General features: G+C 37.2%; 3 protein-coding genes and 1 non-coding gene across 4 annotated transcripts; 2 read left to right on the forward strand and 2 right to left on the reverse strand.

Moving 5' to 3' along the window:
- The first annotated feature begins 1,160 nt into the window (after positions 1–1,160).
- LOC132545746 (afadin-like) lies at positions 1,161–79,508 on the forward strand. The gene is made up of 27 exons (XM_060209434.1): positions 1,161–1,265; positions 13,828–14,017; positions 19,250–19,344; positions 20,921–21,176; positions 32,319–32,476; positions 32,691–32,805; positions 34,479–34,640; positions 35,288–35,376; positions 35,725–35,931; positions 36,346–36,515; positions 37,534–37,640; positions 37,986–38,188; positions 38,545–38,782; positions 39,053–39,354; positions 40,033–40,375; positions 40,586–40,668; positions 49,049–49,198; positions 64,740–64,805; positions 67,386–67,459; positions 68,124–68,242; positions 69,631–69,786; positions 72,020–74,031; positions 74,357–74,478; positions 74,671–74,682; positions 75,186–75,300; positions 75,551–75,664; positions 75,903–79,508. Exons 1-27 carry the CDS (start codon positions 1,161–1,163, stop codon positions 76,785–76,787), a joined length of 6,648 nt encoding a protein of 2,215 aa, XP_060065417.1. The 3' UTR covers positions 76,788–79,508.
- A 1,519-nt stretch (positions 79,509–81,027) lies between these two features.
- On the reverse strand, positions 81,028–111,266 carry LOC132545758 (intraflagellar transport protein 88 homolog). The gene is made up of 24 exons (XM_060209446.1): positions 111,200–111,266; positions 108,500–108,616; positions 106,254–106,322; positions 105,035–105,300; positions 104,624–104,714; positions 104,240–104,344; positions 103,805–103,907; positions 103,421–103,535; positions 102,856–103,087; positions 101,952–102,022; positions 100,559–100,645; positions 100,234–100,333; positions 99,683–99,769; positions 93,776–93,845; positions 93,205–93,321; positions 92,914–93,022; positions 89,527–89,638; positions 89,137–89,252; positions 88,305–88,423; positions 87,993–88,099; positions 87,340–87,397; positions 86,197–86,313; positions 83,761–83,778; positions 81,028–81,502 (listed from the first exon to the last, which is right to left on the reverse strand). The coding sequence occupies exons 2-24, from the start codon at positions 108,599–108,601 to the stop codon at positions 81,378–81,380; spliced, it is 2,496 nt and encodes an 831-aa protein (XP_060065429.1). The 5' UTR covers positions 108,602–108,616; positions 111,200–111,266; the 3' UTR covers positions 81,028–81,377.
- A 2,014-nt stretch (positions 111,267–113,280) lies between these two features.
- On the forward strand, positions 113,281–117,381 carry LOC132545782 (uncharacterized). The gene is made up of 2 exons (XM_060209471.1): positions 113,281–113,430; positions 114,881–117,381. Exon 2 carries the CDS (start codon positions 114,897–114,899, stop codon positions 116,232–116,234), a length of 1,338 nt encoding a protein of 445 aa, XP_060065454.1. The 5' UTR covers positions 113,281–113,430; positions 114,881–114,896; the 3' UTR covers positions 116,235–117,381.
- A 1,612-nt stretch (positions 117,382–118,993) lies between these two features.
- Trnav-aac (transfer RNA valine (anticodon AAC)) lies at positions 118,994–119,066 on the reverse strand. The gene has a single exon. It is a non-coding gene; the product is annotated as a tRNA-Val (tRNA).
- Between the last annotated feature and the right edge of the window lie 4,903 nt (positions 119,067–123,969).

Below are 123,969 nucleotides of genomic sequence, written 5' to 3' on the forward strand. Positions count from 1 at the left end.
TACCTCAACAAACGGGATAGTTAGTGTCAATCTTACCTCAACAAACGGGACAGTTAATGTCAATCTTACCTCAACATAAGGGATAATTAATGTCAATATTACCTCAACAAACGGGACAGTTAATGTCAATCTTACCTCAACAAACGGGACAGTTAATGTCAATCTTACCTCAACAAACGTGATAGTTAATGTCAATCTTACCTCAGCGAACGGGATAATTAATGTCAATCTTACCTCAACAAACGGGATAGTTAGTGTCAATCTTACCTCAACAAACGGGAAAGTTAATGTCAATCTTACCTCAACAAACGGGACAGTTAATGTCAATCTTACCTCAACAAACGGGATAGTTAATGTCAATCTTACCTCAACAAACGGGATAGTTAGTGTCAATCTTACCTCAACAAACGGGATAGTTAGTGTCAATCTTACCTCAACAAATAGGATAGTTAATGTCAATCTTACCTCAACAAACGTGATAGTTAATGTCAATCTTACCTCAGCGAACGGGATAATTAATGTCAATCTTACCTCAACAAACGGGATAGTTAGTGTCAATCTTACCTCAACAAACGGGAAAGTTAATGTCAATCTTACCTCAACAAACGGGACAGTTAATGTCAATCTTACCTCAACAAACGGGATAGTTAATGTCAATCTTACCTCAACAAACGGGATAGTTAATGTCAATCTTACCTCAACAAACGTGATAGTTAATGTCAAGTTCTTACCTGAAAGGGAAAAAATAAGATTCACGAATGGTCTGTTAAAGCAACGCATTTATTAAATGCTCCGTAACAGTATAAGATCCAGGACACTGTGCAGTAATTCATAATTATTTTCAAATTGATGTATCGAACTGGTTTCGTTCGAGTTGCGTCCCTTCCCGCTGTAACACTTCAGTTCCGTTTCACCTGTGAGACGACCCCTGATAACACAAGGGTGCGGGCACCTTGGAAAATTTGCATATCAAACGTGGGAGTGGCGCATGCGTGGAGTAACAAGATCGTAGAATCCGTTTGAAAGCTTCTCTTAGCGATACGGAAGCAGCTGAAGTGTAAATAGTATTTCGACAGGAAACCACAACTTGATATGAGGTGACAATCGGATATAATATTGTTTTATTTCTACAATTATTTCATGGAGAAATACTTACCAGTATGAATGCGGCAGAGAAGGCACAAGAGAGGCAACGGCTCTCGAATCTTATTACCCAGTGGAATCAAGATCACTACGATTTATTTGAACTGAGCCAACCAAACGAGGTAAATATACGATATATGCATGGTTTTTATATGGAAGATTATTTATTTATGATAGAAAGTCACTTGTGTGGTGCAGTGTGTTGCGTTCTGGCACTGAAAGTTAAGTTTTGATGTACAGGTAAACTCTCAGGTGTCACAAATCGTCAACAAATTTTCCAAGATGGCCGCCCCCTTTTTACCTAAGAAAACAATTGTGATTGTGCGATGTGTTGATTCTCGAAGTTCAGAACATGGATTGAAGTGTATTTGAAAATGTTTTGGTTTTATCATTCATAAATGCATGAGCACTGGACATTATTTGATTTGGTTTCAAGACACACCCCTGTGATTTACCTGTACAGGTGTGCCAATGTTGTCAATTTGTCTCCCTTGGCTGGTGACATGACCTACTTTCTAGAATACACATGTTCATGAGGAGGGAAGTCTATTACAAGTGGACTTTTTTCGATCTGGATGTATTTTGAAGTGTAAATTTTATTGATATACTGAACGGCAAAGTTTGTGAGCTGTAAGAAACCAGGGATGTGTATTTAAAAAGGGGTTTAACCAAACATCAATACCTGATATCTGATTCATTGACATATTATTTAGTGCATTGGTGACTCAGTATATATAACATCATTCTGGTATGTCACATGTCAGATTATTTTGTCAATGTAGATTTTTATGTTTATGTAAAATTTTATTTATAAAAACCTGTACCATCTAAACATCTAAGGAGGATTTCTATCGTATCACAAAAGTCTACTTGAAAGCAATGCATGTGTAATTGAATGGTAAAGTAAGAATTTTTTAAAAAAAAAGATATGGTTTTCCTTTGGATTTTGTTGATTTTTAACTAGTAAGATTTTTGTGATTTTCAGATTAGTTGGCAAAAAATAATAACGGTAAATTTAAACATAGAAATAATTTTGAAATGGATGCAAGTTGAAACTAGACTTTATCCTATTGAATGGTACCATATTTATCGTGTAGTAAGCCCAGGAAAGCAACACACTGCCTCTGATCAGGCATGGACTTATCACTGGATAAATACAATAATTGAGCTGTATCAGTGCTGTGTGATATATCTTTTTGTGGAAACAAATCAACAAACGGATTTAGTTCTAATTCGCTGATGCCATGTCTTGTCAATCAAACCAGGATATTCCTTGTTCATCGATGCTAGAAACTTCTATTGAGACATCGCAGATCAATAGTGTAGCAATTTTAATGTCCCAGTATTTTTAAAGACAGAAGTGATCTGTCATTCATTCTCTCTGGCACTGATTATTACATTATGTTTTAAAATTTTTTGTCCTTAAATGTGCACTAACCAGTTTAAATGGGTAACATAGGAATGACGAAGACCCAGATTTTACTCTTCAAAACATATTTGACATGTGTGGATACAACAACAGTATATGACTGTGTATCTAATGCCATTGTGGTCAGTGCAATAGTTTTAACCCAACCCACGATAAAAACAGAATCGTGTCAAAAAATGCTTCATGTGTCACCCATAGTACTAAAGTACAATTATAGGGTCAGTGATTTTGGAGACTCACATATTGGAGTCATAGACTTATGATCTTCACTCATTTTCTAAACCTGCTTTATCTCTTGGTAGTGGGCCTCATCAAAATTTTGGAAAAGGTGCACTAGTCTTGCTTGAAATATTCTTACAAAAATTGTTGGGATGGATGATGGGAGGAGATATCTTTCTTGTAGCAATTGTTTAGCAATGAATTAAGAGAAATGTGATGCAACGGACTGGAAAAGTTTGAGCGTATTAATTGTACCCAGGGAATTAGCACTGGTGAAGGTCTGTTTCAAATATAACCAATGGGAAGGTTATGGTAAATTACGGAAATGAGGACAGAGTTACCTGGTGGAGTAATGGTTACTACCTGAACTAGATATACATGGGAGGTAGTGCTGGGTTTCTGTCCTATAACTAAGGGGAAGAGTGAATTAGCTGGCTGATGGATAGGTAATGAGTACAGTGTAATCTGGGGGAAGAAGGATTTCCATGACGAGATACATGGATGTAGAACTGGGTTTTAGTTATATAAAACAAAATGGGGCCATTTAGCCAGCTGAGGGCAAGGTTACAGGTACAGTGGTGGAGGTAGGGTTACCACAACGAGATACTTGGAAGTAGTGCTTGGTTTTAGTTACATACAACAAAGTGGGGGTCATTTAGCCAGCTGAGGGCAAGGTTACAGGTATAGTGGTGGAGGTAGGGTTACCACAAGATATTTGGAAGTAGTGCTTGGTTTTAGTTACATACAACAAAGTGGGGGTCATTTAGCCAGCTGAGGGCAAGGTAACAGGTAAAGTGGTGGAGAAAGGGCTACCACCACAACTAATGTACCACTGACTTATGTCCTATTTTAGTTCAATATGAGTGAGTGATGCATCATTGAATGTTGTGCCCCATGGCAAGTGTAAGGACCTGTAGTATATGGGGGCTGGTGACTATAAATAGTTGATCTGTCATACTCTTCAAACATTAGATGACATTTCAGCATTATTTAGTATCATGTAGATTATAATGTATGTTGTGACTCAAATATTTGAGTCTTTGACACATGCTTTTTCTTCGGGACTCAATCAAATTTTAAGAACCCACTATACCTCTTTGTCACTAACTCATCACAATTTTGGAAATGAAGCTCTGGAGTCATAAGAATAGAAAATCCTACATAACTTACTGTCCAAAGTTTAATTAACCTGATTTTTTAATCATTACATTTTCCAAAGTTATTATTACATTTATTTTATGGAATGAAAGTGTAACAAAATAAGATAACAAAATCTGATGGAAGTTAATGTAAATAGTGTGTAGGTTATTTATAGGAATTTATATATCAACACATTGAACATGGTTTCCACCAATCAGGGACTCCACCTTGAATGATATACAGATAATACCTAAACATAGGTCATACATGTCATATCCTCCCACATCAGAATCAATTATGTCCATTGTAGGATCACTATATGGTGTGGTCTTGACAGATTCCACCATAAAGTTTATATTCCTACCAATATACATGTCTCTGCACTTCCTGGATCAAAAGTCCACCTGTATTTTACCTGTACACACAGGTAGGAGCCTCATACAGGTGTTGACCATCACATTGTCCAAAGACACTAAATAATCTCCAGGCCTTTGGTCAACATTGATTCTGTTCAAATTTGACTGGACATATTGGAATGTGTAGCCTATAGGTAAAATTGTTGTGTACATATAGGAAAATAGTGTGCTGTCATGCAGAGCTTAGATCTAAAGTTAGTGATTACACTTACAGAGAGGGACAGGGTTCATTTCCCATAATAGATCCATGTTGTTAGCCAAAGGTGATCTTCATGTGGTAGGGAAGATTAGATCTGTGGCACATCTTTGGAATTTGATCATCTTTCTTTTGTCATTTCCTTATGATATGTATCAGGAACATGAACATTGTAATCATATCTAATCATGAGGGGCCGTCTCAACAACTTACATTTACTGAATGATATGGTATTTCTTATTTTTTCACTCCATGTTACAAATGATTTCTTGATTTCAAGCAAAATTTAAATATTTACTGTGATAGCTCTGACAGGTTACATCACATAAAGAAGCTAAGCCAACATGAGAAAATTTGATTTGAAGAATATCTCAAAACATTACAGTGTGTTATACTGAATTAATTTGACCCCAGATTTTATGGGTTTTTGAACACAATATGCTGTCACAGAGTGTGCTATTAGCACCCTAAAGCTACAGCACTCTTCCCCAGCTAAGTCAGGACCCCATTTTAATTTCATTGATCTGTATAGTCTTAACCATGGACAAATCATCCCTGAGGAATAGTAGTGGTGATGGTGGTCAATTATAGGAAGGAACTTTCCCTATAGATCCACAGCAGTACCATCACCATGGTAACCACATCAAATTAGTCTAGAACGATGTAGTTTTTAGTGAAATGACTTAATGAGGAAGGAACCTCTAACACATAGATTTTGGACAATTTTCACGAATTGTCAATATTATAAACACAATAGAATAAGTGATCATTTGAATTTCAAATTTTTAAACTGATGCACATGACAGTTATCCATTCAGCAGTCTAGCATGTGCAACATAGAAAATTGTGTGCATAATGTTCATGAATAATAGGTATATACTGAAGTCATAGTCGAAGATTGGAGTCCACAATTGACAGTACTTTTTAATGTTAATATATGAAAATATAACAACAGTAATTATGATATCTTGTTAGGTAAAGCTAGAGGTGTAGGTAAATGTTTTTTGTACGTTTTTTCTGGCCAGTTCAGAACACCAATAGAAGCATTTTGATGAGTCCCAATAGTAAAGGATATAGCGGATTTCCAAAATAAGAAGGAGTCCCACAGCAAAAGAATAAGTACAGAAATGTCCTGCTGGGCAGGTGTGAAGAAGTTGGTATACAGTGGAGACATGAATGGGTCATATAGATTACCTATAGCACTGTCAATGTGTACAATATATGTCTATTGTTGTGTGACCATGAGTACCACTATGTGAATTAGTCCACGGCTCCAAAAACATCATTATACTTCTGTTACTTAAACTATCCCAGGAATGCATAACCACAAAGGTATGTGTTTCAAGCTCCATTTAGGAAACATATATTCCATTAAATACTAAAGAGGAACAGAAACTTGTTATTATAGGTCAGATCGACCTCTAATTGCCCTCTATAAGAAGGATGTGCTTTCCTTGTACAATTTTCAATTTTAACTGTTTGCCCTTCTTTCACCTTCACACTTGAGTTGGTGATGAGGCATCTGGTGTGTTAGGATCAGTAAGACCTGTACATATGTCTTACAGATTCAGACAGCCAACCGTGATTAATAGTCTTTTATTTGTTTATAAAAAGTACAGAAGGCATATGTTTCATGACATTTTAAATTTCATACATAGCTTATGTCTTTTCTGAGTAATATTCAAGATCTGATCACAGCAAAATATTCATATATTTGTGTAGAAAAATTCTTGACTTCTTGAAAGTCTCTTATTCCAGATTGGAAAGTCATCACATTTCATGCTTGATATAAAACTTAATGCATAATTATGTGCAACTAAAACTTCATTCTGAGGAATAGAGAAATAAATGAAATACTTGTGTCCCAGCTTGTTAACTTGTAAAATAGGATAATATTTATTTTATCATGATTATATATACTATTCATAATTGTATTATCCATCTTTGGACTTTGTAACATTAAAAAGCAAAGAGTGAAGGACTTTGTACCAGTGTGTCATCAGGGGTCTTTTCCCAGTCTGCCATATTACATTGATATTCCAAGACTTGTGGCACATGCCACTGGATGTCATGCCTGAGATCCACATCTCCTGGTGACCCAGTACTCCTATGTCTTGATTATGTCTTGTCATGAACGCGCTTCCCATACTGACCTAGCAACGCATACTCTCATCCTGACAGCAGATACTCCAGCTAATAGCATTATAAAGATTGATGGCATTGCATAAAATCTGCATTGTAAATTTTTCAGTAATTGTAAAATAAAGACTTACGGTGAATCTTCTATCACTGATAACCAACGCTTCACATTAGGCCCATGTTTGATTCAGCACCAAATTCGCAATATCCCTTGGTGCTTTCTGTTCAATGGTCTGATTATTCAGGAATCAAGTCATCTTTAGAAAATCATTTATTCCATACCAGATTGATTAGAAAATTTGTGAATATCAAAAAGTATGTTTGATTGTCAGCTCCATTTGATTAAAGATTTGTGATATGTATTTTGCCTGTATATCTGAAAGATTGAGAATCAATCCGGACTACAGTATCATTGCAGACATGTTCTGTGTACAGTATCTATACGCTACACAGTGTCTGATCCAAATGAACCAATTATTTAACAATGAAACATGTTGAATATAAATTGTGTTATTTACAATTTTCGTTTTGCATCAGAAAACACCTGTGATTAACTAAACACTGTTTTTCTTCACTTGGTGATATTTCTTCGTAAGAATATGATTTCCGTCGAGGTAAGAATACTGTGTAACGTGAACAGATTGGGTCAGTGTTAGCTTTCTTTAGTATTACCTAGTACAATGGTAACCAACCTGAGGTCTTTTACAGAAAAGTGAGTTATCTTTATAGGTTTTGCCTAATTTGTGCATTGGCAATTCTTCAAGACACTGGTCATAGCAGTAGTTTTATCATGTGTAGTGGTACAGGCACTGACTGACTTTATCCACTTTGTTCTATTTCCTTTTAAATTTCATAAAGTGCCATCAACACATTAAATTCTCAACATGCAATCACTGGTTAGTTAAAAAAATAAATTAATTTTTTGATTTCTCAAGATAAGGTACTGTAGAATTGGTGCAATATAGATGATGGAAAGTTTGTTTTTCAAGATCACCAAGATTTTGTTGTCAGTTCAAAAAAATCTAAACAATGCTGCACAGTTGCTAAAAAGTACACAATTCACAGGAATTGGTGTATATACTATAACTCGATGAAAAACAAGATATTAAGATCCTTGGATTGGAGTAGTGTCAGAATTATTGTTTTCTAGCAACTAAAAGTTATAATAGAACAATATACTATTGATACAGATTCCAGCTGATCAGATATATGTTTGAGTGAACATCACAGTCTAGATCTCCAGTTGTCTGTTCCATGTCTGTATGTAATATTATTGTATAGTGATTCCTGAATTTGATTACTGTATTAATTACAATGAGGACCTGGAAAGTTTATAGGATCACATTTAAAATTGTAGACCAACTGTTACACTGCATTTTTATAGTTACTTTGTGATATTGAGGAGAAGGTGAAGATACCAGTTCTGGCGAAGATAAGTGTAGAAAGGTTGTCATTTATAAAGTGGATTAACAAAGCAGTTTTCTGTCACAAAAAAAAAACAGGGATGATATGTGGGAGAAAGAAGTAAGAAAGCTTTTTTTTTAAGTGGTTACAATTGCTGAAATGGTTTCCTGTTTCATCACCCAATCGTTTTATAGGTGATAGGTTGTCTGCTCCAGGCATTAGGATTTCCTGAAGGTCAAACGGCACTGCTTGTCCTGAGCAGAAGTTTTCTATAGATGATAGTGTTAAATCTTGGTTACGTGACAAAATCCCAGTCTTATTGGCTCGAATTTTGGATGATGTAATCTTTCGCTGATAAAGATCTATAGAGTACTGAATTCCTAACAGATTCAGGGCTGTTGAGTGGAATTAAAAGCTGAATTCTTCAAAAATGAAGTGAGACTTTTTCAGAATCTGTAAAAAAAACCCTTTAAATTATAGAGATGCAAAGCAGATGCTGCTGAGGCAGATCTATTTTCAATCTGAGCATTTAAAAAAAAAACAGCAGACAAGAACTGAGAGCCCAAGAGTGCCTTACATGGAACAACAAAGACGAGGAACAGGAAAGTTCTCTACAAGCCAAATAGCATCAAAGATCAGGACATGAAACAAGGCATGAGATAGGTCCTGTGATAAACTGTGCACATGTCTATTGTGTAGATACGTTTGATGGAGACTAGGTGATGCTTGCCTCTAGTCTGTTGCATTGTGGTTGGTTTTCTTTTACAAACAAACTTGGACAGCTGACAGATAACCCTCTCTGACATAACTCACAGCTTCATTCTGCACGGACAATACACCACATAACAAAAACATGTATTTGTAAAACTTTCATCCCCAAACATTTTTGTTTTGGTTTTGGTTGAATGCTATATGAAATGTCATATGATTGAAACAGAAGTAGGTCCAGCCATTGATATTATGTCTGAAGTTTTCATTCTGTAAACAATACCTTGGTAGCTAAATCAATGTAGAAGCTAAAAATGGACACACCCCTTTGGTATCAAATGGACACACCCTTTTTGTACGTGGCTGGTCTGTAATACACACCTGGGTACCACGCCCCCATGAGTACCCTAAACTCTGTATAGAATATAAATGTAATAAATATCCATCATGAAACAAGCTAGGAAAACTTGTAATATCTGCTCCATTTCAACTCAGCATCAAATAAAAATCCAAAGCTATTCAGCCTATCACCAGGTATACAGGTATTATATGTGTGAAAGTGTCCCAGATTAGAGGCTCAAAGTGATCTACTCAGCAGGTGTGATCAGCAAAGCTGTACTGTTGACAGCATTGGTCTTTAGGATTTGGTAAAATAAGTTTAAAAAAAAACTAGACAATATACGAGGCCAACTGTGAAAAGTGTTGCTGAAGTGTACACTAATGTTAATTGTGCAGTGAGGAAAATTGGCACACCAATCTGCTATTTAAAGGTTTAAAGTTTCCAGTGGTGTCATAGATATATTATTGATGTCTTGTGTTTGGTGATCAAGTTCGTAACATTTTACAGTGAAATTCTATATCTTTTATAATCTGAAGCAGAGACTACATATGTTGTAGATGTCTTTCATTATATACCATTGGCTTACACTACATGTAAATTAGACCTCTTGGTATCTGTAGAAAAAGTATACAAAGGTTTGTAAGTTTGAAGCCTGGTTGGCTGGTTTTCTTGTGTAAATGCTGTAAAGATTTAAGATGTTTGTCATGTGAAGAATTTGTTGATAGAAGTTAGAGGTGAGATGCTTGTGAAGGTGACTTTGGTAGAATTAACACTGATGTAAATAAATCTCTACATACAGTTACTAATCTAAGCCTTCATACCAAAATTAGATAAACTAAGGATCAGGTAATGTACACTGATTAAGATCACTTTAACCTTCAGATCAACTAGGACAGCTGGGAAGCACTTCTAGTAGACTGCATTTGTTGCAAAATTTCTGCTCTAAATCTGTCAATATGCCTGATTTGTCTAATTTTAAATTAATTTTTCAGTTTTACACATTTAGTGCGCTTTAGTCTTATTTATTTAGTTTGTGCTATTCAGTACCTTTATGTCACCTAAATGACTTGGTTGGATTGACCAATGATGTTCTCATTCTAAACATATTCTAATATTGATGTTTGTCTACCTGGGCATAGTGTCTCAGACACTGCAATTTGGACTGGTCAGTCATTTACCTGGACTTGGCTGGTTCTGACAATTTTGATTGGACTGGTCAGTTATTTACCTGGACTTGGCTGTTTCTGACAATTTTGATTGGACTGGTCAGTTATGTACCTAGACTTAGTGTTTCTGACGAAACCGTCTGTAGTGGTCAGTTATGTGTTATTATATAAAGGTAGTCGTCCCTGACGGTACAGATTGTACTGGCTTGTTACATACCATTGGGAATGGTCAGTTTTTTACCATGACAAACTTATTCCTGACAGTGCATGGACTGTTCAGTGATTTACAGGTATGCAGTATTTCTGACAGATTTTTTTTTTATATTAACTGAATTAAAAATGAAAACTAAACTAGCTCCTTTGAAAATAAAAACATTGAACTGTTTTCCAGAAGCATATGATTTAAATGTGTTGGGTGGAATAACACAGGTTAAGTTGACTAATCCCTGGAGATACACATGATGAGACAGCGATGATGGATGACAGATGACCAGGGTCACCAGTAAGGTGATGATCCTATCAAGTATAACACCCACCTCTCCATCGTCCAGCAGGTTTACCACCTCCTATCTCAGTATTGGTTATCTACGGGCACATCAACAGTCACTGAAATAGAGTCTGAAACTATTACCTTCTAAATAAAATAAAACACTGCTAACTAAAATAATGTATATGCATTATCAACCTGTGATCTGCAGCAATAGGGAATTTTCTGTTAAAGTTTGATGATGAATTTAAAGTAAAAAGTAACAGGAAAAAATCAGCATGTCAATGCATTAATTTGAAATGAATAAAGATGAAAACTTTTCAGAATAAAGATTCAGACTTTTTGACTCATGATTTTTAGACTTGATTGTAACTGTGAATTCCTGGATTTTTTATGGCTGTCTACATCGTATACATAAGACCAGGTATTGGATTATTTTCTGGTTGTCTACATCGTATACATAAGGCCAGGTATTGGATTATTTTCTGGTTGTCTACATCGTATACATAAGACCAGGTATTGGATTATTTTCTGGTTGTCTACATCGTATACATAAGACCAGGTATTGGATTATTTTCTGGTTGTCTACATCGTATACATAAGGCCAGGTATTGGATTATTTTCTGGTTGTCTACATCGTATACATAAGGCCAGGTATTGGATTATTTTCTGGTTGTCTACATCGTATACATAAGACCAGGTATTGGATTATTTTCTGGTTGTCTACATCGTATACATAGGCCAGGTATTGGATTATTTTCTGGTTGTCTACATCATATACATTAGACCAGCTATTGTTAGATCTGATCCAGTGTTCAGATATATAGACTAAGCTTTTAATGGGATTATTGGATGCTAAGAATTTGATTCCCTTGAGGAATTTAAAATTTGTACAGTTTATAATTGAATACCTGGTATCTGAACTGTATTAATTTATATTACTGTAAATTGACTGACAGAGTATATATTTAGTGGTTTGTTCAGTCTATAACAAACCACAAGAAGAGTGGTATAACTCTGGACAGAGAGGGGCTGGACAAGTAGGCCGCCCACTGTCTTACCTGTCAGCACTTAGAGGAAGTCAGGTGTGTAATATACACATTTATCTACCAATAAACACTTGTCTGTCTGTAAACATTCTAGTACACACACTACCTGTAGGTCAGGTAAAACACATCCGACTCATCAGTTTCAAGAGTAAATTGACTTTTCTTAGGGATCATGTGATTGGTCACTTCATGTAGGTAATGTACTGAAAACAAACATCTGATACACCTGGTGAGCATAGGTAGAGATAACGAGAGCTGGTAGATCTGGGACAGGGCAGGACATGACCAATGAACAAACTTTGTGTAAATGTAAACAATTGTATGAAGGGTCCTGCGAGTCATGAGTATGTTTTGTCAGTAATATCCTTTTGGAAGATCTGACATCATTATTCAGTCAACAAACAAATGAAGGCAGTATGATCATGATATATTTTGTCATTGTATAAAACATCTATCTATTGATCTAAGTGTCTGCTGGGTACATGTACAGCATATAATCACGCTTTTAGATACTTTATACTGTGTAAGGTTAATATAGACATAGTAAGTGTTGACCTTGAGGACAGACTACATTTCAACACACTTGACTTTACACAGAGATCATGTTGACCTTGGGGACAGACTTCATTTTACCAAACCTGACTTGACACTGAGAACACATTGACCTTGAGGACAGTTGACATTTCAAAACACCAGACTTAACACTGAGATTGTGTTGACCTTGAGGACATTCTACATTCAACACACCGGACATGACACTGAGATTGCAGTCTACATTCAACACACCGGACATGACACTGAGATTGTGTTGACCTTGAAGACAGTCAATAGCTTCAGTTAGGGATACCTTCAGACCAGTACTGAACAACAGACATACTAGACACAGATCAGCTGAGTTGTAGGACAGATAAGAAATCGTGATTTCCTGAGATCTGACTGGGCGCCATTGTCTGTTGACTTACAGATAGTTTACAGGATGTGGCCAGTGTTCCTAATGCTTTCCATACAAGAGATGTAAGAGGATTTTCATATTGATCAAGTTATTGGACATAACTCCCAAAGTCTTGTGTGTTAGTGACTATTTAGCTGCTTCAATTGTAAGCTTGTCCAGAAAATCTCCTACATGTCTAGTGTAGGGAGATATGGGAAGGTTTGGTGTGTAGGTCCAGTGTAGAGAGACATGAGAAGGTTTGGTGTGTAGGTCCAGTGTAGGGAGACATGAGAAGGTTTGGTGTGTAGGTCCAGTGTCGAGAGACATGGGAAGGTTTGGTGTGTAGGGAGCATATTAGTGGTCCTAATGGAGAACACTACAGTAATTGTGATTATAGACCGTATTCTCCTGGTTATACTATCAATAATTGATACCCTGTGTCCTGATGTTATGAATTATTGACATGTTTAGACAGTTTGCTCCCACACTTGTTGTCTAAAGCACCAGTAACCAAATGTAGGTCTTTTACAATTCAAGTCAGATTCTAAGTAAAGTTACAGGTCCTCCTATTGATCAGCAGCTTGATCAATAACATTAGGGGTATTTTATAATTAGTGTTCTTGAAATAATAAATGATCTTCAGCCGTTCAGATATGGCGTTGTCTATGAACATTTTAAAGATTTACAGAAAACCAATAATTATCCTTGTAATACAGGCAAGCTTCCATTTCTCTTTCTTACTACAATAGATTACTACCAATTGAATTCTGAACTGAACATATTTACAATTGTAAGCCCACCATGACAGGAATGGAGCCATATTGCATTCACATTCTTAACAATCTGAATTGTTTTATTGAGATACTGATTTTGTTTGCACATCTTTTTGGGGGGAATTGACATGTATGTAAATTTTGATTATTTCAAATTTCTAATGTATAAATTCACTTAAGATTAAATTCTAAGACAAAGGTCAGCTTGGTTTGACTTCTGTCAGAGTGAGAGCATGAATATGTGTTTCACCATTATATTTACATAAATGTGTATTTTGTAATTACAGGAGTGTGAATTCCATGGTGTTGTCCGCTTTTACTTCCAAGATGGTGCCAACGTTGTTACTAAGTGTATCCGTGTGGCCTCCTCTGCCACTGCCGGGGAAGTCATTGAGGTCCTGGTGGAGAAATTTCGTCCAGACATGCGCATGTTGACCACGAACAAATATGCTCTCTTTGAGGTTCACGCAAATGGAGGTATAAAAACATTACACAAATCATGCTGGTATTTTATAATTATATTTCACAGTCTGGAAATTCTATATACAGATAAGTTATGAATAAAACATATATGGATATATTTGTCTATAGCCAATTAGCCATGGAGCACTATTATAGAGAGCCAGTGTATTATAGGAGGGCAGTGATCACAACGTTTAAGATTTACAACAAAGAATGGATTACCCTCTGTCAGTTACAACTACACACATAGGCAGTGTAGTAATTAACTCCCCACAAGAATGTTGGATATTTCTGTAACAAAAGAAGATCCTTTTGTCATTCCAGCAGGAACAATTCAATTGATGGTGTATATACACCTGTCTTGTATATATACTGGTGACCTGATGTTAAAAAAAATCTCAGATTTGTACTAATTATTAAGATGCAGTCTATATAAGTGTGTAAACTAATAATTACTCTTGATCAGCAATTTATCCCTGTTCACATAACTTACAAACAACAAATTTGATATAAACATCCACAGGTGTCTTCCTCAGGGCATTTTCAGGCTTACTTATTGTCATAAAAGCAAAATTATGTAACAAATTCAGGAACATTCACATTAAGACCCAATACAATTTAACTTTCACCTTCTGTGGCAAAAATAAAGGATGATTTTAAAGTTCAGGTTTTAATATATCCTTTTTTGATGTTTTTTAGGACAAATAAAAATAGGTAAAATTAAATCCTTTAATGTGATGGTTTAAAAACCCCTGGGACAGATCTTTCCAGGATACAATATATTTTGTAAATGTCCTGGACATATACCACAGATAATAGACAGAACTATATCGTCAAACTTAGGATAAACCAGATATTTATGGAATAGTTTGATAAATTGTTTACATGATTGGTGTACATCTGTAGCTTTTTAGTCCCTGAGAACTGATACTGGACAATGTACAGCAGGAAAGAGTAGCCATCGTTTGGGGCTGATGAAGAGAGAGTAGCCATTGTAGGGGGCTGATGAGGGGAGAGTAGCCATTGTAGGGGACTTTTAGGAGAGAGTTGACATTGTAGGGGGCAAGTAAGGGGAGAGTAGACATTGTAGGGGGAAGGTAAGGAGAGAGTAGACATTGTGGGGGACTGATGAAGAGAGAGCAGCCGTTGTAGGGGGCTGATGAGGGGAGAGTAGACATTGTTGATGCTGATGGAATATCTAGAGTAGCCATTATAGAGGTGTGTAGGTCTGCTGGACTTTGGCTTGATGCCACTAAACGTTTACCAAGGACCAGCATCTGGTCACTTAGCGTGGAAGACCTAACATAGTTGTATGTTTGTAGGTAGGTTTGGTGGGAAGTGTTGATGAAATGTTATTTTGCAATATGACAGCCTTTCAAACAAAATCTTAAAAATTGGTCAGATTTTCCTTCTAAGTTTCTTTTTTTCTACTGTACATAGATAATACAGTATGCTGGAAAGGTGAGGAGGAGGGGGGTTAGGGGGGCGGAGTTGGATGGAGGGGGCGGGGGTTGTATAGTTTAGAATAAAAATAAACTACTGTCCATTCAGGAAGTTCTGTCTGTTGAGTAAGAATTGAACTTCCCACTGCCTTAGTCTGTGGTGAAGTAATAACCGCCCTTGAACAGTCTGTAAAGTAAGAATTGAACTCCCTCCGCCTTAGTCTGTGGTGACGTTTTAACCGCCCTCGAACATTCTGTAAAGTAAGAACTGCCCTCTCTGCTGAATGTTTAGTAGAAGCTTTCAAGTCTAGAGTTCTGTTGTTTATTGGGTAAAGTTTGCTCACTCTACAGCCTAAGTGAGAACTGCCCACTCCATAATCGCTACTTGTTACCACTTACTAGATAGGTATAAATCCACTCAACCCAACATAGTATCATACTGGCTTTTACACCCTAGGTAGATGTCCTATAATGTAAAGGTATGTTCGGAATGTTGGCCTAGTTAATATGCGAGATGGGCAGACTTTTGTGTCTTAAGGCTGTTTTCTGTCACCAGATTAGCCCTGAGTTTTACTGGGGAGGAAGGTGATAACCTCTGCCACCATTATCAGGTCTAGCTAATTGACTGATGCTTATAATCTCTGTTTACTTTCCACATTCCATAAACATGTCATTTTTATAATTAGATGGTAAAAGTCTATTGGTTTGATGGCCAACAATACCAGGTATAAGAGATGAAAAAGGTGAAAAATGGAAATTTATTGAACACAAAAAGGCCAATTTGTTTCTTAAAGTTATGATTAAAAAAAATTCTCATTATTTTCACATCTCAAAGTTACCTGCCATATCACACCGGAAATGTTTCTATATTTAGAAACTGGACCTGTTAAACTAGAGGTGCTAAGGTGTTGTTTGGTGTATCTTCTTGATTAACATTACTTTGGTATCAGCAGCTGTACCTAGTTGATTGACAGGTGAACTGTTGTAAATATCCAGGTACAAGGCAGGTACCTTATGACCGACAGCAGGTATATAGGTGTATATATACTTAGCCTGAGTGGTAAGGTCAGCCTACAGGCTGAATACCTTACATTCCACTCATTAAAATACCATATATGTATCATTACTGAATGAACATTTATTTCACAGCTGTAAGTCAACAACATTTTTCATTACTATTTTCGGTGTTTCATGACAGACAGGATGTTGTTGTTGGCTTATTCACTGAGAGGAAAGGATCTGGTTAAAATATTTATTAAGTGTACATTTATGCTGTTTAAGTAGAAATACAGTCAAACTTCAATGTTTTGAAGTTTAGGGGCCTGACAAGAAAACTTTGATATATTGAGACTTCAAATCATTTGTAGAAGGGTACATTAATGTTTATCATCAATGTCGATGACACCATTTTACCTCATCAGACACACCAGATACAAAAATAAAGTTTAAATATAGAGAGAGCTTTTTATTTCATTTGCAAATGAAAATGTTTTCAGTCGTGAAACAAAAACATGACACTGAACAGAAATTAACAAAAAATGGACCATGTGTACCTCTGTTTACATTTTCTCAGGAACATGCACCTCCATGAACTCAATTTTTTTACAGGTCGATTTTAAATGAAACAAACTGCAGCAGTAAAGTGATTGTTGCATGTTACAGTCATTGCATAAAGAGTGACACATACATGCTATATACACTAATAATTTGAAAGAAAACAAATTAGTATCATAGTGTAATCCTAGGTTATGATGTAACAAGTGTGTTTACTGATGTTTACAATTCCCTAAATTAGATCCCGCTGTATGCTATTACTTTAGTGGTGTTGGTGATCATGAATTGATCACTAATTATTGCTGTTGATTAAATGTCATGATTCATAAGTAAACAGTTAAAATTAAATCTGTGTCCAATCATTGATCAACCTCATAACACAAAGTTAACAACAGTACACTATCATCATCCATTTGTTAGGTTACACCTTTGTGTAAAAAGTATGAAATTCTCCCCTGGGGCCAAAATACCTGTACAACACCGGTATTTTTTTTGCTCAAATCATGAGGTGTCAATGACTTTGTTACCATAGTTATTGCCGTCCATGAAAAAACTTTAATACATCAAAAAGTTTGATTTATAAAACTTTGATTCATAAAATTCAGGACTTGGCAAAAAATCCAATACATTGAGAAATTCAGATCAGAGAAGTTTAACTGTACTGGGAGGTTTATTTACTTAGACGGTACCTGACTGTACTGGGAGGTTTACTTACTTAGACGGTACCTGACTGTACTGGGAGGTTTACTTACTTAGACGGTACCTGACTGTACTGGGAGGTTTACTTACTTAGACGGTGCTTGTAATTAAAATCTAACATACATGTATATTTAGAATTAAGGAACAATAAGAATGATACACTGTCACAAAGTATAAAATTACACACTTTCACAAAGTATAAAATGATACTTTTTCACAAAGTATAAAATGATACACTGTAACAAAGTATAAAATGATACACTGTCACAAAGTATAAAATGATACACTGTCACAAAGTATAAAATTACACACTGTCACAAAGTATAAAATGATACACTGTCACAAAGTATAAAATGATACACTGTCACAAAGTATAAAATGATACACTGTCACAAAGTATAAAATGATACACTGTCACAAAGTATAAAATGATACACTGTCACAAAGTATAAAATTACACACTGTCACAAAGTATAAAATGATACACTGTCACAAAGTATAAAATGATACACTGTCACAAAGTATAAAATGATACACTGTAACAAAGTATAAAATGATACACTGTCACAAAGTATAAAATTACACACTTTCACAAAGTATAAAATGATACACTGTCACAAAGTATAAAATGATACACTGTCACAAAGTATAAAATGATACACTGTCACAAAGTATAAATGATACTCTGTCACAAAGTATAAAATGATACACTGTCACAAAGTATAAAATGATACACTGTAACAAAGTATAAAATGATACACTGTCACAAAGTATAAAATGATACACTGTCACAAAGTATAAAATGATACACTGTCACAAAGTATAAATGATACTCTGTCACAAAGTATAAAATGATACACTGTCACAAAGTATAAAATGATACACTGTCACAAAGTATAAATGATACTCTGTCACAAAGTATAAAATGATACACTGTCACAAAGTATAAAATGATACACTGTAACAAAGTATAAAATGATACACTGTCACAAAGTATAAAATGATACACTGTCACAAAGTATAAAATGATACACTGTCACAAAGTATAAATGATACTCTGTCACAAAGTATAAAATGATACACTGTCACAAAGTATAAAATGATACACTGTCACAAAGTATAAAATGATACACTGTAACAAAGTATAAAATGATACATTGTAACAAAGTATAAAATGATAAACTGTCACATAGTGTGTATAACGAAAATGTTACAATTGTTAATATCACCTTTTTTGATTGTTTTTTTTAATAATGTTGCCATGAAACAGGACTTTTTCTTCTGACCTTTGTTTAAGTAACATTAATAACCTGGTAATTCAGTAAATAAGATTGATTAAGGGAATACATTCTGCTCTAATTATTATTTGACCCAGTTCCATATATACTGACCTAGATTTAGAGGGACTACTTTGATGTGAGGTTTTTTGACTTTGTCATTATATGTAACCTGGAAACTGTATAGAATTATTGTACAGGAGAAATCTTCATATCACCTCTCCATATCATAAACTATTTATTTGTTTTAAAAAAAATGTATTGTTTTGTTACAGAGGACCGGCGGATTATGTTTGATGAAAAAATCCTGTATGTACAACTTACATGGGGAAAGGATGTGCGTGAAGGGCGCTTCCTCATGCGACGTGAGGTAGGTGTATTTGGGAGAAGGATTCTTGTAAGATACTGCTTCCTTATGTGAGCTTCAATTTAAAGGGTACAGGGGATATGGATGTGAAGTCACCTCCTCACGTAAAATGAGGTATAGGTGTTGAAAAGGATGTGCATGAATTTTGAAGGACACTTCCTCATACAAAATGAGGTAAGGTTGAGCGAGCTTATGAGTAGATATAAGTCTGCTGGTAATGCAACAGGCCAATCTCATTACGCTACAATATAGCAGAAAATTCACTTAACGTTAGTGTATAGTTGATAAATTTCTCTGATTCCATTGATTGTAGCACAAGCTAGAACCTAAATGTCTGGATTTTTTCATACGATCGTGTATACCAGTATATTGGTAATGTAAGTATGTAGGAAAACTGGATTGTAACAATATCAGATATAAAGTTTGTTAGAGTCATGCTGACTGGGGACAAGAAATCAATCTTCTACAGGGAATTCTACATCAACTCCTACAGAAATGTTCACTAAAATGTTATACAAATAAGTTGTTGAATATTGAAATTTAACAGTATACTGTTATTAGCATATAGACTAGTTTTTATATATAGATATATAGGAGGATTGTATTGATGGATGGTCTAGACTTCTAGTGTTAACATGTTGGTGTAAACCTATATTGGCTCCAGAGATAATGAGCAAAGCACATTATTGTTGGGTGTTGTTACTGGACATACTGATGTATGTATACGCTGGAATTCACTCTGTACGGTTTGATTCCGCTCCGTCGAGTTTCCCTAAAATGTATTGAACTGTGTACTTTTATTGATTTTTGTATGTAACAACAAACTTTGGTCGTTTTTCAAATAAATACTCCAGCAACGGATTGGTGTTGTTGGCAACAGGTTTTCATTGGTTAAGATGTGTAAATCTGAATGTAAAAGTTGTCGACAATCTTGTCATTAACTGTTAAAAAAAGAGAGATATATTCTCTAGAATGTTTCAGTGAGGTTTTTTTTGAGGATATTTGAACAGAATGTGTTTTAAGTGAAGTACGCTGTACCACAGTTTTTGATCATCAACATTATACTCTTTTCTCTGTACTATGATAAGTAAAACTGTTTTCAGTTAAAATCAATGTCATGTCTATTGCACATTTTAGAAATAAATTCTTTGATAATAAATTTGTTATAGAAATATTAGTGGATATAAAGGACAAATTTCTGTTTTAACCTCCTGGGTTTCGTCAGGTTAATTAAAGGTATTCGATTTCATCCTGAAAACGATTGCTGTTAATATGTGTGTTTTTGTAAAAATGTACATTCTTATCAATTGCAAGTCTTGCACAAAATCTTATTTTGATAATGGATAGTTCTTGTAATCTAAATTTGGATGGAATTGACAATAAAAGGGTTCATAAAATCCAGAGTTTTAAGTTAATTAACATTGGTGAGTTCTTGTTTTACATATTTTAATTCAATTGACAGGAGTGAGTTCTTGTAATCAACAGTTACATTTGACAATGAATGGAGAGTTCTTGTAATTCAAAGTTTAAATTTGACAATGGAGAGTTCTTGTAATCCAAATCTGAATGTGTGTTCCAGGGTGCCGAAGTCATCGTTCCAGAAGAAAAACAGCAATTCAAACGTAATCTTTCGAAACGAGAGAAGAAAGAAAAGAAGAAACAAGAAAAACAAAACAGAGGGAAGGAGAACAAAGGAGCAGCAGAGAAACTGTACTCTGATATGCCAGAATCCAAGTTTACCAGAAGTATATCTAATCCTGATGCTGTGATGCGACGTCGCCGACAGCAAAAAGTAGAGAAAAAGTTGCAGCAATGTCGGGACAAACATGGCCAAGGTATGTAGCAGTGATAACACACCAGGATAATGGTGTGGAAAGTAAAGGATTTATTTAGGCTGTTGTTAGCTTGAAATTTCTTAGAATTTTAAAGACTTGAGTTCATTTTCAGAGAGGTAATTGATAGAGTTAATGACCTTGACATTGTCACTGAAATGAGGAACTCTAACTGATAGCAATTGCTTTTGTTGAAATTGTTTTGTAAACTGAATGGACATTATTTTAATGTTCAGACTTCAGAGACAGCAAGGATACAGGTACTTAAAAATAATTTTAAGTCTGGATGTCACTGAAAAACCAACTTATTTTATGATTTAGTAACTGAAATACTTCAGGTATTAAGTTAGGGAGCAAATCATCATAAACTCATGTTGTATTACTTAGCTTCTGTCTGGACTGGAAAGAAATGGAGTTTCAATGCAATCCTTTTGTTAATTTGGTGGGGACTTGAAAGGCTGTTTTGGGACTAGTCAACTAGAACCCATAATTACATTGTGAACATCATCAGGAAAAGCTGGAAATCTTACAGCTTGCTGAGAGACTAAAATTCAGTCTTTTTTTTTACCTCAAATGGTAGGGATGGTATCATGACTATAGAATACATTTCTAGGGATTTCCACATACATTCTGTAGACTGAGAGATGGTATCATGACTATAGAATACATTTCTAAGGATTTCCACATAAATTCTGTAGACTGAGAGATGGTGTCATGACTATAGAATACATTTCTAAGGATTTCCACATACATTCTGTAGACTGAGAGATGGTATCATGACTATAGAATACATTTCTAAGGATTTCCACATAAATCCACTAGACTAAGAGATGGTGTCATGACTATAGAATACATTTCTAGGGATTTCCACATAAATCCTGTAGACTGAGAGATTGTGTCATGACTATAGAATACATTTCTAGGGATTTCCACATAAATTCTGTAGACTGAGAGATGGTGTCATGACTATAGAATACATTTCTAGGGATTTCCACATAAATTCTGTAGACTGAGAGATGGTGTCATGACTATAGAATACATTTCTAGGGATTTCCACATAAATCCTGTAGACTGAGAGATGGTGTCATGACTATAGAATACATTTCTAGGGATTTCCACATAAATCCTGTAGACTGAGAGATGGTGTCATGACTATAGAATACATTTCTAGGGATTTCTACATAAATCCTATAGACTGGCATATTGTTAAGCACAGCCTAATTCTGGATAAAAAGGTTGTAATGCTTTAGTATGTGTCTTGGTTATGTGTCTACAATCAAGAGATCAAATACAGATATGGAATCTTAATGAGTCTCAGTGATAATACTATGTGACATGTTTACCTGATGTCTGTCTGTGATGACACAGTTACCTGATATCTGTCTGTGATGACACAGTTACCTGGTGTCTGTCTGTGATGACACAGTTACCTGGTGTCTGTCTGTGATGACACAGTTACCTGATGTCTGTCTGTGATGACACAGTTACCTGGTGTCTGTCTGTGATGACACAGTTACCAGATGTCTGTCTGTGATGACACAGTTACCTGGTGTCTGTCTGTGATGATACAGTTACCTGGTGTCTGTCTGTGATGACAGTTACCTGGTGTCTGTCTGTGATGACACAGTTACCTAGTGTCTGTCTGTAATGACACAGTTACCCGATGTCTGTCTGTGATGACACAGTTACCTGGTGTCTGTCTGTGATGATACAGTTACCTGGTGTCTGTCTATGATGACACAGTTACCTAGTGTCTGTCTGTAATGACACAGTTACCTAGTGTCTGTGATGACACAGTTACCTGATGTCTGTTTGTGATGACACAGTTACCTGATGTCAGTCTGTGATGACACAGTTACCAGATGTCTGTCTGTGATGACACAGTTACCTGGTGTCTGTCTGTGATGACACGGTTACCTGGTGTCTGTCTGTGATGACACAGTTACCTGGTGTCTGTGATGACAGTTACCTAGTGTCTGTGATGACACAGTTACCTGATGTCTGTCTGTGATGACACAGTTACCTGGTGTCTGTCTGTGATGACAGTTACCTGGTGTCTGTCTGTGATGACACAGTTACCTGATGTCTGTCTGTGATGACACAGTTACCTGATGTCTGTCTGTGATGACACAGTTACCTAATGTCTGTCTGTGATGACACAGTTACTGGGTGTCTGTCTGTGATGACACAGATACCTGGTGTCTGTCCGTAATGACACGATTACTTGGTGTCTGTCTGTGGTGACACAGTTACCTGGTGTCTGTCTGTAATGACATGGTTACCTGGTGTCTGTCTGTGGTGACATTTTTACCTGGTGTCTGTCTGTACTGACACGGTTACCTGGAATCTGTCTGTGATGACATGGTTTTCTGGTGTCTATCTGTGATTATGTGCATGTGTAATCCTTTGTGACACATTTACGTAATAACTGAGATTTTGTGTAACTCTGTGATGATACTGTTACTGCTGTCTGTTGACAAATTTGTTTAACTTTGCCCTCATATCATGGCCTCACTCACTCAGAAGAGTAATATCTTAAAGGAAAGTGTAACTTCTGGGGGAGGGCTCCAATTTTTCTATAATGGGAACATACTGATCCTTACGACACTTTTACTTGTGATAGAGATAGATGAAGGACCTACAAAGATCACAGACTTTATCAGTAGAAGTTCTACAGTTTTATGTTTTTACAAAGCATTTATCAAAGTACATTCTTTTATATATGCTTTGTAATACAGTCGAAATTACTTTATCTCTTCTCTCTGCGATCAATACTAGAATGGACAGAGGAGATAATTCCGAGTGTAACAGCTAAATCTTTGTTTTATAGCAGTTAGTTTACTACAGTTTGTGATATTGGTAATTGGACTTTGATGTAAACTGATCTAATTTGATCACAGTGATGTATATATAGACGTAAACCTGCAGGCCTGTACAACATCACTGAGTAATAACAGGACACAAAGGGAGATAATCAAGCTTTCACAATAAGGATATGTCACTGTATTATCTTGTTATAGAATTGTCTAGCCTTGTCAGATATAACATTTACCATTCACTTATATCTTAATTACCATTGATAAAGAGAAAATTCAAAATAAACAAGAGTTTGTGTAGGGTTGACTGCAAAGCTCAATTACTGGATTGTCTGGGGATAAGATTTGGCAAATTTATATGGCAGTCTGTCCAGGAAGGGTATGATGCAGCAATTGAAGATGGCAGTGTTATCAATACAGGCTGATTTATAGGTGATGAGTGATGGCGGAGAGACAGCATGGCTAATCCTGTTGTTATAGCTGGAGAGGAAATGCTGCAGGGCATTGTGCTCAAGTCTTTTATTGCTTTTCCACTATTTTTCTCTTTGATAAAGGATATTATGGGAGGTTAGTTCTTGTTGCTACTGCAGAGTCATTTAAGTGGGTTATCCTTAATGGTTTTACAGATTTAACCCAATTTGTAGCTTCTATTATAGGGGACAATGTAGCAGATAAAAGGAGATTCATCCCACGCATGTCCTACCTCAGTTTTATACCATCACTGCTAAAAGCAGGATTTGGAAGATACATTGATTATGTGTTGTTGCAATATCTTAACATACAAGCTGTGGTAATCTGTGTTTCATGTTACTATGGTAATTAGGAACAAGCTGTGGTAATCTGTGTTTCATGTTACTATGGTAATTAGGAACAAGCTGTGGTAATCTGTGTTTCATGTTACTATTACTGTTAGTAAGGTTCTACTTGGCAGCATTAGTGTTAGGCACTGGAATAAGTCGGTTTGGAGCCAGAGGTCAATGAGGTCACTTCCTGGCAGGTGATAATGTGATAAGTTTAATTGTACACAGGAAGTAGAGGTTGGGGAGGGGAAGAGAGTGGGTTCAGCTGATGATGCTTATACATCACACCTATATATATGTATAACCTCTTTGATTATAGAGGTTGTTATGTCTCAACTATTGGTGGGGCTAATGAATAAAAAAAACAAAACAAATGACTTTGCTGTTATATGTTCTACTTTATGTTTTTGCAGATCAATAACCTGATATTACTTAATGTGTTCTCACTCTGAAAGGTACACCACAATCTACCAATAACTCATGTACATGTACAACACAACCTGCCCACAACTCATGTACACGTACAACACAACCTACCCACAACTCATGTACATATACAACACAACCTGCCCACAACTACTGTACAGGTACAGCACAACCTGCCCACAACTACTGTACATGTACAAAACAACCTGCCCACAACTCATGTACACGTACAACACAACCTACCCACAACTCATGTACATATACAACACAACCTGCCCACAACTACTGTACAGGTACAACACAACCTGCCCCCACTAATGTACATGTACAACACAACCTGCCCACAACTACTGTACATGTACAACACCATCTGCCCACAACTCATGTACACGTACAACACAACCTACCCACAACTCATGTACATATACAACACAACCTGCCCACAACTACTGTACATGTACAACACAACCTGCCCCCACTAATGTACATGTACAACACAACCTGCCCACAACTACTGTACATGTACAATACCATCTGCCCACAACTCATGTACACGTACAACACAACCTACCCACAACTCATGTACATATACAATACAACCTGCCCACAACTACTGTACAGGTACAACACAACCTGCTCACAACTACTGTACATGTACAACACAACCTGCCCACAACTACTGTACATGTACAACACAACCTGCCCACAACTACTGTACATGTACAACACAACCTGCCCACAACTACTGTACATGTACAACACAACCTGCCCACAACTAATGTACATGTACAACACAACCTGCCCACAACTACTGTACATGTACAACACAACCTGCCCACAACTACTGTACAGGTACAACACAACCTGCCCACAACTACTGTACATGTACAACAAAACCTGCCCACAACTAATGTACAGGTACAACACAACCTGCCCACAACTAATGTACAGGTACAACACAACCTGCCCACAATGATTGTACATATATAGTACTATATACATGTTAATGTGATTTCTAAACAAAGTCAGGTTGGGGAATGATCCAGTATGTAAACAGAATTCCCAGAATGAGGCTCTGTAACAGCTAAACAAAACACCCATATCTGTTCTAACTGATTAGTGGCTGGTGACTAAGGGCATTTCACCTAGAGCTCTGGAATTTCTGGTGGTTGTTCCAGTTCCTGAAATTCTCTTTATTAGAACATGCAGTTATTGACTTCCATGAGGTGTAGACAGAGTGTTGTCATCATTATATTGTAGATTATTTTCTATATATTTTTTTCTCTCCAGTTGTGACATTTTTGTACATTGGTTTATGAACTATCTATCAACAGCAATTTAGTGATACATTTATAATTTGAAAGTCACATTTGTAATTATGTTAGAATTCTTTTATTAGAGTGCTTTTTAAATCACTTTTAAAAGTTCAAGCAGAGGATTTCTCCTCTGATCTTAATGAAGTGTGATGACAAAATCTTTACAGATGATTTGCTATGAAAATTGTAGATAATTGATTAATTTACTAAGAAGAAACACAGATATCTGGAAAAGGTGGTCACATAAGTCAGATATTTTACTAAAGGCTCAATGAATGAATTTAACCTTCAACATCATGTATGTGACAGATTTATGATGTGAATATGAATGATATCCACTTGTTTTACACAATATACCACTAGGTATAGTGGTATACTGCTGGGTGTAGTGGTACACTGTATACCGCCGGATGTAGTGGTACACTGTATACCGCTGGGTGTAGTGGTACACTGTATACCGCCGGATGTAGTGGTACACTGTATACCGCTGGGTGTAGTGGTACACTGTATACCTCTGGGTGTAGTGGTACACTGTGTACGGCTGGGTGTAGTGGTACACTGTATACCGCCGGTGCAGTGGTACGCTGTGTACTGCTGGGTGTAGTGGTACTGTATACTGCGGGGTGTAGTGGTACGCTGTGTACCGCCGGGTGTAGTGGTACGCTGTGTACCGCCGTGTGTAGTGGTACGCTGTGTGCAGCCGGGTGTAGTGGTACGCTGTGTGCCGCCGGGTGTAGTGGTACGCTGTGTGCCGCCGGGTGTATAGTAGAACAGAATGATGAGTAGCAAATAAAATGAGAAATGTTGAGCCAAAATCTTGTGCTAGGCAAATAGAGGAAATCTATATCAGACTACCGTGTATGATGTATTCCTTAAAACTTATATTGATCTCTGACAATTGTGCAGGGTTTAAAGTCACCGTGTTTACAAGCCTGAAATGAAGATTTAGCACTCTAAGCTTTATAGGGGGAGAAAATCATTAGGAGGTTTGAAGTGATGGTTAGTATAAACTAAAGCTATTATAGCTAGTGTACATTAAGTAAAGTACTGACAGTGTTATTATGACAGAGATAGATCATTTACATAATTCAAGTTAAGTCAGATGTGTTTATGTGAATCAGATATACCAATAAATAATTTCTGTGTGTCTGTGTAGAAACCTATCTTTAGCTTACATCTGGTATAACACTTCAGGTTGTTAAATATATTAAAGTGTGTGTAAATAAGCAGGAATTATATACTTCAATAACATATCTGTGTAAACTGGGCCAACTTTGTGTAATATTGAAGTCATTAAACACTACTGTAGAAGGTTTAGGATGAATGAAATCCTGTTTTCTGTCTAGACTTGTTATATAGATTTTTCTACAATGATATGATTTTTTTATGATATTCCAGTAAAACAGCCATGTGTTATAGGTATGCTGTGGTAACGGTTCCTATGTCACGTCACAAAACACCCCCGCCCATGTCACATGTATACTCAATATTATGTCACATTCATGTATTTACAGGATTATATACGATAGAATTTATCTTCAGGATTTATTAATAAGATAACAAGGATTTCACTTATATATACATATAAATAGGTCACAGTGTATGTATCTTCATAAACATTGACACACATTTTATTGATGTATCATGACAACATATTATCTGTCCAATTTCTGAAATTCTTTGTTTGATCACTAGTTGAAATTAAACTGTTTTCTATTTTGAGTTTCATATCAGGATTAAGATATTTAAATATGCGATGATTGCAAGGTTGTTGATTTCACTACTAACTGTTTGTAGAGTATTAGTGGTTGTTTGTCCATGAATTCTAGGTGGAATACACTACATAGTTGATTTCTGTGTTTACAGTAAACCTTTGATCCGTTGGAATGGAGAGTATTTAGAACATGTAATTTTTTTTACTAAAACCAATAATTTTCCGTTAAGTGATAGTTCAAACCCTTTCTATTTTTGTTTCAATTACAATTCAGATTGTCTTAACTGATCAGTAATTTCCTTCCTAGCTGGGTTTTTTTAAACACTTGTCGTGATTTGGGGCGATATCGACTCTAATTGTTTGAACTCCAATTTATTTTCACAAGCAAGACTGTATAATTGGATTGGGTTCAACAATGCCTATTTAATTTGAGATGGAACGTCGTCGGAAGGTTTACTGTAGGAAGTGGTGAATTTTCTTGAGGAATTTATCAATATTTTTTCATTTGAATTCTGGCGTTCTATCATGTGTTATATAACCCTGGAGCCTGGTGCTATCCTACTGCTCTCAATTTTTGTGTTTGTGTACAACCACTCCTGGTGCAAGGCTTCAGCTGTCGATTTTGATGCCATATGAGAACAAACCTGGAATTGTTCAATACTTATTTTGTATGAGTGTTTGGAGAGTTGTTATTTAGTGTGTAGTTATCTTCATGACACTTGGTCAGATTAGTGCATACTGCACTGGTGCTGTGCTCAACACAGGTATAATACTGGTACAGATGTTTAACAACATGTAATTTGTCTGTCAGGCTGTGTGCTGTAATCCCATAGTAATTTGCTCCCAAAAGAGACACTTCACTCTCAGCAGGTGCTTGTCAATTAACCCTACAATAGAGTTCTTGAGCCTCGCTAGGAGAGAGGTCATATGCCAGCCTCTATGTAGTAAACAGAGATTTTGACCTGATGAAAACACTACATATAAATTGTATCAGAAAGATTTAATTATTTCTTGATTTTATTTCTATGGTGAGTTAGTGCTGAATATTTCCAAATGATTGTGAGTATCTGTGTTAGAAACTTAGGTGTAATGACTTGTGTTGGAAGGAAGTAAGATATTAATGACTGTATAATTATTACACAGCGAATATTCTGTATTGTATGACAGTGTTAAATGTGCTGTTCATGTCATCCTCCACCAGACCCCTAGTCTGTTACAGTTATGTAAACACTCCCTTTTAGCCATAACAAATGACTTGTTGTCATTGGCAGACTTTACATACTGATATCAAGTGCCCATTGTACACGATTGTGTCATACCCTCTGGCTCTGTACCTGTTTTGGAACCGTGGTTGACCCCCTGAGTGTTCCTCCCAGTATGTTATTGTCAGTGATCAGTGTGATCCACAGTTTCATTTTAATTCTTGAGGACAATATTCCTATACATCAGAACACAGAGATGATATACTTATATGTCAGGGACATATCCCTACACATCAGAACACATCAGGGACAATATCCCTACAAATCAGAACACATCAGGGACAATATCCCTATACATCACAACACATCAGGGACAATATCCCTATACATCAGAACACATCAGGGACAGTATCCCTATACATCAGAACACATCAGGGACAATATCCCTACAAATCAGAACACATCAGGGACAATATCCCTACACATCAGAACACATCAAGGACATTATCCCTACACATCAGAACACATCAGGGACAATATCCCTACACATCAGGGACAATATCCCTATACATCAGGGACAATATCCCTACACATCAGAACACATCAGGGACAATATCCCTACACATCAGAACACATCAGGGACAATATCCCTACACATCAGGGACAATATCCCTACACATCAGAACAAATCAGGGACATATCCCTATACATCAGAACACATCAGGGACATATCCCTACACATCAGAACACATCAGGGACAATATCCCTACAAATCAGAACACATCAGGGACCTATCCCTATACACCAGAACACATCAGGGACATATCCCTACACATCAGAACACATCAGGGACAATATCCCTACAAATCAGAACACATCAGGGACAATATCCCTATACATCAGGGACAATATCCCTATACATCAGGGACAATATCCCTACAAATCAGAACACATCAGGGACATATCCCTATACACCAGAACACATCAGGGACATATCCCTACACATCAGAACACATCAGGGACAATATCCCTACAAATCAGAACACATCAGGGACAATATCCCTATACATTAGGGACGTCAGGGACAATATACCTATACATCAGGGACAATATCCCTATACATCAGGGACAATATCCCTACACATCAGAACACATCAGGGACAATATCCCTACAAATCAGAACACATCAGGGACAATATCCCTACACATCAGGGACAATATCCCTACATATCAGAACACATCAGAGACAATATCCCTACAAATCAGAACACATCAGGGACAATATCCCTATACATCAGAACACATCAGGGACAATATCCCTACACATCAGAACACATCAGGGACAATATCCCTATACATCAGAACACATCAGGGACAATATCCCTACAAATCAGAACACATCAGGGACAATATCCCTATACATCAGGGACAATATCCCTACACATCAGAACACATCACAGACATTATTCTTTTAAATCAGAACACATCAGGGACATTATCCCTACACATCAGGGACAATATCCCTATACATCAGAACATATCAGGGACAATATCCCTATACATCAGGGACAATATCCCTACACACCAGAACACATCAGGGACAATATCCCTACAAATCAGAACACATTAGGGACAATATCCCTACACATCAGGGACAATATCCCTACACACCAGAACACATCAGGGACAATATCCATACACACCAGAACACATCAGGGACAATATCCCTACACACCAGAACACATCAGGGACAATGTCCCTACACACCAGAACACATCAGGGACAATATCCCTACACACCAGAACACATCAGGGACATTATTCTTTTAAATCAGAACTATCAGAACACATGATAAAATTAGCATAAGTTCAGGTCATGTTTTTGTTAATGGTTTAAATATAAGAAAAGGCAATGTTTCAGAAATTGAATGAATGTGATGATGATTGGTCGACTGTTGTAGACAGAAGTTGTAGATGTAGTTCACTTTAAGATCTGTAACATGTGAGCTAGGTACCCAATAGATAATATTGCTATAATGATCCCTGATATATTGGGTCCCTTTTAGGTATGACAAAAACATAACTTATAGTCCTCATTGGGGTTCTGTCAAGGAATATCAAGGATGACAGAGTTATTTCCCTTACCTTTAAAATAACGATATTTTTATGTTGTTTGTGGACACAGTTTTATTGCCTGTATACTGTACTAGAGTGTTCTATCTTCTCTACATGTTTGGTATATATCTCAACATAATGGAAAATTCTTGTAAACAGGATTTGTTCTTGACAGCAGTTACACTATATGACCAGGGATTTCTCGAAGCTTGCATGCTTATGTACCACACATTACATTCAACCAGTTGTAACGTCTCTTTTCAATAATTAATGTGTTGAGTCCAGGATAATGGTTGTTTCTGGTTTTTGTACTAAGCTAATAGTTTTAAGGCTTAGGTTGATGGAGTTGGTGGTTGTGTTTTAATGGAGAAAATTTTATAATTTCATAAATTTCTTCAATATGTAACTAGTTATCAGGAGTTGTAAGATATCTAGAATTTTGTGTTAGATATCCTTGTTTGTTTTTGTGTATATCTCTATGTACAATAAATACAAGTAACTTGGCACACAAGTAACTGGACCCGAAATATATAAAATAAATCTTCACCGCCAAAGTTATGCTTTATAAATCATTTCTGAAATGAAAACTGATGGTAATATATGTTATACATAACAGTATTGATGAGGGAAAACAGAATACATTGTCACACTGTTATTAGGCAGTGTATATGTAAGTGCTGGTTTTGGTAGATTCTGATAATTGTATCAGGAGGTATGATATTGATTAATAAACCTATTCTGATTTTTGTGTGTTTAGGAGGTACTCTGAAGATTTATGGCGACACACTCAAACCTGACATTCCTTACAAGACATTACTGCTATCCACCAGTGATACGGTGGCTGGCATCGTCAAGGAAGCCATGGAGAAATATGGCCTGGAGAACGAGGAAACAGATGATTTCTGCCTTGTACAGGTGCAGACTTTTCTACAGATATGATTAAATACTATAGTTATACCGAATTATAAAGTCACGTTTTAACGCTGTTTTACAAAATTATGTCTTTGGATATACTTGAAAAAAACAAACATACTATTACTTTATAATTATGTATTAAAATTTATAAAATTTGGATAAAAATAAAGTGATGGTGCCTATTATATTCATGTACTAACCTGTGTGTCCTTAGGTGATTGTTCCCCCTGGAGAACAGGAGTACCATGGCGGATCTATGGGGGAGGAGAGGATTATGGATGATAGTGAATGTCCTCTGTTTATTGCTATGGAGTTTCCTCCAGCACGAGGTAGGTTTATAAATAAATTCTGTTGTAAAACATTCATCATGAAGAATGTATCGCACTTAAAGATGATGCTGCTTATTTCAGTTTTTGTATTTTGTTTCAATTGTTGTACAAAGTTTACTTTTAATTTTGAAAATAACATCATGCAAAAAAATGTTTCCAAAAAGGTAATGTTCTGCTTGATCACTGTATGTAAGGGCATAACCAAGTCTGCCAACAGCCTAAAGGGAATTCAGATAATACACCTCTCTCCAGATCAGGTGATAATGACAGTGTTAGATATCATCAGTCCTTATTATTTTAGTCCTGTACTGTATAGATTTTATCAGAACTTATTAGAGTAAATGTTGTACACTATTTAGGTTCCCAAACATGGTATTGATCTCCGGCTATTTCATTATCATTAGACTTTAACAGACGACCTTTGATCTCAAACTTGACCTTTTGAGTCTTGATTTGTAGTAAGATACAAATCACATTCATTGTAAATGTTTAATTAACTTCTGCTGCAAAAAGTTTGCTCCATTTAAGCAATTTCATGATTTCCCATTGCATGGTTATCTCCCCTTAGCCACCTATTGATCCAGAATTCTGCCTCCCAGGCAGTTCTAATATGATTCACAAATTTGTTCCTTTGCCATCACTAAACAATCTTCCAAATTGGCTTTGTCATTCTCTCAATCATGTTTTACCACAGAGTAAAGAAGAGAAATTTTAACTTTTGGAATATGAGCGTGTTATTGCGTTTCGCGAAATAATTGACAAATTCAATATGACGTGAATTTGATCATGTTTGTATTGATTGTGGTCTGTCACGCTACTGATGTGGAGAGTTATGAGGCAGTGGTGCCAGTGGCCCTCAGCAAGTGTTTGTTTCTGTTGTCATTTATGTTTCTGTATTGAATTACTCTTGGTACAAAAAGGAATGCTATACAATGATAAAAATAACACCAGACATCTTGTTCAGTACTCTGCTAGCCCAAACAGATTCACCCTTAAACACAAACACTTTCCGGAAATAGTTCAAAATTCATGAAAAATTCATTTTGAGTAAACACAATTTGTAATAGGACAGGAAAGTACAAAAGTTAACAAGATCATCAAAAGAAAGTTTGGAGAAAAACACTGAAGCTTACAATAGTGTACTTGTGTACAGTTAGAGCAGCAGGTTGTGTAGCCTGCTTATAAATATTTCTGAGTGGAGAGGAAAATCACCCTGTAAACACACAGCAAGTATGGTTACATGTCCTGACATGTCAAACAATGTTACATTGAAAAAAATCAATGAAGATGCCTAGGAGTGAATCTATGAACCAATGAAATTTGATGTTGTATGATGGGAAGATGATGACTCTAAAGGTGACTCACTGTACCTGTGTTATATAATGCTGTCAGGATTTTAGGTCTTGTAGTTCGGCGATTGACATGATTAGCCGGTATATCTTATACTTTTGATTCCGAGCAATTCACAAATCATATCAGTTACAGTGCGCAGTGTTTACTGTAGATTGAAGATTTGCATGAGAACTTCTGCTGTCATTTTTATCTGGAACTTTTACTAGATGGAGATAATTGATTTAACCAGTTGCTGTTGAAAGCAAAATATCAGATTCTTCCAGGAATCTCCTAGATTGGAACTATTTACTGCTTAGTTACATTAACTTGCCTGGTTTTAGGCACTGTACTCTTCCAACTGAAACGCCGATCGCCAGACCAGACAGGAACAAAACACAAAAAGCTACGGGCAGTATCACATGATGATCTCCGCGTTCACCAGAGAGATGAACCAGAAACCATGCCACAAAATAAACTTCCTTACCTAATAGAGCTCCAACCAGGTAAGTCTTTATAGAGCTCCAACCAGGTAAGTCCTCATAGAGCTCCAACCAGGTGAGTCCTTATAGAGCTCCAACCAGGTAAGTCCTGATAGAGCTCCAACCAGGTAAGTCCTTATAGAGCTCCAACCAGGTAAATCCTAATGTAGCGCCATCCACTTAAGTCCTTATGGAGCTTTATGCAGTTAAGTCCTGATAGATTAACCCAGAGTAAGGCCTCTTTGGCATAAGATGCAAATACATTGTTCTGTCACTTAGATATTTTTGTTTATACAGGATAGCACGACAGGTTCAAGGTAAATCAATCTCATTGCTTAATGATTGACAACTCTGTTGAATAGTTGTAACAATTGTAGGGGGTTGGGAGAGGGGTGGGGTAAAGGCATAACGTCCCTAAGAGTAAATTTCGATGGAAATCCTGATGTGGATCCAATAGTATACACGTATACAGGTAATGAGTACAAAGGAGTGTTGGACTCCTTCCTTTGTACTCAGTTGTTAAAAAAGTTAAAACAAATTATTTACGACATAGTAAAAGTATTTCAGGTAAAGGCACAGAATAAAATGGAATTATTTTACATTTGTTTATACTATGATAAGTTGGTTAATAAATGTGACATTGTGACACGGTACTGATTCCTGTGTTTCAGACGGATCAGATAACCCTAACGGAAGGGTACACCAGATCCATCGAAAGTTTACAGATGTTGGCAGTGACAAGTCTACAGCAGTCATATTTGTATGTATAAAGATTTTATGTCATCCTGTTTGCTTCTTCTACAAAAACCATGTGTCCAGATTTTTTAACAGCACACAGTGCAACTTCAATTTTTGCTTGGAGGTTTTTTTTTAATTTAGAAAAAATAACAAAAAATCAAAACAGAAATATATCATCAATTTCAGCATCAAGAAATTACTTTAAAGTTAAGTTATTAGGTAAAAGATCACTTCTGTCGTACATGTTGTTGTTTTGTATCATTTAACTGTTATTTGATAAGTTTTATTAACGTACATGAGCCCTCAGGTATTAGTTAGTAAAGCCAACAGAATGACATTACACACATCTTATTCTCACATTCTACTGTAGGTTAAGGGAACAAACATCCAACCCAGGCACTGTGTGATTGGCTTATCCCCTAACGATGGCATTGTCACGGTAACACCAACCAACACAGAGTCTGAAACCTATGTCAATAATCAGCGTGTGTACGAGTTAACCACACTACAACATGGAAACACAGTGCGACTAGGAAAACTCAACTACTTTCGATTCATTGATCCGATTTACGAGGAGGTAAGAGTGATGCCAAGGTCGGATGTACTGTTACTGTTAAGATGGTTATTGTTGAAGAGTCCCTTCGTTTGCTAATTTAATTAGTTAAATAAATCCGAGAAAAGCAGAGCTGTTTCATGACTTTCATGAAAAGTGCATTTCATTTATCAATCTTTTGGTGAAACTGCAAAAATTTGAACCTTTAGAAAACACAGGCTTTACAATAAGTAACCTTGTTATAATTAAAAAATGATATAATTATCCCATAATCTGGAAGGATAGAAGTTTAACTGAAGTTTAAAACTTGATTTTTGTTACTATGAGATTTCCATGGAACAGCTGATCATTTACCATTAGGTTATTTGTTAACGTTACTACAACCTAATGCTGGAACAAGGGATGTGCTTCTACACTACTTAGTTATTTTTTTAACAGAGATTAAGAAAGGGACAGGTGTTACCTTCTGGTCCTATTCAGAAGAGGGGAGGTCCCTACAGCCCCAAACCGCAGGAAACAAATTTTGATGTGGATGGGAAAGTGGAGACTATGGCTGATAGTTCTCCCAGGAGTAATGATCAACCCATGCATGCTGATCTACAAAAACGGTAAGGTTAACGCCTCATCAAAAAAATACCATAATCAGTGGTAATACCATAGATACATATTCCTCAACTCCTCCTCAAATATCTACAACGTACAGCACAATTTAACATGTAGATATCTTTTTAATTATACCTCAATTTAATGACTGATGAAAATTGCAGTAAAAATATATAAAAAATGGACTCTTTCTCCTAGAGTGAATTACTACCATTTTTAGGTCACCAGAGACAAAGTCTCAGGGTGATCTATTGCGATCGCCTTATGTCTGATGTTGTACACAATAAACTTTTAAATTTTCAACTTCTTCAGGAAAACTTGTGAACTGATTTCAATGAAAATTTATAAAATCTTCCATGGCTTAATTGTAAATTATATGGTTCCCGTCCCCAAGGGGTCTAGCAGCATGTAAAAAGAGTCAAAGTGATTGAAAATTTCAAAATCTTCTTCTCAAATCCCAGGTTTGATAGAACCAAGTACTTTTCATGGATGAAAAGGCCTTCAGATGCTTTACCAAAATTGTAAACTTTCATGACTCCAGGGTCTCACATTTCCCCCTGGGGAGGGGGTAAAGTTATTATAGTGTATATAGGATAATTACACTTTTGAATATTATTTGTTTATTTTCTATTGGAAACAGTTCAAACCTGGTTATAATTATTACCTTAAGATGTCAGTTTTATGAGATGCACATATTGACCTCAACTGATGCCCAGGGGCAAATGGTCGGGGCCAAAAATTGATCAAATTGACTGAAATCAAAGATGTTCTACTGTTCCTGGATGGAAGATTTTATTAAGGAAAATTCAAATCTTGAGTAATTTCTTTTAATTCAATCTTGGCTAGAAGCCCAAGCATGGGACAGCAGTTAATGTATTCACAATTTCCATTTGCATTATGTGTACAATATAGTAAAATATGACATTTTTTAACAAAATCATTTCTGTGACATGTTACAAGAAGCATTGTGACTCCGTTGGCTCTTGTTCTACATAGAAATTCACTCATTTCACTTTGTACCAGGAGCCAATCTGTCCAAAATATGGGACCCCCAAGAGAACCAGAGAGACCTCCTCCTCAGAGACGGGTTGATGAGGCCTTACCGGCAGCTTTGGAATACAGAGATGAAAGTAAGTTACCTCCCTTCATATGCAGACAGTATTGTAGAAAATGACGTTTTTAGGTTACCTCCCTTTAGCCACAGGGAGCTCTACATGTGTGTCTGGCAGTGCATTCAAAACAGTTTTGAATTGTAATGTTTTCATTAAGTTTTCATTCTTGTAGATATCAAAGAACATGCTTAAATAGATCTTCACTTTTGATAAAAGAGGAAGTGTGTTACATAGATAGGAATAGATTTTGAAGGTTGGATGGTTTGTCATATCACAAGAACATTGAACTTTTTGTGGTTTTTGTTGTTTTTGCTTGATAATGGTTTTTAGTGTGTAAATAATAAATTGGTTTGACCTTTCCAGAGGAAGATGGATTCCTTACCTCTGTGATACTTGACAACAACTCTGGGACACAGTTTAAACTAGCTCCCACCTACACCATTTACATGGCACTGAGATATACTTTATCAAACAACTACCGCCCCGACCTCAGCCCCTCAGAACGAGCCACCAAGGTCACCATGTTGGTTTCTAAGGTCTCTAAAATGATTCTGCAAGCCATACAGGTAAGATAGTGAAACTCTGTTGAAGTACTTCTATAGATATCCACCATCACTAGGCTCTCTATTGTGTGGGAGTTGTACGGTGGATAAAACTATAGCCCAAGGTGACTCTCTAGGGAAGGTGTCATTCACCATCTAAAATGTCTTAATTTGATGATAGATTTTTTTTTGCATGAGATTTCTGTTGACTCAAACTGCAATATTCTAGTGTGGTGTTATATGTGTTGAATTATGAACAACTTCACACTCAAACTTCCATAAAATATTTTCTTGTCAGTATATGGTAATATGGTGTGCAGTTGTCAAAGTCATTCTGAAGAAAAAGCATAACAATAGATACAACCTATTTCCTATTTCAGTCCAACTGTGATAACCCAGCCACCCTAGCGTTCTGGATGGCCAATGCATCGGAGGTGCTGCACTTCTTTAAAATGGATCACGACATTCACCCATTCTCGTTGGATGCCCAGGAGACGCTAGCAGAGTCTGTACAGATGGCATTCCACCACCTGGTGCGCTGTCTCCAGTATGACCTTCAGCGGACCATGCCCGCCTTCCTGGATGAGAGTGACTCGGCAGATGATGACATGATGCAAGGTAAAAAAAGCCTGAAGTTTACTTTCTTTTACAAGTTGTGATATTAGCTTGACAAGACATATTCAAAGCCCCAGAAAACTTATTTATTATTGTATTAATGTTCTTCAAGCTGGTAAGTCTACAATAAACAGTGATAGACCATTTTATTAATTTTTGATACCTTTGTTGGTAGGGAGAGAGAATAAGGACTGCTATCATTACCACACTTTTTTCATATTTATTGTATGTATTGACATAGTGATTTACAAGTCTTATGAATGTTTTGTGCAGATGACCCTCGATACAATAGAGGCAAACCAACTCTTGGAGATGTCCTTGACACGCTGTCCTCAGCCATGAATCTCCTACGCCGTTGTCGTGTGAACGCCGCCCTTACTATCCAGTTGTTCTCACAACTCTTCCACTTCATCAACATGTGGTTGTTCAACATCATGGTGACAGGCCACCACAGTGAGTTCTGTACACGTAGCTGGGGAGTTCGACTCAAAAGGAGGCTTGGGCGAATCGAGGCCTGGGCAGAGAAACAAGGGTTGGAACTGGCAGCTGATTGTCACCTATGTCGTATCATCCAGGTAAGGTTTCCACCAATAGACACCAGGTGATTCTGTACTGGTATTTATTGTAACAAGACAAGACTAAATTATACACCTTCATATGAAGTCAGTTATTTCTTTTGTTCTTTCTTAAATTTGTGAAAAAACAATGTATAATGTTATGACTATTCATTTGAATATTGTTTTTGTCTCACCTTAACAAAGATGTTAAAGGGTGCCTAAGGTGTTGAATCAGTGTCCAAATGTCAGTTAAAGAGATGTCATTTGCTCAGAAAGTATACATACACTAGCTTCCAAGTAAGGTTATACTGTTTGACGATTGGAAAAATAGCTCAAAATAGGACAAAAGTACTATTTTACATTTAGAAAATGTGAAATGTTCGTAAATTAAGAATTAGCAAGAAAGTCTCAAATTGACTTAAATTGTTGTCAATACCTTAAAAACAATATACTTTAATATATGAATGAGGATCCTTATTTATTCCTGTCCTTTTTCTAATTTTCATGTTTTTGTGACAAAGTAATTCAGAAAGTGGAAATAGGTACAGGGAGGCATAGAACTTGATGGAATGCTAGTTGTAGATTCAGATTATACATGAATTAAATTCTGACATTAATGTTGTAAATACAGAATGTTTTATCTTATTTCTTTACCTCAATCTCATTGATCTGAACTTTCACTGTTCCTATTTCCAGGCTGCACACCTATTGCAAGCACCCAAGTCTAGTTCTGATGATATAGCCGATATCAGCTCAACGTGCTTTAAGCTGAACTCGCTCCAGCTTCAGGAACTGCTTCAGAGATACATGCCAGAACCAGGCGAGCCACCCATTCCACACAGTCTCATAGAAAGTGTTGTGTCCATAGCACAGAACATGGCTGATGACCTGACAAAGAATGATGGTCGTGAGGTACAGCTGGAGGAGGACTCAGACTTACAGCTGCCGTTCCTACTACCAGAGGATGGGTACTCCTGTGATACAGTCCGAAACATTCCTAATGGTTTAGCTGATTTCATTGAACCTTTTGCCAGAGCTGGTAAGATATTCACTAGTTTATGCTGTTTAGAGTTTCATCAGAATAGATTTCATACCCTGATTACAACAAATGACTCAAGTCATGTTGCAAGATTTGTTGGATAATTCTGAGAAATTTTTGGTTGACTATTTGATATAAGCTATAATATGTTTTGGGTTGTGCTATAATATGTTTTGGGTTGTATAACATACATTCCTGGAATGTTGACAGGTTTGTGTCGTATGGTAGCTCAGCCAGCATCACGAGGAGAATGGACAGTATACATGACCAGTGATGAACACATGGTGGATGATGTAAGTACATCCTTTATTAATTCCTCCTATTACTGTCTCCACCTCCGCGTCTTAGCTCCTCCTTGTTGTTGTTATCATGGTTGTCGGTAAACAAAAGTGAAAGTAAATGAAGTTCTCTGAGTTTGTAGCCAATAGTGTGTACTCTTTTCTGTAAGTGTACTGTAGTCATCCTGCTGTGGGGGTCACACATTTAAAGGCAGGGCTATGGGGATGTATCCTTTGTGTTAGTATACTGCTGTGGGGTCACACATTTAAAGGCAGGACAATGGGGATGTATCCTTTCTGTTAGTATACTGCAGTGGGGGTCACACATTTAAAGGCAGGGCTATGGGGGATGTATCCTTTCTGTTAGTACACTGCTGTGGGGGTCACACATTTAAAGGCAGGACTATGGGGATGTATCCTTTCTGTTAGTATACTGCAGTGGGGGTCACACATTTAAAGGCAGGGCTATGGGGATGTATCTTTCTATTAGTATACTGTAGTCTTTCTGTTGTGGGGGTCACACATTTAAAGGCAGGACTATGGGGATGTATCCTTTCTGTTAATATACTGCTGTGGGGGTCACATATTTAAAGGCAGGGCTATGGGGATGTATCCTTTCTGTTAGTACACTGCTGTGGGGGTCACACATTTAAAGGCAGGACTATGGGGATGTATCCTTTCTGTTAGTATACTGCTGTGGGGGTCACACATTTAAAGGCAGGACTATGGGGATGTATCCTTTCTGTTAATATACTGCTGTGGGGGTCACACATTTAAAGGCAGGGCTATGGGGATGTATCCTTTCTGTTAGTACACTGCTGTGGGGGTCACACATTTAAAGGCAGGACTATGGGGATGTATCCTTTGTGTTAGTATACTGCTGTGGGGGTCACACATTTAAAGGCAGGACTATGGGGATGTATCCTTTCTGTTAGTATACTGCTGTTGGGGGTCACACATTTAAAGGCAGGACTATGGGGATGTATCCTTTCTGTTAGTATACTGTTTTGGGGGGTCACACATTTAAAGGCAGGACTATGGGAATATCTATTATAGACAGTCTACTATAGCCAAGTTTAGGTAGTGCCCTGAAGATCTTATGAATTAATGATTACAGTGCAACAAGACAGATCAGTTTAGTTTGGTTCAACATCAAATTTTTCTCACTCTGATTTCCAACTTCCACAGAAGGGAAAATTTCTTCATCAACACATGAACAAACACATTGGTCTGTCATCGTCTGTATGGTATCAGTGTCTACCTAACTCAGTCTGTCATCCTCTGTAGGTATCAGTGTCTACCTAACTCAGTCTGTTATCCTCTGTATGGTATCAGTGTCTACCTAACTCAGTCTGTCATCCTCTGTACAGTATCCCTGTCTACCTAACTCAGTCTGTCATCATCTGTACGGTATCCCTGTCTACCTAACTCAGTCTGTCATCATCTGTACGGTATCCCTGTCTACCTAACTCAGTCTGTCATCCTCTGTACGGTATCCCTGTCTACGTAACTCAGTCTGTCATCCTCTGTACGGTATCCCTGTCTACCTAACTCAGTCTGTCATCCTCTGTACAGTATCCCTGTCTACCTAACTCAGTCTGTCATCATCTGTACAGTATCAGTGTCTTCTCTTTATATGATTTCTATTCTGTCTATGCACTAATCGGCTTCACATCAAAGTTAAACCTCAGTGGACAATACCTGTTGCCATGGAAATAATTAGAATTTCATCTGACAGATTTATGTAAGGTTTTATGAACCAGGCTGTCAGCTAGTATTGAGCTTAATATGATCCTGTAAACACAAGTGCTTTTTAGACATGTTCTCAGCGACAGCAGTTTGGATACAACCTGGGAAATAATGGGTCCGTTTGTGAAGGTCACAGATTGGTCATGGGGGAAGTGTGTTATTGATTCATTGTGTGGTATTTTTATTGAAGCGATAGATTACATCCGAACAATCATCATCAATGTTATGTTTCTGAGAAAATATTCTCCTCTGATCCGAAGATAGCGATTTTCTTTTGAAGATTGACGTCAATCTCATTATCATATTGTGTTGGGATTTGTGTTATCATATCTATTACTGCACCTTTCAACAGTTGATGGAACACATGTAACTTGTGGTCTGGTAATGAATGACAGTGCTGCAAAACAAAGGTTGGACATCACTCATGTACATCGCTATAGATGGAATAAGCTGGCTCTCTTCATTAAACCTTTTTTTTTCCTCCCAGAGGAGTCTCATTTTCATTAGTGTGAAAATTAGGCAATTAATCAGTGACATCTTTTGTGAAAGGAGAGTTATGAATCTCTCCTACACAGTGAAAACGTACTGAAATCTGAAGAATATTTCACTGGAGATTTAGGTTATTCTGTGACCAGGATATATTCTGAGGGCAAAGTTAGGGATATCACCTTAGACCTTTTACATGGAAGCTGTGTGAAAATTATATAAGTTACCAAAGAGTTGTGACAAGGAATCTACCTGAGAGTTATGACAAGGAATCAACCTGAGAGTTGTGACAAGGAATCTACCTGAGAGTTGTGACAAGAAATCAACCTGAGAGTTGTGACAAGGAATCTACCTGAGAGTTGTGACAAGGATGTTACCTGAAAGTTAAGGATGTTACCTGAGAGTTGTGACAAGGACGTTACCTGAGAGTTAAGGAAGTTACCTGAAAGTTGTGACAAGGACGTAACCTGATAGTAAAGGAAGTTACCTGAGAATTGTGACAAGGATTTTACCTGAGAGTTGTGACAAGGAAGTTACCTGAGAGTTGTGACAAGGACGTTACCTGAGAGTTAAGGAAGCTACCTGAGAGTTGTGACAAGGACATTACCTGAGAGTTGTGCAAGCTCGTTACCTGAGAGTTAAGGATGCTTCCTGAGAGTTATGACAAGGACGTTACTTGAAAGTTGTGACAGGACATTACCTGAGAGTTGTGACAAGGAAGTTACCAAAGATTTGTGACAAGGACATTACCTGAGAGTTAAGGAAGCTACCTGAGAGTTGTGACAAGGACGTTACCTGAGAGTTAAGGAAGCTACCTGAGAGTTGTGGAAAGGACGTCACCTGAGAATTATGACAAGGACCTTACCTGAGAGTTAAGGATGCTACCTGAGAGTTGTGACAAGGACGTTACCTGAGAGTTGTGACAAGGACGTTACCTGAGAGTTATAATGGTGATAATTCAGAGCTTAACACATTACTGGCAGCAGTAAACTGTAGTTTGAGGCCGATGTGTAATGAAGCCCTTGACAAATTGATTAGGATATTGATTTTCATCAATCAGCCATGTTTACCAAAGGACTGGCAATGTTTGATGTGAAACCTAATGTTGGAAACCATATGATAGCTGCAGTTCTTGATTCTGGAAATATGACCTCAATTATTATGTAGCTGATATATGATATTTAGATTGAGGCAAGAGACTTGTCTTTTGCTTCATGTGATTGTATTGTTTACAAGCATTCTAGAAACACATAGAACATGATAATGATGTATGGACATTCAGCTGTTACAAGTTCAGTTCTCCAGGATTGTGTACTTGGTTCTGATTCTGTTTTATGGTGCCAGTGTTTTACTTGTGTGGATCTCTTCAGTAAGGTACAACAGAATAACAGCCCATCATCTTCTGAATACTGAATATCTTGGTCAACCTTTTCTCCACCTGTAGTGTACGTGTTGGTTACCTGTATTGTATGTTGGTTACATGTAGTGTATGTTGGTTACCTGTAGTGTATGTTGGTTACCTGTAGTGTATGTTGGTTACCTGGAGTACTTGTTGGTTACCTGTAGTACTTGTTGGTTACCTGTAGTATACATGTTGGTTACCTGTAGTACATATTGGTTACCTGTAGTACATATTGGTTACCTGTAGTACATGTTGGTTACCTGTACTACATGTTGGTTACCTGTAGTACATGTTAGTTACCTGTAGTACATATTGGTTACCTGTAGTGTTTTTTGGTTACCTGTAGTACATGTAAGTTACCTGTAGTACATGTTAGTTACCTGTAGTACATGTTGGTTACCTGTAGTACATGATGGTTACGTGTAGTACATGTTGGTTACCTGTAGTAAATGACGGTTTCCAAAGTGATGGAGCAGAACACAAGTGGTTAATATGGTAACTGACAAAGCAGGAACAATACAATCAAAGCCACTGTGCATGGAATAATCAAGGTAAATAGATCTCAAAGACCTCAGGTAACAGGCCATTGTCATCACGTTGGAATTAAACACAGCATTGATATCCCATGCTGGAATTAAACAAAAGAACTCTTGAACATGCCACTGGAATTAAACAAAAGAACTCTTGAACATGCCACTGGAATTAAACAAAAGAACTCTTAAACATGCCACTGGAATTAAACAAGTGAACTCCTTGTCATGCCACTGGAATTAAACAAAAGAACTCTTAAACATGCCACTGGATATGGAATTAAACAAGTGAACTCCTTGTCATGCCACTGGAATTAAACAAAAGAACTCTTGAACATGCCACTGGAATTAAACAAAAGAACTCTTGAACATGCCACTGGAATTAAACAAAAGAACTCTTAAACATGCCACTGGAATTAAACAAGTGAACTCCTTGTCATGCCACTGGAATTAAACAAAAGAACTCTTAAACATGCCACTGGATATGGAATTAAACAAGTGAACTCCTTGTCATGCCACTGGAATTAAACAAAAGAACTCTTGAACATGCCACTGGAATTAAACAAAAGAACTCTTGAACATGCCACTGGAATTAAACAAAAGAACTCTTGAACATGCCACTGGAATTAAACAAAAGAACTCTTAAACATGCCACTGGAATTTAACAAGTGAACTCCTTGTCATGCCACTGGAATTAAACAGAAGAACTCTTAAACATGCCACTGGATATGGAATTAAACAAGTGAACTCCTTGTCATGCCACTGGAATTAAACAAAAGAACTCTTGAACATGCCACTGGAATTAAACAAGTGAACTCTTAAACATGCCACTGGAATTAAACAAGTGAACTCTTAAACATGCCACTGGAATTAAACAAGTGAACTTTTTATTATGCCACTGGAATTACACATGTTCACATGTAAAATAAATGCACTTGACATTAAGAGTGCTGGATTAGTCTGTAGGTTTGTTATTATGACACTGAGTACGTAGGCAACTGTTGTGATACCCTCTTGTTTTATTTCTGTATGCTGGTGTGGGAACCAGATCTATTTTGGATTCTGTATTTGGAGGAATTATACATATAAAATCCTGATATAACAGAATGACGTCAAGGATGAAAAAGGTATCATGTGTCTGTTGCCGGGCAAACTGAATAAAAATGCTAAGCGCATCTTATTTTTGTTCCAAATTAACTTAGCTTGACTCATTGAGAGACTATAAAAAGAAGCAAAAATGATGACAATTTTCTAGAAATCAGCTGACCCTGGATAGGTGTTTGATCATTAGGCTGTAGACTGAAGGATAATCCCTAGAATTAGCTGAGAATATTTCATAGACGGAGAAACATGGCATAGTGATCACAAAATTTGTCTGGTTGAGGATTGTACACTATACCAAAGTGTAAATACTTGTTTTGTGAATTCTTGGATCAGAAGAGGACAAGACATTACAAAGTTTGTGAGGATTTATTAATAACAAGATGACCAATAGGAATGTCCTGTAAACACAAGTTGTCCAGGAAGGGGCTAATTACACCAATGTGTCAGTATATGACTGATGGACGCTACACCAGGACTACCACCACAAAAGTAAAGCTGATATAATTGTGCCAGGGGTGTTGAGGGAGGGGTTGGGAGGGTGAGACGGGGGTTTGGCACCAAGCCCATGGAGGTAAGGAAGTGGGCTGAACTATATGTGCAAAGTTAAGGGGATACAAAAATGAGGGCCAAGGTAAGGAGGGTACCAAAATAAGGACACAGGGTAAAGGGGATACAAAAATGAGGGCACAAGGTAAAGGGAGTATCAGACTTACATTGCCAGGGATATAGGGGCACCAAACCAATTGTGCCAGGGAAAGGATTGGAATGGGAAGATGGGGGCACCAAAGTCCAACTAATTGTGCCAGAGAAGAGAGGGAGAGGTTGAATCCAAACTAATGGTGCCAGATAAAGAAAAAACAAATTTGTGGTGCAAAGGAAATCAGGGCACTAAACCAATGTTACAACATCATAGGACCCAAACTAATGATTCTGGGGAGGGAGCACTGAATAAATGTTTTCTGATCTAGTGAAAGAACAACACCATATTTATTATTTTTGATCCAAGGAAGGGTGGGCACATAAGTCATGGTTTATGATTCAGGGATCATAATGGAGGCTCAGCTAAAAACTCAGGTTTAAGGGAACATGGAATGGGATAACGAGACATTGGTTCAGGGAACCAGGAGGGGATCATGAGGGGGGATTACCAAACATTGGTTCAGGGAACCAGGAGGTGATCATGAGTGGGGATTACCAAACATTGGTTCAGGGAACCAGGAGGTGATCATGAGTGGGGATTACCAAACATTGGTTCAGGGAACCAGGAGGGGATCATGAGGGGGAATACCAAACATTGGTTCAGGGAACCAGGAGGTGATCATGAGTGGGGATTACCAAACATTGGTTCAGGGAACCAGGAGGTGATCATGAGTGGGGATTACCAAACATTGGTTCAGGGAACCAGGAGGGGATCATGAGGGGGAATACCAAACATTGGTTCAGGGAACCAGGAGGGGATCATGAGGGGGGATTACCAAACATTGGTTCAGGGAACCAGGAGGGGATCATGAGGGGGGATTACCAAACATTGGTTCAGGGAACCAGGAGGAGATCATGAGGGGGAATACCAAACATTGGTTCAGGGAACCAGGAGGAGATCATGAGGGGGGATTACCAAACATTGGTTCAGGGAACCAGGAGGGGATCATGAGGGGGGATTACCAAACATTGGTTCAGGGAACCAGGAGGGGATCATGAGGGGGAATACCAAACATTGGTTCAGGGAACCAGGAGGAGATCATGAGGGGGGATTACCAAACATTGGTTCAGGGAACCAGGAGGGGATCATGAGGGGGGATTACCAAACATTGGTTCAGGGAACCAGGAGGGGATCATGAGGGGGAATACCAAACATTGGTTCAGGGAACCAGGAGGAGATCATGAGTGGGGATTACCAAACATTGGTTCAGGGAACCAGGAGGGGATCATGAGTAGGGATTACCAAACATTGGTTTTTTTAATCAGAGGGGCATCATTTGAGGGGACTACTAAGTATGAGTTCTGGGAATTGGCAGGGGATCAATAGAGGGAACATCGAAACATATTACAGGTCAGAGTATTTTTCCGAAGGAAAGGCACTCAAAAGTGGTATTGTGTGTACCGAAATCTGATGGTTGTCAGTTAAGAAGAAACTCAGAGTGAATTACAATGTCCACTATAGAGTAAATACTAGACTTTTTCTGTACATAAAACAGATTGTAACATAGAGAGGAGTAAATCAAGTTGTGATGATTAATAATGTTGGTATCACACACTTCCTGTCTTACTCACTTAATTCTCAGACAAATGTACATTGCCTCCAATTGCATTGATTTTTACCCCTGTCACAGAGAAGGGAAACATTCCTAGTTTTGTATGAAATATTTATTACAAAAGTAAATTGTTATGTTTGTTATTGACCTGATGACTTGACGATACCTGTGTGATTCACTGATCCTGTAAGTCTCTCGGGAGCTGCTGTGTAATTATCAGCAGTATTACCAACAGGACAGGTTTTTATATGCTGTAATTGATATTCACACTGACCTATAGATAGTATTAGTATTTACCTTGTCAAAGTCGAGTCTATTTAGTTTTACAGGGTGTTAGCTACATTATCTGCTGCAACACAAGGCACTTGTAATCAGGTAAAGAAGATTAACAAAAATCCACTTTCTTGACCGATGTTGTGTGTAAATTAGGTATAGGAATCAGAACGTTTACCTTTCTGTTGCCTTCATGGTTGATACGAAACACATTTCACTAAATTGGTCTAATTACTATTAGTGCCCTCCAAATTAGTTACAGGAGACATGGGGGAGGGGGGTTGTTATTTGAATCAAATTGTCTGTTAATATTAGTAGTGTGTTGTGTAGTTGTATATTTGAATAAAGCTGGTTTTTTGTTGGTTTTTTAAAGTCTTCTTTATCATCAAAATTGCCACATTACTAATAGTTTATGTGGTGATGAAGTGTGATATGTAGACATTTGTAACGGTCATTTTAAATCTATTTGATCTTGTGTTGATGGACCTTCAGCAATCAGCCAGACTTTGATATTAATTTCAATCACATTTAATTTACCATGATTTTAATCAATTTGACTGACTGTTAGTAGTAATGTTTATAATACTTTGTTATTTCAGGCTGTACAGAGAGGGCCTTCCACACCACAGCAGCCTCCCGCTGCAGAACCCAGACAGCTACGGCCACAGCTCCCCAAGGAGCCAGAGGTCATGACAGTGACCTTCAACAAGGTCAATGGGAGCATGGGACTCAGTATTGTTGCTGCTAAGGTAATGCTGTTCATACACATATCATGTCAAAGTGTTCAATAAGAATGTAAAATACTCAGCTGCAAAGGTAAGTGAGCAGAATCTGATATAACAATTACATTTCTTTGCCAAATGAATGATGATTCAGTGTAGCATTTGTGCCAAAAATTGTCTCTAAAGCCAATAACACAATAACCCAGTGATTCTTATGAAAAACCTTCAAGGAATTGGGTACTTAAGCACTTGGCTAGTTCCACTAAAATTTATCACAATATGTGTTTTACTTAAAGTACAAACAGTTCAGCTGTTCTCAGTATCAGTTGCTATTGGACTGTGGCTACCATCTCATATCATTTCAGGACAACTACTCTGTTACAGCTGACTTACAACATGCAGAATTATCTCCCTTAGGTGATAACAATGACACTTACTTTGTTCATATATTCTGTGAATTCTACGAGTATCAATGTTATATTAGAGGCAGGTTTTTTGGCTTTGTTTTTAAAACAATTTTACAGAATTAATTCATGAGTCATGGTATGAGTAATATATGAAAGAACCTGAAGTTTGTTTGGAGTTATTACTGTTCCAGGTCACTTGTGGCATGTAAAGTTATCTGCCCCTGATAAAGTTTACAGTTTGATTGTTAGGGACCAGGTGTGCTAATTACTAACCTCTTTTGTCCAGATTGCCACAAGTCTAGATTTCCTTTTTTTGAATTATAATCTCTGCTGTTGTTATGGTTACTATCAGTGTGCATGACCTCAAATTGTTGTGTGAGGTCATGTGTGAGGTCATACAACTTGGGAGGGGTGTAATGCCGTGATATGGGGATTATGGACTTGTGTATAAAACTGTTACTGTATGGTATCAGACTTTGGAGTTCACCTTGAATACAACCTAACATGATAGACTGATATTAGTCTGTGTGTAATGCTAGTCCTACTGATACAACTGTTATTCCAGGGCTATTTACTCAAGGTAAATAGGCAAATCTCAGGCCATGTCAATCAGAGGGGCTGACACCTAGTGAAAAATACTGACTTTTGTTCACATTTAAATGTAAAACTTCCACTCTAATGTGACAGTATCACAAACGCTCATGTAAACAATGGTTTTAAATTCTTCACCCTGTTTGTATGTTGTTACCTGATGGAAAAACTATACTTGATTTCTGAAGTCTAAATGTTGGTGGTTGAATTTGAAGTATTTTAAAATGTAAATGATGAGTATTGTTACATTAAAACAAAGTAGTTGTATTCTACTGAAAGTAAATATTCTTGTGTATATAGGGGGAGAGAAATGTTTAATATAGTGATGAATTTATATTGCATAAATCAAAATTTTATTTTAAGTGTGATAATTAAAGAAATGTTAGATAATTAGCAATACGGTTAAAAATGAGCCTGACAAGGTTATCATCCCTAATAAAGGAACTATTTTGTGGATTAATGTGGTTTGGTTTTTAATTTGATTATTTTAATTTTAAACATACCTGAATGAATTTGGATGGTCTAAATTTTCCCTAAATAGGAAATATTTCATTTGTGACTTTGACTTAAGCTAAGGTGTACTTGTATTACATACAGTGAAGTAAGGCTGGTCCAAGTCTGATATATTATGACACAGATCTCAGAAGTTGTCACAATCTCATGGTGCCTTGGATTAATAAATTACAGCTAATTTGATATATCCTGTACCTGTGTGTAGTTAGAAGTCAGCAGGCATACTGAATATCCCTGCTTTACTGCTATGATGATTTGGTAAAGTGTCTGTTTAACTTACTGTAAATGTTTCTTGTTGCATTTAAAAATACAAAGGCAAATTAGTTAATAAGACACATTTAAAGAAAGTGAGTCATACTTTCCGTAATGACATTTGCAAGGTTAAATATGCAGTGAGTGGGAGCAGACAGTAATATGATATCTGGTTCTCCTGTATTTCCCCTACATAACTACCTACAGTGTCTGTACCGCTGTATTGATAATTTTAAGTAACTTGACCAGTCTCTGCGATTAACTGATCAATTTATACACAGGAAATTAGTTAGGATTTAAACTGTTTTTCTTTATCATTTTAATTTATGGGTGAAATTGATATTTATATCTAAAAACTATAAAGATATATCAAATTACATTAATTTCTCGAGTCTAAAGGAAAAAAGAAGAGATCTTGAATCTAAGTTCAGTCAGACATGTCCATCTTGTAATATTGTGCGTCATTGTAAATAATGGGTTGTTACTGCAGTACTACTTATTTCATTAGATGTTATATTTACACACAACGATTATAATCATATTTCAATATTTTGTCTAAATGTTTGTCTCTGACAAGAACAGATAGGATCTGTTCTACTTCTGGTATTGCAGGTCTTTTTTATCTATTCTAAATTACCAATGATATCTTGTTCATATTGAATTTGATCAGGACATTATGGCTTAGTTAGAGTGTGTTTAGATGTGAATGGATACAACTTGATAACTGAGAGTAATATACTTTCTAGAATAGTATTAATTTGATTGCTTTAGTGAATCAGCAAATTAACTAGAAATTACCTGTTTAAACAAATGTCAACATTAATTTGTGCCGAAAAGGTTGATCAGTGTGATAAATAAATAACCTAGTTTATGGAGATGAATCTCCGTCAATGCAATAATGTAAGTCAAGTGGAGAAATTAATACATATATTCAATGTAGATATATGAGACGTGGAAATATTTCATTAGTGCATCAGAGTATGAAGTGTTAAGTGTCAGACCTGAAATGTGTTTTATTAGGTATATTGTCTGTGTTGTAAAACTGTCAGGACTGAAGTACTGGTCAGGAAATCTTGATATGTGAGGAGACGGCTCAGATAGGTAAAAGAGAAAGTGGGAGTACTTATGGACTATCAAAAATAGTTTGTAAGTTGTGAGGTAGGCCTGCCTTATCTACCTGTATAGTTACAGCGTGCATGTGTAATCAATCAGATATTTACAGAAATCTGATTGGACTGTTCTAGCTGTGGTATCAAACAAACCACATGTCCAGAATTTGGCTCGATTATAACTGTACTGCAGCCAAAAGCGTGCTTGTGTTTTTGATATATACAGAGATGGGGCCACCTGAACTAAACCACATACCGGTTATGGTTTTAGAAGTACTTAGAACTTATTTGCATATCAATGCGGTTTTCTGTTGTGTGTTAGGAAAGAAGTGGGCTTGTTGAATTGAGGCTTGAGGCAAAGTATATTGTGTATGCGGCCTTACTTCTGTCAGACATGGGACTGAGTAACACGCGGGGCACTAACAATACTGTCAATTAGGATTACTTATAACCAGTTCTTGTGAGTCTGGGGCATGTTTCAATCCTACCTGTGGATAGTTACCTGTGATTGACATCATCACCAGGTGAAAAGGGACAGTGTTTAAAGCTATACCTGTACAACACACCTGTATATAGGCACTCAATATCACAGGTGTATTGTCACACGATTTCATTACAAAAAACAATACATTATGTATGTTGGATTTCGTTAGAAAATTCCTATCATTTTCTGGATTTCTACAAAGGATGTGTTAACTTAAAGACTGCAAAATTCTACTTGGATTTGTAAGTGGCCCCTGTGTTAGCCAAGTGAAAATTTGGAGGATTTACTATGAAAGGCTTTGTGTATTAAGTTCAGGCTCGGTGTTGATGGGGTGTAGACAGACAGGGAAGGTAGACATCACTTGGATCAACTTGCATTTCCTTATGTCATTAATCAAACTTGTATTTTCAGCTTGTGAGTGTTAGTGATAGCATCTTAAACAGAGAATATGTTACATATCTTGTCTACCTGTGTATTTATCTTGTCTACTTCATACCTATGTATTTATCTTGATTATATGTTTACCTGTGTTGTGTACTTGATGATACTCTAATCCTCTAATCCCTCACAGACCACAATGAACCTGTAAAACTCAATCAGTACTCGTTCTATTGTTAAACTGGAGGGTGAGGAGCTTGGAAATGTTGATGTTGCTTGTTATAATCCTTCATTTCAGTGTCTTGTTATTGTCTGACTCTGATCATCTGGTAGATTTTAAATAAATATTTTCATCTCTTACTAGATAATAAAACAATATATCACTGGTGCTAGAACTTTGGGAAATTCTTGTATTCATAAATAACAGCAAAACCAGAAATTTTAGTCGAATACATTTAAAGAATTCTGTTAAAAATATTTCATTTCTGATTTATCATGTTCTGACTCACGTTAGTTTCATTGAAATTAATATCTCGAGAATGTTAAGAATTGCAATGTTCTGCAAGTTACTTTAGCGACAGAGGATTTCTGATTTAGAAAAGGTCTCTGGTTAGAGTACAAAAAATGTCTGGCATGTCAAGTGTGTTTGCTAATTTATTGATAACTATACAAACTTACTCCTGAAACAAACATTTTTACAAACAAATGAAACTGTGAGCTAGTTTATCTCACATCTTATCAGTTCCAAAACGTGCAAAGAAAAAGCAGTAGTTTAGATTTTGTGTAAGGCGTATGTACATTTATTCTGTCAACAAAGCAAATGTTTATTTATCATTTTGTTATCGATCATGTATGATTAGTTATTGATAAGACCTGGTGCTAGGACTAGGCTTTTTGTATGGTAGTGATCAATGCCTCGTGGTGGTATAGAAGTCACAGCTAATGTGTGGACAAACAGCCTCTCTTGACTTTGGAAACAAGGTTGGCCTTTTGAAGTAACAAGCAGTTTTGTTACACCCTCAATAGTTGCCAAGTTTAAGAGAATATTTTCTATAAATAGAGATTTTCTCATATGTTGATTTGCTACCTGTTTAAAAAAGAAAAAAATGTTCTCATGGACGGGTACCATGTATGATTGTAGTTTGTTAGATCGAGGAGACTATATTTGGAAGTTGCCTTTTCACCTGTAGTTGACGCCAGACTTCAAAAACTATAGGGTTCCCTAAAGGATAAAAAACATCAGCATTTAGATATATAAAACAGCTATTAAAGAGGAATATAAACTTTATGAAGTAAGAAAGAGAATCAAGTCGCATTGGCATTCACCAGGGACCTGGCAGGAACACATTGGTGGCTAAGTGGCATAGGCCTTCACTAGGGACCTGGCAGGACACATTGGTGGCTAAGTGGCATAGGCCTTCACTAGGGACCTAGCAGGACACATTGGTGGCTAAGTGGCATAGGCCTTCACTAGGGACCTGGCAGGAACACATTGGTGGCTAAGTGGCTTAGGCCTTCACTAGGGACCTGGCTGGAACACATTGGTGGCTAAGTGGCACAGGCCTTCACTGGGAACCTGACAGGAACACATTAGTGGCTAAGTTGCATAGGCCTTCCCTTGAGTCCTGGCAGGATAAATTTACATCAAAACAGGGATTGATGTGGTGGCTATTTAGTTAGGCCTGCAGTGGTTATCTGGGAGGAACATACGGATGGCTAAGTGGCTCAACCTTCACGGGCTGAGTGGCTTGATCTTCACTGGCTAGGTGGCTAGACCTTCACTGGCTAGATGGCTAGACCTTCACTGGCTAGGTGACTAGACCTTCACTGGCTAAGTGGCTAGACCTTCATTGGCTAGGTGGCTAGACTGGCTAGACCTTCACTGGCTAAGTGGCTGAACCTTTACTGCTAAGTGGCTAGACCTACACTGGCTAAGTGGCTAGACCTACACTGGCTAAGTGGCTAGACCTTCACTGGCTAAGTGGCTAGACCTACACTGGCTAGGTGGCTAGACCTTCACTGGCTAGGTGACTAGATCTTCACTGGCTAGGTGGCTTGATCTTCACTGGCTAGGTGACTAGATCTTCACTGGCTAGGTGACTAGATCTTCACTGGCTAGGTGGCTAGACCTTTACTGGCTGATTTACTTGACTTTAATTAAGTAGGTACCTGGCAGGAACATGTTCTATTTTCATGTTCTGTTGCATCAAAGTTATGCAAAGTTTCATAGAGTGCATATTTGGTTGTTCCTGCGGGTAATAGAGAGTGATTCGTTCAAAGTCAACCTATCATTTAAGGCCAGGCAAGGTCAAGGCACGAGTGCTGAGTACATAAAGGGGGCCTTGTTTACTGTACAAATCTGTAGAGTCTTCATCCTCATATCAGATTACTACTAAAAATGAAATTTGTAAAAGGTAAAAGCAAAGAGTACTGTAGAATGTTTGATTTTGAATGAAATTAGAGAAAAAGAGATTGTTGTTTTTATAAATGATTTTTATCAAGTCTGTGAAAGAAAGGGTCTGAGCTACAACGGTATTTCTCACAAGAGGTGATGTTTGCTTACTGATCTTTTCAATGGACAGTCAACAGGAAATGGCATTTTGATACTCTCTATGACGAGCATGGCACCCAAGGAATGCCTACTCTTTCTGTTGTCTTGATCCCAAGGATTGAGAGATTTAGTGAGAAATCCATGTTATAGTTGTCCTCAACCAGCCTTTCATAAACTTATAGCATAAATATCTGTACGAATTACAGCATATTTAAAGAATTAGTAGGGATCGCCTCTACAAACAACTGGTTATATTCATAAGAACTTTCTCCCTAGTAAAAACACTACTGTTTATTTCATACCTAGCCCAGAAATTCTTATCAGACAAAAATACTAAAGGGCACATTCCAGGTGTACAGGTATTCCTGGACTGTCAATAGGGGTGGAATCTTGTTATATCAAGTTGTAGGAAATGTTTAAAATTGTATTTAATTAATATTATGTAATAACGGTGTAAGGTGTAATAGACGACCTGTGTTGTGTGTACCTGTAGGTGTACATTCCTTTCCTATCTACAAATCTTACAGTGCTATTATGGTAAGTGTTCTTGAATTTCGATGTCATTTGTTTCCTTATCAAATTATAGGTCTGATTTGTACTATTGACATGAGTTTGTAACTTAAATTCTTTCATGTTTCTTTTTTCATTTATATTTACGTGGATAAAGTTGTAATTGATGAAACCAAAGGGGATAAATTTTTTGTATTTTTTTTTGCTTGAATGTTTGTGTCTTTACCATTCTTGTGTCATTTAGACGGACCGTTTGTTTGTCTGGTAGAAATACTTAATCTACTTCAATGTTTTGACAGTTAAGCTCTAAGTATTGTTCCTCACACTGGCTTCTAGCCAGTTCTTTTTTGATTTCAGATTTTCTCTGTGGAAGGAATTTAGATTGAAACATTGTGTTTAAAACAATGATTGAAGATCGGTGTTGAACCGAGACCTTCTGTTGGCTATTATATGTACCCTGGTGTCTAGAGATTTTGTCCACAGATGTGTGGTAGCTGGTCATATGATAGCGAATTAGGTCTGTTATAAAAGTACTTAGTGGACATGTGCATACCTACGTAGCATTTAAATCCTATATTATGGTCTGAATCATTCCCTAGCATTAGGAACAATAAGAACGGCTAATGAGATTTATGTACAAATCTGTGTGTTAAAAATATTGTCTTTTTTTATTTTAAATATTTGAGACCTCACTGGGTACAATTTTACCTTAAAGCATTTTTAAACAAATACCTACTGCTATAATAGGATTTCTAAACAAAGTTTGTATTTCATAAATTCCAAACAGATTAAGATTAGTGGTTTAACCAGTGTGTAATTATATGGAGCATGAATTGAATTTTAAAATGATTTTTTGTAAGGATGTATCAGATATTACATTGTTACGTGTATGTTGAAATTTAGATTTACAAAGTAGTTCATATAGTAATTATTTGAAAATAACACAATTTAAAACACGTTGTAAGTTATGTCCTGTGAAAAGTTCTCTCAACTGAGACAGAGGCCTTTTGTCACACTTCTTTAACCCTTTACAGTAAATTGTGGAAATAATATTGATGATAGGAATGTTTGGGTGAGTGATTGGAATGTCAGTAGTTTTAAATGTTTATGTGATGGAAGTGTTATTTGTAGTATGTAGTTGGGTGTACTATGTTAACACCTGTTATTGTGAGCTGACATCAGATCAGGCTGTAAGATAATGATAACTAGTGTTGATCGAGAGGGAGCTGTCGAGTTGCTGTGATTGGTATATCAATTATACCCAATTACCTTCAAAGTAAAAGCTGCAGGTAGAGCAACATTCACACATAGTTAAAAAGATTTTTCCAAATCACCATATTTTGTAACAATTTGTAGGATTGTGGAATTCTTTTGATACTCTAAATACTCCCATGATTATTTTGAATTTTTGGATACATGGAAATAATTTTGTGCTGGACTAAAATCTTATGTACAAAGTAAAAGACCAATGGCTGGGATACAGATTAGTGTACATTAATGGTTGTCATGGTTATAGTTATTAATTCCAAATTTGGGTTTGTCCATAATATTTAGAAGTTTATTTATACAATATAGATATAATTTGATCTTTAGACCACGGTATTATTCTGTCTGTATCATGTTGATCCTCATTTCCTGTTGGTATATATCATTAACCTGTCAGGTAGTGTCATGTAACTCATCAGCTAGGTAGATACTGAAACTATAGATAGTCCCCTGATGTTACCATGGATTTCTCACAGTCCTATGTAACATGTGGTGTGTTCAGATTTCCCTGGAATATGTGTAGTTGATGGCCCTTGTTTATTGCCCTGTTTTGTCAACAAGATCTGGAATGTTGCTTGTCAAGTTTGCCTCCTCCAGGTTCAGGTGCAAAGTACAGGTACAAAACTGTGGTACATTCTATAAAACACAGTTAACCAGCATGACATTACATTGATATCTCTTCTCCCCATCTTCTATTGAGGGCCAATTTCTAACAATTTTCACCTGCCAGACAAACCAATGTCATGTTGGTGTGGGTTTTACGGTAAATTCCAATATTCAGTAGCTCTTACTTTTAAACTGAAATTGATGTGGTTTTTTTTATGTAATATATTACTGTGTAAATTGATTTACTTCATAATATAAAACATGATAAAAGTCTTCACTGATTTAAAGGAAGAAGGAAGTGAGTACAATGTTGATGTGATGACGTGTTTCAGCAAGCTCAATATACTAATGGTGGGATTATCATACGAATGTAATAAGGATTAGGACAGATTATCAGTGTGTGATCAGTGCTGTATACCAGAGATGTATTAGGACGATACAGCAATTATTGGTTTATTATAGATCCTCTTTCACCTGTTTCTATGCCCAGGTGAGGGGGCATTGTGGGGACAGTTTCTGGGGAGTAATCCTCCAATTGACCAATTATAACCACACTGACCCATTACACTTGGCTGTTAATGACAAACCTCAGCCGGAGATGAAGCACTCTCAAAGTTGTATAAGGCTCTTAAGGTTAATCAGTGCTTCAATCTCATTTGATTTCACAGACCACAGGTGATCAGTGAAATGGTTTATCAATGGTTTTATCTCATTCATCTACATTGTCATCACACAAATAACTCTTATTGTCAGTGATATAAGGGTTAATAAAGATATGATTGAGGCTAGTGTCATCACACAAATAACTATTATTGTCTGTGATATAAGGGTTAATAAAGATATGATTGAGGCTAGTGTCATCACACAAATAACTATTATTGTCTGTGATATAAGGGTTAATAAAGATATGATTGAGGCTATTGTCATCACACAAATAATTCTTATTGTCTGTGATATAAGGGTTAATAAAGATATGATTGAGGCTAGTGTCATCACACAAATAACTCTTATTGTCTGTGATATAAGGGTTAATAAAGATATGATTGAGGCTATTGTCATCACACAAATAACTCTTATTGTCTGTGATATAAGGGTTATTAAAGATATGATTGAGGCTGTTGTCATCACACAAATAATTCTTATTGTCTGTGATATAAGGGTTAATAAAGATATGATTGAGGCTAGATACCTGAAACACAAACTCTATTTATGTCACTGTTCACTAATAAAACACAACATATCAGAAAGGTATGTCCATGTTTGCAGTGCTGTAGCTGAAGGACGATGTTTATTTATGTCGGCAGTCGAGAAGATTTCCGGTCTTTTGTATCTGGATTAGTATTACCCGTTACAAGCCGAGCAAAGTACCGCCTTATATAAGGTCAGCTTCCTGTCGGGTCAGGGGGAATTGTCATGCTGATTGTCCCAGTCTGTTTTAAATGGTAACATGAGGGAATTTCATCTCATCCAGCTCTGTACTGGGTCAGATGTCACAGTTAATCTTTATCGCTACAGCATACAGGTTGGCAAATTATACAGGGTGGCAAATTTTTGAAAAGTTATTGGATTTGTAAGAAAGCTAACATATTTCCAAGGTTATTGAAGGTGAATGGTTGAGTAACTCTAAATACAGGAAAAGGTCTCCTCATGATTGCAAATTCAAATGGAAATTATTGAAGTTTTATTATTTGAGTACACTTTCAAAAGGAAAAGTTGCCTTGGCTGATGAATAGAAATAATGCATGAATGAAATTTTTTGTAAGAATAAAAGAAAAAAAAACCCGCAGAATATAATTCTGTATTATTGTTCTGCCAGGTTACTAGCCAGACAGACAACTGAAATGAAGGGCTTTAGTTTTAATGTTGTTAATTCTGTATTATAAAGCTCTGTCAGACAGACCACTGAAATGAAGGGTAATAGTTTTAATGTTAATTCTGTATTATAAAGCTCTGTCAGGTTACTAGTGAGAGAGACTACTGAAATGAAGGGCTTTAGTTTTAATGTTGTTAATTCTGTATTTCAGCATTTCGTTGTGATGTTGCTTTCTGAAACAGACATTGATCAGTTGTCTATGGTGAAAGCTTTATCACTGTCTGACGTGTGTGATATGTAGGTCTCATATATCACCTACAGTAACAAGACTTTCCGAGACTGTTTCATAAATCATTCTCTCCTATATATAATTATTGATCATGCATTTTGAATGGTACACTTGCTATTTAAGTATGGTTTATACCATATGATGAAAGTCATTTCCTTTTAAAGAGTTCCATTAAAACTTGTAATTTTTGTCAGAAGACCAGTTCTACTGCTGACACATTGTAGACATGTATTGCATTCCTTAATAAGGCGGCATACAGCCTTAAGTTTGTTTAAACTGAGAGATAAATGATGACTCAATGATTTGTGAAACAATTGAAGCTTTTTAGGCTTCATGTGCTGGTTTAATTGTACAGATAAAGAAATAATTGATTCTGTAAGTGATATTGAGACCTAATATGTAGAAATATTTATTGAATTTGGGAAGTATAGGTTTTAGAAATACATCGGGGATTTATGGGAAATACAAATACCAAAACAAAATGGGAACTTTATGGGAACTTTATGGAACTGTATGGGAACTTTATGGGAACTTTATGGGAACTGTTGGAACTAAGGTCTGGGATCCAAGGGAAAGTGCAGGAATGATTTCATTCATTTGGCAATCTTAATGTATATTGTTATGTTAATGAGACAAGTTAATTACAGACAGCATGATGATCACTAGTTGGAATAGAGTTCAGCCATAATATTACAGGTAAGTTTTCACCTGCCTGTGCCAGACACATAAGTCTGAGGCAGCTGATGAAATTCTAAATAATTTTTTCTCACTTCTGTAACATGTGTTACTGGTTTTGAAATCTGTCAATATAAGCTTCTACACAAACCATAGAAAGAAATAGTTTTGTCTAAATCATGTACATTAGCTTTTACATTGCTCTTAAATGTAAGATTTTTTTACCTTTTCTATTTATTAATGTTGTTATTCAACATTTAGGTAAATTGAAAATGAAGTAACACCTACTTTGTTGAAATCTGATCCAGTCTCATCCAGAATTTAATTTTTATATGACTGATATAAGTGAATATGTATATAAAGAGATGTTTGATAAAATCAACAAAGATCAAATCAGTTTTATCACCACGTTATGTAATGAATATTGAATCTTCATCGTTTGTTGGAATACAGTGATGAAATTTCAGCTTATGTCTTGTATGTAATGTTTTATTCTGATCTAATAAATGTTTTGTGTTGTGTGTTATTGTGTAGAAATAAAAAAAAATCTATGGTCTAGATAGTCAGGTTGGGTGATAGTCAGAAACCCTGGGCTACAGGAGACAAGTTGGTGGTTATGGGAGATTCTGGGGTACAGGAGACAAGTTGATGGTTATGGGAGATTATGGGCTACAGGAGACAGCTGTGTAGTAGTGGGAGATTCTGGGCTACATGAGACAGATGTGTATTAGTGGGAGATACTGGGTTGCATGTGACAGCAGTGTATTAGTGGGAGATTCTGGGCTACATGAGACAGCTGTGTATTAGTGGGAAATTCTGGGCTACATGAGACAGCTGTGTATTAGGGAGAGATTCTGGGCTACATGAGACAGCTTTGTAGTAGGGAGAGATTCTGGGCTACATGAGACAGCTGTGTAGTAGGGAGAGATTCTGGGCTACATGAGACAGATCTGTATTAGTGGGAGATTTTGGGTTACATGTGACGACAGTGTATTAGTGGGAAATTCTGGGCTACATGAGACAGCTGTGTATTAGTGGGAAATTCTGGGCTACATGAGACAGCTGTATATTAGGGAGAGATTCTGGGCTACATGAGACAGCTTTGTAGTAGGGAGAGATTCTGGGCTACATGAGACAGCTGTGTAGTAGGGAGAGATTCTGGGCTACATGAGACAGATGTGTATTAGTGGGAGATTCTGGGTTACATGAGACAGCTGTGTAGTAGGGAGAGATTCTGGGCTACATGAGACAGATGTGTATTAGGGAGAGATTCTGGGCTACATGAGACAGCTTTGTAGTAGGGAGAGATTCTGGGCTACATGAGACAGATGTGTATTAGTGGGAGATTCTGGGCTACATGAGACAGCTTTGTAGTAGGGAGAGATTCTGGGCTACATGAGACAGATGTGTATTAGTGGGAGATTCTGGGTTACATGAGACAGCTGTGTAGTAGGGAGAGATTCTGGGTTACATGTGACAGATGTGTATTAGTGGGAGATTCTGGGTTACATGAGACAGCTGTGTAGTAGGGAGAGATTCTGGGTTACATGAGACAGCAGTGTAGTAGTGGGAGATTCTGGGTTACATGAGACAGCTGTGTAGTAGGGAGAGATTCTGGGTTACATGAGACAGCTGTGTAGTAGGGAGAGATTCTGGGTTACATGAGACAGCAGTGTAGTAGGGAGAGATTCTGGGCTACATGAGACAGCAGTGTATTAGTGGGAGATTCTGGGCTACATGAGACAGCAGTGTATTAGTGGGAAATTCTGGACTACATGAGACAGCTGTGTAGTAGGGAGAGATTCTGGGCTACATGAGACAGCTGTGTAGTAGGGAGAGATTCTGGGCTACATGAGACAGATGTGTATTAGTGGGAGATTCTGGGTTACATGAGACAGCTGTGTAGTAGGGAGAGATTCTGGGTTACATGAGACAGCTGTGTAGTAGGGAGAGATTCTGGGCTACATGAGACAGCAGTGTATTAGTGGGAAATTCTGGACTACATGAGACAGCTGTGTATTAGGGAGAGATTCTGGGCTACATGAGACAGCAGTGTATTAGTGGGAGATTCTGGGCTACATGAGACAGATGTGTATTAGTGGGAAATTCTGGGCTACATGAGACAGCTGTGTATTAGGGAGAGATTCCGGGCTACATGAGACAGCTGTGTAGTAGGGAGAGATTCTGGGCTACATGAGACAGCAGTGTATTAGTGGGAGATTCTGGGCTACATGAGACAGCTGTGTATTAGGGAGAGATTCTGGGCTACATGAGACAGCTGTGTAGTAGGGAGAGATTCTGGGCTACATGAGACAGCAGTGTATTAGTGGGAGATTCTGGGCTACATGAGACAGCTGTGTATTAGGGAGAGATTCTGGGCTACATGAGACAGCTGTGTAGTAGGGAGAGATTCTGGGCTACATGAGACAGGTGTGTATTAGTGGGAGATTCTGGGTTACTTGAGACAGCAGTGTATTAGTGGGAGATTCTGGGCTACATGAGACAGCTGTGTAGTAGGGAGAGATTCTGGGCTACATGAGACAGCAGTGTAGTAGGGAGAGATTCTGGGCTACATGAGACAGATGTGTATTAGTGGGAGATTCTGGGCTACATGAGACAGATGTGTATTAGTGGGAGATTCTGGACAATAGGAAGCAATAAGACAGGAATTTGTTGACATGAGGTTACATTTCATATTTCTATTTGTAAAGATCTGAATTAGCTGTCTAGTGTGAATTGTGTTAATCAGGGCATGTAATATGTACAACGATAACCAAGATCACCAATGAAAGACTGGGGACATAGCAGTCATCACACCTGTAAACAGCATCTCCACACCTGTAAACAGCATCTCTACACCTGTAAATGCGAGTTGTACAATAGTTGGTGTATGGAGATAGTGACTTTTGGTTTAGTGTGGCGTTAAAGACATCTTTCTGGCTATTTTCCAGGATGTGAAATGGTCAATGACCTTTATATTTATATATAAATGTATATCTCTTAACATACAAGAACCTTAGGTGTAGACTCGGTATAACCTTGTACTCATCCTGGCCCTGTTTCAGAACTCAGTCAAGCGTGCTATTCTATACTAATTCCACACATGAGGGAACCCTTACTTGGCGTTTTATCACCAGTAATCATACACCCAAACAAAATTACTAAAGAACAGTCATTATGTTTATAAATACTCTGAACATTTTCACATACTGTGGACTAAAAAAAGAAAATTTTAAAGAAAATTTTATTTGACGATATCCCATTTGAAAAATTTGATAGATGTATTTCAATTAGATCTAGCATGATCACATTCTTTTGCTTTCATTTCCTTCAAAACTTTTGAAAGTGTGAAGGAGAAGAATGAAAATTAAATCAATATTTGTAAAAATATTAAGATGTAAGAAACTAGCTATTACATATAAAATGGATTATTATCATTCTCTGAGGGGAAAACTGCTATCTTGTAGACACAAAATACACCCCAATTAAACCTGAAATCATTTTTACAATTAAATGAAGATATTTTGCATATGAACAATACATTTCAGTAGCATTAAGGCGGGGATCTGTGCCCCAACTACACAGAAATCTGAGGACATACACCTGGACAGAAGCAATGTGTTACAGTTAGATATTGCCACTCCCCTTCATCTGGTGCGAGATACAGACTCCCCACCCCCAGTATCTCTCTAGATAAAAAGTCTGTATCACAATACCTTAGTTCTCTGTGTTCTGGTGTATCCAGTTTCACTACTCCACCCATATGTTTCGATAATCAATGCAATTTTCTTTGTTTTTTTAAGTCCATGAAATTTTTATCATTGTGTCTTTAAGAAAAAACTTACCCATTATATGATAAAACTATCAGTAGTCTGATAATCTGTGGGGAGGATTAGAACGTGTCAGATGTCAGGTAGGATTTTACCCTGATAGAACACCTGTCATATGTCTTGGAGGGGGGGATGTTTGGGTATATTGTGTTGTATGTGGTGCATGTTTTGTTATTGTGTGTATTTGTTAAATGTCAAAAGCTATCTGTTTTTGCTTAAGTTTTCTACTTTTCACTTTAAAAACTTATTCAAATTTTTATTGTATAGTATGTAAATTTTGAAATTACATTGCAGGGTGAGGGACAAAAGGAAAGAGGGATCTATATCAAATCAGTAGTACAAGGCGGTGCTGCTGCTCTTGTAAGTATTCATGTAGACCTATCCACATTTACTGGGAGGATAACCAACAGATTTCTAACTTAGATGTTACCACCTCACTCATCATTTTCTCATTAAGTGTTTCACCCAGAACTTATCATTCATTATGCATGAATGGTGTTCCAAAATTTCTGTTTTATTCACAAATCTGTCATCATCCTGTATTTTTTTTAGCCAAGTTTACCTTAACAGATCCTGTATATATTGACACATGCCAATCAGTGTTTATACAGAGGTCTCTAGTTTCACACCATAGTGGTGCCATAATAGCAAGTATTTACAATCCCAGAAGATTTTCTGTAATGATTTGAATACTAAATCTGTGAAAATGATAAAGGCAGACAACAATCTGGTGTTGAACAAACAACTGTGTACTGGTCACCTGGTCGCTTGACCAGGCGTTACAGTAATAAGGTTTTATTTATCAAGTCACGGTCAGGTGGTTGAGATGACCAGATAAGGGAAGAGTAATGACATGTCTAGCCAGCATAATCACACACAAACTGATGACAGGGTAGATAACTCCTGCCTGGCTCTTCTGTGATATTACCAGATGTACAGACCTGCAGAACAAATTAGTGTTTAACTGTTTGCATCTGAGTTATGTCAGACACCAATCATTTCTTTGACAGCACTTGTATTATCACTCAGGAATGTCTCTTTGTAAATGTTGTAATCATCAAATTATTATAAAATACCAATATAAATATGTACATAAAAACATGATCAATATAAACACTAAGGACTGGTATCAATGAGTGTCCTCCATAAAAGGACATGGTTGATCAAGTCGAGGAGACCCTCACTTTCCAGTCTGATGTTAGCAGTAATGTACTGTTATGTTGGTTGATGCATTTAAGTCAATAAAACCCTCACTTTCAAATCTGATGTTAGAAGTAAGGTACTGTTATGTACTTACACAACAGTTACAGTAACATCAACAGTGAAAAACAACATTGTTATCACATGGCAGATAGGTATGTAAGTCAAGGAAGGTGTGAGACATGTGTTCCCACGACAGGACCTGGTAGTACCACACTGTACAATAAACAGCCTCTAATACCCATGTTATTGAGATTTCACGGAGACATTTTCTGGATCACTGGGTGCTAAGTGCTGTAACAAGTTAAGCTATGTGTGGGGTTCTTCCTTACGTCTGGTCACAGAATCACCTCAGCAATTATTGTAATCAAACACACCTGAGATTCCTCCTGCCTTTTGACAGAGACTTGGGAAAATCTCAACCAATTTATGGTGGTTCCAGTTGACCTCCGAGTCCTTACTTTTGACATTTCATCCTTTTATAATTGTTGGCCTATCTAGAACAATACTCCGTGAACTCACCTGATGAGATAGCTTGACTGACGGACAGATATGTCACTGACATTACTTACTGTTTGGTTTCATTGTAGCAATGCTACTTTATGGTAATTTCTCAGGCATAATATTAACCCTAGTTTAACCATAGTTTTACCTTATGTTAACAACAGAAATGTTCCTGATATTGGTAAATAAAACAGCAATTAAGTGATTAATTTAGAATCTAGTTTTCCAGAAATTTTAAAGATGTTATTAAAATATGTAATAACAATAAAAAAGTTATTGTAGTATAAAGTGAAATAGAAACTAAAGCTTTACTGCTAGATAAAGGTAGTACCTGTACAAAACTGCTGTCCACATCTTGTTTTATGTTATTTATTTATAATCCAACATCCAGCAGAGACACAAGTTAATATGCATGACTGGTATTTTTATATCTGTATTAGCCTTGTCATTCACTTGATAAAGCATCATTTCTTTTATAAATATTGCAGATAGATAATATCATTGCAGAGTTATAACCCTTGCTTTGTTTCTTTTGCTCCTGTGTAACCAGGACAAGAGTTACATCCCTTGTTTTGTACATTTTGTCCCTTTGTTACAAGGACAAGAGTTATAGCCCTTGTTTTGTACATTTTGTCCCTTTGTTACAAGGACAAAAGTTATAGCCCTTGTTTTGTACATTTTGTCCCTTTGTTACAAGGACAAGAGTTATAGCCCTTGTTTTGTACATTTTGTCCCTTTGTGACAAGGACAAGAGTTATAGCCCTTGTTTTGTATATTTTGTCCCTTTGTTACAAGGACAAGAGTTATAGCCCTTGTTTTGTACATTTTGTCCCTTTGTGACAAGGACAAGAGTTATAGCCCTTGTTTTGTACATTTTGTCCCTTTGTGACAAGGACAAGAGTTATAGCCCTTGTTTTGTACATTTTGTCCCTTTGTTACAAGGACAAGAGTTATAGCCCTTGTTTTGTACATTTTGTCCCTTTGTGACAAGGACAAGAGTTATAGCCCTTGTTTTGTACATTTTGTCCCTTTGTGACAAGGACAAGAGTTATAGCCCTTGTTTTGTACATTTTGTCCCTTTGTTACAAGGACAAGAGTTATAGCCCTTGTTTTGTACATTTTGTCCCTTTGTGACAAGGACAAGAGTTATAGCCCTTGTTTTGTACATTTTGCCCTTTGTTACAAGGACAAGATTTATAGCCCTTGTTTTGTAACTTTTGCTCCTCTTGTTTCCAGGATAAACGTCTACAGGCTGGTGATCAGCTGCTGGAAGTAGATGGCAAGAGCCTGATTGGGCTTACACAAGAAAAGTAAGTTTTTCAAAAATTAACTCCTGGTAATGTACAATATTGAATTAAAATACTGTTGTAGTTTACAGGGGAAAATAGGACTGAAATGAAAACATTTTTTTCAATGTCTTGTTTAGGTTTAAATTATGTGTTCAAAAATGAAGAATGTTTACCATAGTGTAGAATTGTTGAATAATGGCAATATAAAAAGCATCCAATGTTTAGGATGTTTTGATCGGATTAAGGTTTACATTAGCTGCTCTATAGGAGGAATATTGAATGTTAAAATCTGTCCAGGACATCAATGTAAAGTGATTTATAGGTAGATAATAAATTCAGGTGTTAAATTTATTTGGGACATCAAGTGGTCGAGACATAATCTCATGTACGCCACTGCATGATATGTTTTCAATGGCTACTGTGATGCAATATGTAGGAAATGACACACCCCTTAACTATGTCCCATACACATAGAAAGGTAATGTTTGACGTCCCTGACGAGTCATTAGTGCATCTCCTCCTCTACCTGCATGTACACCTTGATGTTCATCAAACATGTATTGGTGTTTGTGGACAAATTTTTATGACCAGCTCATGTATTCCATTGGGTGAAATTACAATTTGTCTGCAATTGTCTGTACTAATGGACTTAAATTAGCTGAAAAAACCTTCTGTTTTTGCTCAGAGCTGCAGAGTTGATGACTAGGACTGGTCAGACTGTATCCCTCAAAGTTGCTAAACAAGGAGCTTTCTACCATGGATTAGCTAACCTGCTCAGTCAGCCCTCGCCTGTAATGCAGAGAGGTAAGTCTTGTCACAAGGAGCACACATGTCAGATACCTGCTCAGTCATTCCTCGCCTGTAATGCAGAGAGGTAAGTCTTGTCACAAGGAGCACACATGTCAGATACCTGCTCAGTCAGCCCTCGCCTGTAATGCAGAGAGGTAAGTCTTGTCACAAGGAGCACACATGTCAGATACCTGCTCAGTCATTCCTCGCCTGTAATGCAGAGAGGTAAGTCTTGTCACAAGGAGCACACATGTCAGATACCTGCTCAGTCAGCCCTCGCCTGTAATGCAGAGAGGTAAGTCTTGTCACAAGGAGCACACATGTCAGATACCTGCTCAGTCAGCCCTCGCCTGTAATGCAGAGAGGTAAGTCTTGTCACAAGGAGCACACATGTCAGATACCTGCTCAGTCAGCCCTCGCCTGTAATGCAGAGAGGTAAGTCTTGTCACAAGGAGCACACATGTCAGATACCTGCTCAGTCAGCCCTCGCCTGTAATGCAGAGAGGCAAGTCTTGTCACAAGGAGCACACATGTCAGATACCTGCTCAGTCAGCCCTCGCCTGTAATGCAGAGAGGTAAGTCTTGTCACAAGGAGCACACATGTCAGATACCTGCTCAGTCAGCCCTCGCCTGTAATGCAGAGAGGTAAGTCTTGTCACAAGGAGCACACATGTCAGATATGAAAGACATACCTCTTGTGATAAACTAGTTATGGCCAACATTAAAATTTTTCAAATGTAGGTCAAAGGTGACATGGTCAAAATTTTTGGTACCACCAGAGAGGTCTTTTTACAAAGAACATGCATGGCAAATATGAAAGCCATACCTTTTATGGTGCTTAGTTAGGGTCAAGGTTAAAATTGACAACAGGCAAAAAGATAGCCCAAAAGCAATATGTCCAGATCATGTGATCTGGGGGCTTAAAAAAAAAGGAAAATAAATTTGAAATGTGCTTGGGTTTTGATTTACTCAGTTTACCAATATTCCTGCTTATACCAAGGGCACCTGTTACCTGTGTTCATCTGTATAGCTAGATATTGATGACATGGTGCTGTCTGATGTAGGAATTGATATGTGGTCTCCTGAGGCTGTGTGTTAGGGCTACATACTGACAAGTTCATCTATACATCATTGATATGAGAATTAACTGGTGTTTCATTCTGGACCAAATACAAGTAGTGGAGGCAAGAGAACAGATATGGGAATAATCTGGCCTGTTCTTCAGGGCTGAATATGAGTTTTGGACGATAGAAACTATATTCAATGAAAGTGTTTGTGTAGGGATTTTCTTACACTTAGATTATCATGTTTGTGTACTCTCTGATATAGTTCATGTCTTCTCTTACATTTAGTTCAAATTTGTAGAGAAACTTAGCAACGTTGTTGTACACTTGTATCTCCAGCTGCCTCCCCGAAAAAGTCTTCAAGACCACAAGAGGAAGGTCCGCCCCCCTACAACGGTAGTGGAGATATGGATCGTGGACGCCACCATCCCGGGCACCGCGACCAGCGCCAGGTGATGAACACCTCTCACAGTCGTTCTTCACCGTCACTGAACAGTACGTATTAATCTAGGGACCCTAGCCTGCGGGTGGGGATGGAGGTGAAAAAGGGAATGGGGGATGGCCGGTTGGGGGGAAGGGGAGGAGGGTGGAACAGGTTTAGGAAAAGTATATTTGCAGGGAGCCTTTTTATGAAATTGACAAGTCGCAAACTCTCATTCAGATATGCATTTTGTGATTAATTTGATTTGATAAAATTAAGAAAAAGTGATGTTTACATGCACGAGAGCTAATCAATAAATCTGATCGCAGTCATTAATCATGTGAAGGCTATCCTGCAGAATACTTAGTACTGGCTTATGTTAGGTAGCATATACTCGTACATTGGAATTTAAGATTTGATTTAAATTCATAACAGAATACAGGAAGGGAGTATCTCACAAAGATATGGAAAATATTTATGGAAGAAGGAGTGCCCTCTGGAGATCTATTTTAGAAGCTGATCTGCGTGAAGTGAAGGCAAAAGCATCAGAAAAAAAATTGGAGGAATTGAAAGAAAATGCTAATATTCAGAATAAAAAGGTTTTATCTTTAGACCGAAGAACAACCCCAAGTCAGAGGTCACTTTGGGATGAATATGTGAGAGCAGGAAAAGTTCATTCAAGTAACGGTCAGAGATTACAACAAAGTAATATTGTAAACAGTGGACAACCTAACCCTTATATAAATGGTGTAGAGCCTGACGATTATTATACAAATGGTTATGCTGATGATGAGATGGAAGAAAAGAAAAAAGATCTAAGGATTGTACAGAAGGAGTTAAAGAAGTACACAAGTCAGGGGATCTGCCCGAGTGGTGTTAGGAAACACATTCGTAGTAAATCTATTGGGGACCTCACTGATCTCAGCAGGTCAGAGAGAAGGAAGCTTGAGAACTTTGTACTGGATCGCCATCAAAACAAACACAGTGCTAACAATGACCAACAGCAGTCTCAGGATTTACTGCGGAGCAAGTCTGCTCAAATGTTGTCTCATAGGGGACGCTCAGCTGGACATGATCGTCCTGTAGGTGGTCATAACGCTAATGTCAGAAACAACAATTATGTAAACAAAAGGCAGAACCGTCATGCTCCTCCTCCACGTCCGAGAAGTGTAGGTTCTCTATCTGGCCTGATTCGTGACCCAAACAACAACCAAGTTAAAAATGATGAGTACAATCGATTTAAGAATTCCAGTATGATAATGAACTCTTCTTCCATTCCTTCCCTTGACAATGGTTCAAGTTCTGTCATTTCATCATCACTTGGTTATGGCAGTGCTGTGTTTAGTGGGCCACCGTATGACCAGAACACTTCTCGCAGTTCTTCACTTGGGTATGGTAGTGATCCTAGTCGTCATGGTTATGAAAAGGGAAGCCACTCTCGTCACTCAATGGCAACACCACCATCTCATTACCATAACCAGTACACAAATGATAAACCCAGACATTACTCCGACTCCAACAGTAGAGGTCAGTCTGGGGTACTGACCTCTAGTCATACCTTAAATGGGTCGGTCAGTAGTTCTAATGCCTCACTAAGGGGTCGACCTGGGGGCAATTTTATTACGAGGAATCCGCGCAGCAAGCACATCACCTCTGCGCAGCAGTATCGTAAGTAAACCGAGAATGATTGTAATGCTGCTTGTTATTGAATTAGAAATCATATGAATGGCATTTTTAGCATTTAGCTGTTAAAAGTGTTTTGTATTTGTTAAATTTACCAGCTTTCAACACAAAAAAATATTTTATTTTCTTTCAAAAAACAAAAACGGGATAGAGACTGATTCACAGGACATAATCAGCCTATAGTCAATCTCTGGTAATTGTAGATATTTTGGATTAATTAGAATTAATGTTAGAATTAGATACATTGTAGCTTGGTCCTGTCATTTCTCTTTTGTCTGTAAGACATGTTGTAACAATCTGCCAGTCAACATAACTTAGCTGCAATAATAAATGTAACAGGTAAATGTTTTTAGTATGGACTGAAATTGATTATTAAAATGTTGTCAGATAATGAAATTATTCTCTTACTTTATACTGAATTTGAGCTTTGTTTGGGATTGAAGGCTCATTGACCGATTAACAGTAACCCCTGGTGTTCTAGGTCCCCTAGACAATGTTGATATAACAAATAGGATCAGTTTGATGTCTTAGTAAATCAACATAATTCTGAAGATATTTGTTTCTAAATGTTAATGTATCTTTATTTTTGTGTATTTTTGTAAAGTCTTTTCTTTGTTTTGCCAGGTGATGGAATGGGGTCTGATCGAATGAAAGCAACATCAACAGGAAACCTGCGGGACCCTTCGTTGTCTCAAAACCAGCCCCCAAATCCACAGGAACGGGGCATGCATCCCCGTGACTTGAGAGACCCTGGACTAATGTCCAAGTCCATCCCTAACCTTCGAATGGACAATTCATTTGACAGTCGTGAACAACAGCAGATGCCTCCTCAGCAAATGCGACCAGCTGCATCTGTGGGTGCCCTACAGCACGATTATTACAACCACAGTATGGACAGGCGCGGTGATCCCAGGGCACATGACTACGAGAACCAGCAGGGTCTGGATCCTAGGCTCAGGAATGTTCCAGACCCAGGGAGAATGGACCGCGGGTACCCAGAAGCAGCCCAGTCTTTACCTCCAAACATGGGTTTGGCAGGGGGTAGGGGTCCTCCTTCATCAAGAAATTCACAGTCAAGCTTCAGAGATGAAAGGCCGCGCTCCGAGTATTTTGGCCATCCACCTGACCGAGTTGACATGCGAGAGGAACGACCAAGATCAATGGAGATCAATGCTAATAAGATTCATGAATGGCAGCAAAAATACAACATGGATGACCACCATTCACAACCTTCACCACATGAGAGGAGTTTCGAAGGTCGTGACCCTAATTATGTAAACACATCACGTTCTCCACCCCACTCCAGTCCTGGCTATGTAAATTCTGGTGACATTCCAAAAATGAGTGCTAATAATGAGGCACGCCAACCTAACTTTTATGAAAATACAGTGCCAAGACAAACGGAGCCACAGCCAGCTTTCCATCAGATGAGAAAGCCTCATTTAGATCATGCACCGCAAACTGCACCTAAACCCATGGTGGCCACCAAACCGGCCTCCCGGGTGATGCCTGTTGACATTCCTCGTGTGGAAGCAGACAATCGACAGTCTCAGCCCCACTTCTTTGACCCCAGGACACAGCAAGGCCAGGCGTCACCAAAACCTATGAACCAGTCCAGCTATATGGCAGGGCAGCCTCATGTGGTACATTCTCCAGGTTACAATGATCCTCGTAATGCCAGTCTTCAGAGGAACCAGAAATTTCCCCAGAATAGAGAGATGTACAACCCTCACCAGAGCCCAGAATTACCCCCTGCTCCAGTAGACATTCCTCCCGAGCTTCCTCCCCCTCCTGCAGGTATGGATATGGATGATGATTTACCTCCCTTGCCACCGCCTCCTCCTTCCCAGGACTACAGGACGGACCCTCACATGCGTGATGATATGGATCCTCCCTATGCAAATCAAGGGGATCCCCGCTTCGGCATGCCTCCCAATAGTTACCAGTCATACAACGCACCTCATCAACAATCAAATTACTCCCAGCATCATTTTCAAGACCCACGTCAAGATCACTCCATGATGGCCTACTCAGAACCACAGCGACATCCTCCTCCTCAACAGTTGCCGCCAGCTAAACCACAACACATTCATCCTCAGCACTACCAGCCAAACCATGACTACCAGAATATTAGTTATGAGGGGCGCTCACCAAATCGCTCCTTTGAATCTCCATCTCAGCATTCACCAGGCCAGAATGTTTATGAGCCATATGACAACAAAAGCGCTTCATTACCCCCTAGCAGTATGGCTCCACAGAGCTACATGTCCCAGCCACCTATGAAAAACACAACAATGCCACGCAATATGGCTGCTCCACAGCAGTTCACATCTCAAAGCAAAAACCGACTTGTTGCAGAGATGGCGGAACGTAACAAAGAGGGAAAGCCTATGAGTTCTGCTTGGGAGCGTGATGAGAAGGAGAGAATTGAGAAGGAACAACAACTAGACATGAAAAAGGCAAGGGAGGTTGAAATTTCAGAATTGGAATCAAGGCCATATCTATCCCCCCAGGAACAGGACAGGCTGAGAAAGCTACGACTGGAACAGGAGTTTCAGCGCCGTGTTCAGGAGGTAGAGGGACGTGGAGAGGATGAAGATGACTCTGACCATGACATTTCAAACAACACGCAAGCGGTAAGTCATCTCTACAAATTAGCACCAATACTGTAAACATACATATTTTGGTGGTATCCTTATTTTAGCACGTTCAGCCCTAAAATCTGATTTAGTTAATTGCAGTTTCTGTAAGTTGACAGTGTAGTCAATATGCAAATTCATCATTGCAATTATTTGTTTAAAATCAATATTATGATTAAATTTGAGGGTGCCCAGACAAGTTTGTTTACAGTAACTTTATCTGATATTTGATAAAGTTTTCATATTCTGAACTACGTATGTGAGGTTTTTCTCTTACTCTCAATAAACAAACTATTATGTACAAACTCATGTATTTCTACAGGGACGTGAGTTTATGATCAATACCTTGAAGGAGGACATTATCAAAGCCCAGAAACACATGGAGGATTACAATCGCAAACGTATGTTTGAGGAGATGGACAAAGAAAAGGAACGTAAGGCAATGTAAGTATTTCTCGGATGTTTAATCACAGTTATAATCACCAAAACAAATCTCCAAATGACATCAAACTTAAAAATATCATATCAAGAGAATGAAGAAAAAACATGTTAATTCAAAAGACAACCATATTTGTGATGTGAATTTTATATGCAAACAATACATTAAAAATAAAGGACTAATTTGGTTTTAAACAGGATTGAGGAAAGGTAAGTTTTGCTACCAGATTGAATGTTAATACAAATTATTATTACCTTTAATGATGTTGAGAACCCTTGCAAATGAAATACTATGAACATTGTCCCCATGGTATTGCTGTAGATAATCTCCCAGACTAAATGGCACGTGTTGGTTATGTTTGGAGTAAGATATATCAATGCACAAAATAAAAGTTACAGCACATTGTATGATGATATATCACTGCTTTCATTCACTAGCTTCATCAGCATTGGCACTGTTTCATCCCATCCTGACACTTTCTCCCAGAAGTCCTAAACGCTGCATCTCAATTTCTCGCATGGTCATGCATTTGGTGAAAAAAAATTAAAAAATTTAGTGAGACAGTTTTGATTTTTTTGTAACTGTGTTTAGGATTAGAATAGATTCTTGACTCTGTTAACTTGATAGAAACTGGATAACTTAAGTAGATTTTTTTTTAAAGATATCAATATTTCATTGTGTGGGTAGGTGATAAGGTGTTTTCTGGTTGTAGTTTGGAGGGAAAGCTGGAAATTTTCGAAAGGGAGAAAGAAGAACGACAAGAAAGGATTCGACAGCGTCAAGAGAAAAGACAACGAGAACAGGAGGAAAATCTACGTAAACAGAAGGTTAATTTGTTATCTTTTACATATTAACTGACCTCACCAGATATGTACAATCCAGCCTGATATAGCAGTTAATATTTAATACAACAATTGATTGGATGACTTGTTAGATAGCCATTGTTTGTACCATGCTGTCAACTTTTGGTGTTTGATTTTCGTAATTTACAGACTGTGATACGTGTCAGTTGTACTGCAGATTTCACTGGATATATATAAATATATATTTTAAAAATGAAAATCTTTAATGATTTAGGAGCTGAGAGAGAAACAACGACAAGACTATGAGGAACAAAAACGCATCATGGTAGCTGAAGAGGAGAAAGTTCGGGCGAGGAAGATGGAAGAAATTCAGCGACGAAAGGAAATTGTAAGTGATGACTAAACTGTGTTCCTGTATGTGATGTATAACTGATAGTCAGGGGATATTAATGGAAGCAAACAAAGAAAAGCTCTATCTTGTTTTATTTACGAAAAAAACTTTCATTGTAATGGAATTCAGTCATACTATTATCTAAGCTGTAATACAGTTCCTTTTAATAAGTGTCCAGAAAATGTTGTTGCCTCTAATATTTAAGACATCTTATGTGAGAATTCTTGTTTTCCAGGAGCGTGAACAGAAGAGAAAGGCTCAGGAGGCTCGTGATGCTGAGGAGAAGGTCCTGCGTGCCGAGGCAAGACGGCGTGAAGAAGAGTACAAACGACAACAACAAGAACAACGTGAGCGGGAACGTAGAGAAGCGAACCGCGAAATTACTGTAGGGGATGAACGTAAACGTCTGGAGGTGTTGACTGTACAAACACAACAGCAGTATCAGCCTTACGCTAATCTCCCTTCACAGTACTCTCCTCCAGACAGGTACACCATCAATGTACCTCCCCCTCCCACCCGTGGCTCCTCATACGAGGTTGCAACAAGATCAAATGGTGGCCCCACTAGTTATGATGCTGCAAATAGATCAAACCCTGGTATGGTGAACAGTTATAATGGATACAAAAATAATTCCACTGCTGGACGAGCTCCTCCAGAACCATCCTTTAAAAAGTCGGTGAAATTTAACACTCAGTTGGAGACGCAGATAAACACTTATAACGAAGACCAAGGCCGGGGTAACTCAGTGTCATCATACCGGTCGTCTGTATCGGACCAAAACTCGCCATCATCACCCAACATCAACCCCTCAGCACTAGACAACAATAACAGTAATGCATTTACCCCACAACAAAACCACATAGATCAAAAATATACAACAACAGAAACCACGCCAACTGTTATCGGAGCACAGGAAGTGTATCGGGACCCACGGAGTAGGATAAATGCTCAAAAGGACTTCAGTATCGGACAACCTTTTAAGAAAGGGCAAGAAAAAATGTCCTTCAAAGACAAAATGAAATTCTTCGCTGCAGAAGCTGGAGAAGAAACTCCAAAATATAAACCCAAAGCATCGAAAACTCTCCGAAATATAGAATCTCAACTACATAACGGACAGTGAGATCCTCAGTACCAACCTGTGTGAGGGACTCTGGGATGTTAAGTACAGACCTGTGTGAGGGACAAAGTCAGAATGTTCCATGGGTGAAGTGTTGACTTATTCCTCATCCAACACGTAAGAGAGTTATTCCTCTGGGCAGTCTGATTTTCAGACTTAGACAGGAATGTTTGTTAAAAGTTGGAGGATGTTTCCTTACGAGTTTGGGAAGACATGTGCTGGCCTACAGTGTTTATGAGATCACTATTGGTATCTGTGGGCATTACATTGTTTTTGAAATTACTTGACATATTGGATGCTGTATGTATTGTTTACAGTATAGTACACAAACTTTTGATGTACTAGAGACAGAATGTATCCCCTTATAATCATTCACCTGAAAGGTACCCAGTTTATTATCATAGATTTACGCGGCCAAGTGTTCAGGGACTCGTTACTTTAATTATGGAAATTTGGCTTAGTAATGATATTAGTAATTATTAAAATTCCAACCAAAACTGGATCAAAAGTGATAAAAATTATTGTAGTTGCTTTCAATATTTTGTTACTGCTTTGAGCTAACGAGACTGTGAACATCTCCGAGGTTATAAACGTAAAAATTGTTGTGCAATTTTTTTTTTTTTAATTTTAAGTATTAAATAAATTCATTTATTATTATTATTGGTTACAAAGTATGATTTTGATTATGGAGTATGATTTGGGATTAGCCGATATTATATGGCAGGCTGTGATCCTTTAGTACACATTTTGATATTAGACTTGGTGATTCTGTCAGTGTATATAGACGTAGAGAGGAGAGCTGTGTACGGTCATACCTACATGGACAGTACAGAGGACTGAGAGTTTTATATAACTATTATGCAGCTTTTTGTACCCTATTGTACAAATATTGTTATCAATAACAAATAGAATATCACTGTTACAAAGATTGGCACATATCTACGGCTGTTGTACATAATGATATGTTAGGTACGATATATTGAATAGGACGAGAAGAGGAACAAATTATACCCCACGTATGTGGAAACGGAAATGCATGTGTGGACAGAATGTGTGTACATGTGTGAGTAGGATAATTGGTGCACGTAGTTTACCATAATAGTCCTGAGGTGTGAAAGGTAATGTGTGTTCAGCTCACTGAAACACAGGTATATATATATATATGGACATTTGTATATAGCACAGATACATATGTTATGTACATAGAAAGAGTTTTATATTTTGATAAGGTTGGAGGTATTGAAAGATGTTAGTGATTTTTAGTTTCTCATCCGTAGGTCATACAAACTTGCAGATAACTTTAGTATGGACAGGCTAAGTAGTCGCAGGTGAATTTGCTAAACAAGTAAGTCACAGGTAACTTGACATGCAAGGTAACTTAATTTGAGTCGGGTAATTTTCTGTCATACCTGCACTTCCTGTCACCTTTCTGGTAACATAAGGCTTATTTCTACACCTATGTTTATTTTGATCTTCAGTGATGAACTTTCGAGTATATTAAAGTTCTGCTTATTGGTGTATTATTAGCGGTTGAGTAATAAGCTTCAGACTTAAAAATAACTTATTCTGAACCTCAGAATAGTTGCTACATTCCAATTTTACCATTCCATAGCATTCTTGGTTGTCAAAACGTTTTCAGAAGTTCTAAGCACAGTACGTAGAAAATCCAATGCATATACATATTTGAAATGTCTTTCTGAAGAAAATGTCATTATTTATGCTTTTTTTTAAAAAAAACGTGTTATTGAGGTAAATCCAAAGACTTTGGCTAGCTTTCTGAACATACAGTGTTGATATTAATTTTCCCATAATTCATTTCAACTATAGATTTCAATGGTGCGTACAGTTTAGCTTTGATGTACTTATCAATAGCTGAATCCATGTTGTACAGAGGATTAAAACAATTTTTATGTGATTGTTTCTCTCAGTTGTGAATCTCTATTATCAGTTTTAAAATCAGTGACATGAGTGAAAGTTTTTAGAATAAATTCAAACTTAAATTTTGAAGCTTTCATTGGAACATATTGAAAAAGTATGGAGATAGATTTTTCCTTCATGTTCAGAAATGATCTTGCTACAAAGTAACTCTGGTTGATATTTTTGTGTTTTTTTTTTTTTTTTTTGGAAAACACGATACCAGTTAAACCCTGCCGGTGTTATCTTGGAAGTATTTCACGCACAAATTTCTGATGAATTTCTGTGTCATGTTACATATCCTCCTATCAATCTTGGTTGTGCCTTACTCATTCCAGGTTGTGAACCGACACTTGTCTGTTGTTGTAACTATTATGGTTGTAAAGGTTGATGGCTATATATCATTTGTAGATATCCTCCTGTTTCCTCACTGAATGACTCTCTCCCTTCCCAGATGTTACTGATATTGGTCATTGTACATTTCATGGATATAAAAATAATTTCCTCCTGAAGTTCTGTAATAACAAACCTCAGCAAGAGCATCAAAGGGAGGTAATTTGTGTGCTGTGCTGATAAGTCTGTTTAATTGAGAAGTAATTATAAATTTGCTAGAGGCCAAACAGTGTTAATCAGAGGAAGAGAGTCCTTGTTTTACCTATTGACACCCAGACTTGTGTAGAAACGCTTTGACTGATCTGTCTAGGACTGCGGCCAAGTTTGTAGACTTTTTATTTGCTGTAATGCATTGTAGTATTTCATCGCATGCACCTGTAATCAATGCTAAGCAATAAATTAACATATATAACATCCCATACTTTTTGTTTCTTTATATGATTTATGAATCACCAACAAGAATGAATTAAGGTTTTACAGTCCTCTAAGGGCAGTTTTGAACACCTGTGCTTCAATGTACAATGAATACAACTTCACTAGGACCCAAGCTCTCGGATTTAATTATCAAATTCAAATTATGATAGCAGTGTTTTAGCTCCTCTAGAACTACTCTCCATGAGTTGATTCCCTTTCTTTTTTTCATTATTCCCAAAATCAGCATGACGCAAGTAGAGACCACGAGGAATCTTCATGAGTAATTTGAGAAAGATTCACTCAGTCCTTCTGAAGAAATAGTGATAATCTTTCATTGTCAAAATCTAAGATGGCAGTCTGTCAGTCGTTTTTTTTTTCTGATCAGTCCCAATAGTAAACACGGCTGTAGCGACGAAGGGGCACCTACACTTGAGATAGATACATCTAGTTCTTATCAAGAAATATCATGAACTTTTTACGGACAGACATTTGATGGATATAGGACAATTTGAAAAGCCCATCAATCATCATATGATGGGCTTTTATAAAAAAATCATAAAATGGAAGAATTACAAGAGTGGTTTAACTATTGTAACTTGTTCAAAATCCATCAGGTATGCGAAAGTTATGAAAATTTCAGCACATTTTAAAATTCAGTAGAATTATAGTCTCAATGATATAAAAGGCACAGAAATACAACTTGTCTTGTATATGTATAATTATATTGATCCAGTAATTAACACCATTCTTATACTGTACAGTCAATGTGCTTATACTGGGGTCCTGTAATAAGACCACCCCTGATGTTGAGTCAGAAGTATGTGTTGGCTCCTGTGGTTCTGTAATAAGACCACCCCTGATGTTGAGTCAGAAGTATGTGTTGGCTCCTGTGGTTCTGTAATAAGACCACCCCTGATGTTGAGTCAGAAGTATGTGTTGGCTCCTGTGATTCTGTAATAAGACCACCCCTGATTTTGAGTCAGAAGGTATGTGTTTGCTCCTGGGGTCCTGTAATAAGACCACCCCTGATTTTGAATCAGAAGTTATGTGTTGGCTCTTGTGGTTCTGTCATAAGACCACCCTTGATTTTGAATCAGAAGTATCTGCTAGCTCCTCGGGTCCTGTAATAAGACCACCCCTGATGTTGAGTCAGAAGTTTGTGTTGGCTCTTGTGGTTCTGTCATAAGATCACCCCTGATTTTGAATCAGAAGTATGTGCTGGCTCCTGGGGTCCTGTAATAAGACCACCCCTGATGTTGAGTCAGAAGGTATGTGTTAGACCCGTTACAATTATTTTTACTAGTCCAACACTAATATGTAGATTTAGGGGCGGCTATCTCTTCCAAACATTTTTCATTTCTAGATCAGTATGAACCAATCACTATGGGTGGTGAAGATACAGTATATAATATCAAGATGTAACCAATCCACATATTCTGTAGAGAGTAAGACTTGGCCTGTCGACTGTATGTTTGTTTGAAGATTAATTGATGTAGAAGATAGGTCAAACACAACAAATATGTTTCCATGTAACAATGATTTAATGAATATAGTATCACAGTTGACAAATTTGCGTTTCATCAATTTTCAATAAATAAATAACTATATCTTACATACTAATCAGTGGCATTTCTGTAATGACATCAAAACAATTTGACACTGTTTATAAGATGTATCCATTCTGCTGCACACAACAAAAAAATGTCATGTACTCTTCTAACGCACATGTAAAATCACTGAGGTTTGCTCAATTTTAAAAGTCAATAGTAATCCAGAGATTCAAGTCAGGACGGAATGAGTCTACCATAAAGTTATTAATTAGAATGTTTTGTTTGACAACATCAACACAGACATCGTTGGTGAAGCTGTCCTCTACTCTGGTAACATGTCTTCTCCAAGTTCTTCATCAAACATATCCTCCTCTGCTTTCCCTCCTCGGACAGCAGCTGTCTTAGGACGTTCCATTTGAGGCCCCAGAGGATCACTGTAGGATGCATCTGAGTGGACAAAGTACATCACATAAAAATCTTTATACCTAAATCTAATAGGGTGTAAAGACACTACAGCGGAATAAAAACTAAATCTGTTGTGGGAAGTCATATACACAAGCTTTGTGTATTGAGCTATGATGAATGGTTACATAGGCAGACATGGCAATTGCTATATATCCCCATTTACTGAGTGGAAAGCTCCTTTCTTACTTTCAATGTATCATACATGTATTGGAACACAATGATACATACACACCAACAGATATACAACAAACCTTCTGTCAGCTCAAACAAATATAAATACATATTGTTGAACCTGTACAGATATCGAAATTATGCCCGTGAATATAAATCCAAGTTCAAAATATCAGAGTCAATATTGCCTGAAATCATGACGAAATGTTTTAAAACGTACTAGCAAGGCAGGAAAGTACAATGGTACTGATCAGTAAGGGCATTTTTGTAAAAAAACAAAGATAATAATATGATTATTTTCTGAAACACTTTGTCTAGTGTGCTGCAATAAATGTTAATCAACTGTTTAGATATCACAGGTTTTATTTCGATCTTCATCACACTGGATATCACGACAAAGGGACCATGTTGAAAGCAAATGTCTGCTGGTGTATTGGTGGAAGTTAGAGTTAAAATAATTAATCATTTTAATTGTCTTTATATGAATTATAAGTACTATTAAATAATATAAACACCTAGTTCATGTACCCTGATGTTAGTCTGTAATGATAACGAGATACTCAGGTAAATATAAACACCTAAACGGGATACTCAGGTAAATATAAACACCTAGTTCATGTACCCTGATGTTAGTCTGTAATGATAACGAGATACTCAGGTAAATATAAACACCTAAACGGGATACTCAGGTAAATATGAACACCTAGTTAATGTACCCTGATGTTAGACTGTAATGATAACGAGATACTCAGGTAAAAAAGTTGCAAGGAGTTTAGCACCCATCTAACTACCTTTCACTCAACCGTGAATATAAAATCTAAAATGTTCCCAGGACAAGGTTTATGTTATAGACCTTAGGAGCTAAAACCAAAAGTATCAGAAATATCGATGTTTTACTAACTTGTTAATGACAGGGTAACAAAGAAAGACAAAAGATGTGACTTTAAGTTAGAGAGAGATTGTTACACATGATAACAAACATAAAAAGTTAACAGTACCGTACAGTATATGGGATTAAGTGGGAGTGAATTCAGTAATCAATAGTCCGAACAAATATATCAGTTTCCATTACGTCAATCCAAAGACCTGAAGGCAATATCTCACTACTGGTATTTGGTGACTATTGAAAACATAAGAATCTTAAAAACTTGCTAAATTTAGAGTGAAATAGTTAAACTGATCTGTGTGAACAACATGACATACCCTAAAATCTTAAAACAGAGGTCAGATTTGAAAATAATCCATGAATTCTTTGCAGGGAAAATTATGTTGAAAAATAAGAAGATCACAACTAGAATTAATTCAAGTGAAGAATACAATAAACAGGCTTATCTATTTCACAGTTACTTTCAAAAATACATCTTGTCATGTAGAACTGCCTTTCATTGTTTAAATTATAACAACTCATGTTTGGTGAGCAAAGCGAGATTACAACTAAAAAATAACGGAAGTCACACGTTACTTTCAAGTTTTTTGGGTATTACACAACACAAAGCAAGTATACACAAGCAGAAATAATGTTTGTCATGGTTAGCATCATAAGGAATTTGATTCTGTAAAGGAGTAGTTCCATACTGAAATTCCCTTCACCTCCAGTCAACAATTTATCTACTGGAGAAAACCAGCATAAGGCCCATAACATCTGCCAGGGGAGATAAGCAAGGCTTCCACACACAATGAAAAATGATGGTAAAAGCTTATAAGCCTTCTCATTTCAAAAAAGAAAGTAATGTATATTATGTACAGAGTGAGATCAAGTTCTGCAGATTGCTGTATATATATATATCTATCACATCAACACGGATACAAAATCTAAATAAAAATTCAAAGCCATAAACAAAATCAGAAAAAGAACATAATTACTGTAACAAAATTGGAAAAAAAAAAAAAAAAATAAAATAATAAAAAAAAAAATTAAAACTGATAAAAGTGATATAATGAAGACAATAATACACAAATTTTCCCTAAAAATTGAAGAAACCATTAGTGTGTTGAGGTTAGATAAATAATGGATAAAGGACCAGGAAAAGACTACAGAAGAAGAATCGAGGTACCAACACTATACCTACCATTTTTGATATCCTCTCCTTCAGTAATAAGGAACAAATAAATTTCAAAAGATTTATGTCAGTGAATCACAAGTGAAATTTTAACATCTATCAAACCAGCTTTTTATAAAGCATTAACATAGGACATTTTAATTGTTTACTTTTCAATTCAAATTTCAATCAAAAGGAGTTTTCTAGTAAGCCTGAAAATATACTAACTAACCTATAACCTAGTCTACATAACCTATAACAAGGAGTTTTCTAGTAAGCCTGAAAATATACTAACTGACCTATAACCTAGTCTACATAACCTATAACAAGGAGTTTTCTAGTAAGCCTGAAAATATACTAACTGACCTATAACCTAGTCTACATAACCTATAACAAGGAGTTTTCTAGTAAGCCTGAAAATATACTAACTGACCTATAACCTAGTCTACATAACCTATAACAAGGAGTTTTCTAGTAAGCCTGAAAATATATTAACTAACCTATAACCTTGTCTACATAACCTATAACAAGGAATTTTCTAGTAAGCCTGAAAATATACTAACTGACCTATAACCTAGTCTACATAACCTATAACAAGGCGTTTTCTAGTCTACATAACCTATAACAAGGAGTTTTCTAGTAAGCCTGAAAATATACTAACTGACCTATAACCTAGTCTACATAACCTATAACAAGGAGTTTTCTAGTAAGCCTGAAAATATACTAACTGACCTATAACCTAGTCTACATAACCTATAACAAGGAGTTTTCTAGTAAGCCTGAAAATATATTAACTAACCTATAACCTAGTCTACATAACCTATAACAAGGAGTTTTCTAGTAAGCCTTAAAAAATATACTAACTGACCTATAACCTAGTCTACATAACCTATAACAAGGAGTTTTCTAGTCTACATAACCTGTAACAAGGAGTTTTCTAGTCTACATAACCTGTAACAAGGAGTTTTCTAGTCTACATAACCTGTAACAAGGAGTTTTCTAGTCTACATAACCTATAACAAGGGGTTTTCTATTCTACATAACCTATAACAAGGAGTTTTCTACTCTACATAACCTATAACAAGGAGTTTTCTAGTCTACATAACCTATAACAAGGAGTTTTCTAGTCTACATAACCTATAACAAGGAGTTTTCTAGTCTACATAACCTGTAACAAGGAGTTTTCTAGTCTACATAACCTATAACAACGAGTTTTCTAGTCTACATAACCTGTAACAAGGAGTTTTCTAGTCTACATAACCTATAACAAGGAGTTTTCTAGTCTACATAACCTGTAACAAGGAGTTTTCTAGTCTACATAACCTATAACAAGGAGTTTTGTAGTCTACATAACCTGTAACAAGGAGTTTTCTAGTCTACATAACCTGTACAAGGAGTTTTCTAGTCTCCATAGCCTGTAACAAGGAGTTTTCTAGTCTACATAACCTATAACAAGGAGTTTTCTAGTCTACATAACCTGTAACAAGGAGTTTTCTAGTCTACATAACCTGTAACAACGAGTTTTCTAGTCTACATAACCTGTACAAAGAGTTTTCTAGTCTACATAACCTGTAACAAGGAGTTTTCTAGTCTACATAACCTGTAACAAGGAGTTTTCTAGTCTACATAACCTGTAACAAGGAGTTTTCTAGTCTACATAACCTATAACAAGGAGTTTTCTAGTCTACATAACCTGTAACAAGGAGTTTTCTAGTCTACATAACCTGTAACAAGGAGTTTTCTAGTCTACATAACCTGTAACAAGGAGTTTTCTAGTCTACATAACCTGTAACAAGGAGTTTTCTAGTCTACATAACCTGTAACAAGGAGTTTTCTAGTCTACATAACCTGTAACAAGGAGTTTTCTAGTCTACATAACCTGTAACAAGAGAGTTTACATAACCTTTTCTAGTCTACATAACCTGTAACAAGGAGAGTCTACATAACCTGTAACAAGGAGTTTTCTAGTCTACATAACCTGTAACAAGGAGTTTTCTAGTTTACATAACCTGTAACAAGGAGTTTTCTAGTTTACATAACCTGTAACAAGGAGTTTTCTAGTCTACATAACCTGTAACAAGGAGTTTTCTAGTCTACATAACCTGTAACAAGGAGTTTTCTAGTCTACATAACCTGTAACAAGGAGTTTTCTAGTCTACATAACCTGTAACAAGGAGTTTTCTAGTCTACATAACCTGTAACAAGGAGTTTTTCTAGTCTACATAACCTATAACTAGGAGTTTTCTATTCTACATAACAAGGAGTTTTCTAGTTTACATAACCTATAACAAGGAGTTTTCTAGTCTACATAACCTGTAACAAGGAGTTTTCTATTCTACATAACCTGTAACAAGGAGTTTTCTAGTTTACATAACCTGTAACAAGGAGTTTTCTAGTCTCCATAACCTATAACAGTTAGCCTGAGTATAAACTAACTAATGTTTTCCAGTCATCATAAGTACTTACCTATGTCCTGTTTACTGGACATCTGATAAGCTCCATCGTCTACATCATCCAGGTTAGGTCGTCTTTTACCCCCACCTCTTCTCTGTCCACTGGTTTTCCTTCCACCACTACTCTCGTCTGTACACAGAACATACGACACCAACATACATAAAGAGATATTCAATCAGAATATAACTATAGAAAGAATGATAAAATTGATATGATAGACTTGTCTAGTAGAGTGCTTGTTCAAATGTATGTATACGGGTCAATTTGATTTCATCCTCCAATCATTGGTATGTAAAAAGAGTAAACTATTAAGTAGAGTTTTTACTCTATAACTCAAGTTGCATCACTAAACCACAGCTCAACATCAACTATAGCCCAAATGCTTGGTGCAAGTGAGACCTGATGTCAAGCAGGTCATTTATGTCTAAGACTTCCCCAACTGAGCAGGTTGAACATTTTAGTTACAGGTACATGTAGTTGGTAAAGTTGAATTGAAGTCCATGCCATAATTTAATCAAAATAAAAATAGCACTCACAAAACCTAAAATGACTGAGCAGTAAACAGTATGGAGGTTTCTGTGTCAAATTCATCCTGTCCAAGAAACTACCTTTTAACCTCTTATAATTCAAGCGTTTGAATGACTAACATATTGATAAAGCTTAAAAACATGAGTGTCAAACTGAACCGTTTCATTCCTGTTTAGCACAGAAACAGCATTAGAAAAGTTACCAAAGATTTATCTCTCAGTGGATGGCTGTTTATCCTTACAAATCACATGATCAGATATCTAGATATGACAAGATTTTGTGAACCTGACAGACTCTCTAGACCCCGGAGTTTATCTGTTTATTGACAGAGAGTTTTTCCATCATCATTACAGAATAAATAAAGTCTTTTCATTTGTTTTCACTATATCCAATAAATAGAACATACAAATATAAATATAAAAAGTTCTAATTTTTTGAAGACAACCAATTTGTTAAATTAAATCATCACCTGCCCGAATGTGCAAATACTAAAAATAGTCTAAATGGAACTTTGTACTCAGTAATATTAGCATATCAATTCATACAGCTGCACCTTCTAGTTCCTTCTTCATTCCAATAGAAAAGTGAATCAATATCTTTATAAAACTGATAACATATGATTTCTACCTGTATCTTCTCCTCTACGACCCCGCCCACTTCCTCTCCTGGTTCCACTACTGGCCCTCTGTAATCAAAGGTAAATCATTTATTTACAGCATTACAGTCATGTGTCCCATGAAGTACATGTAGAGTAATTCTCCAAACTGAAGTCTGCTTTCTAAGCCATTAGATCCAACAGCTTACACAAACTTTCTGGGGAAACAGTAATAATACCAATCACCCTAACATTTCTTAGATACAGAAAATTTCTATCCAAAATAGAAAACTCTGCCATCATCACTTTAGCTAAAATATCGTGATCCAGTAAAGAATTTTCTATGTGACAGTTAATTCAAAATAGTTAAGTGAAATTATAATTGCATTTTTCTCTTACTTTGCCTTGTTCGTAAGTTCTTTTCTACTACATTAGGCGGGTCACTTCTCAAGGCATTAATTAATCATTCCATCTTTGTATAAACATAAATGCTATACTACACAGAGTGTAACACTTCAATATGTTTTGATTGGCTGACAAATCACACCAAGTCATAACATACAACAATATATAAGACAATCATCTTTTCCGCCATTGAAAGAAATACCATATACCAGGATTACAAGTTGTGTAGTCTCTATATATACGATATAGAAAACCTTGATAACCTGCCATCCTTACAGACCTGTTCACGCATCTCTTTGGTCTTCTCTGCCTTCTTTAACTTTGTGGCGTATTCTTGTGCTTCCTTTAGACCCAGATCAGAACATATTCTAACCAGGAATTTTAAACCTGCAATGTCCAACCAAGTTTACATTGTTTAACACAGAAAAGTCAAATCTTAAACATTGATAAGTAACCTACTACAGTACATTGATAAGTCACCTACTTTGCAATAAGTATAAAATATGATATTTTCAATAGGACATTCTGAACACTCTCTTTCATGTCTTATAACATATCTTTGCATCTACATGATAAATAAAGATGTACTTACATTCTACATTTTCAGGGAACCGTTTGTGTATATGTTTGTAAGTTTCTAAGGCGTTTTGATAATTTCCACTTCTACGATGACAGCTAGCTATCATTAGCTGCCATTTCACCTGGGCAGGTCTGTAAATACAAGTCAGAACCACATAATCTTGATGAAACAGACAAGAATCTTTCATGACACAGATTACATGTAAACCAAAATATTCAGATATGATAAATAATGGACGCAGGCATAAAGGAAAAATATCTCTAGTACCATGATGGTACAGCAGAATCAGACTTCAAGGATACTACCCTATCCTACATGGGTTGTCTATTGTTTTATTTCTCTCTACAGCATTTCTTCATTAAATTTCTTTACAGTAAATTAATATAACTGTAAAGATAGCATATTATATAGAAAACTGATAATAATACCATACCCTGTGTGTAGTCATACATTCCTTAGTAGAAAACAAAATATCCAAAATGTGGCTATTAGTAGCATCTACATCCAAAGAAAGCTAGAATATTACAGACATCAAGTAGGAGTTCCACAATGTCACATAGCCCGACTTGGTTTACAGTAAACATGATGTCACACAACCTGACTTGGTTTACAGTAAACATGATGTCACACAACCTGACTTGGTTTACAGTAAACATGATGTCACACAATGATGTCAGCATGATGTCACACAACCTGACTTGGTTTACAATAAACATGATGTCACACAACCTGACTTGGTTTACAGTAAACATGATGTCACACAACCTGACTTGGTTTACAGTAAAGATGATGTCACACAACCTGACTTGGTTTACAGTAAACATGATGTCACACTGTTACTTACTGTACTATACTTGCTCTCTCAAAGTAATGGATGGCTTTTTCACAGAACTGGGAATCTATGTAATATGCTCCTAACCATTCTATTACTGGAATGTTGGATGGGAAATATCTATAGGACTGAAATAAAAAACAAAAATTAGATAACAACAGTTAAAAGGGTGTGTTTAGGATTTCCAAGAATTAGACAACAACAGTTAAGAGGGTGTGTTTAGGATTTCCAAGAATTGAATATTTAATATGGATTAATGATTTGTAAATAAGTAAGATCATAAATTCAATACAGAAGTAATTTTGTTACAGCGTGAAAGGAGATTCTGCTGTAACAGAAATCTTCATTACATTAACAGCTGTTCAATCTGTTGACAGAACCACTAAACAACAAGATACATACATCATAATAATACTGGAATGCCTGTGACTTGTCTCCTTCATTATCATAGATCTCTCCGGTTTTCGCCAGCACAGATGTGTCTGTGGGTACCACTCCTATCAACTGCATAAACCTGGAAAAAAAGGTCACTTTAACAAATCTCACTGTACAGTACAGCCATCTCTGTTTATACAGTACAGACTATACAGTACAGACATATCTGTTTATATAGTACAGACATATCTGTTTATATAGTACAGACATATCTGTTAATACAGTACAGACATATCTGTTTATACAGTACAGACATATCTGTTTATATAGCACAAACATATCTGTTAGTGTCACCTCTGTTAATTGTATACAGCTGAAGTCCTATAAATAAACGACTCACAAAGTATACCTAACAGAGAAAACATTAACCACCATGTGTCCTTCACCCCTGATACAACAGTATCTGAGCTGATGAACACAGTTACTGTAAAGTGACATCATTTCCCAAACTTTTTTCATCATCATAGTAGACAAATCTGTTTCACATATCAGTCTACATAATGTTTATATAGTACAGACATATCTGCTCTAAATATGTTTCAGACATATCTGTTACATCACGCCATACAGACATATCTGTTTATACAGTACAGAGTCATATCTGTTCTATATAGCACAAACATATCTGTTAGGTGTCATCTAACAATAAAAATGTTTCATAAAAATATGAGAGAGAATGACAAAAGGACACGAGTGATCACAACATCACCTTCCTATAATGACAGGGACAGACAAAAGGACACCAGTGTCCATCACCCCTGATACAACAGTCACCTTCCTATAATGACAGGGAGGACACAGTTACTGGACAAGTGATCACAACATCACCTTTTATTCATCATCAGGGACAGACAACATCACCTTCCTATAATAGACATGGATCACAACTATATAATGTTTAATTGTACATGGACAAACTGATCACAACATCACCTTCCTATAATGACAGGGAGAGCGAGTGTTTTCACAGACAACATCACCTTCCTATAATGACAGGGACAGACAAAAGGACACGAGTGATCACAACATCACCTTCCTATAATGATAGGGACAGACAACATCACCTTCCTATAATGACAGGGACAGACAAAAGGACACGAGTGATCACAACATCACCTTCCTATAATGACAGACAAAAGGACACGAGTGATCACAACATCACCTTCCTATAATGACAGGGACAGACAAAAGGACACGAGTGATCACAACATCACCTTCCTATAATGACAGGGACAGACAAAAGGACACGAGTGATCACAACATCACCTTCCTATAATGACAGGGACAGACAAAAGGACACGAGTGATCACAACATCACCTTCCTATAATGACAGGGACAGACAAAAGGACACGAGTGATCACAACATCACCTTCCTATAATGACAGGGACAGACAAAAGGACACGAGTGATCACAACATCACCTTCCTATAATGACAGGGACAGACAAAAGGACACGAGTGATCACAACATCACCTTCCTATAATGACAGGGACAGACAAAAGGACACGAGTGATCACAACATCACCTTCCTATAATGACAGGGACAGACAAAAGGACACGAGTGATCACAACATCACCTTCCTATAATGACAGGGACAGACAAAAGGACACGAGTGATCACAACATCACCTTCCTATAATGACAGGGACAGACAACATCACCTTCCTATAATGACAGGGACAGACAAAAGGACACGAGTGATCACAACATCACCTTCCTATAATGACAGGGACAGACAAAAGGACACGAGTGATCACAACATCACCTTCCTATAATGACAGGGACAGACAACATCACCTTCCTATAATGACAGGGACAGACAAAAGGACACGAGTGATCACAACATCACCTTCCTATAATGATAGGGACAGACAAAAGGACACGAGTGATCACAACATCACCTTCCTATAATGATAGGGACAGACAAAAGGACACGAGTGGTCACAACATCACCTTCCTATAATGACAGGGACAGACAAAAGGACACGAGTGATCACAACATCACCTTCCTATAATGACAGGGACAGACAAAAGGACACGAGTGATCACAACATCACCTTCCTATAATGACAGGGACAGACAAAAGGACACGAGTGATCACAACATCACCTTCCTATAATGACAGGGACAGACAACATCACCTTCCTATAATGATAGGGACAGACAAAAGGACACGAGTGATCACAACATCACCTTCCTATAATGACAGGGACAGACAACATCACCTTCCTATAATGACAGGGACAGACAAAAGGACACGAGTGATCACAACATCACCTTCCTATAATGACAGGGACAGACAACATCACCTTCCTATAATGACAGGGACAGACAAAAGGACACGAATGATAACAACATCACCTTCCTATAATGAAAGGGACAGACAAAAGGACACGAGTGATCATAACATCACCTTCCTTTAATGACAGGGACAGACAACATCACCTTCCTATATTGATAGGGACAGACAAAAGGACACGAGTGATCACAACATCACCTTCCTATAATGACAGGGACAGACAACATCACCTTCCTATAATGACAGGGACAGACAAAAGGACACGAGTAATCACAACATCACCTTCCTATAATGATAGGGACAGATAACATTACCTTCCTATAATGATAGGGACAGACAAAAGGACACGAGTGATCACAACATCACCTTCCTATAATGATAGGGACAGACAACATCACCTTCCTATAATGAAAGGGACAGACAAAAGGACACGAGTGATCACAACATCACCTTCCTATAATGACAGGGACAGACAAAAGGACACGAGTGATCACAACATCACCTTCCTATAATGACAGGGACAGACAAAAGGACACGAGTGATCACAACATCACCTTCCTTTAATGACAGGGACAGACAACATCACCTTCCTATAATGACAGGGACAGACAAAAGGACACGAGTGATCACAACATCACCTTCCTATAATGACAGGGACAGACAAAAGGGCACGAGTGATCACAACATCACCTTCCTATAATGACAGGGACAGACAAAAGGACACGAGTGATCACAACATCACCTTCCTTTAATGACAGGGACAGACAACATCACCTTCCTATATTGATAGGGACAGACAAAAGGACACGAATGATAACAACATCACCTTCCTATAATGACAGGGACAGACAACATCACCTTCCTATAATGACAGGGACAGACAAAAGGACACGAGTGATCACAACACCACCTTCCAATAATGACAGGGAGATAATAATCTTTTAATCTCTTTCTATAAATAAATATGATTTTACACATTCTCAAGGTAAACAAGTAAAAGGTGATTACACTTGTGACTCTGTCATGTTTATTGATAGTGAGCTGTAAAGGATACATGTCTGCTATTTGGTACATCACTTGTGGACTGTTTCTGAGGATGGCATGTAGTTTATAGAAACAGTCAAGGGCGTCCTCAAGTCGGTTGATCCTCTTGTTACACAGTCCTACAAAAATAGCACATAGAATTCATTGTCTCCAGCAATCTGACACAGGTTCAACACGGACGCTCAGCTACTTAACAAGAGTTAAGCATGAAAGACTAACAAAATTCTGCCGATGGAATATTTCATAGAACTAGTTATAGTCATCACTACATGTGGCTCTCCTTTACATCCCTAGGACTTACCTAAATTATACAAGGCCTCCACACAGGACGAGTCATTCTGCAGAGCCTCCTTGAAATACTCTCTGGCCTTTTCAAAGTCACCTCTTTTGAATACAACATTTCCCTTGTTGACCAGAGCTACAAGTACAAAGGAACAGTGATACAGATACCATAAACAGAAAGCAGCAGCAGATTCTATTCAAATTATACATATCCACCATATCTATTATGACAGGACTTTAGTGACTGTGAATATACACTGAAAGAGTACCCGTGGTACATGACTTCCTACTGGAAATCTCTGGTCAATATATATTCATGTCCTATTCTGATTAACAGGTTCTGTAGTAAAAAGTTTTCCCCGTTGATTTGGAGTGGATAGGTGAACAGTATACCAGCAGTATAATAATACAGAGCTTTATTGCGTGTGACAGTTTACCACAAATCTTGGCTTCATCAATGACAAGCATAGTTAGAGCATTGCTCTACAATAATGGATTTTACAGCCCCCATCTAATATATCACCTGTGTGGCTGACCAATCAGCTCTCACTTCCATCACCTTTAACTTGGTGTACAAACATTGGACTCACCTGCAGGATTGTACCTGTCTGATGACATGGCTAACTCAGCATATTTGTCTGCTTGATCCAGATCATTCTCCTGTGCAAACACAAGTATAGCATCAAATCTATTGCCTGTTAGTGTTGGCTGTAACTTCCAGAGACAGCCCTCTACTCACAAATTATTACAACGTAAATATCCGACATATAACATGACACAACTAACTACAAAATTAGAATCCAAATGATAATAACTACTTAATACGTAAAATCTAAGGCCTATCTAAATAGGTAACACAGGGTTATTATCTGCTTAGGTTGTAGGATAGGGTTATCATCAAACCTACTTAGGTTGTAAGATACGGTTATCATCAAACCTACTTAGGTTGTAAGATAGGGTTATCATCAAACCTACTTTGGTTGTAAGATAGGGTTATCGTCAAACATGCTTTGGTTGAAAGATAGGGTTACCATCAAACCTACTTTGGTTGTATGATAGGGTTATCATCAAACCTGCTTTGATTGTATGATAGGGTTATCATCAAACCTGCTTTGGTTGTATGATAGGGTTATCATCAAACCTGCTTTGGTTGTAATATAGGGTTATTATCAAACCTGCTTTGGTTGTATGATAGGGTTATCATCAAACCTGCTTTGGTTGTATGATAGGGTTATCATCAAACCTACTTTGGTTGTAAGATAGGGTTATTATCAAACCTGCTTTGGTTGTAATATAGGGTTATCATCAAACCTACTTTGGTTGTAAGATAGGGTTATCATCAAACCTACTTTGGTTGTAAGATAGGGTTATCATCAAACCTGCTTTGGTTGTATGATAGGGTTATCATCAAACCTACTTTGGTTGTAAGATAGGGTTATCATCAAACCTGCTTTGGTTGTATGATAGGGTTATCATCAAACCTACTTTGGTTGTAAGATAGGGTTATCATCAAACCTGCTTTGGTTGTATGATAGGGTTATCATCAAACCTACTTTGGTTGTAAGATAGGGTTATCATCAAACCTACTTTGGTTGTATGATAGGGTTATTATCAAACCTGCTTTGGTTGTAATATAGGGTTATCATCAAACCTACTTTGGTTGTAAGATAGGGTTATCATCAAACCTACTTTGGTTGTAAGATAGGGTTATCATCAAACCTGCTTTGGTTGTATGATAGGGTTATCATCAAACCTACTTTGGTTGTAAGATAGGGTTATCATCAAACCTGCTTTGGTTGTATGATAGGGTTATCATCAAACCTACTTTGGTTGTAAGATAGGGTTATCATCAAACCTGCTTTGGTTGTATGATAGGGTTATTATCAAACCTGCTTTGGTTGTAATATAGGGTTATCATCAAACCTACTTTGGTTGTAAGATAGGGTTATCATCAAACCTACTTTGGTTGTAAGATAGGGTTATCATCAAACCTGCTTTGGTTGTATGATAGGGTTATCATCAAACCTACTTTGGTTGTATGATAGGGTTATCATCAAACCTGCTTTGGTTGTATGATAGGGTTATCATCAAACCTACTTTGGTTGTAAGATAGGGTTATCATCAAACCTGCTTTGATTGTATGATAGGGTTATCATCAAACCTGCTTTGATTGTATGATAGGGTTATCATCAAACCTGCTTTGGTTGTAATATAGGGTTATCATCAAACCTACTTTGGTTGTATGATAGGGTTATCATCAAACCTGCTTTGGTTGTAAAACTTGATATCATAGATTATAAGATAAAGGTCTAACATAATTGATATATATATATTTACAATAACATGCAGAGAAAGTTTACAAATGATACTAGTCAACATGAATGGATAAACACATACATATGGCAACAAACATCATAAACGATTGAAAATAGCATCATTTTATAGAATTTAATTACAAAATAGTAGTTAAGGAGTAATCCAACCTTTAGATACCTGTCTATAAAGGCCATGTTTCTCTGGTCACAACATTATACAATACACGATATATAGACCTTTATACAAAGGTCATCTTCCTCTGTTCACTATAGTGGCCTTTATAGGCAGGTTTGACTAACACATTAGTACATGAAACATTAGACAGGTAAATTTGTAACTAAAATGATCCCAAAGTTACACATGATTGTATGACAATGACACATGAAATGTTGACCTTATGAAATAATTCTTATGAACAAGTTTGATGTTGTATAGAAATCTTTATATTTATTGTTTATGATTTAAATCTACCTACAGCATTACAGACACACAAAGTTAAATATCTTCCTGTTTATTTAATTACACACGTGTATACATTAACACTGTGACATCTTAGCTTGTCCCTGTATACATTAACAATCTGACATCTTAGCTTGTCCCTGTATACATTAACACTCTGACATCTTAGCTTGTCCCTGTATACATTAACACTCTGACATCTTAGCCTGTCCCTGTATACATCAACACTCTGACATCTTAGCCTGTCCCTGTATACATTAACACTCTGACATCTTAGCTTGTCCCTGTATACATTAACAATCTGACATCTTAGCTTGTCCCTGTATACATTAACACTGTGACATCTTAGCTTGTCCCTGTATACATTATCACTGTGACATCTTAGCTTGTCCCTGTATACATTAACACTCTGACATCTTAGCTTGTCCCTGTATACATTAACACTCTGACATCTTAGCCTGTCCCTGTATACATTAACACTCTGACATCTTAGCCTGTCCCTGTATACATTAACACTCTGACATCTTAGCTTGTCCCTGTATACATTAACACTCTGACATCTTAGCCTGTCCCTGTATACATTAACACTCTGACATCTTAGCTTGTCCCTGTATACATTATCACTGTGACATCTTAGCCTGTCCCTGTATACATTAACACTCTGACATCTTAGCTTGTCCCTGTATACATGAACAATCTGACATCTTAGCTTGTCCCTGTATACATTAACACTGTGACATCTTAGCTTGTCCCTGTATACATGAACAATCTGACATCTTAGCTTGTCCCTGTATACATTAACACTCTGACATCTTAGCTTGTCCCTGTATACATGAACAATCTGACATCTTAGCTTGTCCCTGTATACATTATCACTGTGACATCTTAGCTTGTCCCTGTATACATTAACAATCTGACATCTTAGCTTGTCCCTGTATACATTAACAATCTGACATCTTAGCTTGTCCCTGTATACATTAACACTCTGACATCTTAGCTTGTCCCTGTATACATTAACACTCTGACATCTTAGCTTGTCCCTGTATACATTAACACTCTGACATCTTAGCCTGTCCCTGTATACATTAACACTCTGACATCTTAGCTTGTCCCTGTATACATTAACAATCTGACATCTTAGCTTGTCCCTGTATACATTAACACTCTGACATCTTAGCCTGTCCCTGTATACATTTACACTCTGACGTCTTAGCTTGTCCCTGTATACATTAACACTCTGACATCTTAGCTTGTTCCTAAACTCAATTTCTCTAAGAAAATAGTTCTCTAAAAAACTCCTAATATCTGAATATTTCCTGAAATTTCTCTCATCATCCCCAAATCCATTTTTATTTAGACACAGCAGCTTTATTGTGATGTCCACATGCCTATTCTGGTATGGAGTTCAGGCAGACTATGGAGGTCAGATATAAACCATTCCCTGACATACAAGGAATAACATCCAAAGTCAAACTGACTTGACCACTAGACTGACCAACTGCACTCACTAACAACTGCTTACTATTACTGCTGACTGACCGAACCGAGACTAATGTGAACTGACCAACTAAAACCTTACAGTGGTCTGACCAACCTAAATCCTTACTGTGGAATGACCAACCAAAACCTTACAGTAGTCTGACCAACCTAAATCCTTACTATGGAATGACCAACCCAAACTTTACTGTGGAATGACCAACCAAAACCTTACAGTAGTCTGACCAACCCAAACCCTTACTATGGAATGACCAACCCAAACTTTACTGTGGAATGACCAACCAAAACCTTACAGTAGTCTGACCAACCCAAACCCTTACTATGGAATGACCAACTAAAACCTTACAGTGGTCTGACCAACCCAAACCCTTACTATGGAATGACCAACTAAAACCTTACAGTGGTCTGACCAACCCAAATCCTTACTATGGAATGACCAACTAAAACCTTACAGTGGTCTGACCAACCCAAATCCTTACTATGGAATGACCAACCCAAACCTTACTTCAGACTGACCAACTCTAAGCTTGCTGCTGACAGACCAACCCTAACCTAAGTCTAGTCTGACAAACCCAAACCTTACTGCAGACTGACCAACCAAAATTTGCTGTTGACTAACCAACCCAAGCTTATCGACTGACCAAACTAAACCTTGTTACCAGCTAACTGACCAGACCACATTGCCAACTGAGAGAGAAAATTGAAATGATTATGAAGAGTTTACCCACCACCATCTTCAAATCACACTAACTAAAATTTGTGCAGATAGAATTTTTGCTTTACATAGGATATAAGATACTGTTGTTTAAAGATGTCTTTCTACGGTCAGTAAGAAAAGACTAGGAACCAATCAAAACCAAGATAGGGATATTCTATTAGCAATTAACATTTAAGGATCCCCTTCATCCTATATCTTAATTAACGATATATAGCCTCAAAAACAACATTTTATTTCTGTATGATACATAAAACCCATCAACTTGAATATTTTGTAAAAATAACCATTTCATTTCATAAAGATTCTTTCTCAAAACAAACTTTCCTGCATTGATCACATAACAAAATGGTCAGATATTCCTCTCTAAAATAGCTCAGAGTAACAAGCCATTACATATAGCAAATCAATAATAACAAAAAATTAACATTCAGCAAAAAATAAAAGAAAGAATAAAATAAAAGAATAAAAGAAAGTGCTATTGTAAATATACCTCTCCATGCTGAACACGCCATTGTTCAAAAAAGGAAAGAAACGCATTACAAATCAGGTGTGATATAGTCAAATGCTTGCATTCAGTGACATAGTTTATCATCACACAAAAGTTTATCCTTAAATGACTTTACTGTAAACCAACTTTACATGATTCACTGTCACCAAATACTTTACTCTTTGTTTATTCTCCAGGCGTCAATTTGTGGTGATTGACTTTTCTGAATGATTTTGTTATATTCTAAACAGTCAGTTGGTTTACAGTACAACAGCTGTCAAACATTTATATCTGATGTCATGATATATATTTCCTTCTCAAGTACTGTTCTGTTAGATACAAGAAGTTCATCCTATAAAACAAACCAATCTGATGGGTCTTTGTGTTATTGACATAAACAAACAATACAATGTTTAAAATGTGGTTAGTTCATGGCTATGATGAGTTGACTACCATAAAGTCTTATATCTTCCGTGGTGCTCAATTCTTGGGGTTTTAGAAAAATTCTTATTTCATGGACATTTGATTTCGTGTGTAAATACCCCTCAGTAAGTCTTCTTACTCTAATTTACAGTTTGTGGACATAAGACCTCATGGATTAAGAGAGGACCCACAATATAAATTAATCTTACGGTATACATATATATATATCAGTATAAGGAAAATTACCATCAAGCAAATGTATCAGCAAGTGATCATACAATGTTGTTAGACGAAAGCACATTACAAGTATTGATCAACTACAAGTGTCACAGAGGGACATTGATGGCTGACCAGGGACGGAACATTGATGGCTGACCAGGGACTTGTCTGTTATAATGAGATTAGGTGGGGCAGGCAGGTAGGCGAAGGATTTGATAAGTTTAATATGTATTAAAACAAGTAATGTATACTGGAAGTTGACACCTGCTATGATAATAACGCATATTCAAAGTGGGCAAGCTTCTGGGTGTAGGCCCTTGTGAGTGGCTCACTAGAGGTGGGTGTGGCACAAGGTGGCTGTGGTCTAGTTATACTTACCAGGAAGTAAAGGAAGGACAGGTTGGTGGCTGCTGTACTGGCCACTTTGGAATCTTTTTTCTCAAATGATTTCAATGTTTCAATGGCCTGTAATATACAAATTACTGAGACATTTACATCAACAGAACTTACTGGTATTGTTGATGTATCGTGTGACATATTGTCATCCAAAAAAATACTTAACAGGTATGAAAGATTATCATACATTATATAACTAATTACCATAGTGAATACTGCCATATACCTAACCCGAATGTGGACCAAGATATAAGGCTGTCAGTGACATCATTGATATCACATACAACAGAGGGACTAGCTGCTTACTGAAGCCAGATTTCTGGCTACAATGACTTATACAATTACATTTACTTAACTTTCTTCATATCCAAAATATACTTTTTGTCAAAGTATCTGCATTAGTGATCACAATATGGTTTCATGATGAGCATGAAAGCAATGCAATTTTCATTTTTCTATTAACTAGTTGTTAACACATTAGTAAAATAAAACACAATGTAAATCCTTAATAACCAATATTGGTGTGACATTACCAAGTTGAAGTCCTTCTGTTTTAGGTACATGATGGCTTTGTCTATCTCCAGATCATGGGCTAAATCAACGTACTGGGAAGTCTTCACCTGCTCCACACACCTGTAACAAAAACCCACCCCATCAAAATTCATGTCAACAACTGTACACAATAAACAACAAAAATGAAAACAATAGAAACTGTACAGAAAACAAAACAAATATCACATAAGTAGAGAGAGAATTTTCATAAGGTCTTCCACAACTACAGGGCAGAGCTCAGAAGTAGATAAGACAGGGCTTGCAGCCATGTTATCCCAATTCTACAATTGATTTTAACCAGCTTACCAGTCATATCCAGAGGCAAATGAGGTTTCTATGGCAGGAGCAATTATCTTGGCTGCTGTTTTGATACAGTTTTCTGCCTCATACTTCCTAAAGAAAAAAAAAAAACGAAATTGAACATTTTCATTTTAAAGTAGTCTTTCCTAAAAGGTTGATTTATGGTTAAAGGGTGGTGACCTCCCCGGAGAGTTGATACAGATTCACATCTTGGAAAATATTGATAGCTTGCTGTGTATTTGCTAATGTCCCAACAAGCAGAATTACATGAAGTTATATATGCTGCCAGTTGTTTTTGCTCTATCCTTCATTTCCCTGATGGTGAAGTGATAGAAGATAGTCTCATCTTTGTAGAATAGAATTTCTCCTCAGTTCTACAGTGAAGATAATGACTTATCATTTTTAAAATGACTGATGACAAACTGATGAATAAAATATGATAAGAGATCAGACTCACAGGAAAAGAAATCATATGTTGGAAGGACAGTTTACTGGGCAGCAAAAGTTCTGGAGTACCACAGTTTTATCCTGATATTTACCCTCAGAAACATAGTAACATCTGACTGTATGTACAACTATATCAATAACCCTCAGAAACATATTAACATCTGACTGTATGTGCAACTATATCAATAACCCTCAGAAACATAGTAACATCTGACTGTATGTACAACTATATCAATAACCCTCAGAAACATATTAACATCTGACTGTATGTGCAACTATATCAATAACCCTCAGAAACATAGTAACATCTGACTGTATGTACAACTATATCAATAACCCTCAGAAACATAGTAACATCTGACTGTATGTATAACTATATCAATAACCCTCAGAAACATAGTAACTCTAAGTGACATACCTTTGTGTCTCTATAGTTTCCTGTAGGTTTCCTGACACTAAGTGACATACCTTTGTGTCTCTATAGTTTCCTGTAGGTTTCCTGACACTAAGTGACATACCTTTGTGTCTCTATAGTTTCCTGTAGGTTTCCTGACACTAAGTGACATACCTTTGTGTCTCTATAGTTTCCTGACTCTTAGTGACATACCTTTGTCTCTCTATAGTTTCCTGTAGGTTTCCTGACACTAAGTGACATTCCTTTGTGTCTCTATAGTTTCCTGACACTTAGTGACATACCTTTGTGTCTCTATAGTTTCCTGACACTAAGTGAAATACCTTTGTGTCTCTATAGTTTCCTGTAGGTTTCCTGACACTAAGTGACATACATTTGTGTCTCTATAGTTTCCTGACACTAAGTGACATACCTTTGTGTCTCTATAGTTTCCTGACACTAAGTGAAATACCTTTGTGTCTCTATAGTTTCCTATAGGTTTCCTGACACTAAGTGACATACATTTGTGTCTCTATAATTTCCTGACACTAAGTGACATACCTTTGTCTCTCTATCTGCCGCAGAGGGTCGTTCTTGATCACCTCCAGTATTAGATTGTAGTGCTTGTCTTCCTGAAAATGACACATTTCAATACTAGTGCACTTTCTGAATCCTAGTAAATTTCAGAGTATGTCTTAAATTCTCACTAACAAAACTTTTGAATTCAACCATTATAATGAAGCACATTGAATTAATGCCTTTATGAAAAAATTCTTCTCAAGCTTTCCTCTGATTTGGCAGCAGAACTCTTGACTGTTAGAAGTATCCTGAAGTAAAACCTCAAACCCTTTACTGTGTCATAATATCAAACTTGTGTCTACAGTAACATAACAGCAGTTACGCTTTACTGTGTCATAATATCAAATCTGTTTTTACGGTTATATAACAGATACAGATAAAAATCAATGTCATCTATAGACTTTTGCTGTTAGACCATATCAACAAGACAATCCCTAGTCTTCATCCTTCAGACAAACTTTTAATACAATAATGAACATATAGGTAAATAAAACCCTTTTAGTACCTAGCATTAGCCTATCCCCAGTCAATGTGACGTTGGTAAATAAAACCCTTTTAGTACCTAGCATTAGCCTATCCCCAGTCAATGTGACGTTGGTAAATAAAACCCTTTTAGTACCTGGCATAAGCCTATCCCCAGTTAATGTGACATTGGTAAATAAAACCCTTTTAATACATAGCATTAGCCTATCCCCAGTCAATGTGATGTTGTAGAGGAGACATTCTCTGGAAGATTGACACTCCAGCAGATCAACTACAGATCTATATTTCACCTCGTAGTACTGCTATTGTTTCAGAGACTAAAAGACCTTCTTTGATGGGATTTATCTAAGCTGTTTACACAACAAACAAAGTAGTACTTTAATAATGCAGACAGGAAACTTACACCATGAGGGAGGTACTTATCCTCGTCATCCACCTTGAGATCAACAGTAAGGAGCTTGTTGAAGGCTCTCTTCATCTTCTCCCGGTCTCCCAAGGCAAAGTAACAGAGGATCAGGTTAAACCCGGTCTTAAAGCTTGGAGCCTCAGACATGATGTGCTCAAATGATGTGATGGCATCAGTGTACTGACCCATCTTTACAAACACAATTCCGATGTTCTGCATGATCTTAGTCCTGTAGAGGTCAACATTACACAAATCACACTAATATCTTATCACTTCTAGACCATAACAATGTGTACGATAATGAAAGTCAATCAACAGTGGAGTATTACATGATGCTGTGATCACTATATTACTTTACACATACCCCTCACAGAGTTTTGGTTTTAATGATATCATTACAAATCTCACTTGTACATTTGAAAATAAAAGTATAAAATGTCATGTTCTATAAATAGTACAATATGGTTATGTTCTATATGTTTACAAATATCAGCCGTTTAACAGCTTTCACTGTTTAGTGTCAGAGAATGGGTAAACAGCCCTGATTGGTTACTCTACTGACCTCATCTCTTTGTGAGAGTTTGGCACCTGATCAAGAGCCATTCGGTAGTGTTTAATAGCCTTGGGGAAGTTTCTCTGTCTGAAGTAGATATTGCCCATGTTCACCTTTAAACGACCTGTATTGGATAAAGTTCATTATGTTACTGTTGAAATTCCATCTATCTGCATTCTGTTTGATTTCTGAAACGGTGAGACTTTTTTTATACAAAATCTGAAAACCTATATCAGAATGTTGTAGTTTCTCCACAATTTCTTTTCTAGTTTATAGTTAGTATGAGCACTGACTGTAAATATAATGACTCTGTTGTTACTAGCTTTATCTGATGTTGGCTATTTCATCTAAAACAAACTTAGATTTCCTCCAGGGGTATTCCCTGTAACATACCAGCATTGCTGAACATTTTGTTTTTGACGATGACTTGGTAAGTGTTGAGGGCTTCATTGAACATTTCATTTGCAGCATACTGGTTGGCGAGGTTAAAGAGAACCTGTGTACAGATAAAATTGTAGTGAGCACAACATACCACAATATATACTGTACAAATACTCTGTCTTACATCGATGTCGCATCCAACAAAATGTCTGGTGTGTTTAAAATTCTAACAAGTTTAAATTTTCTCTTCCATTTCTATGTCTTTGTTGTGTCAACAAAATAAAGTGAATCCATCAATTAACAACTTCATGGTGAAATGTCACATTACTGGTATTTAAAAAAACTCCATGAAAGAATTACACTCTTATTCCATGTAAAGTGTTAAGGAGATTATCACACTGATGTAGTTCTGAAATACTGAGGATTCCTCTACCAATCACAACTTACTGAGTAGGTCAGATCTAGATTGATTTGGTCCCCCATGGACTGTTGTTCTCGCTGACGGACCAGGACTCTTTCTTTCCTCCCTGCTTCCTTTGCCTTTTCCAGACCCTGAAAGCAAAAAGAAGTTTTAACTTACAGTTGTTTAGACATTTTTTGTTATCAAAGCCATTCTACATCTTCATAAATCTTGTAATACCTGATAGGCTGTCTTCCAAGTCATATTCCAACTGTTGACCTTACCATAGCTACCTGCCAGCTATTAATTATTGTTATTATAATAATTTTCCAAAGTAAACACCGACAGTATGTTTGTTTGACTATATTACCAGTCCAAAACTGTTTATCATTTTTTAAGAATTCTGCTAGATCATCATCCTCACCACTTACCAGACTAAATTCTCCGCGACTATTGGCAAAGCAGCTCTCTTCAATCAATGTGTTCACCTTCTTTTCCAGTTGTCTGATCTTCTCCTCAGGACTGTAACCAAAGGTTTCAGGTTTATTTCACAATTAATCTTAACCACTTACATAATGAAATAATTTCATAAACATTCCTTTGATTAGAAATAGAATTATTTTTCCATGTGTAAGGCCCATTAACAGTATTAGGTAAAACTATATTGACTCCCTATAATGTCATGTTTATGTATAATTGACCAATGCTGTGCTTGATGTTTTGTATTGTAAATAATACCAATCAAATTTTCACTAGTAAACAGGCTCTATATTCCCTAGTCTATTGAAACTTCCACTTTTACTGAACCTTTGTGTCTATATGTATGTATGTGTTTGCCTCACCTGTCTTCTGGCTTAGGTTCCAGAGGAGGTGCAGGACCCTTATTCCCTTGGTTCATGGGGTCAAACCCTGCCCCTCTATTCCCAACTGAAGTGTAACCAGCTGCTCGGACTGCTGTCATGGGTCTGGCCATGTCAGTGCCTCCAGCAGCCACTGCCCCAGTCTGAAGACGCCCCATCGATGATGGTATTCCTGCACGGCCTCGTGCTGCTGTTCCAAGCCTTGCTCCAGCTCCAGCACCTCCTACAGCTAGACCTCGAGAAGCTGTCTGTAATGTGAAAAAAAATAATACCCATTATTTCAACCCAAAACTAGATGTCTGTGTATTTCTAATTCTAATAATCATTATTTATTTCATGCCTCCACTATGATTTGAACCTGGAAGCTCTTGCTTTCTAGTCGGACGCTCAAGCGATCAAGATAAAGAAATGCTGAGCAGTATAATGTGGCTACTACGTACCAGGGTTACAATAGCTATGACATCTTTAAACATTACCTCTCAAGGAGAAAATGTATCATGTACTTATTTAACGTCCAGCTATCAATGAAAATGATGATTGATACTCATATGTTTAAAATACAACTTAACCTTCTGAAAGGAGTGAAATAATATCAAACAACAAGTAAATATCATGCACATGATAACTAAAACAAAACTCACAAATTTTCAATAACGAATCAGTGAACAGGTTATCCTGAGAATAACAGTTTTAACATAGGTCATACCTGGGTCAGTTTCACACGGTTGATTTGCTACCAAACAGAATAAACAGTAGGTCAAATACTCTTATACATTTCATGTAAACATCCCTCTGTGTGTACTCCACAGGGTAACCAGTAACCCTACTGTTGTCCATGAGCAGGATAGGATATTGATAGGACAAAAGAGCAGTTGGAAACCCAAAAAATTCTTAATGTAAACATCATCAACACAAACACTGATGGATAATCATAATGATCAAATGTCAGCTGCATTCAATATGTAACCCCTTCTAACTTCATTTAAAATAAACAATTTACTTCAACTGCAGTACACATTTGTTTTCATTTATCATATACAGATACATGTTTAATCAAAAAGTAGGTATTGATAACAAGTAACTATCAACAATATGAATATTCATAAAACTAAATATAAAGGTTCATCAAATTTTACACACATTTACGATATTAGATCAGAAGACATCATTAGCGTGCCTTGTCAAACTACTTTTGACTTACTGGTGGGGGTCGTCGACCATGACTCGTCCTCATCACTGCCTTCTGGAATGTCGGGTCATGTTGTAGATCCTTAAACATACAAAGGTGATGAAGAGTTAGTGGCAAGATTATCAAGCTCACAATTTAAACACTATGTCAGAAGGCTGTGAAATTTATTTCATATTTACTTTTATACAAATATTGATAAGTCAAGTAGATTTTTTAAACTCAATCTGCAAAGAAGGTTTGTCACTCAGTCTATAAGGAAGGTTTGTAACTCAGTCTATAAGGAAGGTTTGTCACTCAGTCTATTCTATAAGGAAGGTTTGTAACTCAGTCTATAAGGAAGGTTTGTCACTCAGTCTATAAGGAAGGTTTGTAACTCAGTCTATAAGGAAGGTTTGTAACTCAATCTATAAGGAAGGTTTGTAACTCAGTCTATAAGGAAGGTTTGTCACTCAGTCTATAAGGAAGGTTTGTCACTCAGTCTATAAGGAAGGTTTGTAACTCAATCTATAAGGAAGGTTTGTAACTCAGTCTATAAGGAAGGTTTGTCACTCAGTCTATAAGGAAGGTTTGTAACTCAGTCTATAAGGAAGGTTTGTAACTCAGTCTCTAAGGAAGGTTTGTAACTCAGTCTACTCAGTCTATAAGGAAGGTTTGTAACTCAGTCTATAAGGAAGGTTTGTAACTCAGTCTATAAGGAAGGTTTGTAACTCAGTCTATAAGGAAGGTTTGTAACTCAGTCTATAAGGAAGGTTTGTAACTCAGTCTATAAGGAAGGTTTGTAACTCAGTCTATAAGGAAGGTTTGTAACTCAGTCTATAAGGAAGGTTTGTAACTCAATCTATAAGGATCAGAAATACATCAGAGACACCAAAAGATTTTTCTGAACTCTAAATTAGCTTAGTATTACATTAATTCTGATCATTAGAATGTTTCTTGTCCATTGAAGTTCACTCAATAGTACAAATAATCTTCTATCTAAGTTATGTAATAATACAAGAAGATTATGTTCAAGCTATATTCATATGTAATGTGCATGTAATTACTGTTATATTTTTTAAGGAGAGGGCTAATATAGGCTTTGCCTGTTGCCCAATTCCTTTTGTACATACGATCCGTACAATAAAATATTCTGAAATGAAAAAAATCTATAAGGAAGGTTTTTTATGACAAGATGTACTTATTGTGATATACTGATCACTGTTTCTAAGGTGACATTGTGATACTGACCTCTGTGTCTAAGGTGACATTGTAATACTGACCTCTGTGTCTAAGGTGACATTGTAATACTGACCACTGTTTTTAAGGTGACATTGTGATACTGACCTCTGTGTCTAAGGTGACATTGTGATACTGATCTCTGTGTCTTAAGGTGACATTACAATACTGACCTCTGTGTCTTAAGGTGACATTACAATACTGACCTCTGCGTCCAAAGTGGCATTGTAATACTGACCTCTGTGTCCAAAGTGGCATTGTGATACTGACCTCTGTGTCTGAAGTGACATTGTAATACTGACCTCTGTGTCCAAACTGGCATTGTGATACTGACCTCTGTGTCTGAAGTGACATTGTAATACTGACCACTGTTTTTAAGGTGACATTGTGATACTGACCTCTGTGTCTAAGGTGAAATTGTGATACTGATCTCTGTGTCTTAAGGTGACATTACAATACTGACCTCTGTGTCTTAAGGTGACATTACAATACTGACCTCTGCATCCAAAGTGGCATTGTAATACTGACCTCTGTGTCCAAAGTGGCATTGTGATACTGACCTCTGTGTCTGAAGTGACATTGTAATACTGACCTCTGTGTCCAAACTGGCATTGTGATACTGACCTCTGTGTCTGAAGTGACATTGTAATACTGACCACTGTTTTTAAGGTGACATTGTGATACTGACCTCTGTGTCTAAGGTGAAATTGTGATACTGATCTCTGTGTCTTAAGGTGACATTACAATACTGACCTCTGTGTCTTAAGGTGACATTACAATACTGACCTCTGTGTCTTAAGGTGACATTACAATACTGACCTCTGCGTCCAAAGTGGCATTGTAATACTGACCTCTGTGTCCAAAGTGGCATTGTGATACTGACCTCTGTGTCTGAAGTGACATTGTAATACTGACCTCTGTGTCCAAAGTGCCATTGTGATACTGACCTCTGTGTCTGAAGTGACATTGTAATACTGATCTCTGTGTCCAAAGTGGCATTGTGATACTGACCTCTGTGTCTGAAGTGACATTGTAATACTGACCTCTGTGTCCAAAGTGGCATTGTAGTCATTAAACCCGGAGTAGATATCCTCCTCATCTTCACCGGCAAGATGGACCTGTTCCATCATGTTCATACGATTCATAACAGGATGTGTAGACTGGAACACAGACATTTCATCATCATCAAATAAAATATTAATACAAGTCATAACGAAACTTCTGTGATACATACAAAATTAAAACAAATAAAGATTACAAGTTCATTTCTTCTGTCTTTATACACAGACTCAAGTGTCAATGTGATGTCTGTATCAAATGTTGTCAATTACTAGCAACAGGCATGTAACTGGAAACATTGAAATATCAATATATTTTTCAGCATGAAAGGAAGCAGGACCACTTGTTCTGTATTCTTGTAAGATGTTAAGTGATCTGCAGGTCTGACACTCAGGATTAACAGAAACAAATACTATAAGTGACATAGATTCATGTGAACTGACCCAAATATAAGATTATGAGAGTAGTACATGTTGTATATTTAGTTTACATCACCTGTATAAATAACATAAGTAGGTAATACAGTAAATACATTCATAATACTCATTAAGACAAAGAATATAATAATTAGATATGATGGACTGGGATACTTATTTCTAATAAATAATTGTGAATTCAATAAAGCAAAAAATATGATCTCAGAAAAAAGGAAAACCTGGGTGTTATTTTGAACTTAGTTAAAAAAGGAAGTGTCAAAGTCGCAATAGTATCAACACTGCACAGATTTTTTATTACAAATTCAGCATCTTATGATTACTGAATCCTTCATGGGGTCATTCATTGTTAGACAGAATAACACATAGAATATTGATGATGTGATCGTGTCCTACACACTTAATAAGTTATTAAATATCTTTAAAACACTTTACTGGAAAGTTTCAATAATATATTCAGTATATAACCATGTGTTAACAGCAATTGGCTAAATGCATTGAATTTTCTGATGTTATATCATGACCATTCATTATAGGTGACAACCTAGGAACTGTCCAAGGATAAATCCTTTCCAGCTTTCATCTTAATGTATTGGCTGGAAAAACATATATATAGAAAATAAAAATAGGATTTCCAGGTTTATTTTATGACCTCCAATTTGTGGACAATTAATTATGGATTGCTATATCAAAGATTTTTTTAAAACTGAAAGGTGTTCTAATTAAAATAACGGCTATATTACATACACAATGTAATGTATAGTAAATATTTGGGCTGGAATACAACAGCTGACGTATAATTTCATTACTCACAATTCCTCCTCAGATGAAAAAGTATTCTGATTCCAGCAGAAACAAATCAAATGATCAGTGAATGTTTCTATACATACAAAATATGATGTAACAATGTCATGATTATTTATTGTCTGAATTAGGGGACTGAGCTTGTGACACAAACACATTGTATGGTACACCTGTCAATATTTACAAGGAAGTGAGAAATAGGTTATTTTTACTTTTTTTTTTGTTTGAATGAGTGGAACATATTCAAACTATAATATTTTTCTTATCATAGTTAAAACATGCACAAGTTCCTTATGGTACAGATCATCCAGACACATTTCCTATTACTAATACATTGAAGATCCCAAAGGTATTTTGAGGCATACCATAATTTCTACCTGAACCTTGAACTGTTAATTCTGAAAACAAAACAGCTTGATATGTGTGTATACATGTACATGTTGTGCAGTCTAAGAAGACCTTGTTAGCAGAGAACCCACCAACCCCTAGCAACTAGAGCAGTGCTGATATTTCCAAATCCACTTTTGATATCTATTTTACATGTCAAAACAAAAGATGGATTGGTGTTACAGTGGTATGGCTTGAGCAAACCAAACCAGTAGGGCTTTCTCCAAGCAAAGGGTCTGTACCCTCTAACCATATATATTCATATTAAATATTCACTCGTTTTAGAGGCCTGTCCTTTACTGCAAGGCTCTATCACCCATGTGGCAAAATCTTCAGTCTGTTGAAAGTGGTTAGATAATATAGGGAAGTACGAAAAACCAACCGTCTTTTTCAACCCAATGAAACAAACAACATCAAGATGTCAAATGTCTCATCTAGTCTAGAATGTCTAGGATGGCAAAGTTGTTTGAAAACTAAGTGACAGAAGTACAGATATGTAAATTAAATTAATCCATAACCGAGTGCACACAGATATTAATTCCAATATCAGAAAACTAACTCATAATTATCACAGCCGTTCATCATGTATATAATTTTAACGTAGAGTATCGTTTGACACAAGCACAGCATCATTAAATTTCTAGTTTCTCCCAAGAAGGACCCAGAGATGTTCCATCAATAGCATGCCTTCTAGAACAGACGAGTTCTGTGCGAAGGGCACATGCTAGGTGCCTAGGTAATGTACTAACAAATTAACCGCAGAGAACAAATCTACCGTATAGAGATAACATTGTATTATATCAAAATTATCAATATAGTAATTATAGTCTGTAGAATCAACCCCAAACATACTCATTTGATAATTTTTAAACTCATCTAAACAACCCCCGTGATTTGAAGGATCTGTCAAAAGCATGTGTTCTGCATAACTGCTTCATTTTAAATGACATTTAGGACTCAAATCTATATTTCAAATGTAGTCATCAGTTCATCATTAATTTCAAAACCTGAATAGCAACACTGTCGTGTTCGCTTTCAGCTGAAATATATAATACATACCTATGGTTAGTTTTCACAACATCCAGTGTTGTGAAGCTTTGCATGGAATGCACTATCCCACAATCCCAGACCGACGATCACGCAAAGTTTGTACGCATACCGGAAACGGTGATATGGCAACATGTTTCCCTGCTTATGAGTCGCATTCGATGCACACTACACAAAGGTTGCTATTATATTTCAATTTGAAGTAGAATATGTTTCCGAATTAAAACTATTTCAAGAAAAACGTTGGTTTCTCTATATTGTTAGAATTAAGATCAAGGTATTTTTCAGAATATGGTTAAAATAACAATAACACACTGATCCATTTTCGGGACACAAATACCTTTAAACTCTGATCTCGATGTATAGGCCTAATAAGCCTGCGTCCAGTATATTATTGTTATTATCATTAAAATATCAAAATGAGGAATAATAAAAGCTACAATCGTTTTTAAATGTTAAAGTTTGCGTAATAAGATTGGAAACCAGGGATGGGTCACAAGCACCAAATACAACGCACAGTGTTAACGGGGTTCGAACCTGGGGAACTATCCGTCCTACTAGTTGCGCTGCCTGGTCGCCGATTATCGACGAAGTCCAGTTTGCATTACAATGAACAATAATATTTACACAGTTTGATAAAAAAAACCAGGTCCCTGTAAAAACACAAAGTTGCTTAATGAAATGATCTGTTTTACTATGATGTATTGGCATGATATGCACTGTGTCGAACATATACGCCTATAGTTTGAAAATAATGGGAAAAGATTATTGTTATTAAAAAAAGACACTTTCTAAGAGCAAGCACAATACTGATCAATACTTTGAAATACCAATTAATCTGCGTTTTTATGTTTAGTAATACTAGAGACATGATAGGTTACAACGGCTTTATATGTGGACATAACCTGTCAGAATGTATTTTTGCTTGGTTAATTTGCTGGTTAAATGTAAATGCGATGTACATACATTTTATATACATTTCTTAACAAGCATAAAAAGCCAAAGAATTATATTGTTGATTCATTCAGACATGCTGTTTTATTGACAGTAACGGCACATCGAAGGGATCAGTGATATAAGATAGTGGCAGTCTTAAAGATTATAGGAAAATCTTAAGAAGAAAATTCTAACGTATTTATTTTTTACAATAACCTGATTGATTTCGTAGAATTATTAATGTATTTGACAAAGATTTTGCCGCCAAAGCTATTTTTTTTATTATGCTGGGTTATCGCCCACTGAACAGCCGGGGTTATTTTGAAATGGGGTCTACTTTTAGGAGATGCTGACTACCTCAATGAACAATATATGAGAGGCCCGTTAAGATGCCATCCAGTGCAATAAGGACAAGGTGTCTTACCCAAGGACACAACTACGTCAGCAAACACCGGTCCGTTTCTCAGCTTACTGAGAAACACAAACCATCACGAACACGGAGCGTCGAGCCTCAAACCTCGGGCCTTCTCCTTTGATATCACATAAAGGATAACCTCTCCACAAACACAACAGTACTGGGTTTTCATCCTTGATTTAATTTATATGATTTACAATATTTTTGGGCTAAGAATTAACAGCGGTATAGCCCGGGTAACATTACACTTTGATTTACAATATACTTGTAGTCTTGGTAACAATACTGTGGTGTATTTCGAGTAACCATAAAACGGTTCAATGCTTATAAGAATAGTCACAGGAAAATAGACGTTTGGTATTGGTAATGATATATATGACGGTGTAGACTGGGAAAACACTTGGAATATATATTAAATAGCCGTTTAGCGTGAGCAGCAACATAACGGGATGTATGTAATAGTGGCACAAAATATAACGATATTTATTATAATAACTGTATCTACAGATAGTTGTCAAACAACATTGATCCTAATACTATATCTACAGATAGTTGTCAAACAACATTGATCCTAATACTATATCTACAGATAGTTGTCAAACAACATTTATTAAGATTTTACAATAAACAATTTCAAAGATTATTCATAATCACGTGTGTTGTAGTCCGAACGCACCCGAACTAATTTTGTAAGGACAAGGAAGAGATGTTCCGAAAATGGTCAAGTGACTGTTAGTAACATGGCCTGAAATAGGTAGTGATATTCGGTTTGTTGTAGGACAATATATTAACATTGATTTCCGTGGTTGTTGTTATACATGATAACTTAGCACGACCGGCAAAGTGTGCCATAAAGTGATGGGAATGAATGGATGACATTAAGTGACTGAAGGTAAGATTGTGTTCTCCGTGATAATTGGTACCCTACTAAATAAGTTCCGCGCACCTGTTGGAATTTCTTGCCATATATTTACTTTTATTGGGAGATGACCTGTCATCTTCGTTCACATTGACACTCACGAGTTCTCTTGTCCGTTAACAACGAAAGTAATACTCAAGCATTGTAATACTGTATGTGTATTATTGAGTCTGGTATAGAGGACCTTCATTATATATACACACAAGTCCTGAACCGGAAATAAACTTATCTTATTGATAAAGTTATGTAATAAAAAGTTTGTCTCTTTGTCTCTTTGTAATATGAATTGAAAATGTTATCTTCGAATAGACGAACGTTCCATGTAATGATCTCTTCCCGTGGTTTAGGAATATTTTAGTAAGCTTTTAATCAGTGATACTGTCAGGTTAGAACTGATGCCCATCCACTGGTCAAGTTCAGCATGGTGTACAACTTCATTCTTGTTGTTAGAAAAGCTCCGTTTAATTTGTTTAATTTACTCTTTTATTTGGAGATCTATTACAAAAAATAATGACCATTTATCCTGTTTGGAATAAATGTAAATGATTCAGAATTCAATGAATTAAATGAAGACATCTACATATTTGGAGGGGTGCCAATGGGGGTCACGATGGTTATCATACTGTAAAAATAATGTCTTGTTTGGTTAAAGAAGATATTTTGTTATTTGTTGAAACAGTTGCATATAGAAATAGGCCAGTCACATTTACCTATAAATCCGATGACTGTGCCCTACTTAATTAGATACGAAAACAAATAATCATGAAGTCGATAAGAGAGGGCAAACTATGAACAAAGCAAAGATTCACATAGAGATTCCAGAAAATGTTCCATGAAAATAAGACCATGTGTTCCGGGCGGTTAAACGTCTTCTGCTCTCTGGACGACACCCGCAATGTCTATCCAAGTATGTATGTCACGTTCCCAAATGAGAACAAGGCACATTCGAACGAAACCCAAAAGGTAAACGAACAAGCTTCAAACACGCCCAGCATCATATCGCAAAAAGAAAATACAAAAAAAAGTAGAATATATCGGATGAGATCCGTATGACTGCCTAAAATAGTTTTTTCCAAGTTAGGCCTTAGTACTTATCTATCAGAGAATCTATAATTTTCCCTTCAGCATGGAGTTTTAATGTACTTAAACAATGCAATTGTCATTTTCCATCCCAACCTGATCTCAGGTTTTGTATGAGCCAACACAAAATCTGCTGTTTTTAACAGTCGCATATTAACTTAAGTTATTAAAAACTAATGTTATCATGGAGTGGCCACTGAATGACCAATGTTGGCACCCCTTCGCTGTTCAAGACTTCTTCGGTAGTTCGGTCATGTTAATTTCGTAGATGTCTTTTACATGTTAATATTAAAATAAATGTATGATTACGTTTAAACTTAAAGTCTCTTTTAATTTATTGCAGAAAAATCATCAAAGTCATGCCTGCTTCTTGGGAAACTTTACCAGAAGTTGTCCTTGGTAAGGTTTTCAGCCAATTGGATGTTGTTGGTAAAATTTACATCCGGTCTATATGCCTGCATTGGCAGCGGGCGTCGTCCCGACCGGAAGTGTGGAAGTCATTTGCGTATTCCGAAAGGAACGTTTGGGATTCTATGTTTCCATTAGGCATGCCTGCATCTATAGAGGATTTCGAAAGGTACCGGAAGTTTCACGAGGAGTTGCTGTTTTGTGTTCGAACATTTGGTGCATTCTTCACTAACGTAGAACTTGAGCTGAAAGGTAATCAGTCTTGGGAGGTGTTTGATTGTTTGTCACAGACAAGCCATAAAGTCAATTCTCTTATACTCTTGAAACGGGTTGAAGGGGAGACATTTTCGATTCCTTTTAAAACCGCGGTTTTTGAATTCTGTAAAAGAAATGTGAAAATTAGAAACGTTCACATAGACGACGTGAACTTTCAGGGACAGAAGAATGAAGCACTTCCGCTTGGTTTGATACATTCAGCGTACTTACAAAATCTACGGATTGTGAACTCATTCAAAGGTTGTTCTTTGAGCAATTTAATGTATTTGGTGAATTTGAAGGAACTTACAATCAATCCAAACCAAATGAACTTCAGTTTACTAAAGCATTTAGCTGGATGCTCACTCCGGCACTTATATATTGTGGCTAACTACAAAACAAAAGACTTTTACAACGAAGCTTTGAGTAACTTTCACTGGAAGGAGATACGGCAGTGTGGGCCGAAGCTTCGCGTCCATTGCCGTCTAGCCGTCCTCCATGAGTGGACCGAAAAGGAGGTTCTACTCAAGGCAAACATGCCTCTGTCATCCCTCGTATATCGGAAAAACCGTTGGGTGAAGTGCTGGGCGGAGTTAAGCCGAACACTCAGCAAGTACGGCGATACACTGGAGGAGGTTGTGGATTTTAGTCTGAGTGAACAAGTGTACAGACACTCTGATCACATAGGCTATTTTGACAGGATTGACCAACATGTACTAAACATCATCAGGTGGTGTCCCAAACTCTCTACCTTCACTGTCAAAGAAACACTCTCCAGTGCGATCATTCTTCTCGTTGCCTACCATAAAAGGGATTTTCCAAATTTATTAATTCGAGAGGATATGATTTCTTATCTGAACGATCTTCCTGACGATATCACAGAAGACATTGCTGCCAGGAATTTTGTTGACAACAACTGGCAGAAAGGGATATTCTGCCAAGCCATGTCATGCATTCTTGGCCGAGAGTGGCGCCCTCTTGACAAAGAAGAATATTGCCGATTAGTCCAGTGGAAATATAGTCAATTGTTTTGATTTGTTGTTTTACTTAGTAAAAGAATGGTGCGTATTCTTGCATAATGGTCGTATACACAATGATTCGATGACAAACAGTTAGCAGTTTGATCTACTGGATGTTTTGTTGATTGTCTTTTCACTATCCAACTTCACCAGAACCGATAGCTCATATGAAATCACCATTATTCTCAAACTGATTGATTTCTCAGTGTAATTGTTCGTCGATTTATTCCGAAACTCCAGTTGACTGCATTTGTTTGTGCCGCCCTGAAGCTTGGAATTGCGTACTTTTGTGCTGCCCTGAAGCTTGGAAGTGCGTACTTTTGGGCCATCCTGAAACTTGGAAGTGCGTATTTTTGGGCCGTCCTGAAGCTTGTAAGTGCGTATTTTTGGGCCGTCATGAAGCTTAAAAATGCGTGCTTTTGTTATAGTCCATTCTCTTTGGACGCTTTTAGACCTTGTTGAGTAAAGAGGTTTTTTTGTGTGAAGAATTAGGGATTTATCTTATTTGTGGGTAAATCAAACAAGGGAAATAAATATTATTATACCTTACGGTGTTGTCAACATGTTTACCTTACTTGCATCCATTTACAATTTGTATGGTACGTGTATGCTACAACATTGAAATACAGCACATCTGAAAGCTTTAGTTAAGTTCTCATTTCATCCTCTGTCGTGTACCTCGTAAGGAGAATCACAACCACAAGTGTAATGTCTTCTGATGTGTTACACTCAACGTGAAAAATCAACTTTAAAAATTTGCCAAAATATTCTCTCTCGGTTATCGCATAGAAAAGCTATTGAAATCATGATATCGCTGAAAGACATTTTTGTTTGGACGATATTGGCTTTGTTGCGTTTTTAAATGTAGGCTAATTCATTTCATTAGCACTTGGAGTATATATTAAGCTTCGTAAAACGTGAAAGTTAATTAATTATCAGACTTAACCAAGCGTACATTTTACATTAAAGATACTGGCCGTCAAATTTTGCCATTTGTGCTATTTTTGCGTTTAGTACAAGAAAATGTCCAAATCATTTCATTTCCACTGTACACATGTGTGTATTTAAACCATTTATTGAAAATGATAATTATGCTAAGATGGGTCTACAAACACGTGTTCATATTGAAAACTTCATCACATGCAATGTTATCATAACTTCTTTAACAACCGGATAAAACACAAAAATAAAACATATTTTGTTGTTCAAAATGATGGACTTTGCCAATTTTACTGGTTTAATGCACTGAAGCATACTGCCAACAGCCCCCACCCAGTTACATTATACCGACAAAAGCGCCCACCCAGTTACATTATACCGACAAAAGCACCCACCTAGTTACAATATACCGACAAAAGCCCTCACCCAGTTACATTATACCGACAAAAGCTCCCACCCAGTTACATTATACCGACAAAAGACCCCACCTAGTTACAATATACCGACAAAAGCCCTCACCCAGTTACATTATACCGACAAAAGCTCCCACCCAGTTACATTATACCGACAAAAGCTCCCACCCAGTTACATTATACCGACAAAAGCCCCCACCCAGTTACATTATACCGACAAAAGCTCCCACCCAGTTACATTATACCGACAAAAGCTCCCACCCAGTTACATTATACCGACAAAAGCTCCCACCCAGTTACATTATACCGACAAAAGCCCCCACCCAGTTACATTATACCGACAAAAGCTCCCACCCAGTTACATTATACCGACAAAAGCCCCCACCCAGTTACATTATACCGACAAAAGCTCCCACCTAGTTACAATATACTCACAAAAGCCCTCAGCCAGTTACAATATACCGACAAAAGCCCTCACCCAGTTACATTATACCGACAAAAGCTCCCACCCAGTTACATTATACCAACAAAAGCCCCCACCCAGTTACATTATACCGACAAAAGCTCCCACCCAGTTACATTATACCAACAAAAGCCCCCATCCAGTTACATTATACTGACAATAGCCCCCACCCAGTTACATTATACCGACAATAGCCCCCACCTAGTTACATCATACTGACAAAAGCTCCCACCCAGTTACATTATACCGACAAGAGCTCCCACCCAGTTACATTATACTGACAAAAGCCCCCACCCAGTTACATTATACCGACAAAAGCCCTCACCCAGTTACATTATACCGACAAAAGCTCCCACCCAGTTACATTATACCGACAAAAGCTCCCACCCAGTTACATTATACTGACAATAGCCCCCATCCAGTTACATTATACTGACAATAGCCCCCATCCAGTTACATTATACCGACAAGAGCTCCCACCCAGTTACATTATACTGACAAAAGCCCCCACCCAGTTACATTATACCGACAAAAGTCCTAATGATATACTTGGGCTGGTACTACAAGGTTTTTATTTCTACCTTTTTTGAATAAATGAAAACCACACCTTCGTTGTCTTATTAAAGGTGACAAAGCTACAAAAGATATATGTGTCTACCTGTCAAATACCTTGTCACTGATGTATTTCATATTTCCTAACAGAAGGACCGTCTGGAAACGCGGATGAATTTCATTTGCTGAAAAAGATTGATCACGTGTAAAATTTTTAAAATGTTGTACACGTGTAAAGTGGATTTTTTTTAATTTTCTTTACATTTTGCATTGCTCCTATTGTTACTTAGTTTACGATTATCTTATTCATATTTAAGTAACACGTTTATTTCGTTTATTGACAAATGTTTAAGCTTGCATATCCTCTCAATATAATACCATGATTTGAAAAAAAAAAAAAAATTATCAGGTTCCGACGAGTTTCGAACTCGTGACCTTCTGCGTGTTAAGCAGACGTGATAACCACTACACCACGGAACCTCGATACATAGTAAGAGGTTTTATTAGATACTTATCATAAATTCTACTGTGTGCAAACCGAAACCGGTTATCACGGTCTTAGTCTGCGCTATTATCGAAGGTCTCTGGTACAAACCTTGTTTAATTAACTTTTTGTTATGTTTATCCTTTAAAATGAAGCAATGTAAAATGCTTGAAATATACAGTACTTGTTGTTTATAACATAATGAAAGCAAGCGAGGTGTTCCGATAATGCTGCTATTTAAAGACTTATATTTTTTTTATATATAACTTATTGTTTAGGTTTATGTCTTTATTATACCAATTTATACCAATACCACAGGTGTGACGTTGCGATAGCCGCCACCGGTGTGACGTTGCGATATTGGCACCCGGTTAATATGTTCCGTCATACGGAAGGCCACTGATTTTATGCGCGATGCCAACACGGCGCGTGATATGTTTGGTCATGTGTTCATTAGTACTAAGACCTGTTGCTAGCCCAATAGTCATATCGAATAAAGTTCAGACATAACGTATTGTAATTTGGAAGATCTAGGTTATACATGTACACTTGGTGAAAGTGTTTATAAAAATCGTATAATGCTTAACAAATTATCACGTCAATTCTTAAATGAAAAACTTGATACATTTATCTTTTATCTACATAACATGACTACCTAATAAACATGGCATGATATTGTTATTTGTAAAAAAAAAGTGTAGAGTGCATAGGTCACCAGACACTCCAGGATCCTGTGGGGAGGGGATGGGACCAGGTAACTTAGGATCCTGTGGGGAGGGGGTGGGGCCAGACACTCCAGGATCAATACTCCAGGATCCTGCGGAAGGGGTTGTGACTACACAATCAAGGATCCAGTGGGGAGGGGGTGGGGCCAGACACTCCAGGATCCTGTGGGGAGAGGGTGGGACCAGACACTCCAGGATACAATAATGAGGGATTGTGACTACACACTCCAGGATCCAGTGGGGAAGGGGTGGGGCCAGACGCTCCATGATCCTGTAGGGGAGGGGGTGGGGCCAGACACTCCAGGATACAATAATGAGGGATTGTGACTAAACACTCCAGGATCCTGAGGGGAGGGGATGGGACGAGGTAACTTAGGATCCTGTGGGGAGGGGGTGGGGCCAGACAATCCAGTATACAGTAATGAGGGATTGTGACTACACACTCCAGGATCCTGCGGAAGGGGTTGTGACTACACAATCAAGGATCCAGTGGGGAGGGGGTGGGGCCAGACACTCCAGGATCCTGTGGGGAGAGGGTGAGACCAGACACTCCAGGATACAATAATGAGGGATTGTGACTACACACTCCAGGATCCAGTGGGGAAGGGGTGGGGCCAGACGCTCCATGATCCTGTAGGGGAGGGGGTGGGGCCAGACACTCCAGGATACAATAATGAGGGATTGTGACTAAACACTCCAGGATCCTGAGGGGAGGGGATGGGACGAGGTAACTTAGGATCCTGTGGGGAGGGGGTGGGTCCAGACAATCCAGGATACAGTAATGAGGGATTGTGACTACATACTCCAGGATCCTGTGGAAAGGTGTTTTGGCAAGGCACCCTAGGATTCTGTGGGTAGGGATTGTGACCAGATACTCCAGGATCCTGTGGATAGGGGTTGTGACTACACACTCCAGGATCCTATGGGGAGGGGTTGTGACCAGACAATCCAGGATACAGTAGTGAGGGATTGTAACTACACACTCCAGGATCCTGTGGAAAGGTGTTTTGGCAAGGCACCCTAGGATTCTGTGGGTAGGGATTGTGACCAGATACTCCAGGATCCTGTGGATAGGGGTTGTGACTACACACTCCAGGATCCTATGGGGAGGGGTTGTGACCAGACACTCCAGGATACAGTAGTAAGGGATTGTAACTGCACACTCCAGTATACTGTGGGGAGGGGTTTGTGACCAGACACTCCAGGATCCTGTGGGTAGGGGTTGTGACTACACACTCCAGGATACAGTAGTAAGGGATTGTAACTGCACACTCCAGTATACTGTGGGGAGGGGTTTGTGACCAGACACTCCAGGATCCTGTGGGTAGGGGTTGTGACTACACACTCCAGGATCCTGTGGGGAGGGGTTGTGACTACACACTCCAGGATCCTGTGGGGAGGGGTTGTGACCAGACACTCTAGGATACAGTAGTGATGGATTGTAACTACACACTCCAGGATCCTGTGGAGAGGTGTTGTTGCAAGGCACCCTAGGATTCTGTGGGTAGGGGTTGTTACCAGACACTCCAGGATCCTGTGGGTAGGGGTTGTGACCAGACACCCCAGGATACAGTTATGAGGGATTGTGACTACACACTCCAGGATCCTGTGGGTCGGGGTTGTGACCAGACACCCCAGGATCCTGTGGGTAGGGGTTGTGACCAGACACTCCAGCATACTGTGGAGAGGGGTTGTGACCAGACACTTTAGCATAATGTGAGGAGGGGTTGCGACCAGACACTTCAGTATACTGTGAGGAGGGGTTGTGACCAGACACTTCAGCATACTGTGAGGAGGGGTTGTGATAAGACACTTCAGTATACTGTGAGGAGGGGTTGCGACCAGACACTTCAGCATACTGTGAGGAGGAGGGGTTGCGACCAGACACTTCAGTATACTGTGGGGAGGGGTTGTGACCATTTCGATAATTGCAGTTACATAACCGGAGTTATATCATTGTTAAAATTATGCGACTATGATCCATTTTACAGATTCTGCATTCAATTGATTTTAATCTGATTCTTATTTAGCAGAGAAAACAAAAATACACTTTAACCTACATTTCCCCCAAAATTGATAAGAGCCCATAACGGTGTTTTGCATTGCATACTATAGGTAACTGACCTTGAAGTATTTTCCTGTAAATAAAAGTAAGCTGCTACCTGAATGGCTGCAATATGGCCCACGCTGGCTTCCGTCATTTACAGATTTGGTTTGTCACTAAGGGTCGTATATATATATATAATTTAAAAAGATAAAAACTTTGTGTATCGTATATACAGAGAAAATTAATCACTTAACATGACAAACAAATATATCACTAATGTTTTCAGGCCTCGCGGCCATCTTCAGGTGATTACATTACATTACACACACACACACACACACACACACACACACACACACACACACACACACACACACACACACACACACACACACACTGTGTGTACAGTGTGTGTGTCTGTGTGTGTCTGTGTGTGTGTGTGATATTTCATTGTGAGTTCCGGTTCTTACGGTAACTTACTCGGACGAACAGAAAAAGTTTTAAAATCATACGTACTGAAATCATTTTTATATGTAACATGAATAGAATTGCATTCACTTTTCCACCAAGTTATTCCTCCTTGTCAATCATGGTCATATAACTATATCCTGTACAGTAATGATCATGATAACATTCTCCGACGAGACATGGTTTGATATTATACCTTACATAAAAACCGACGTGAATATATTGTACCTTGTGTAATCTGTAAGGTTCTATCAATGTTATGGTATGTGTATAAACCTACCATGCTATGACAAGGAAACTCCACACTGACCACAATCAGAACATTCAATGACAAAAATGGTGTCGCTTGCCGACTAATCTATATATCTCCTAATTATCGTTATGATAGTACAAATTATAATAAAGTGAAAGAAATGTTCGCGATATGTAAAACTGTTTTATTCAGTAAGGTAAGTCGATTTATACAAAGCCTGAATAAACTGCTTATATATAGATACAGTGATTTTCTGCAAATAAGCAAACAAATGTATATTATATTGTTTACTGTGCCCATCTATTTCGTCTTTTTGACCTCTTCTTGCAAACTACAAGGAAAAAAAGAAAAGAATTTCGAGATAACAAGCCGTGACAGGAACTTTTAGTCTAAGAATAGGAAGATAATCAGGGAAGCGACTACATGTAATTTATTCCAAAATACAGGATGCCTTTATTCGGTCAGTTTTGTGTCAAGGTTTTATTCAGTCACTCTGACACACTTACGTGTGTAACAAGAGGTCACATACATACAATTTACATGATACGTGGCTATGACAGGTACAATGACAACAATTTCTGTAAAGGATAGTAATAATTACTAACTATCGCATTCGTGTATTAACAATTTGGTACTTAAATTTGAACACTTAAATCAACAATTTATCAAGTTTTTCTATAAATCTACAAATTCTTGTAAATATTTTAACATTGAATATGTTAAACAATCCTTGCATTTTGATATGACTTGGGTAAGTAAAGTAATATTTTGGTATATAGTTTTCTCTTGGACGTTTTACTGATTCGTTTTCACATTTAAATGAATAGTGATATTCGTCTCCGATGTCGGAGTTACATAATGTGCAGAATCTTTCTTGATGAGGGATACCTGTCCATCTTCCTGTTTCTACCGGTAAACGCATATTTGAAGAACGAAATTTACACATAATTTTCCTATCAATGGTATTACGCTTAGTTAAGTATTTTTCTTGTTCAAACTTTGTCTTAAAAATGGAATATGTTTGTCCCATAGAGGAGTTAGAAATGTCATCAAACAATTTCTGTATAAATTGATCCTTAAGTCTATTTTTCACCAAATTCTTAATTTCATCTTTTGAAAAAGAACATGTAGATTGATAATACCAAACATAATTCAGACCCGTTTGGAAAAGTATATCCTTGACATATGAGAGCCATTTAAATGACACAATTCCATTTTCTTGTAATGTGTTCATTAACATATAAATATTACTTGATGACTTATTAAATGTAATCAACTTATGCCAAAATAATACTATTCTACATTTTATTTCGATATCTAATGGGTATCTACCCAGCTCTCCATAAACAATGAAATCAGCTGTGCCTTTTCTTACATTTAGAATACTTTTACAGAAGTGCATTTGG

This window comes from Ylistrum balloti, unplaced genomic scaffold (genome assembly GCF_031769215.1).
Source record: "Ylistrum balloti isolate Yb309-2 unplaced genomic scaffold, AGI_CSIRO_Ybal_v1 Utg369856, whole genome shotgun sequence".
Taxonomy (NCBI): Eukaryota; Metazoa; Mollusca; class Bivalvia; order Pectinida; family Pectinidae; genus Ylistrum; species Ylistrum balloti.

Excerpts from the sequence above, each read along its gene's own strand:
- LOC132545746 (XM_060209434.1), top strand. The coding sequence starts at position 1,161 with ATGAATGCGGCAGAGAAGGCACAAGAGAGGCAACGGCTCTCGAATCTT. Across the intron at positions 32,477-32,690 it reads ATGATTTCTGCCTTGTACAG|GTGATTGTTCCCCCTGGAGA; the intron begins GTGCAGACTTTT and ends GTGTGTCCTTAG. Across the intron at positions 38,783-39,052 it reads AGATGATGACATGATGCAAG|ATGACCCTCGATACAATAGA; the intron begins GTAAAAAAAGCC and ends TGTTTTGTGCAG.
- LOC132545758 (XM_060209446.1), bottom strand. The coding sequence starts at position 108,601 with ATGAATCGTATGAACATGATGGAACAGGTCCATCTTGCCGGTGAAGAT. Across the intron at positions 102,023-102,855 it reads ATAAGTACCTCCCTCATGGT|GAAGACAAGCACTACAATCT; the intron begins GTAAGTTTCCTG and ends TGTCATTTTCAG. Across the intron at positions 99,770-100,233 it reads AACAGAAGGACTTCAACTTG|GCCATTGAAACATTGAAATC; the intron begins GTAATGTCACAC and ends TGTATATTACAG.
- LOC132545782 (XM_060209471.1), top strand. The coding sequence starts at position 114,897 with ATGCCTGCTTCTTGGGAAACTTTACCAGAAGTTGTCCTTGGTAAGGTT.